This window comes from Podarcis muralis, chromosome 14 (genome assembly GCF_964188315.1).
Source record: "Podarcis muralis chromosome 14, rPodMur119.hap1.1, whole genome shotgun sequence".
In the NCBI taxonomy this organism is placed as follows: Eukaryota; Metazoa; Chordata; class Lepidosauria; order Squamata; family Lacertidae; genus Podarcis; species Podarcis muralis.
The window spans coordinates 36,802,606-36,942,151 of record NC_135668.1 but is presented as its reverse complement, the minus strand read 5'-3'; the positions used below and the strand labels follow the sequence as shown (position 1 = coordinate 36,942,151).

The 139,546-nt window shown below is 48.0% G+C and overlaps 6 protein-coding genes across 19 annotated transcripts in view; 3 read left to right on the top strand and 3 right to left on the bottom strand.

Moving 5' to 3' along the window:
- The window catches only part of KLHL10 (kelch like family member 10), an 11,813-nt gene extending 313 nt beyond the window's left edge, over window positions 1–11,500 (top strand). Inside the window, exons 1-5 of one of the 3 annotated variants that reach the window (XM_028705436.2) lie at window positions 1–1,038; window positions 2,754–3,243; window positions 4,643–5,260; window positions 8,190–8,339; window positions 10,608–11,500. The exon at window positions 1–1,038 is cut by the window's left edge and continues 313 nt beyond it. In XM_028705436.2, coding sequence (XP_028561269.1) covers window positions 851–1,038; window positions 2,754–3,243; window positions 4,643–5,260; window positions 8,190–8,339; window positions 10,608–10,982 — 1,821 coding nt within the window. In that variant the 5' untranslated portion in view covers window positions 1–850 and the 3' untranslated portion in view covers window positions 10,983–11,500. The remainder of the gene's footprint in view (window positions 1,039–2,753; window positions 3,244–4,642; window positions 5,261–8,189; window positions 8,340–10,607) is intronic. The other 2 variants (XM_028705438.2, XM_028705437.2) reach the window with 2 other exon arrangements.
- Window positions 11,501–14,771: 3,271 nt separating this feature from the next.
- Window positions 14,772–27,352, top strand: JMJD8 (jumonji domain containing 8). 2 transcript variants are annotated; one of them, XM_028706618.2, is made up of 10 exons: window positions 14,772–15,051; window positions 15,888–16,109; window positions 17,299–17,391; window positions 19,409–19,457; window positions 19,864–19,960; window positions 20,256–20,324; window positions 21,317–21,436; window positions 23,754–23,821; window positions 24,037–24,171; window positions 24,996–27,352. In XM_028706618.2, the coding sequence occupies exons 2-10, from the start codon at window positions 15,994–15,996 to the stop codon at window positions 25,074–25,076; spliced, it is 828 nt and encodes a 275-aa protein (XP_028562451.1). In that variant the 5' UTR covers window positions 14,772–15,051; window positions 15,888–15,993; the 3' UTR covers window positions 25,077–27,352. The 2 variants fall into 2 exon arrangements, with proteins under 2 accessions (XP_028562451.1, XP_028562452.1); XM_028706619.2 differs by having other exon boundaries at window positions 14,772–15,077.
- Window positions 27,353–28,445: 1,093 nt separating this feature from the next.
- STUB1 (STIP1 homology and U-box containing protein 1) lies at window positions 28,446–41,908 on the bottom strand. Its single transcript, XM_028706617.2, has 7 exons — window positions 41,681–41,908; window positions 37,543–37,741; window positions 36,268–36,433; window positions 34,433–34,523; window positions 32,966–33,022; window positions 30,925–31,041; window positions 28,446–29,493 (listed from the first exon to the last, which is right to left on the bottom strand). The coding sequence occupies exons 1-7, from the start codon at window positions 41,906–41,908 to the stop codon at window positions 29,368–29,370; spliced, it is 984 nt and encodes a 327-aa protein (XP_028562450.2). The 3' UTR covers window positions 28,446–29,367.
- Window positions 41,909–42,189: 281 nt separating this feature from the next.
- On the top strand, window positions 42,190–61,213 carry LOC114584619 (uncharacterized). Of its 7 annotated transcripts, XR_013390565.1 has the most exons (8): window positions 42,190–42,319; window positions 43,917–44,057; window positions 45,035–45,128; window positions 46,080–46,239; window positions 48,752–48,904; window positions 50,014–50,530; window positions 57,238–57,367; window positions 60,242–61,213. XR_013390565.1 is itself a non-coding variant. In XM_028706627.2 (6 exons), the coding sequence occupies exons 2-6, from the start codon at window positions 43,927–43,929 to the stop codon at window positions 60,295–60,297; spliced, it is 594 nt and encodes a 197-aa protein (XP_028562460.2). In that variant the 5' UTR covers window positions 42,190–42,319; window positions 43,917–43,926; the 3' UTR covers window positions 60,298–61,213. The 7 variants fall into 7 exon arrangements, 5 of the variants coding, with proteins under 5 accessions (XP_028562460.2, XP_028562459.2, XP_028562453.2 ...); XR_013390566.1 differs by lacking the exon at window positions 57,238–57,367; XM_028706627.2 differs by lacking the exons at window positions 50,014–50,530; window positions 57,238–57,367.
- A 3,448-nt stretch (window positions 61,214–64,661) lies between these two features.
- Window positions 64,662–89,697, bottom strand: RHBDL1 (rhomboid like 1). 4 transcript variants are annotated; one of them, XM_028706613.2, is made up of 9 exons: window positions 89,604–89,697; window positions 86,926–86,979; window positions 74,530–74,688; window positions 72,779–73,003; window positions 71,475–71,623; window positions 70,474–70,586; window positions 67,845–67,945; window positions 66,390–66,450; window positions 64,662–66,046 (listed from the first exon to the last, which is right to left on the bottom strand). In XM_028706613.2, the coding sequence occupies exons 1-9, from the start codon at window positions 89,673–89,675 to the stop codon at window positions 65,775–65,777; spliced, it is 1,206 nt and encodes a 401-aa protein (XP_028562446.2). In that variant the 5' UTR covers window positions 89,676–89,697; the 3' UTR covers window positions 64,662–65,774. The 4 variants fall into 4 exon arrangements, with proteins under 4 accessions (XP_028562446.2, XP_028562445.1, XP_028562448.2 ...); XM_028706612.2 differs by lacking the exon at window positions 89,604–89,697 and adding an exon at window positions 88,705–88,963; XM_028706615.2 differs by lacking the exons at window positions 86,926–86,979; window positions 89,604–89,697 and adding an exon at window positions 84,289–84,930.
- Window positions 89,698–100,778: 11,081 nt separating this feature from the next.
- Window positions 100,779–139,224, bottom strand: RHOT2 (ras homolog family member T2). 2 transcript variants are annotated; one of them, XM_028705894.2, is made up of 19 exons: window positions 139,083–139,224; window positions 132,705–132,763; window positions 129,545–129,626; window positions 126,145–126,188; window positions 125,379–125,432; window positions 124,706–124,758; window positions 123,913–124,021; window positions 122,751–122,852; window positions 122,183–122,281; window positions 118,334–118,442; window positions 117,195–117,315; window positions 110,265–110,349; window positions 109,219–109,364; window positions 109,002–109,102; window positions 107,799–107,929; window positions 107,606–107,686; window positions 106,215–106,337; window positions 105,256–105,458; window positions 100,779–103,055 (listed from the first exon to the last, which is right to left on the bottom strand). In XM_028705894.2, the coding sequence occupies exons 1-19, from the start codon at window positions 139,117–139,119 to the stop codon at window positions 102,938–102,940; spliced, it is 1,857 nt and encodes a 618-aa protein (XP_028561727.2). In that variant the 5' UTR covers window positions 139,120–139,224; the 3' UTR covers window positions 100,779–102,937. The 2 variants fall into 2 exon arrangements, with proteins under 2 accessions (XP_028561727.2, XP_077774527.1); XM_077918401.1 differs by lacking the exon at window positions 105,256–105,458.
- Window positions 139,225–139,546: the final 322 nt, after the last annotated feature.

The window sequence follows — 139,546 nt, the reverse complement described above, 5'->3', positions numbered from 1 at the left end:
GTGCCTAGTGTCATGAGGAGATAGGCGATCCAACAGGATCTTGGTCCTAAACTGTGAAGGGCTTTAAAGGTCAATACCAACTTATTAATTAACATAAGGCAAATTGGAACTACTTCACATAATATCTAACAAGTGCCAAGTCAAACAATATTGTTGTTTTCCCCCTGGTCTTTGGTACTGCTATTCTTTCCATTTAATCTGAAACATCAGCCTTCCATGCTACAGGATAGCATAGTTGGTCAAGTTCAGTATATTGATCCAAATGATCCCTAAATCTTGGTGCTGCTTGCCTGGCCAGTTATTCCTACCCTATGCCCATGCTGCTGCTCTAAGCTTTATATCTCATCCCATGCCCTTAGGAGATGTAAAAATAATCATCTGTTGGCGAGTTGAAAAATTAAATATGGATTAGATCAGAAGCAGCCAGCATTCATATCGTAGGCAAAAGAACTGTTTCAATGTTCAATATAATGTGCTGCCGTTTTATTTAAATGGTTTTTAATATCTCAGGATATAAATTAGGACAATCATGAACAGATTACATTCTGGTTCACCCTCAGTTTGAGATGTTTAAATTGTGGCCCACTGTGAGTCAAAAGCTGTCTACGCATCAATTAAATTTATTTTAAATTGTGTGGGGAAGGGTATCCAAACCTCAGGTGCTGCTGCCGACTGTGAGCAGGACCACGTTGCTTCAGAGGACAGCCAAGATTCTAGAACCTGGTCATGTCAAGGGTCTCATTATGGGAGGGATTCTGGAACCTCTGAACCAATCACACCCTTTTTCCAAGAGGAGGGTTAAGTGGAAGGCCTGGCAGCTCTTTGTGCTGCCTCCCCCCACCTTGAAAAAATGGATGATGCCTCTGCTTCGGCGGGGTACTCCCACCGCCACATGGAGAGGAAGATGAGTGCGATGGCTTGTACAGTCTTCAACGAACTTCGACTGGAAGGGAAGCTCTGTGACGTGATCATCAAGGTCAATGGGTGCGAGTTCAATGCCCACAAGAACATCCTCTGTAGCTGCAGCTCCTATTTTAGGTCAGTGCTTCGAACAGGCAAGAGTTGGTTTCTCTGGCAAAATTCCCAGGAATATGTCTTGATTTAAGGGCTCGTTTTATTCAGTAATAGATGCTTGAGTTCCTGCTGTCTTCAAAGATGTGGTTGGCTGCTGGTTCACCCTCTCTGTTCCAGATTGCAGTTGTGTGGAAGTCATAACCACTAATTAGTAGGTTGACAGGCAGTTGAAATTTATTAGTTGTTCATCTGCCTTTTAACTGATCAATTAAACTCAAATAAGTGATCATATTGCCAAAACCACCGAATAGGTTCCCATTTAAATGATAAATTTAGTAAAACAAAAACTACCAGAATAGTTGAGAACCATATTATAATGTAACGTTCATTCTCTGTTACAGCAACATTTAATCAAATTGTCTTAAAAGGTAAATGAGTGTGTTCTTAACTCATGTCCACCAATTAATAGTTTCAGGTTGTGTCTTCAAGTCAAGGGGATGCCAAATGGCATCCAAAAGCATAATTCAGAAGCAGAGTCTTTTATCAAAGCCAAATAAGTCAAGAAGAAGGTTAATGAAATCCCACAGGATAGGAATAAAGTAGAAAAGACAGGAGGGGGTAAGATTGTCTAGGTTTCTAATTTGTTTGAACAGTGGATTCCATAGCAAGGATTTGCTTGGATAATGAGACCCTACCATCCTTGGCTTTTCATGCCCATCTAGGATAAAATACAGAGCCCACACTACTTCTGAGTCATTACTGACTTGTAGTATTGGGAGACTCACAGTGCTATTTGAGCAAACAGGGTTTTTGTTTAATATCTGGTTGGCTCTGTTGAGTAACGGTTTCTGAGATTTTGCTGATACAGTCAAGTGACTGTACTTCTTGCCTTAGGAGCAAAATCTTGTCGCATTATCAGCCCAGTAGCTACTGAGGACCCAACTCTTCTAGCCCAAGGAAGTTATCAAATGTGAGCTGGAATATGTTTCAGTTGAGGTATGTAGAGTACTAAAATAATAAGCTGCCAATGCACCAACATGACAAGAGCTGTCATTGTCAACAATAGTTTACACTGGCAACCAAGTCCACAGGTTGAAGCCATGATGTGCCTCTTGATGTGCATTCCATCTGTTGCAACTTTTATTGCACCCCAGACCTGATGTTAGACAATCTGGTCTGAATATTTATTTTTTGTTTAGTTTTTATTTATTTTTTGGCAGTCTGGCCTAAAGATGGGTGTGGTTACAGTGTCAGCATTGTAGACAGGTGCTGCCTGTTCATAGGAACTAGTGCAAGGTTGCTCAATCTTGCATTGAATTCCTAGTCAGGCAGGTGTGCCCTAAACACTAAAACAGATCACCTCAACTTTCTAAGCATCTGGGTAGGCATGTCTAAACAAGAATGTTTTTAGCAGGTGCCAAAACAAGTACCATGAAGGCGTCTGCTTGATCTCAATAGCCAGGGAGTTCCAAAGTGCAGGCGCTGCCACACTAAACAATTGAGTTCTTACAAATGCCAAATGGGTATTACGTGGCACCTGTAGTAGTGCCAATTCCTGTTCAACTTTTAGAAGCAGTATGAGGCTTGCAGCTGTCATGAGCACCAAAAAGTTGTGGGGATTGCTATAGAGGTTCAGCGGGTTAGCTGGAGGATCCCGGTGGACCCAACACCATCCCCTTGAGGAACAGGACCCCAAGACGCAACAAAGACCAATGAGAAATAGTTGTGTTCTTTTTCAGAGCTCTGTTTACCAGTAGCTGGAACAACTCAGAGAAGAGAGTATATAATATTCCTGGCATAACCCCAGATATGATGAAACTCATTATCGAATACGCCTACACAAGGACAGTGCCCATCACCGTGGACAATGTGGAGAGGCTTCTTGTGGCTGCTGACCAATTTAATGTGATGGGCATCGTCAGGGCTTGTTCTGACTTCATGAAATGCCAGCTGTGCCTGGAGAACTGTATTGGTATCTGCAAATTCACAGAGTACTACTTCTGTCCGGAGCTGCGGCAGGCGGCCTATATGTTCATCTTGCACAACTTTGAGGAGATGGTAAAAGCGTCTACTGAATTCCTGGAGCTCTCGGTCAATGAGTTTAAAGACATCATTGAAAAGGACGAACTCAATGTGAAACAGGAAGACGCCGTCTTTGAGGCCATCCTCAAGTGGATTGCCCACGATCCCACAAACCGAAAGCAGCACATGGCAGTCCTGCTCCCTAAGGTTAGCCCTTTTAAATATCTTGGGGGTCCATCAGGTATCTAGGACCAGATTTAACTAAATACTTGTGCTAGAAGGAGCCAGTGCAAGGACTCCCATTAGCGCTGCAGGGCTCCCCCCCTTCTCCCCACTGTGCCTCCCTCCATAAGCTCTGGGGGTGGTTTGGGAGAACCCCCAGAATGGCACACAGGGAGGAGGGGGGGAATCGTTCCATCTGGCAAGCAGAACTGTGTGAGCTGACGGAACGGTTGTAATAGTGTGGTGTTGAATCCCACCCCTTATGTCTCCAGATCTACAGTGCTGGCTAACTTCCCAACCAGCTTCATATAATGGCTGTGTGCTACCTTTGGTGCAAGAGGCAGTATGCCAATTGCTGCTGAATGCCAATTGCTGGGAATCCTAAGTGGGGAGAGCTGTTGTACTCGGGCTCTGCTTGCAAGGTTCCCATAGTCATCTGGTAGGCCACTCTTAAGAGCAGGATGCTGATTAGATGGGCCATAGGCCTGTTCTAGGAGGCTCTTAGGCTGTTATGTATGTCGCCCTGAGTTTCATTCATGTATTTATTCTTGAAAAACTGCTGTTGCTACAAGTCACTGGGAATCACAAGTGGGGAGAGTGCTGTTGCACTCAGGTCCTGCTTGTGGGCTTCCCGTTGGGGCAGCTGGCTAACCACAAGGATACAAGCGTCATAATTTGGGGGAGAGCTGTAGCTCAGTGGGAGGGCACCTGCATCACATGCACAACACCCCACTTCTCAAAACAGTTCATGCAAAAATCAAAATCTAAATACAGTAGTACAGTAACAATATCCAATAAGCCATGTAGTATCACTGAAACATAACATCGCAAAACTAATAATCGGCAATTAATGCAGCTGGTGGAATCTTCTGTTGGTGATCCAGTGAATTCTTGGCAGCCAGGGTTTCAACCGTCCTGGATGCTGCTGAGTCCCAAAACATCAGTTGGACAAATACCAAACAGTTGCTGTCCTAATGCCTGTACTGCAATAAAATAAAATTATTACGTTGGTAGAAGGAGGATTGCTGCTCTCTGGATCCTCCAGTAAAAAGAAAGTGTTCATAACTGGTCTCCTAATTGATTAGGATGTTATAAATCATAGCATCAGCTCTGCATAACATAGTTTTTCTTCATGTCATGGAGACCTTCACTGTGATCTCACTGCTAGACAGTTCAATGCAGCTTTAGTTATACTCCTCCACCTTCCTGAGAGGATACCACTTCATAATAAGACTCCTGTAACACAGTGGCCAAGGTTTACAGGCTGAGTGATGGTGGCGAAACAGACCTGTCTCATGAACTTGAGAATAATAAGGCAGGAATGTGCCTCGTTCCTATTACGCTTCTTGTTTAGCACCAGTCCTTTTCACTCCCCTCTCTGTAGGTACGCCTGGCCTTGATGCATGCTGAATATTTTATGAACAATGTCAAAATGCATGACTATGTGAAGGATAGCGAGGAGTGCAAGCCCATTGTTATCGACGCCCTGAAAGCCATGTACGATCTCAACATGAACGGACCATCTAGCTCCGACTTCACCAACCCTCTGACGAGACCCCGTCTGCCGTACGCCATTTTGTTTGCCATTGGCGGCTGGAGCGGTGGGAGCCCAACCAATGCCATCGAAACGTATGACGCCCGTGCAGACCGCTGGGTGAACGTCACATGCCAGCAGGAGAGCCCCCGGGCGTACCATGGTGCCGCCTACTTAAAGGGCTATGTCTACATCATTGGGGGTTTTGACAGTGTGGACTACTTCAACAGCGTCAAGCGATTTGAGCCTGTCAAGAAGACGTGGCACCAGGTTGCACCCATGCACTCACGACGCTGTTACGTTAGTGTCACCGTCCTTGATAACTTCATCTATGCCATGGGTGGCTTTGACGGCTATGTGCGTCTCAACACAGCTGAGAGGTATGAGCCCGAGACCAACCAGTGGACCTTGATAGCCCCCATGCATGAGCAGAGGAGTGATGCAAGTGCTACAACCCTGTATGGAAAGGTAATGAGAATGAAAGTAAAAGGTAAAGGGACCCCTGACCATTAGGTCCAGTCGTGACCGACTCTGGGGTTGCGGCGCTCATCTCGCTCTATGGGCCGAGGGAGCCGGCGTTTGTCCGCAGACTGCTTCCGGGTCATGTGGCCAGCATGACTAAGCCGCTTCTGGCAAACCAGAGCAGCGCACGGAAACGCCGTTTACCATCCCGCCAGAGCGGTTCCTATTTATCTACTTGCACTTTTGACATGCTTTCGAACTGCTAGGTTGGCAGGAGCAGGGACCAAGCAACGGGAGCTCATCCCGTCACAGGGATTCGAACCGCCGACCTTCTGATCGGCAAGTCCTAGGCTCTGTGGTTTAACCCACAGCGCCACCTGTGTCCCTATAAAGTAGGCCAGTGTTTATAAAAGGTAACCAGCTGCTAAGGCAAACAGGTCACAGGGATGGATGTGAAACTTTAGGGGGGTTGCCTCCAAGAGAAGAAATTAAATATTAAGGGAAGATTAGGAAATGAGGTTAGACTGATGTCCACAAGGCCCCTCACCATCCTGAGCTGCTTTCTAAACTACCCCCCTTTTCCAGCCTTTGTTCCTTTCTGTAAAGATGACAACAATACAGGTATCGTAAACCTGGTTTTAGGACAGAGGAAAAATAGCAAAACTTAATGACACCAAGCTCTGTTTTCTTTTTAATCAAACCCACATGGAAATACTGTGGAAATGCAAAACAGTTGCTTTTGATTGATAATGAACCAGAGGGGGGGAGGGATGAGGGATCCATAAACTGAACCTCAGTTCAGATAAGATGACGGTGTTGTGAGTTGGTGGCTCATGTGGTCTGAGAGGTGGTGATCACTGCAGTGTGAGGAGTGTTGCTGTATTTGGCCTTATCTAGAGAGACCCAAGTGGCCTCTACATCTTGAAATTCCTTTTACCAGCTGAGGCTGGTGCACCAGCTGTGACCCCTCCTGGATGACAATAGCTTGGCCACAGTTATCCACACACTGGCAACATCTTGTTTAGAACACTGCAATGTCATGTACATGAAATTGCCTTTGAAGATGCTTTGAAACCTCATTTAGTGCAAAATATAGCAGTATGTTCATTAACTGGGACCACTCATGTAGAACATATTATGTCAATCTTAAATCAGCTACATTAACTGTTTCTGTTCAGAATGGAAAGTTCTGATTTTAACCTAGACATCCTTAAATAGCTTAGAGCCCCAGTGCAAAAACCTGTCCAGCCTTTGAGAATATCCCTGCTCTGCCATCAACTGAAGTAATAAACATCTTTATTTTATTTTCGGTACCAGATGAAAATCTTTCTAGGCCTTTTAATGCTCCGTGTAGATTTTAAAAACCTTCAGTATCTCTTTGCAATGCTTATTATTGTGATAGTTTGCTTGGCAGTATTGTTTTATTGATGGATATACTTTTTTATTGCTTATATTGGTCGCCGCTCTGGGAACACTGTCAGATGAAGAGCAAAGCAAGATAAATGGTGGCAACTTGTGGCATCTTAAACCTTAACAAACGTATTATGGCATGAGTGGTTAGGAATTAGAGCCCTACTTCATCAGACACTATAAGACTTTCATTGTTTTTGTGCAGCAGCTATCTCTCTGGAAATGAAATGAAATAAATCAGCACTTGAGATCTCTTTTGAAAAAACAAAAAAAGATAACAATAAGCACTGCCAGCCACACATGTTTTGTCTAGTGAATCTCACGGTCAGGCGTCCTGGGAACCCCATCAGTTTCGGTGCTGTATCCATACTTGAGCAGTTCCTCTGATATAGGGCCATAAACTGAGCACAAATATTTAAGAATCTTAAATAATTTTAAGGAACAGGGCTGTAACTCAGGGGGTAAAGCATCCATTCAATCTCAGGCATCTGCAAGTAGGACTGGGAAAGACCTCTGAAACCCTGGAGAGCCACAGCTAGTCAGTGTAAACAATACTAAACTGGATGGACAAATAGTCTGATGCAGTGTAAGGCAGTTTCCAACGTCCTTTTCAATTTGGCTTCTTGTAATCCCTGCATGATTTCTGCCACATCTGGCTAGAAACAGCCCACCGGCCACATAAATTGACCTACCAGGTGCCGGATAAACCCAGCTGGCTTTGCAGTGTCAGGCAGGCTGTTACACAGAACATCTATTAAGCTGCTGGTGGACCGTCATATCAGGCATAAATGGCAAGTTGTGCAGGCCTGCTCTAACATCTTAAGCAATGAGAGGTTATCCATCCAGCTATTTCAACAGGAAAATCAACCTTGGTTTCTTTTAATATAAACCAGAGATGAAAAATCTGTGGTCCTCCAGCTGTTGTTGGACTCCATCTGCCATCATCCTTGGCCATTGGACATACCAACTGGGGCTGATGGAGTCCAGCAGCATCTGGAGGGCCACAGGTTCCCAAACCCTGATACAAACTTTTCAAGAGTATCCAGGGTAGGAGCTGGTGTGGGTTCCGTGGTCATAGTGGAACTATGGAGAATAAGCTTCAAATCCCTACATAGCCACAAAGCTCACTGAATGTCCTTGTCCCGTTCCCTCTCAGCCTAACATAGCCTCACAGTGTTGTTGTAAGAATTACATGGGAGGTACGACATACATTGCCTTGAGGTGCTTGGAGGAAGGCCAGGATTTAAAAATTGATAATCCACACTTAACAACAGTCATTTCTTCTCCCAAGGAATCACGGGAGCTGTAGTTTTACCCGGGGGCCTAGGAAGCCTGTGAGAGTTCTCAGTGCTTTCACCAAACTACAATCCCCAGGGTTTTTTGGAGGATACCATAACAACTAAAAAGCCATCAAACCAATACGCGTGTAAAGTGGACAGGGCCAACAATTCTCTCTACAATGGCACCAAATTTATTTCAACAATATTTTCACAAACCTATTTTTTGCTTTCCTTTTTTAAAAAAGGTCTATATATGTGGTGGGTTCAACGGAAATGAGTGCCTGTTCACAGCAGAAGTGTATGACGCCAAGATTGATCAGTGGAGCTTGATCGCACCCATGAGAAGCAGGCGAAGCGGCATTGGCGTGATAGCGTACGGAGAACACGTCTACGCAGTAAGGCCAGGGTCCTTTTGTGCCCGTAATGGCAGGCAAGCCTGCAGACCCTTTGGCAGTAAAGTTGTTGGAACAGTGCTGCCTCCCTTTGGTTTGGTGTAGACCAAGTGCTTGCCAAGCTGTTGCTCATGAACTGTATATATTTAAGGAAGTGGATAGGCACAAAATGGCAAGAATGCTGTAGCTTAGTGGTCTTCTGGGGGGCGTGGCGATCTTCTCAGCCTGGTATCAACACCTGGCGTCTTCAGGCAGCTACTGGGGTCTCAATGCCTGGCACTAAGACCTCCAAGCTGCAGCCTGTGCATCACCTGTGGTGATGGCAGCAGGGCCAGCCTTACTGCTTAAGATACATAGTATTTGGTAATCACTAAGTACATGCAGTTACACTCAATGTTGGGCCATTCTTTCAGGTGGTTCTGCTGAATCCTCATCCCACTTCTCACACCAAAGTTCTGTTCTGTTGTGGGAGGTTGCCAATGTAGGAAGTTGCCGACACACATTCTGAGATTACTGAATAGCAAAGAACACGTTACTTGGTTTGGTGCATATTATATAGCTCAGGTATCACTAATGCTAACTAGCGACATTACCTGTACCCGCACATCCTTTACAATTACCAAATACCATATATTACACCTATTGTTAGGCAAGATGTGGCAGCTTATAACCTGTGTTTCTGCATGGCCTCTGTGTGTAGTAGTGCATGTTTTCTTTGGGAAACATGCTTTGGGATCAGGGGCTACACTGAGAGCAAGGGAAACCTGAAAGCAGGGCCTCCAGTGGCTTGTCCATAGTTCACAGTGTTCCACTCTCTCCCATACATCAGTTTGATGCTGCGGGTTGCAACTATTGCTTCCACAGTCTCTCACTGAAGTTGGGGTCAAGCTCCTAAATCACATACTCCCAACACTACCATGCACTGCCATGTTTTTTTTGTGGGAGGCTTTTGCTGTTTCAACCTGCAGGTTGTATGGAAGGAAGAGAACTTCTGAGCATGTTCAGAGTGACTGTCCTTCCTTATCAAGGCAAAGCCATTTCATATGCTCCTGTATTAGGGGCACATGACTGGTCAGTTTAAGTCCTCATATACCACTTTTCGTTTTTAAAAAATTAAATGCCACCTGTGACCTCTGCCTAAATAATTTCAGCCTCTCCATGTCAAATTGCTTTTATGTATTGGGTTTTTTTTAAAAAAAAATCCATTAAAGTTTCTTATAATTCCAAAACACATACAAAACAATTTAAACCACAGAAATCCAAGCCACAGTGAAAAAGTCCTCAGCCTGACAGGGCTTTGATTCATATTGCTTGGGCTGCACCAGGAAGGAAATGGGGAAGTCAAAACAAACAGCTGAGTGCAGATATAATGGATTACATAGGAACACAGGAAGCCAGTGGCGTAGCGTGGGTTGTCAGCACCCGGGGCAAGGCAAGTAATTTGCGCCCCCTAACCCGGTAGGGGCAGAGAGCTGTGAGTGCGAGCGTGCCCCCCCATGTTGCGCCCGGTGCGGCCGGCCCCCCCTACACCCCCCATTGCTATGGCACTGCAGGAAGCTGCCTTATTCTGAATGAGACCATTGCTCTGTCCAGCTCACTACTGTCTACATTGACTGACTTTGCAGGGTTTCAGGCAGAGTTCCTTCTCAGTCCTACCTGAAGTTACCTGGGGTCTGATGCATGAAAAGCAGATGCTCTAGAATCCTTCTCCTGATTGCGTGTAGCCTATGGAATAACCATAGTTGCAAGCAGTTGTACACCAATTTAAGCATTTAAAGTGCTGTATTGGTGACCCGTACAGCAACCCTCTATAGCAGGTCTTTGCTTTTATCCCACCGTAAAGTTAAGGCTACAGTTGTAGTTTGCATATAGGGCATGTAGTGAGTCCATGCCGAGGTGTAATTTAAAGTAGGGAGTCAAATGCCTCAGTGAAGTCTTCTACTGAAACAATTTGTGTTGATTTAAACTAGTGCTATGCAAGCTTTCAGTGTGCACAGAAGACTTGATCAGATGACAACAACTCTCTTTTCTGGTCATTGGCCCCTATGGCAGCTTCCCTCTTGTGCCATCTTGTCCTTCATCTTGGGCAATAAAATGTCCTTCTGCACCAGCCCTGACTACTGCTATTGCATGGAACTGAAGGGAGTTTGGGCCCAGCATCTGCACAGTGCCTCCTTGATCTACCTGGATCAGTGGTCTGACTTGGTGTGAAGCAGCCGCCGCCACCACCTCCTCCTCTAAATGACTCCCTGTCTTTTTGCTGCCTCACAGGTGGGCGGATTTGACGGAGCCAACCGCCTTCGGAGTGCAGAAGCTTACAACCCCATCGCCAACACCTGGAGGACCATCCCAACCATGTTCAACCCTCGCAGCAACTTTGGCATCGAAGTGGTGGACGACCTGCTCTTTGTGGTGGGCGGCTTCAACGGCTTCACAACAACGTTCAACGTTGAGTGCTATGATGAGAAGACGGACGAGTGGTACGACGCCCACGACATGAGTATCTACCGCAGTGCCCTGAGCTGCTGCGTGGTGCCAGGGCTGCCCAACGTTGGGGAGTACGCTGCCAGGCGGGACAACTACGTGGGGTCAGCTCAGAGAGATGAGGTCAAGTACTCCTCATCCACAAGTACACTACCTGTGTGAAAAGCTCTCCTTGACTAATAAAGCCCTCTAGCAAGAACTATATGCACAGGTGGATTCACCTTTTTTCTCCCCCTCCACCTTAAGCTGTGAGACTGGTCCTTGTGGGTGAGCTGGTGGCATATGTCCCTCCCCTGCCCAGGACCTTAACCAATCCCATTCTTTTATCCTTTAGGAAGTCATAGAGCTGACCTATAGGATATGAACAAAGCTGTTGAGAACAGTGATGGGATTCAGAGAAGAGCCACGAAGGGGATAGAGGGATTTGCCATTTGTGCTGCTATTGCTCTGACACACAAAAAAGAGTAGTAGGGGAGGACTCTCAAGGCAATCGGAAATGTTAAAAAGCATGCAAAGGCTACTACTAGGAAAATGTTGATTGTGGGTTAGTCTTGCTTTATATGTATCCAGTGATATAGCTCCTACCCTCCATTCTGCCAGATGAAGAGCCATTTGTAAGTAGAAAGCTTGCATATTCCTGCCGCAGTAGAAGCTGATCCAATAAAACCCATTCAGCCAGACTACCCATTTTCCATTTCTTATTGAGAAGCAGTAACAGACCTTGCCAAGCAAAACAGGCATTCCACAAGATGTCCCTGTTACAATCTGTAGTTTTCTTTAGACACTTGGCTTACCTAGTTGCACTTAACAGATTTTATTTTTTAAATTTCAAAATATAGTAATTTTGGCACGATGTGTAATTTCTTAGGAGAATCTTAATAAACAGAAAAAGTATGGAGCACTGAATGTTTCTAATAGTTATGCCAAAACATTCCTAGGAATGTGCATCTGCCGCTGAAAGAGCAACCCTGCGCTCTGTCTCCTCTTCCCTAGCAATATGCATTGCTGCAGCTTGTGTGACCTCCCCATCATGAGTAGGTGGTGGAGTTGGGCTATATGTGCTGGCCCTACCTACTGTATCTTCATCCTCTGTCCTTCCACTCTTCCCTCCAGACCTCCACGCCTTAGACAGGAAGTCTGATTAAGTGGGGAGCTTGCAAGTGCATATACCATTCCCCCCTTCAGACCTTCTGCCCAGTGCATAGAGGTGGGCTTTCATTGGGTCTACTCTAAGTAGGACTAACATTGACTACCACCCAGAGAATCTAATAACAGATCAGCAAACACAAGTATGGCATTGTCTACCCTGCATGGCTGTGGTTCTCTAATTTCATGCATAGGTTTTTCGCATCACCTGTCAGCTGATCCTTTTAGCACAGCAGGAGAAGGGTTTTTTGTGACAGGTGTGGGGGGGTCCTATTTCCTTCCCTTCAGGGCCTGGAAAGGACTACAGAGCTTGTGTTTCAGTTGGTTGGGCCCCTGAACAACAGCTCTACACTTAGATCAAGGATAGGGAATAGGTGGTCTTGCAAGTGCTGATCAAGCCAACATGGTCCATGGTCAGCAATGAAGGGAGTTGAAGTCCATCAACATCTGAAGAGGCTACAGTTTCCCCATCCTTGACTTAAGACTGTGGGAATGCCCTGCAACATTTTGTTGCAGGCCCTGCTTGTAATACCTAGTTCTCTAAAGAGACCTTCTGCAAGTTCAGCTTTAGTTCATCCTGCCTCTTTTCTTCAAATAGCACTAATGCAAGCACAGAGTGGTCTTCTAACTGCAGGTGTTAATGTTCTGGGTGACATGGCACACACTCATTATTTGACTCATGCTGTTGGGAATTGTAGTTTAAAATATCTGGAGTGCTCCACCTTGGAAAGCTGTTACAGATTGTAGCCTTGGCCTTTTCCATCATGCCCAGGAACATCTTTTTTCTCTCCTGCCCACACTTCTGGCTTTGTGTAATATATCTTAACTGAGGACGACTTTTGTGAAACTTGAAAGCTTGCTCTCTTCTGTGTTGTGACTTTTTGTTTGGCCCTACTAAAGCCAATGGGGGAACATTTTAGTTTCCTAGGACAGTCTGCAGCTGATCTGAAGGTAACCATTACTGGGAAAAGGAACTTCAAAGGCAGACTGTGAAGCCTTTTAATTGCAGTATTTCAAGAGGTTCAGTGCTCTCACTTGTGGGCTGAAGGACTACAGCTACCTGCCCACTATCCCTTTAAAGCACATTCAAGGCACATTCTTTCCTCAAATAATTCAGGGCTCTAGTTTATATCTCACAGAGCTACAATTCCCAAGAACCCCTTAACCAACTACAGGGTCCATAATTTTTTGAGGGGGGGAAATGTGCTTTAAAGATAAAGGCTGTGTACACACTATATCATGCTACATGTCTTAAATGAGTTACTGATGAAGGATTGTGCTATCAAATATTTTGGGTGAGAATGGTTTGCTTAGGTTTATTGCATTTTTTAATTGCTTGGCACAGTGAAAAGCCTCCAAGTGATCTACAAAAAGAATAAAATACATAATACAAATGTGTTAGCATCCAGTCACTGGTACCCAAATGTCCACTGCAGGGGGGGGATGTCTTTGCTACCAAAATGACAAAGTTGGTTCCAGGAAAGCTTTCGTGGAGAGAGCACTTCCTAGGGGTGGGGATCTACTACAGAAAAGGTTTGTTCTATCATTGCTACCCTCTAGACCTCTCTTGGAGGAAGCATGCAAAAAATGGCATATAACAATTTCAGGGTCCATATGGATTCATAAAGGGAAAGGCAGCTCTTTGGTTATAGGTGTTCTGAACCATATACGGCTCTAAAAGTCAATACCAGCACTTTTAACTGAGACCATAAATAAATTGGTGGAGTGTGCAGTCAAGACCAGAACCAGAGTTAAGCATTCATGTTTTGTCCCTGTTAACAGCCTAGCAGCTGCTTCCTGCACCAGCTGTTGTTTCCAAGCCGCCCTCAAAGGCAGCCCCATGTACAATGTGTTGCAGTAGTCTAACCTGTTAATCAGGCAGTTGTCACCACCTGTACTTTTCTGTTCTTCCTTTCCTTCTGACCTCACTTTGCAATCCTCACAAACATGTATATTTGTACCTTCATTCATCAGGCTATACCATAAATGTGTTAATCTTAAGGGATCCCAAAACTATTTGATTATACTTCTTCAATGTTTGGATTTCTCGCCCTAATGGGCCAACACTTGGCGTTTAGTCATTTAGTCGTGTCCAACTCTTCATGACCCCATGGACCAGAGCACGCCAGACACTCCTGTCTTCCACTGCCTCCCGCAGTTTGGTCAAACTCATGTTCGTAGCCTCAAGAACACTGTCCAACCATCTCATCCTCTGTCGTCCCCTTCTCCTGGTGCCCTCAGTCTTTCCCATCATCAGGGTCTTTTCCAGGGAGTCTTCTGTTTTCATGAGGTGGCCAAAGTATTGGAGCCTCAGCTTCAGGATCTGTCCTTCCAGTGAGCACTCAGGGCTGATTTCCTTCAGAATGGATAAGTTTGATCTTCTTGCACTCCATGGGACTCTCAAGAGTCTCCTCCAGCACCATAATTCAAAAGCATCAGTGCAATTTTTATTTGAATCACGAATTATCAGGAGGTGTGCATTAGGAAAGACAAGCCCACACTGAGGTAACGTGACTTTGGGCTTTCCAGTCGTGGCACATTCTAACACGACGAGCTCTGCAGCAGGGCAAAGAATATATCTGGTTTTGGGATGCTACTTCCATACAACGCCACCCTCTCTGGTAAGAGTACAGAGGAGAAACTCATGTGCGTCGAGAGAAGAAAGGGTGCGCGTTTCAGCTGCAATGCTTTATGGGTGATGTAGTCTTAGCCCTTGTATCCAATACCAAAACAGCCGGCTTTCGACATTCTTTTGCGGGGGGGGGGGCTCCCTTTGGCTTAATCCTGTGCCCTCTGTGCCTGCTGGGTAATGTAGTCCTTCCGTCTTTCCTGCGCTGCTACAGCTGGGATTAATTTTTGCACATTTCCAACTTGGAAAGCGGCCAGCGTCGCGAGAAATAATGTTGGGTGTTGCCTGGCTGGAAAGTTGAGAGGTTCTCACGGTGATTACTCCGTTTCCCGGAGTGGCTGCAACGTACGGACTACAATTCCCAGATCCAAAGGGGCGAGGAAGGGTTGCCCGTTCCAGGGGGCTTGCCGAGATCTCCCAAGGCACGAGCGCCCGGCGCGGTAAAAGGAAGGCGAGGTAAAGCGGGAGGGATGGAGACGCAGGTGGGCTGAGCAGGTGGAGGGATGCAGGTAGGAGAGAGGCGGGAGGAGCGTCTAGAGACCGTCTGCTCGCCGTCAGTCCGATGAAGCCGCTTACGTGTCTCTAAGAAAGAGGAAATGCAGCGCCGGGAGTTGCGCGGGGGCAAACGAGGATACAGATTTGCCTACAATTTGCAAGTGGCTATTTATCCCTATAGATGCAAATTTAGAAATAATTGCTGTAATTTAAACCAGGAATAAAACGCATCTCTCCATAGTGGGGGGAGACTGGCCAGGTCAGCTGCCTGCCTGCTGTCTGGGGATGGGCAAATTCAAGCCCTCTCGACTCTGCTCTTGCTTCTGATAGGGTTTGGTGATTTTTTTTTTAACCTTTCAGCTACAATGGGACCAGGCAGCCCTTCAGCAGAGGGCTGTCCTTTGTAAAGTAGGGGAGACACACACACACACAATCAATCAATCAATCAATCAATCACATCACTATCTGAACGCTCTGGCATGGCCATGAAGATGTAATGCACTTACATGCACTTTATAATTTTACATCTTTTTTAATCCCCCTCGTTATGGGGAAAGGAAAGGCGTTAAGCAGTGTACTGAAGCAGCCAGGGTTGCTGGATGAGTATTTTGGAATGATCCTCTGAGGTGGCCAATTCTCATGCAACAGTGAACCCGTGTCCAATCTTATCAACCACCCCTTGTGGTACAGTATCAGCCTTCCTTATGGCCATTTAGCAAGTTTCGCAGCTGAGTGTAGATTTGAACCTGGATTTTTTACTGTGTAAAAACTGCTCCCTGCACTCTACCATCTTCCAGATGCAGCTGAGCACCTGGCCTTAAAGCATTTTTCCTGAAGGAGGTTGCTCTCAAGGTTCTCCCACTGCAGCCTCAGCCTGCAAAGGATCACTGCTTGGAATGACAGATGTGTAGGATTTTGGAGCAGATGGGACCCAGGGGCCAGCGCTTTTTGCTCTTCCCCTTCTTGATGCTCATCCTTCTGCCTGGATATTTAGCATTGCTGGACACTGATGGAGGCTGGTGAGTAGGTACACAGTCAAAAAATGGATCAGTGAGATCCATATATAATCCCTTCATGCATGAACTCACATTTTGAAAGGTTCCCTTCCTCCTGTATCACATTTTTGCCTCAATATCAACCAATGCCCTGTTTGTTTGTTTGTTTGTTTGTTTAATTCGTTCATTGTTGCACAGTCTCCTTTCCCCGCTTTAGGGCCGTGTCTTTATTTGTTGCACTTTAATTGTGATCACTTTAGCATGACCTTGTTGTTACTGTGTTAATAGCCTTGAGAACTCTGAAAGCAGGACCTGTAGAATGTGGAAACAAACGAATGAGCTGGAGCTGGTTTTCAAGTGCTCAAGTCTGATTCATTCAGGGGGAGTCAGAGAGAGGGGAAGTGAGAATAGGGGTGTCAGAGAATAGGGGGTGTCAGAGGGGTATGGGGAGTGTCAGGAAGAGAGAGAGAGAATGCTGTCTCCACCCTTTGTTGGTTTGGCCTTGCCCCCACCCCAGCATAAAGAGACCAGGACCCTGCATTCATCATCTGAGACCCTTCTTCATGTGCCTCCTCCACAAGAGGTCTGGCAACACGAGAACTGGCCTTTTCTGCAGTGGCTCCCCGTTTGTGGAATGCTTTCCCCAGGAAGGCTCGCCTGACGCCTTCATTATACATCTTTAGACGGCAGGTGAAAATGTTCCTCTTCAACCAGGCCTTTGGCTGTTTAACACTCTGTGTCCTTTTAAATATGTTTGTGGGAGGGAAGGTTTTTGTTTCATTTTGTTTCTGTTCTTAGTTTTTATTATGTACTCTGGGGGGGGGGGTTCTGTATTTTTATGCTGTGAACCATCCTGAGATCTTTGGATGAAGGGTGGCATACACAATTTTTTAAATTAAAAAACCCTAATAATAATATGCTGCCCCCAGAAAGATTACCCTTGAGAGAATGAGGCCTGCAAGCCTGCAAGTATAGCTCAGCTGGTTAGAGCATGGTGCTGATAATGCCAAGGTTGCAGGTTCAATCCCCATAAGGGACAGCTGCATAGTCTTGCATTGCAGGGGGTTGGACTAGATGATCCTCAGGGTCCCTTCCAGCTCCAGGATTCAATGAGGCCCTCAGCTGTAAAAAAGCTCCTCACCCCTGCTATAAATGGATATGAAAAATATCCTGTATTTTAAGGACTGCCTTTCTCCACCCCTTCTCCCCTCAGGTTGACAAGCAGCCACTCTGCGTTAATGGAAGAAGACAGCTGTACCATTGAGAGGAGGGATGCCACACTAACCTACTCCCAGTTCATTGAACAGTAAGTGGCAGGGGCGTTTTTTCTGCTTACCTGTTTTGGTCATCATCAGGGGGCTGGGGGGGTCCACAGTCTTGGGAAGGGAGGGAGGGAGAGGTCTGTGAGATCATCATCTTCATTATACCTGCACCTTCCTTCAAAAGAGCCTGGGCAGCAAACATATTGATAGTAAAGGTAAAGGTACCCCTGCCCGTACGGGCCAGTCGTGACCGACTCCGGGGTTGTGTGCTCATCTCGCTCTAGAGGCCGGGAGCCAGCGCCGTCCGAAGACACTTCCGGGTCACGTGGCCAGCGTGACGAAACTGCACTGGTGAGCCAGCACCAGCGCAGCACACAGAAACACAGTTTACCTTCCCGCTATAAAGCGGTCCCTATTTATCTACTTGCACTTAAGAGTGCTTTCAAACTGCTAGGTGGGCAGGAGCTGGGACCGAACGCCGGGAGCTCACCCCGCCGCGGGGATTCGAACCGCCGACCATACGATCGGCAAGTCCTAGGCACTGAGGTTTTACCCACAGTGCCACCCACGTCCCCTTATCGATAGTAATACAGATAATTAAGAAAAGAAAAGAAACAGTACAAAACAACCTTCTAAAAGAAGTTTATAACTCCTAAAACCAATCACCTATTCTTAGACTAATAATTTCAAGGTTGCCAGGGCAAAAACCTTTAAATGCCTGGCTATTGCCAGGCTTGGAGGGTTTCCATCCTTTTCCACATATACACAAGGTTATCACGGGTGACCTTTTTGCTGTTTATGAGCAGCACAGTGCTTTGCGTGCCTACTCTGAAGTAAGACCCACTGAGTTAGCCACATGATACCCTGCTCTATTCCTTGGGCAGCATCTGAGGTGCCACAGATTCCCTGTTCCTATTATAAATTTAGTGTTGAATCTTAGGGAACTTCCAGAATGATGTGTTGGCTGAGCATTCGTCCTGATTTGTTTGCCAAGAGATTAGAGGATGTTGGCTATTTAATTAGCATTCATTCTGATCTGTTTGGGGATAAGTCAGATAAGCAAGTGTTATCCCATACTTTCCAGTACATTTCCTCATCACTTTGCTTATCTCAAAAAGACTGAACTTCCTCAGGTCTGTTCCACAAGACCTCCCAATCAGCTATATCTGCTCAACATGAATTTGCATGTACTTGATTGAATTCCAGCCAGGAATAATGGCAGGCGTGTCTTTGTTGTCTTTATGGTGCCTCTTCAAAATCTTCCTTTTTCTCCTTGAAAGTGGAGGTTCTCATCCCCGTCTGCATCTGTACATAGGAAGCTACCTTATGTCTAGTCAGTTTCCTTGGTCCATCTAGCTCCATATTGCCTACACTGGCTGGCAGTGGCTCTGCTGGGTTTCAAGCAGGGGGCATTTCTAGCCCTCCCTGGAGATGCCATTGGGATTGACCCTGTGACTTCTTGCATGCAAGGCCTTCCCATTTGACATGAAAATATTTTAATACAGTGGTACCTCGGGTTACATATGCTTCAGGTTACAGACGCCACTAACCCAGAAACAGTATCTTGGGTTAAGAACTTTGCTTCAGGATAAGAACAGAAATCGTGCTCCGGCGGCGCAGCAGCAGCAGGAGGCCCCATTAGCTAAAGTGGTTCTTCAGGTTGAGAACAGTTTCAGGTTAAGTACGGACCTCCGGAACAAATTAAGTACTTAACCCAAGGTACCACTGTATATGTAATTGCTTTTTTAAATGTAAGATTGTTGGAACTGTGTTTTTATTGTTAAATCGCTTTGAGATGTTTTATAGGCAGCGATGCATAAATGAAACTAAATCAAGAGCTGCCTGTTATATACAACAGTGGCGGACATTGGTGTCTCAAATTTCACTGTGAAGTGCCAAAATCTGGCAAGCCACGCCCCCTCTTGCCTTCTGTTGGATGTCATAGTTGCGGCGCCCCCTGCAGCACCCCAGAAGCTCTGCACCCAGTGAGATCGCACTGGCCACTTTCCCCTAGATCTGGCTTTGCATACAACAACTGTACCTGTCTTATTTGCTTCTTAGGTATGCCTTCTCTCGGCCAGTTATACTCCAAGGAATAACAGACAACTCGGTGAGTGTCACCACAACTGCACATTCGGGTTAAACATTAGAAAGAAGACTTGGTGCTGGCCCAATTTCATAAGCTGGATCTCCAAGGTCTCAGGTCTGTGTCTCTCCCAGTCCTGCACCCGGAGATCCCCAGAGATCGAACCTAAGACTTTCTGCATGCAAAGCAAACCGATGCTCTGCTACTGAGCTGTGGCCCTTTCCTTTAGGAACACAGGAAGTTGCCTTATTATGCCAAAGTAGATCATCGGTCCAGCTAGCTCAGCACTGTCAATGCTGTCAGCAGCTGTCCAAGTTTTCACAGCGGAGTTTTCCCCCAGTGGTATCTGGAGATGCAGGGTTTGAATCTGGGATCTTTCGAGATTCCTTCCAACTCTGATTCTACTCTTATCTCCTTCTGTTACCTGCAGGAGTTCCAGGCCCAATGTACCAAGGACAAGCTGCTGACCAGGTTTGGGGACCGCCCTGTCCGACTTAGCACCGCCAACACCTATTCTTACCGCAAAGGTGAGGGCAGGGTGGCCAAGATGCTTTCTGGAAGGAACCAGAGTGGGCTGGGCTTGAGCCTGCAGAAGGCCAGTTGCTCCACTGTGAATGGAAAATGGTCAGTAGTTCATAGGTGGGGAACCTGTGGCTCTCTGGATGTTGTTGGACTGCCAAGTCCCATCATCCCCAGCCAGCAGGGCCAGTGTTTAGAGGTGAGAGTCTCCTCCATCTCTGGTCTCCTGCCAAGTAGGACAGCTCTTTGAGGGAGATGCATGCCCATTGGCTGCATTCAGCATCACTAACTTCCTTTTTGCAGTTGACCTGCCCTTCCAGGAGTATGTGGATCAGTTGCTGGAGCCGCAGGACCGGACCTCTTTGGGGAGTGGTGAGTAGGGCTTCCTGCAGCACTAGAACTCGGGGCTATCCGATGATGCTGAACGCTGGAAGATTCGGGACAGATGAAAAGAAGGACTTGCTCATGCAGTGCCTAGTGAAACTAGGGAACTTGTCCCCATAGGAGGCAATGAGGGCCAGCAACTTGGATGGCTTTAAAAGAGGACTGGGCAAATTCCCAATGGCTACTAGCCATGGTAGCTCAGCTCTGCCTCCACTTCTGGAGGCAGTAATGCTTCTGAATACCAGTTGCTGGAAATTTCAGGAGGGGAGAGGGCTCTGGGGCGTTCAAATAGGCAACAGGTTGGCCACTGTGAGACGCCGATGCTGAACTAGACAGGCCATTGGTCTGATCCAGCAGGCTCTTCTTATGGTCTTCGGTACTGTTTTGTTCTTGGAGGCTAAGGGGAGAATATAGGGACAGCTCAGATGTCACAGAAGAGTTGGAGCAGCCTCCTTGCTCTGCCTTAGCCTCCTTCAGCTAATACTGCCCCTCCATGAATCTTAGCTGCCCTGTCTGTCTGCTGTCTTTAGTTTTTCCTGATGCTGCACAAACCTCTTTTGCACCCAATCCAGCCACCTTGCCCATGCCCTGACTTTTCCCTTGCCAACCACAGGATTAATAGATGCAATCCTACTCTAGAATTGCTTCCCCTGCCTCAAGAGCTGAGCTTGGCCTCCATCCTGCCATGCAGTCCCTGGTGGGTCGTATTCAGGGGCCGATTCCTTGCTTCCCCCCTCTCCTCCCTGCACAACTGGCAGTGCCACATTTTTGCTGTCGAGACAGCAAGGCTCCACTTGCTGCTGGCGCAACAGGAAGGCTAAGGTTCTCTTCTCAGCCCAGCTCTTTGTTCAAGTGACTGAACATGTCCCCCCGTCATGAAAATCCAACAGTCTGCTTTTGGAACGGGACACTAAATTGATTACAGGATGCTTTTTCTGTTATGCAAAGGTCTACGGTTGTGCTTTCTGTCCTCCTTGCAGAAACACTCTACTTCTTTGGGGACAACAACTTCACGGAGTGGGGCCCTCTCTTCCAGAAGTACACCCCGCCACCCTTCCGGATCCCAGGCACCACTGGAGCCTACAGTTTTGGGATTGCAGGTCAGTCACTGGGGCATCAAAGGGATGGAAAGGCAACCGGCACTTGGGAATTGTTATCCAATGTGTGTTTTGAAGGGGTCTGATCCTCCCCCCGAGCCTACTCATGTAGATATTTTGCCCCAATTGCTCTGTTTATTTTTATTTGATTTATACGCCACTTTTCTTCCAAGGAGGTCAAGGTGGCATACATCTTTCTCCTCCCTCTCCATTTTATCCTCACAACAACCCTGTGAGGTAGGCTAGGCCGAGAGGCAGTGCCTGGCCCAAGCTCACCGGGTTTCATGGCTGAGTGGGGATTTGAACCCTGGCCTCCCGGCTCCTAGTCCAACACTCTAACCACTACACCACACTGCCTCTCAGGCTCTATTGGGGTTTTCATTTCTGTGAATTTCAGCTGGTTTCAAGGCAGACCCCAGGCCTTGACCCTCAATTTATTTCTTTAGTGGTCTTCCATAGGGATATGGAAACTCAGGCCTCGGGGCCAAATGTGGCCCTCCAACACTCTCTGTCTGGCCCTTGGGACTCTTTCCAGGTCATTCCCCCTCCCTCCAGGCCTTTCCTCCCACCGACGCTACTTTGCACTCTCCCTGAATTTTTTTGCCTGGCTGTGGAATGTGTCCTTGAAGGCTTCTTGCTTTTCTTTTAATGGTCATGGGATTCTGGGCATAGCCTTTCTGAGGGAAAAGTGCCAGTGAATCGGTTATCTTGCCACCTGGGCAGAGAGACGGCTGCAGGATTGCTCAAGGCCATAGTGGTGGAGCAAAACTCAGCAGCTGCAGCTGTGTAGCCCTAACAGTGGGTACACTCTCCAGTGCTGGAAAGTGCTTGGCTAAAGGAGAAATCTACCCTCCTATCTCGAAACCGCATGGTGTGAAGAAGAAAACAAGAACAAAACATCCAGGTCTGGTAATGGGAGCAGAGAGAACCTAAAGCAGCAGCAAGATTATTCCCGTGGCATTTGCTGCCATCAGCCTTCCTCTGAGACAAGGGAATGGTCTGAACACCTGGATCCTACTCAGCCCAGGTTGGAGGCAAGTCCTTGAGTTTCGTAGCGGAAGAAAAGCAAGATAGGTAGTTCCTTCATTTACAGTGTACAGTGTTCTCCACGCCCACTCCCATTTTGTCGTCACAACTCCAGGAGGCAGATCTTTTAATGTTGTGTTTTAATTGCTGTAAGCCGACCTGGGACTGTAGGGAGATGGGCAAGTAATGAATTAACTAATAATAACAGTAAATGGACTGAAAGCCAGTGACTGGCCCAAGGTCAGTCGGCAAGCTTCATGGTGGAGCATGGATTTGAACCCATGTCTCCAGGGCCCTAATGCAACACTCCAATCGCTGCACCACACTGTCAATCAGAAATATAGTCTATAAGCAGCCCAGCCATTTGGTACTGTGAGTCAGCCTGGATAACTCAGTTGGTTAGAGCATGGTGCTGATAATGCCAAGGTTGCAAGTTTGATCCCTGTAAGGGACAGGTGCATATTCCTGCATTACGGGGAGTTGGACTAGATCAGAGCTTTCCAAACTGTGTGTCATGACATGTTAGCGCAGGCGTAGGCAAACTGGCGGCCATCCACATGTTTGGGACTACAGTCCCCATCATCCCTGACTACTGGTCCTGTTAGCTAGGGATGATGGGAATTGTAGTCCCAAACATCTGGAGGGCTGGTGTTTGCCCATGCCTGTGTTAAGTGTGTCAGCTGCAGTGTGTAGCACGAGCACTCCCTGCGCTCCTTCCAGGACTGGGAAGGGGTTAGCTTAACCTCTGGTTTGCTAGTACAAGTGTCTAAAAAGTGTGTCGCCAACATGAAAAGTTTGGAAAGCTCTGGACTAGATGATCCACAGGGTCCCTTCCAAGTCTACAATTCTATGATCTATGTCTTGATGGTAAAAGCTAAAGGGACCCCTGACCATTAGGTCCAGTCGTGGCAGACTCTGGGGTTGTGGCGCTCATCTCGCTTTATTGGCCGAGGGAGCCGGCGTACAGCTTCCGGGTCATGTGGCCAGCATGACTAAGCCGCTTCTTGCAAGCCAGAGCAGCGCATGGAAACGTCGTTTACCTTCCCGCCGGAGCGGTACACATTTATCTACTTGCACTTTGACGTGCTTTCGAACTGCTAGGTTGGCAGGAGCAGGGACCGAACAACGGGAGTTCACCCCGTCACAGGGGATTCGAACTGCTGACCTTCTGATTGGCAAGTCCTAGGCTCTGTGGTTTAACCCACAGCGCCACCGCGTTCCTGTCTTGATGGTAATGCTCCTTGAAAAGAAAGGCTAATTTCCCCCCTTTTCTTTCTTCTCTGGTCGTTTGCAGGCCCCGGCTCGGGAGTCCCGTTCCATTGGCACGGCCCAGGTTACTCAGAGGTGATCTTCGGCAGGAAAGTAAGTGCTTCGGCTGGAGCAATGAGAGGAGCTGTGATCGCCCACCTTTGCATGCAGGTGGTCAGCCTGCACCTGCTAGGTGGTCTTGTTTGAGACATCAGCCATGGGTGGGGTGGGGGGCTCAACTGGACTGGATGCTCAGCATCTGGGGGGCCACAGGTTCCCCATCCCTTTTACTGTTCCTGCCAGCTAAGCCCTTCTCTCTGTCTCCGTAGCGCTGGTTTCTGTATCCTCCAGAGAAAATGCCAGAGTTCCATCCCAACAGAACAACACTGTCTTGGTTGTTGGATACATATCCCTTTCTGCCATCGTGGGAGAAGCCTCTCGAGTGCACCATCCACCCCGGAGAGGTGAGTCACAGCTGTGGCCCCATTTCCAAAGTTCTGGCACTTGCCTACATTACTGTAGGGCCAAGTCAAACTGTTGGTCCATCTTGCTCAGTGTTGCCTGCATTGACTCGCCATGTTTCTCCAGAATTTCAGGCAGAAATCCTGGCTGGTGCATATCTACACAAATTGCTGCACTCTAGGGTGGCGCTGTGGGTTAAACCACAGGGCCTAGGACTTGCCGATCAGAAGGTTGGCGGTTCGAATCCCCACGAGGGGGTGAGCTCCCATTGCTTGGTCCCTGCTCCTGCCAACCTAGCAGTTCAAAGGCACCCCAAAAAGTGCAAGTAGATCAATAGGTACTGCTCCGGCGGGAAGGTAAACGGCGTTTCCGTGCGCTGCTCTGGTTCACCAGAAGCTGTACCCCGGCTCCCTTGGCCAATAAAGCGAGATGAGCACCGCAACCCCAGAGTCTGTCACGACTGGACCTAATGGTCAGGGGTCCCTTTACCTTTACCTAGCCTGCCACAAGCTTGTATGGCATCTTTGGTCAGGTGTCTTGGGCCCACTGCTGTCACCTGCTCTGAAATTGGCTCTGCAGCCTCAGAAGGTGGACCTGGATTGTTCTTTAGATCTGCTTCCTGTCAGACTGCTTGCTTAGCTTCCACTTTTGCTTCCTTTAAGTCTCCAGTGTTCTTTCATTGCAAGGAAGCTAAACGTGATAGCACAACCCCCTGAAACCTCTCACAGCAGGGGTGTGTAACAATAGGGACTTTAGCAAGGCACGGTGTTGCCAGACCCCTTTAGTCCTCGCTTTGTTCTCTCCCTCTCCTCTACCTTCCCTACAGGTCCTGTACTTCCCAGACCGATGGTGGCATGCTACCTTGAATCTGGACACCAGCGTTTTCATCTCCACGTTCCTGGGTTAGCAGATCTGCATGGTGGCTCCTCCTTGGCCTTCTTGCCACCACTCCTGTGATGGTGTACGAAGAAGCAGGATTTGTCGACAACATTTGGGGAATCCAGGGCTAGGGATGGTGGGGCCACCCCAGTCTCTCATTGGATCATAGCACAGAATTAAGGAGAAGGCAGGTGGTGGTCTGCTAGTGGACTTCCCAATGTTTTGGACTACAACTCCCATGATCCCTGCCCACTGACAATGCTGGCTAGGGCTGATGGGAGTCGTGATCACCTCCAGATGTTTGGACAATGTCACCTACCCCTCCTCTGAAAGATGACTTGCTGTAGCCTTTTCTAATCTGGAACCTACTAGACCACAACTTCCATTAGCCTTGACCACTGGTTCTGTAGGCTGGGTCTGATGTGGGAGGTTGTAGTCCAACATAATCTGGGTAGCCATGGGTTTCCCCATTCCTGGGTAAAAAATGGACAAGATGATGATGAATCAGAAATTTCCAGTGACCACCCTTTGTAATAGGCAGGTCCTCTAATTATAGCCTTACATTCCAGGAAGGAAGTGTGACTTCCGAATGACTTAAGAGCTGAAAATTTGAGAGCTCTTGGATGAAGTTAAATAGGCTGTTTGCATGTAGTCACCTGTGATAAACAACAGTAGGGTGCTCTTTACAGCTGGATGCCCATTTATTTTTTAAATAAGCCCTATTCCTATCCGGTTTAGCTGGTGCAAAAAATTAAGCTGATGTTGGTTCTCTTTCTTTCCCACCAGCTGGGTCTCTGCTAAGAAAAGCTTCACTGGTGAATCAGCATATCATGCTGATGTTAGATAGGGGAGTAGGGCTCACCCACAAATGCAAGGTTTGGGGAAACTCGAGTTTTTACAAATCTTCTTTGTACCACAAAAATATGACCTATTCCAAGCTTTCCCCATTGATTCCTCTCATCTTCGCTTCCTGCCATGAAGCCCCAGTTCCATTTTTTGTTTGTCATTCATCGTCTCTGGCAGGGAACCTCTGGCCCTCCAGTTGTCCATGGGCCTCCCATCTGCATGGCTGATGGTCTGGGATGATGAGAGAGCTCCAACTCAGCAATACCCAGAGGGCCACAGGTTTCACACCTCTGTCCAAGGCAATCAGGGATCACATCAAATGCACTTGCAGAGGTGTAACTCAGGGATGAGGGTCCCGTGCCCTCCAGCTGCTATTGAAACTCCCCCAGCTCCATCAGTTCCAGCCAACATGGTAAGTGGTCAAAGATGATGAAAGTTCTAGCCAAATGACAGCTGGAGGGCCATGCATTCCCCAAGCTGCAATTTAGTGCTTTGTGGACAGATGCTACCTAAATGGTTTCTCCAGCCACATGAGACTTTCCAGAAACACGTTTGCCTCTAAAGTTCACTAGTTTGTGATAAAGGCAGACTCAGCCCTGCTTCCGATGCCAAATTGGATTTGCAGGTTTAGGTCACTCACATGCCTTCATAGGAACATGGGAAGCTGCTGTCAGGCTGTGTGCCCAGCCAGCCCAGGATTGTTGAGTGATTGGCAGCAACTCTCCATCAGTCAGATAAGAGCCTTTCCCATCAGCCCTTTTAACTGAAGGTGGCTGCAATGGAGTTCCTACACGGCTTCTCAGCTTGAGCATGGTGCTCATCAAGTGACAAACTGCAGGACCAAAAGGGCCTCCGCCGTTCCAGCAGGGCAGTTTACACCAGGGGTTGTGAACCTGTGGCTAGCCAGCTGCCGTTGGGAGTCCAACTCCTAGCAGGCCCAGCCAACATAGCCGATGGTGAGGGATGATGGGAGATGGAGCCCAACAAAATCTAGAGGGCCACAAGTTCCTCAGATGTGGTTTACCCCTCTTCAAATTAAATTAGATCTAATAACACCATTTTGCTTCTCAATGTTTTTTCTAAAAAAGAAAAAGGGTTTTGTTTTGCAAAGTTCTTGGAACAAAGGCAGCAAGTGGAACAAGTGCCCCCATTTTACAGAGAACAGCTGGGCTACATGTGTGCGCTTGTATGGGGAAAATCTCAGCAATAGAGTTTGAGAGCCTTCACTGCCGGCATTTGCTGGATGATCCTTGTTGTTCACGTTGACCTCCTAGGAATAACTGTGGAGGGATGGGCAGGGAGTGGATGGGACCAATTTCCAAAGAAGTGCTTTTGAAAGTTGAGTCTGGGGTCACGCTGAACTGTTTTTTCCTTGCAAGCCATGCTAAACAAATGCATTTGTTTCTTGAAAGCAGTCAACTTCGCTTTTGGATTTAAAATATGTTTCAAAAACCTGAACTGTTTGTAAAGTGGTCTTCATGTAGTTTTATTTTGGGGGGTGGGGTGGGGTGAGGATATAAATGGGAAAATACATTAAAAACAAGGGCAGTGCTCAGTTTTTAAAGAGAGGCTGCACTGCTAAGGTTTGTGTGGGCGTTTTAAAGGAATGCTTTCTTCTTAATTCTGATCTCCAAGTATATAGTAAACAGGTTGTGATTGTTGGGAGGTAAGGCTTTCTAGACAGGGAGTTCTTTTAATAATGCAGAATTGCATGCTTTTCTTTTGCTGCTTTTTTTACAGCAGGGATGGGGAACCTGTGACCCCTTTGGATGTTGCTAGACTTCAGCAGCTCCAGCCTGCACACCCAATGGTCAGAGATAATGGGAGCGCTTGCCCAACAAAACCAGGAGCGCTTTACAGAAGGGGTGAAAAAGATAGAGAGATAGGGAGGGCTAGTAGATGATGCTCAAGCAAGGCCTACAAGAAATTCCACCCCACCCTCCATTTCCATTTGCTTCCTAGAGTGTAAGAGCAAACTCATTTCCCCCCACTGAAGCACAGTCAAAACAGCAGCACCCAGACCAGAGGTAGCAGCAGGTTTGGGGGAGCCCCGTGGATTGCAGAAGTACAATTGTATCCCCCTCAAAAAAGCAAAATGGCATTGGGCACAGGATGCAGACTGCTGAAGAGGAAAATGGGAAATGTAATGGAGGCCCTGAAAGGCAGTGTGACCGACTGGCACCCGTAACAAGAGCCTGTCACGCACTGCAGCAGTTTGTCTCAAGTCCCATTCATAATGTTAGTGGGGAAATGTGGGGTGTACATTAAAAGCTGGGAGATACCTACCACACTAACAGCTAGCCAGGAGATCCACCTCTAACTCTTGCCTCTGTACCACCTTAAACGGAAACTGCCCTCGCCCACAAAACAACCACCCTCCTCAAAATTTCATGCTCAGATATTTATTTACCAGTGTAACCAAAATTGGAGAGATTGCATGTTAATCCCTGCCCCCTTTTAAAGGACCAAAACTCCCCACAATAATATTAATTATGCTTCAAAATATCACTTTGTTATTAGGGAGGAGTTTAAAATAAAAAACAAGAAGGAGGAACTTTCAGTGGTTTAATGGGAAAACAACTACCTGGAACAGAACCGGGGGGCTCAGCTTCCCACACAAGCAGGTGCTTCCCCCAACCAAACCCAAATTCCAGTCGTCTGTATAATAATTATTAGATCTCTGTGCCCACCTCCACCACCCAGCCCAAAATATGTGGCTATTTATTTACAGAGTAAAGAGGCCAAACAATAAAAATAAACCCAACTATCCTGGGCAGGCAGGAAAATGGAATGAGGTGGGAAGGGGGGGAACCTAAAACTTTGTACATGGAGAGAAAGGAGTGGGAAGAAAGCTCAAAGCCAAGCTGGGGGGGGGGTTGGGGGGAACCGGGAGGGGGGTAGTCCAGCCCCTTCAGCTTGTGGCTTGCCGCAAAGGCCGAGCCCAACAACTGCAGCATAGTCACAGTGGGAAGGGGTGTGTGTCTGTGTGTGGAGGGAAATGTGTCCATCTGCCTGGAGGGCTGTGGGGTGCAGTTTGCGGGGCCGACGTGGTATCCTTCATATGCCACTGTGGGGTGTCTGCCCCTCACACAACGCATTTCGTGGCCCTCAGGGAAAGTGCTGCTGCGGGCCTCCCTCCTCGCCTCTCTTCTTGAAACAGGGCTGGCCTTCCCCGCCACCTCAGAGCCAGGCCTGAGGCTCCCGGCTTTGCCCGTGTTGGAAAGCGGCCTGGGAGCAAGCCGACGCCAAGGCCCACCCCAGGGAGGTGACGGACGGGCCCCGAGCTGGCACAGGATGAGGCGGCCCGGCCAGCCGGAGCAGGAAGAGGAGGGAAAGCGAGACAGACAGTGAGTAAGGCATGGCGCTGGCCCAGCGAGCTCAGAGAGCCAGTCTCTAGCAGTCCGGTGGCCTTGGCTGCCGCAGCTGGGGGACGCCACAAGAAGGCTGCAAGCACAGCCTCTCCCCTGCGGTGGTCAGTAATCTTCTACCCAGCCGTTTTCCGATATGAACGCGTCTATCACCTCTTTCATGGCAAGGTTGGGGATCAGCTGGTCCTGGGTCAGGGGGCTGCGGGTCACGGGGTCAAAGTGGCCGACGCGCTGGAAAGAACCCAGAAGAGAGTCAGGTGGCTGGCCAGGAAGCCTCTCACGTCTCCCACAACAAAAATGCTCCCCCCAGCCCCAAAATGGTCAGATTCAGGGCACCCTCTGCCCCCAAAATCTGTTGCATAAGGCAGCGTTCCCATCCTACCTGGATTGAAATCAAAGACATTTTTTTAAATCCCTAAAATGGTTTAAGGGGGTAAACTAATGTTTCATCAGGGTAAGCCTGCTGAAATGAGTAAACCTAAGTTCTGTTTGTTTATTTCAACATGTTGACCCTGAGCACTGGACACCAACCCTATTTTTTTAGGCCTTTGATGACCTTTCAAAAACTATGTCCTCTCTTTCATCTTTGAAAGGACTGGAGGTGCAATTCTCAGAGGGAGGTGAGAACTATCTGAGGGCAGAGACCCCTGCTGCATCTGGATCCCTGCGCTGTGGATAACAGAACGATCCCATCAAACCTGGTGCAAAGTTGTGGCAGAAGTGCCTGTGTTCTTTAGAGGCCTCCTGGAAGGGTTCCTGGACAGAGCTGTAACTCATCCAGAGATACTGCAGGCATTCTCTAGGGACAGGCACTTGGGGCTCCTGCCTTTGCTTACCCAAGTGAAATATTTCTCATACCGCCTTATTATCCAACACCCATGTATGTGGAGCTCCTTGACACAAGGAGTGGGGGTGAAGAGACACACCCTGGTCCAATCAGGATCCCCTCATGTGGGGGAACTTGACACATGTACATCTACATGCATGTACACCCCTTTGCAGCCAGCTGAATGCAGAGATAGAGTGGCCCCTCCCCTCTTGCACATCCTTTCAAAATATGTGTGTGTGATATCCGAGCCCCTTCTACCAATTTGTGGTATAGCTGGGGTCTTCTGTTGATTGAATGCAAGGTTAACAGCTAATATAAAAACCATGCAGCTGTCCCCCGTTTCTCTCTTCTGCAGAAATTATTCTGGTGGCCTTTTCGTTTTGTCTTACATTAGAACTCTCTTGTATTTGCTCTGCTCTTGCCAGTGGGGTTGGTGGGGCACTGAGGCTCACCCTACCAAACCAGTCCCCTTGTCCAGCTCCCCTCCTGGCTTCTGAAATTCTCACAGGCCCCACCTTCTCAGCTCTAAGGTAGGCATGGCGGAAACCTTTGTCCCTCCGGATGTTGCTGAGCTACAACTCCCATCAGCACCTAGCAAGCATGGCCAATGCCCAATGATATGGGAGTTGTAGTTCTGCAACAGCTGGAGGGCCAAAAGTTTCCCTTTTGTGTTCTTTGGGCAAGAAACTCAACTTTTCCTTCCAAATTCAAGCTGTGGGGCTTAGGAAGCTGTTGTTGCATTTGTTCTATATTAGGAAGTCAATGCACCTCCCCTTCTGAACCCTGTCACTACCATCACCTGCGCAACCATCGTGCCAAAAAGCCTGAATTACCTGGAGGTGCTCTTCAATGTCTTTCCTGTCATACGTGATCCCGCTGGGCGTGATACAGGGTTCTCGCATCAGTTCAAAGCTGATCTTCCCACACAGGTAATCCGGGATGTCACGCTTCTGGCTCAAACGAGAAAACCAGAGTTAAACCTAGACAGATTTCAAGTAGGGAGGGGAAACCTCTGGCCCTCCAGCTGTTGGGATGCCCAACTTCCATTAGCTCCAGTCAGCATGATCAATAGTCAAGGCTGATGCGAGCTGTAGTTCAGCAACATCTGGAGGGGCCACAGGTTCCCCATCTCCTCTTATAGGGTATGTGATGGGTATTGGATGGAACAGCGAGATGGGGAGTGGAGAAGCCTGGCTTCCAATTCCTGTTCAGCTACAGATGACTTTGGGCCAGTCATTCTCTCAAACCTTTTGACTGTTTAAAAAGGGACCTCCAATAACATAGCAGCTTTAAAAATTATTTTAGCATAAGAATTTCATATAATAGTGTGGTTAGCAGGCACACACTCTTATTTCTCTCATACGAGGGAATGCCTCTTGAAAGAGAATGGTCCCTGCGACATGCGGGCACATCATCTAAAGTCAAGCACGCTCTTTTCCAACAGTCAAATTAAATCAACTATCTGTTGTTTGGTTCAGACAAGTGTGCAATGTTTAATATGACTGAATTCGCAGTGAAGGCAGCTCACCTTAGGCAAGGTCATGGGGCCGCTCTCGAGAGTTAAGATCCTGTTTTCTATGAACGTTCTATTTATTGTATAGGTCCAGTTTTTTAGGTATAATTCTTATTTATTTTATGTATGTATATTTTATGTTTGTGTTTGGCTATATCCTGTATTTGGCTGCCTTAACAATAAATTTGATCTTAACAGCCTGAAATAAGTATGTTGATGATAATATTCTGTCCTTCTACCAAGAAGGCACCCAGGGTGACAAACTCATCCTATATATATGCATTCTAAAAACAAATTCTAAAATCAGTTAAAAACATTTTCTCATGGGTCAGTGCATCTGGATGTTAACCAGAAGGCTGGTGATTTGAGCCCACCCAGGGAGAGCTGTGGGCAGGATTCCTGCATTGCAGGGGGTTGGACTAGATGACCCTCAGGGTCCCAACTCTATTATTCTATGATCTAAAGGTTGGCAGAAACAGTGTCCTTCAACCATCAAATCCCTGGGCAAACCAAAATGTTTTCAAATTTCTCCTGGAAGTTAATAATGATGGAGACAGAGGGCATTCCACAACCGGGGGAGTCAGCACTGAAAAGGCCCTGTCACAAGTCAGAGCCACACCAACAAAGCTTCACTTGCTGATCTGAGAGGGCTGATGTGCCGATTTACCCAGGTTGGGCCAACCAAAACTCACACTACTAATCAACTTCAATTAGGTAAAGGTAAAGGTACCCCTGCCCATACGGGCCAGTCTTGACAGACTCTAGGGTTGTGCGCCCATCTCACTCAAGAGGCCGGGGGCCAGCGCTGTCCGGAGACACTTCCGGGTCACGTGGCCAGCGTGACAAGCTGCATCTGGCAAGCCAGCACAGCACACGGAATGCCGTTTACCTTCCCGCTAGTAAGCGGTCCCTATTTATCTACTTGCACCCGGGGGTGCTTTCGAACTGCTAGGTTGGCAGGCGCTGGGACCGAACGACGGGAGCGCACCCCACCGCGGGGATTCGAACCGCCGACCTTTTGATCGGCAAGTCCTAGGCGCTGAGGCTTTAACCCACAGCGCCACCCGCGTCCCTAATCAACTTCAATTAGGGGGCTCCAATGAACTTGGATGGATTTGAACTTTGAATGAAACATGAACCAAATTAGTTCATTTTGTAAAGGGACAAAAGTTAACTGGAATTTGTTCCTTTTTTTGGACATGTCGAACTTGTCCCTTTTAAAAATGAACTTCCCAAGCTGCCTTGGAACCCCCATGGACACTGCCTTGGGTTCCATAATAGAAGAATGGTGGAATATAAAAGCTGAGAAAATATGTAAATGGAGCCAGGGAGCATGGCCCTCTGCTTGAGCTTGCCCTCACCTTCCGCTTCTCATCCACCTGGGAGAACAGCTCATCCATGTCTGCTAGGTACTTTTCCTAAAAGAGAAACAGATCCCTTAGCAGGAAGGAGCAGAGGCTCAACGCAGAAAGCAGGTGAGGGAATTAAGCCAGCCTTGCAGTTAGCTATAGATGGGGCAAACGGTCATATCTGGATGATGAACGCAGACCAACAAGAGGGACAATTGCACCTCTTTATAAAACAGCAGTTCAGGTCAAGTTTATGAATGGTCCATAGATCTCCAAATTTACACACAAACGGAAAAAGAAACTAAACAACACATTTTTCCATTGTTAAAAATTTGAACAAGATTAGTACAGAAACTGAAACCTCTTAGCACTTCTGTAAAAACAGGGGTGGGAGAAACCTGCAGCCTTCCGGATGTCAGATTCCAACTCCCATCAGCCCCAACCAGCAAGGCCAGCACTCAGAGATGACGGAGTCTGACAACATCAGGAGGCCCACAGGTTCTTCCACTCCTGCTGCAAAAGTTGCTTACAAAGCGTTTTAATTTGGGATGCAAACACTGCAGCCAGCTCAGTTATGCCAGCCTGTGTATACATCCCTGAACAGAACAGGAAGTCCATGTGCCGCTCTAGACACCTTCCTTGGGAGCAAACAAGAGACAGGTATGTCCGGTTCTTCCGTATCAGTGCAAATTGCGCAACAGTAACCTGTTCCGTACAGTTCCGAACTCGTGTTCCTAAATTGCGCGTAGAATGCTGTCATACCTTTCTCCTGAGCATATCCTGGGCTTTTCAACAGCTCCCCATACAATCCTCCTAAGTTCCCTCTGACCTTTCGGCTGTGGGGGACATCTCGGGGCCAGGGGGCTGGACAGCAACCCAGTCCTAGGACAGGGATTTACCTGGATCTGTTGGGTTGCATCCAAGATTAGGCTTACTCAGAGCAAACCCACTGAAATTGAGGTTTTTAAACAGCAGTGGGGTGGCCATCTGTCAGGGATGTGGCTCCTGCATTGTAGGGGGTTGGATAGCTCAGTTGGTAGAGAATGAGACTCCCGAGTGGTGGGTTCAAGCCCTGCATTGGGCAAAGGATTCCTGCATTGCAGGGGGTTGGACTAGATGACCCTCGTGGTCCCTTCCAGCACTACAGTTCTAGGATTCTATCATGAACATTGAATAGCCACTTCAATAGGTCTACTTGGAGCAAACGTTTAGCAAGAGACACTCCACTGGCATTTCTGGGACACTGGCAGTGTAGAAAACTGCCAAAGGGTCCCACTTCCCTTGCTCCTCCCTCTGAGGTTGAGGTGAGAGCAGGGCTGAACCCTGGCAGATCCCACCCAGTTAATGGGGGCGAGGGACAGATGTCTCACCCCCTCACATCTGCTGACACCAAGCAGTGACAACCCAAACAAAAACGTCAACCGAGGGCCCTTAAAATAGATACGCTGAGCCCGGGCAAAGACTGACAAGGGTCCTCACGTGTTTGGCTTCGATGTTGGCCAGCTGCACACGGCTACGACTTTCCTCCACGTTCTCCTCTTCCTGCGCCCGTCGACATTCATCCAACTCCCTAAAAGAGAAGTGGGGATTGGGCAACTTCACGGAGCTTGCAAGGCTATCTTTTTTTTTTTTAAAAAAAAAATTATTTCAAAGCCAAAAAAAGTTACAAACATCAAATTCAAAATCCATATTCATTTTCTAACAGCCTATTACATAGATTACCTAAATTAAAATATATCTAATTGCTCTAGGCTTCCCTTTGCTATATGTAAATACAACGCAATTAGCAAATTATATTATAAATGATATTATAGGTTCCCATATACCCCCACTCCCCGTCACCCATGTGTGATCTCAATATTTTACTTCTTCCATCTTGTTGTGTTGTTATAATTTAATAATTATTCAATTGATTCTATTATTATTTTTTTGCTTAGCCCTGCACGTTTTAGACATTCTCTATTAATATTTCAATTCCGGAACCATATTTTTTCATGTATTCCTTCACTCCATCCCACTCTCTAATTATTCTTTGATTTGTGTGGCCTCTAATAATTGCCATCAATTTTGCTATTTCTACAAACTCACAGAGATTGCTTTGCCATTCTAATAGTGATGGGATTTTCTCCACCTTGAGCTTGGCAAGGCTATCAAGGGCTACCAGCCATGATGGCTATACCCTGCCTCCACCACTGGAGGCAGTAATCCTTCTGAACAGGAGGGGGCAGGTCTCTTGTGCTTGGGTCCGGCTTGCCAGTTCCCACAGGAATCTGGTTGGCCACTGTGAGAACAGGATGTCAGACCACTGGCCTGATCTAGAGTACCCGTCTTATGTCACTTATCAAGAAACATGGCGATCGGGAGAGGGAGGTCAGAAGCCACCGCAAGTTGTAGAAAGGCACCGTCGCTTGGGGTCACAGCACACACAAAGGTTTCAGCTCCAGTCCATGACACTCAGTGGCTGATGGGAAAGAACCTCGTCTCCCTGAGAAGCCAGATAGCTGCTTTCAGTGGGAGGAGACAACTCCTACGACTTCCGAGGCAGCTTTTAAAATTCCAAGTCCTTTTCATGTTGTTGTGAAAGACCTGCTTTACTTTGGTTTCACTCTGTGCCATGTTAGTCTGTTCTAGATTTCCAGTTTTTACTTCTACTTGTAAACCACCATCAGAGGACTCTAGTGACGGGCACAGAAATGCAGTTAGTAAGCTGCGTGGGGAAGAGGCACTCAGGCCCACGGATGAATATGGCCCCTCAGACCTCTCAGTCAGGCCCTCCCTCAGGACTCTCTTCAGGTCACAGGTGGGGAACCTCTGGCCCACCAGATGCTTCTGGACTACAGCTTCCACCAGTCTTGGTTACTGGCCATGCTGGCGGGGGCTGATGGGAGTTGTAGCCCCACAACATCTGGAGGGCTGAGGATCCCCACCCCGCCCTTGCTCATTCCATCTCCCCAGGCCACTCCTTCACTGATGTGCTCTGCAAGGTCCTCAAGTGCCTGGAATGGGGCTTTGGATTGTGACGGTGCATCTTGCTTCCCTGGATGGAGAGCTGGGTGTCCTGGTGGATGTGTAAAAACCTCTGGCTTCTGGGTGGTTGTAGCGCAACCTGCTGTACAAAGGCTATGCACTGCATCCATTGCTCTGCCCACCTCTGGCATTGGGCCTCTGAATGCTGCCCAACAAAGGAGTGTGGCTGAAAAAGCTTCTCTGCCACTGTAGTATATAAACCAAGCTATGCACCCAACACACACCAAGTCCCCTTTGTTCTTCAAGAGTTCCTCCACCCATATCTGCCATCACTCCCTCTCTTTTACCTCTCTTTCTCTGCCATGATGAGCTTGGTGAGATAGGAGTGCAACTCGTTTTCCTGGTTGATCCGCTTCTCCTCAATGTTGTTCCAGCGCTTCTTCTTCGCAATCCGCAAAGCGCTTGGGATGTCGTCCCCAAAGTTCAGTCGTTGCTCTTTGGCCAAGTTGTAGGCTGGAGTAGAGGGGAATATATATCAAGGAGGAAATAAAGATCTTGCAATGCAGTGTGTTCTCTATGAGCCTGTACCAAAGGCTCCAGCTGGGGCAAAACTAGGCTGTGTTGATGGGGACAGACCATTGCTGGCATGGCACTCTAGTGCACTAAAGTCTGCACTGACTGCCCATACACATGAACAAACCTGAATGACTTTCAAGTTGATACCTCGCTCTTTTTTTTTTTCCTCAGCCCTGTGGATAGCTCAGTAGGTACAAGAGGAGACTCTTAATCCCGGGGTTGTGGGTTTGAGCCTCGCATTGGGCAAAAGATTCCTGCATTGCAGGGGGTGGACTAGATGACTCTCATGGTCCCTCCCAACTCTACAATTCTAAGGAGAAAAGAAACCTCCACTTCTACTTTTAGTCAAACCAACCAAGGCTTTGGTTGATTGACGTCCTATGCCCTTTTGAAATGTGATGGGGGGGTTGTTACAGGGTTGTTTTTGTTTTGATTATGTATTTCGTGGTTTTATATTCTGATTTTATCCTGTGAACCACTCTGAGACTTGCGGGTATAGGGCGGTATATAAATTTAATTGATGGTGGTGGTGGTGGTGGTGCCTGAACTGAAGCTTGTTTAAGCTGTGGTTTCGGAACAAGCCAGACTGGAAGCATGGCTTGGTCCTGGCTCATTCTACGAAAACAATATGAACAAACCACAGTTTCTGACTGTGTACAAGTTAGTTGCCTAAAGGCTAGACCCCACAATTGCTCTCAAGTCAAAGACATGTGGCTGTTCTAGACTCCCTGGCTAAAACTGCTATCCAAAGACAAAGCTGTCCTTGCCGGATTGTTAAGCGATACAGAATTCATGTCGACTTGGGCAGATGCCTGGTTCAAACCCTGGCAAAGGCTGGGAGAAATCCCTGCCTAAAATCCTGGAAACTGGCTGCCAGTCAGTGTAGAAAGTAGTGAGCTAGATTGACCAATGGTCTGGCTCAGTGCAAGGCAGCTATGGTTGATTCTGTTTCACTGATTGGTCAACTTGTGACCACCTTGCGCTGAAAGGCGGTACCTAGAAAGACACACCCGTACCGACTCGCCTGGAAACGAGAGCCAGCTTACCTCTCTGAAGGTTAGCAATGGCCTCATCGTAGTTCTCCATCTCCATCTGGCACTGCCCCAGGAAGAAGTGCGCCTTCACGGACTGGCTGTCCAACTCCAGGGCATGCTTACAGTCAGCCAGGGCCTTGTCGTGCTGCTGCATCTTAAGGAAGCATAAGGCGCGGTTGGTGTAATAGACTGCCACTAAGGGATTCCGGTTCTAAAAGGAAAGAAAGAGAATATAAGCATGAGGGGCCAGATGGGAGACTAAAACAGCCCTCAAGGGATCTATGAGAGAAGGTGAGGCCCCAGATTCAATCCCTCCAATCGCCAGGTAGGACTGGGAGAGACCCTCATATAAAATCACAGGAGAGCCATTGCCAGTCAGGGTGGCTTAGATGGGCCATTGCTCGAACTTGGTATAAGGCAGATTCCTGGGTTTCGGGTTAATACAGCCTTTTCTTCATGAGGACTAGAAACTTACTTTATTTGTTAGTAGACATGTCATAGCCCAGAAGCAGAGCACATGCTATACATGCAGAAAGTTCTGGGTTCAAATCCCAGCATCTTCAGGCAGGGGGGGAAATCTCCAGGGAAATCCTAAAGGAGCTACTGCCAGTCAGTGTGGACACTACCAGGCTAAATGGACAAACAGGGCAGCTTCATATCCTTGGAAGAAATCATTTTCAAGCGGGTCTCTACTTCTTAAATTATTATTATTATTATTATTATTGTTGTTGTTGTTGTTGTTTATTACCCACTCTTCACCCTAAGGTCCCAGGGCAGGTTACAGCATTAAAACACAACATTAAAAACAATTGAAAACACCTTACAATTTCAAAAATAAGGAAAGTCCTAAAAATAAACACCTCAAGTGTCAAAAGCCAGTGCTAAGAGGTGTGTCTTCACAGCATTCACTGGGAGCTGTATATTGAAGGTGCCACACGCACCTCTAGGGGAGTAGTGCAACCCCTTCCAGGGCAGCCCACCTCTCAGAAGTGAGAACGCAGGGCACATGACACCTCTGTCTTTTCAGGATCCAGCTTCAGTTTATGGGCCCACATCCAGCCCATCACTGCCTCCAAGCACTGGCCTAGCACCTCAACTCCCTCTGCTGATTCAGATGGAACTGAGAGATAGCGTTGGGTGACATCTGCATATCGGTGGCACTCCCCTCCAAATCCCTGGATGACAGTCCGCAGAGGCTTCACATAGATGTTAAATAGCATGGGGGACAAGACGGAAGCCTGCAGGACACCACAGGACAACTCCAATGGCGCTGAACAGCAGCTTCCCATGACCACCTCTTGGAAACAGCCCTAGATGAGTGGAACCACTGAAGTATGCGGCAAGGCTACAACCGCTACAGAATGAGAGGCAAGTTCCATCTTACTGATCTCTCAACTTGGACCAGGGAGTGGTTGAAGTACAGTGGTACCTCGGGTTAAGTACTTAATTCGTTCTGGAGGTACGTACTTAACCTGAAACTGTTTTTAACCTGAAGCACCACTTTAGCTAATGGGGCCTCCCACTGCTGCTGTGCGATTTCTGTTCTCATCCTGAAGCAAAGTTCTTAACCCCAGGTACTATTTCTGGGTTAGCGGAGTCTGTAACCTGAAGTGTATGTAACCTGAGGTACCACTGTACAGTCAGATTTTGCGTTTGCCCCACCCTGCAAATAGTAGCGTTTTATTTTTTTGTTTTGTTTCGTTTTGCATGGGCAGAGTGCATTTCCTACAATCCATTTAGAATCAGAGAAAGGGCTGCCAAGTCTAAGCCATGGCTTTCAAAAAGGCTTAAACCCCAGTATATCTTCAAAGAATCACAGAACTGTAGAGGTGGAAGGGATCACAAGCGTCATCTAATCCAACCCCCTGCAATCTTTTGCCCTACATGGGGCTGGAACCCATGACCTTGAGATTAAAAACCTCATGCTCTACTGACTGAGCTACCCATCTTGTCTGTGAGGTTATATCATTTGAGCAGCTGATTATCATTATTTCTCCAGGCAGGCGACTACCATTAGGGGGGGGGGGGGAGTAGCGTGCAGCAGCTTAATCTGAAAGGTGTTTCACAGGACTCAAAACAGTGAAGAGAACTGGTGCAGATCTCAGGGCAACCCCTGGAGACAGAGTGATTGCAACCAGAGAATCATGTATTCTGAGTCCCAATAGAAATAATGTGCAGCCACAGAAGTGCCACTAAGTGCTAATTGTTAAATGTGCACCTGTGGTGTTATCAGCCTTGCTGCATGGATAGCGGCACATGTAGTGAAATCTGGCTGAAGACAACCTAAGAACTCATTTTCAATTCCTCAAACAAGGAAGGTGGGACCTTTATTCAGAACTGTCCAAAGTAGGAAGGGTTTGAGGCTTACAGAGAAGGGTGGCTGGCAAAAGGTCACCAAGTGAGTTTGCAGTGGGTTGGCAGGGGGTTGGACTCAATGGCCCTTGTGGTCTATTCCAACTCTTCTATGATTCTAAGTCTGGAGGTTCAAACAGGATGCTGCTTTATACTGAGTCAGACCATTGGTCCATCTAGCTCAGTACTGTCTCCACTGACTGGCAGCAGCTCTCCAGGATTTCAGGCAGGGTTCTCTGCAAACCCAACCTGAGGATTGAAACTGGGGCCTTCTGCATGCAAGCAAATGCTGAGCCCTTTCTTACTTTGCTTGCTTCATCCCTGTCGCCTCCCAAATCAATGCCAAAGGCAGCATGCTCTCTGTCCATGCTCAGAAATGCTGCCTTTCCTCACTGCATTACTGGAGATAAAAGTAAAGGTAAAGGTACCCCTGCCCATACGGGCCAGTCTTGACAGACTCTAGGGTTGTGCGCCCATCTCACTCTATAGGCCGGGGGCCAGCGCTGTCCGCAGACACTTCCGGGTCACGTGGCCAGCGTGACAAGCTGCATCTGGCGAGCCAGAGCCGCACACGGAAACACCGTTTACCTTCCCGCTAGTAAGCGGTCCCTATTTATCTACTTGCACCCGGGGGTGCTTTCAAACTGCTAGGTTGGCAGGCGCTGGGACCGAACAACGGGAGCGCACCCCGCCACGGGGATTCGAACCGCTGACCTTTCGATCAGCAAGCCCTAGGCGCTGAGGCTTTTACCCACAGAGCCACCCGCGTCCACTGGAGATAAAACTGAGCATTAAAACAAGGTTTTTTGGCAGGGGGAAGAGAAGGGTGAGCTTTGGCACAAACAGAGCCCTGGTCACACACCCAGGTTTGCTTCTTAATGTCCGCTGTTCTCCCTACCTTGCCCCTGTCAAATCAAGGGCCAGAATCATAATCTGCCCATGCTCAGAGAAAAGTGCCCTTGCCACTTCCCCCCGCGTTGCCCCTTCAAATTATTTTTAGAGTAAGCCTATCCAGGCTCCGACTGGATTGGCACCTCCCAGTTTATCCAGGCTCTGACTGAACTCTGGCATTGGCACCTCCCAGTCTATCTCCTCTCCTCACCCCCATCTGTCTCAAGAGGGCAAGCACTCTGCTGGTGCTCAGAGGGCCATTTTGTTTGGTCACACCTCCCTTCATATCTCAGAGGAAAAGGCTCAGCGATCCAAAGGACACTTACCTCCTACACCACGATTGAATCATCTGAGTGCCCTCCTACCCTGCAGTCTGACGCCAGGCTCTACATAGCATGCACTTTGCCCATGTTCAGAGGGCTCTTTTCTTACTCCCCTTCAGCTATTCTTGGGGTAAACCCAAAACACTGGGGAGCAGCTGGGAGACTCACACTGAGTCTTGGTCACCCTGCAGCTTGCTTCCTATGCCACCATAACTGAGAGCAGGCCCTCTGCACATGCCCAGAGAGGCATTCTCCCCACTTCTCATATATTCTCCCAGGATAAGGCTCACGGGCCTGAGCCGCCTCCTCCTACTCCCGCTCCGCCCCTCCGCCCAGCCTCTAAACAACAACACTCAGCACTCGGTCCATGCTCAGAGGTACACACTCCCTTTCTCCACGACCCGCCCCCCTCCGACTCAGAATAATGTCCGGGGCCTGAGCTCAAACGAAGCCCCCTCTCGCCCCCTCGAAAGCGAGACCAAGCCTCTCAAGTGAGCGCACTCTGCCCATGCTCAGAGGCCACCCGGGCCTTCTCGCCGTCTTCCTCCGCCCGCCCTCCCCCCCAAAACAGAGGCCCGACTCACGATGGCCCGCCCGTAGCAAGCGGCGGCCTCCGGGTACTTTCGGCTGACGAAGAGCCGGTTGCCCTGCTCTTTGTACTCCTGGGCGCTGCGGCTCTTCTCCGGGCTGCCGCCCCCGAGGCCGCCGCCGACCAGCCCCACACCGGGCCCGCCGCCCGTCAGCCCCGCGCCGCCGCCTCCGCCGCCGCCCTCCTTCTCCTTCTCCTTTTCCTTCTCCTCCTTCCCCTTCATGCCGCCCAGGCAGAAGCAGCCGCAGCAGCCGCCGCCGCTGCCGGCCCGCCCGGAGGAGCCCGGCGGGCACCGATCGCCCCGGCCTCGCCGCACCGCCACAGCCCGGCCCGGGCCCCGATCGCCCGCAGCAGCAGCAGCAGCAGCAACACCGCCCGCAGCACAGGCAACGCAGCCGGGGAAGGAGGGCGGGCCGAGCAGGAGGAGGGGCCCGCGCGAACGGAAAGGGCCGGGCCCAGGCGCCGGAGGAAGCGCGGCCCGCGGAGCGAGAGCGCCGCCTGGACCCCGGCCGGACGCACGGCGGCGCCTTCCCGAGGGCGCTGGAGGGGCGGGAGACGGCAAACGGCCACGATCCTGTGAGGGGGGGGCTACTCGCGAGCAAGGCCCGTTGGCTAACCGAGGGCTCCCGCTTAGGTAAGGCTAGGCTAACGCTCTGCTGCCGCTTCTTCCTCCCAAGTTAGATTTACGGAGCGGAAATGAAAGCCCCGTGGATTCCAGCAAGGGCTCTTTACTCCATGAGTAAACCCCTCAGGTCGGATCCTGGCTCAGTCATATAGTTAAATAGGAAGACCCAGAAGTCCCGTGATGCCAGTGAGTCTGCTCGTAAGTATGGCTTAAGGCTGGATCCCTCCCATTCCAGAAGTTGTGGGGTTTTAATGGGGGTAAGTAAACTTAACACAGTACAAGTAAGGGGGGAATGAAAGCCCCTTGGATTTCACTGGGGTTGTTTACTCGGGGAGTAAACACCCACATCACCCCGTTTGGATCCGACCTGTTGGAAGATCTCATGAGTTCTGGTATTTTAAGGAGGTTGAATCCCAAGACCCAGCCATCCCCTCAGGGTGAGTCCCAGTTTCCTCATGATTAAGACTGGAAGACCCAAAATTCCCACGATGCTGTAAGTTTGACTTACCCATTGGAAAAGACCCATATATCCTCTGGTTTCCGTGGGACTGATATCCAGGTAGGTAAACTTAACAAACTGCTGCTATCCTCCTCCTCCTAAGTAGGTTTACGGAGGGAAATGACAGCCCTGTGGATTTCAGCAGGGCTGTTTACTCTGGGAGTTAAGCCCTCAGGTTGGATCCCGTCTTAGTCATAATTAGAGAGAAGTCCCATGATTACCATGAGGCTTATTAGAATGGCTTACGATTGGATCCATCCCACTGGAGAAAACCTCACACAAGTCCTATGATTTTAATGAGGATGCTAGTGAGCCTACTGAATGGCTTAAGTTTGGTTCTGTCCTGTTGAAGACCTGTGATTTCAGTGGGGTAGGTCACTTTAAAACAGTACTGCTATTCTGTGTAGGATTTCAGCAAGGCGGTTTACTCTGGGAGTAAACCCCTCTGGTTGGATCCGGTCTCAGTCATAATTAGAGGGGGAATGACCCATAATATGCACCGTGATTTATATGGGTGTTTGTATGTATGACTAAAGGTTATATTAGCTAAGTACTACTACTGAGAGTAGATATATAAATTAATGGGCCTAAGTCATGTCTAGTAGTTGCAATGGGTCTACTCTGGGTATGACTACCATTGGATACTACCTGAAGTTGGATCTCCGCTAGGTTTACATCCTTGGTCGGTAAACTGCCACCTTCTTCCGAAGCAGGATCATTGAGGGGGGAACCCCATAGTTTTCAGGGTGAGGTCACTTTCAAGTATGCAACCTTGCAGTGCAATCCATTTTTTTTTATTATGTTAAGGATTTTTTAAAAGGTTAAGGCTGCCTTACAGTACAATGGCCTCTCTAATTGGCTGGTAAACAAAAAGCAAATAAAATGCCTGTTCCAATATTATAATCTCAAATAAAATACACATAATCAATAAAAGAGTAAACTGCCATTAGGCATTAAAATAGGATCTAGTTACTGAGAGGCGTAGGCCCATCTAGAGCTCGTTGGGGAAAAGGTGAGGTGTAAATGCTGCCATTGTTGTTGTTGCTGTTATTTTCTCCAAGGCCCTGCTGCTTAGTTCCCTGCTTTTGTTTTTGCCTTCTGTTTCAGGAAGCCTTAAATGATGGGGCTGGAAGGAGGACTTTATGGATGTGATGACCCTGCATACTGGAGAGCGGTTTTGAATGTTTACCAGGATGTGGTCATGGCCAAAGCGAGCAAGAAGGGGAAAACCATTGCCTTGGATAAATGGTAAACGTTTTCAGCAGGTAGCAGAGCACACCTGCTACAGCAAAGAGCTCCTGGGGGGGGGGGTTCCCTCTCTCATTGTACATTCAGTGAAGCAGGACACTGGAAGATTTGGGACGCACAAAAGGAAGGCCTTCTTAACACAGCACATAGCTAAACTATGGAAGATGTATAGTGATGGCCTCCAGACTCTTCTTATGTTCTGATGCTTCAGTTGCAGCCTTAACACTGTGATGATTTTTCATAACTGGCAGCAGAGCTGGAGAATCTTAAGACACTTGTTTCTTATTCGAGCCCTTAATATTTTTATCACTTTGTTTTATGAGTATCCTTACTTGCCTCCTCTGATTATTATGTCGAACTGAATAGACCTCCTGCTAAGATTATTTATTGAATTGTTAATTTATTGAATTGATATCCCACCCTTCCTTCCCAAGGAGCCCAGGGTGGCAAACAGAAGCACAATTAAAAACAAAGCAAAAGCATTCTGAAACAATTACAATTAATCCAATCTAAAATCAGCTTCTGTTAAAAACATTCCTGTATCCAGTGATCTCAAGGTTGCCAGGAACAGAATTCTTTAGCCACCCAGTGCTTGGGTAAACATGAATGTTTTTAAATTCCTCCTGAAAGTTGATGATAATGGAGACAGGCACACCTCACTAGGGAAGGCATTACACATTCAGGGAATCACCACTGAAAAGGCCCTTCATGGGGGCAGCAGCAAGAGGGCCACCAAGTCCTCCCCTGCCAATCATACAGTCCAATATGACTTCTGCAGCAGAGCAGTGCCAGTCCCCAGAACAATGAATTGGACAAGTCTGTGGCCTGTGCAGTTCTTCTCTTTTTGTCTTCTGTGAGCTTTGCCCGAATCAATTTAATCGAAGAAGGGGGAAATGTGTTTCCCTTCTCTGATCTTTTCAATGCTATTCAAAACCATTTTATTGTTTTTACTCCCTTCCATGTGTTACCATTTGCAGGTATCAAGAGGAGCTGCCAATTGCTGTTTCCGGGCGGAAGGACAAACACTTGACAAAAGAAGAGCTGGTGAGGCTGATGGAATGGAAGCTTTCCGTAAGTAATTCTGCCAGAGTCGGTTGCCATGTGGAGCAGAGGCAGCGTGGACCCAGGGGCATAATAGTGCGTAGTCACAGGAACTTGCAGCCCTGCAGATACAGCTGGACCACAGCTCCCACCATCCCTGCTCACTGACCACGCTGGCAGGGCCTGATGGGAGTTGGAGTCCAACAGCAGCTGGAGGGCCACGTTCCCCATCCCTGTTTTAGAAAGTCTACCCCTCACATGCCCCATCTGCTCACGGAAGTTAAAAATAAAATAAAAATATTCACTGACCGTTTAGGTAACGGGAAATGCCTGTGAAATAAAATAACAGTACAGTGGTACCTCGGGTTACATACGCTTCAGGTTACAGACTCTGCTAACCCAGAAATAGTACCTCAGGTTAAGAACTTTGCTTCAGGATGAGAACAGAAATCGTGCTCTGGCGGCGCGGCAGCAGCAGGAGGCCCCATTAGCTAAAGTGGTGCTTCAGGTTAAGAACAGCTTCAGGTTAAGAATGGACCTCCGGAACGAATTAAGTACTTAACCCGAGGTACCACTGTAATCGCATTATAATAATGGCAATATATTTTTACTTTTTGGACTTTATAATCATTTGTTTCCAAAAGGTCTCCAAGAGACTTTAAAAAAGCGTTTAAAATCATCAGCATAAATATACTATACCATTAACAGAACTCATACAGAACACCTGCAATTCCTCTTTATATTTTACACACACACAAAGTGCCCCAATAACAGCACAATAGCACTAGCTCAGTTATTCAGAAGCCTGGGGGGCAAGTCTTGGCACTCCAAAGCTGGCAGCACAATAAAGGCATCTGGCAGACCTCACTGGGGAGAGCGTTCCATAGCGTAGCTCTGTCCTGTGTGAGCATATGAGACTCAGAACTAATTTTAAGTCAGCAGTGTAGGCCCAAGTGGGAATGACTGCCTTCTCCCCTGCAGAGAGGCAAGTTTCGCCCTCGACTCCAGCAGCTGGTGGCCACTAACTCCAGCGAGATGGTGGAGAGCTGTACCAGAAAAGCCTTCCAGCTCCTCCCTGACATAGCAGCTGCCATGACTGAGCTGTGCAAACTCAAGGCTGTGGGGCCCGCCACAGCTTCAGGTAGGAAAGGCCGTGAAGCCTCCAGGTTTGTTTATTTCCTGTATTTTTTTGCCTACACATCCAGCAAGGAGTTTGAGCAATGATTGTGCTCTTTTCATTCACCCAACATTCTCTTAACATGATCACAGCAAAACATTTCTTCTTGAACGGTGGTAGCTCTGTGGAGGAACATCTGCCTTGTACACAGAAGGCCCCAGCTTCACGTTCCCACTCTGAAACCTGGAGATCTGCTGCCAATCAGTGTTGGCAATACTGATCCAGATAGACCAGTGGTCTGACTCAGTATAAGGCAATCTTCCCATGTGGAAGAGCATTTGCAGACACAGCAAGGCCCCTTCCATTAGCCTGGCCCGAGTGCTGCCTGAGTTTTCTCAAACACTTGTGCAATCATGTGATTTTTTCAAACCCATTTGCCTCCTGAAGCTCCCCCACCTCTCTGCCACCAAACTCTTGTGCAGTGCAGAGGATTCTGGGATGGAGACCTGGTCTCCTCAGCTGAAAGGGCACTATAGAACAGTCTTCTGTGGCTATACAAGGAAAGGTAGCACCTGCTCCACAACAGGGAAGCCACCCTTCAGAGAAGCTTGCCTGTCATTGACGATCTAAGGAACTCTGTGATTCTTCAGAACCTGAATTTCTCTCTCTCTTTCTCTTGAATTTTTATTTATTTAAGAAAGGGCAGATACTTCTATAACATACAAGAAGAAAGAAAGAAAGAAAGTCAGTGCAGTTGAATTAAAATTAAACATACACACATAATGCAAATTTGGATCACTTCATTCACAACCCCTGAAAAGAATTATTATTATTATTGGGAGTGGAGGTAGTAACGTTTCCCCCCGACATGTAACAATACAAATGTTAGAGAGAGACAGAAATAAACAGTGGCTTGCCTGTTTGACAGCATGTGTTCCACAACTTTAAAAAAGAAGACGAGAAAGTCCGCAGTGTGACTGCTTCTTCATAAGCAGGGATTCCATGCTACTGGAACACCTGAATGATTAGGTATCTGGATCTTGCATGTTGGGCTCTATATTTTTTTGTACACAACACATACATGCTTAGTCAAAGAACAAGAGGGGGTCCCACTCTTCCCTATGCAGAAGTAACATGAATAGGGCTCAAATTAACAACAAGAGCTTCCCTCATTCCCCACCTAACCTTGCCTAAGGCCGCATCTGCACCTTACATTTAAAGCTGTTTCATACCACTTTAAACAGTCATGGCTTCCCCCATAGCATCCTGGGCATTAGTTAAGGGTGTGGAGAGTTGCTAGGAGATCCCAATTCTGCTTGCAGAGCTGCAATTCTCAGAGTTCCATGAGGAGAGGAATTGACTGTGAAACTACTCCTACTGGGGTCTCCTAACGGCGCTCAGCATCCTTAAGAAACTACAGTTCCCAGAATTCTTTGGGGGAAAGCCGTGGCTGTTTAAAGTAGCATAATGAGGTAGATGGGACCGAAACCAAGAATGTGGCTGCCTAGTCCACCCCACTTTTCCTGAACAGAGGCCACTCCTGAACGGAGTTTCATATTCCAGATGGCATATTCCTGCCCCATGTTTATTACAGACTGCTACATATTGGTCTAAATTTTTTGCTTGTTTGTTTAAGCTTTCAGCCAGGATCCACGGGGTTTAATCTTGTCAAGCTGTATGAGCAGCAGCAGCAGCGGTTTTTTACAAATAAAAATAATTCCAGCCTTTTGAGGGCAGGGGTGGCTAATCTGTGACCCTCCAGATGTTGTTAGGCTACGAGGACCGTCATCCCTGACGGCTAGGCGTGCTGGCTGGGACTGCTGGGGGCGTAAGAGGCTGCCTTATACAAAGTCAGATTTTGAACATCCCAGCCACGCGAAAGTCAGGCAAGCAAGAGGCATTATGATTGCAGTTGAAGGAGGCACTCCAGCCAGGCAACAGCACTCGAAGGCGGGGCATGGCCTGAGGAGGGGACATTGAGACCTGAATCCTTAGGGGTCATGAAGGGAGGATTCAACCTGCTTTAGATGGAGTTGACAGGAAGGAATAAGATGGTCCTACTCTGTATAATAAGGGACACGGGTGGTGCTGTGGGTTAAACCACAGCGCCTAGGATTTGCCGATCAGAAGGTTGGCGGTTTGAATCCCCACGACGGGGTGAGCTCCCATTGCTCGGTCCCTGCTCCTGCCAACCTAGCAGTTCGAAAGCACGTCAGAGTGCAAGTAGGTAAATAGGTATTGCTCCGGCGGGAAGCTAAACGGCGTTTCCGTCCGCTGCTCTGGTTTGCCGGAAGCTGTACGCCGGCTCCCTCGGTCAATAAAGCGACATGAGTGCCACAACCCCAGAATCGGCCACGACTGGACCTCATGGTCAGGGGTCCCCTTTACCTTACTCTGAATAATGCAGATTCTTCTGCTCATATTTCCTTCTCCCTCTTTAAGAATCTTGTAGCTTCAGATGCCGAGAGCTCAAGGTGCATGTGTGATACTGCTCTCCCGCCATCCTCCCCAACATCTGCCTTTGCTCCCATTGCAGCGATTCTGACTTCCGGAGCCCCGGAAGCAGCTGCCTTTATGGCCGACGAAGCAGTAGAGTCTCTGCCAGGCCTTGTCCCTGTCCAGTATACCCTCAAGCACTACCTGCTCTACCTTGACGGAATCCAGAGCTGTGTCAAGAAGCTAAACGAAGGTAAGGTGGGAGAAGTTAGGACAGTGTGCACACTCTGAAATGGGTGGGGATGCCTGCTGGATGAGGAGGGTTCTCCTTGTCAGCTAGAATGCTGAGCGCACAGACTTCCAGCTCACAGAAACCTCCTATTTGCATTCCATTGGTTCCACCACTTCAAATCTATCCTAAGTGCATGGGTAGCATCAGGGAGGTGCCATGTGACTTCAGGCGTGGGCTAAAGGCACAACCCCACATAATAATAATAATAATAATAATAATAATAATAATAATAATAGGACAGATCCAGTGGTGATAGCCAAGGTGCTCCCATTGCAGGCAAGATGGAGCTCAGGTAGTAGTTTCAGAAAGGTTCGCTCCGTGTAGAGGAGGGGCTTTAAAGGTAGAGACAGAATCCTATTGGTGGGCAGGGAGGAAGGGAGTCTCTTCCTGGCATATATGGTAGCATGGTGGAATATGCAAACCTAAGGCAGACCAATAGCAGAGAAGCTTACAAAACATGGTGTCCATAAGAGGAATTTCAAGGCAAGATGAGGAAACGTAGTCTAGAGAGCTTAGAGGCTGGGAGCCAGGTGGTCCAAAACTGTCTGCTGCATGCAGATCTTCCATCAGCCGCTTCACTTAAAATAATAATTATTTAAAAGCTCCAAGACAAGTCAAGTTATTTGTTCCTGTGCATTTCTGGCTTTCTTGTCCAGTTCCCATAGAAAGTTGCCTTATGTTGAATCCAACCATTGGTCCATTTAGCTCAGTTGTATTTCTTGGGAAAACTTTTTTCAGTCAGAGAGCCATATTCCCTTGTAGACAACCTTCTGGGGTCTGAGCCAGAGGCAGAAGTGAGCAGGGCTCACAAAGGGTGTGTTTCCTTCTACACACACCCCTCTGTCCAGGCAAACAAGAAGCCAGATCACAACTCAAGGACAAATTCCAGTTGTGCAGCAGAACCCAAGCAGGGCTCAGGGCAGGGCAATGAGGGGCATGATTTGGGAAGGGGCGTGGCCTAGGGCCACATAAATTGGCCCCAAGGGCCACACTTGTCCCCCAGTCTCAGGGTTTCTACATCCTCAAAGCACACAGCCCAACCGATTCCTCGTTCTTGATCCATTTCCTAGCTGATGCAGAACAGGCCTGGACGCCTCACCGTGTGGAGATGTGCCTCTGGGCTTGGGCCATCGGCAGCAAGCTGCAGCTGCCTTCGTTGCGGGCTCTAGGCGGAGAGGGAGCAAAGGCAGGGGACGGGGCAGAAGCAGGCAGGCCTAAGAAGAAAAGGAAAGCAACATGAAAAATCCCAGGGTTCCAGGGCTGCGGCTTTAGAATTGACCTTTGTTCCTTCGTGCATGAATACTGAAGCTGAACTACACACACACACACACACACGCACACACATGCACACACACACACACACGAAAAAGCCATTCTGTTATCCTGGATCTCCAGGACAAATCGCCAGGAGAGCCTGCACCAGTGATCATTCAAGACCTTTGAACCTCTGGAGCAAATAGTGCAGCTGTGGAAAACTGGTCTTCCCTCTCAGGACTCTCTTTCACCGTCTGCAGTGTGGAGCAGCACATGGCAAAATGTAGATCAGCCTTCCTTCCCACCCGCCCCACTCCAAATAATTCGAGAATGGTAAGTCACTCATAAAACAGATTGGGCATCCTAATGTTAAGCTTGTGGTTTATGGCTGGAGCCTCACAGCTGCTCAGGATCTGGGATGAGCTTTATAGTAGTGGGTGGGGAGGAGTTTTGCCTCCAGTTTGACGACTATCTAGTGCTTATCTTTCCATGTAATGTAAGGTTTGACGGACTTGTGTCGTCAGGAGCAATTTGCTGCTTGGGTACCACTAGGGGGAGCACCTCCACTGGAAATGCCCTCCCTTCTAAACTCCTCCCCTCCTGTGCAAGCATTCTGTAAGATTGTGGTCTACTCTAGTCTACTTTGAACGGATTAATGGATGAAAGCTCTGCTATCCAGATCCTCTGACAAGTAGGGAAGTGGAGGTGTTTGACTGACTATCCTTTTTGCCTCCCCAGCTCTGTCACTGCTAGTGAAATAAACACAACCAAAGCACGATTTATTTTTTGGATCTGATTTTGCTTTACAAAATCAAGTTTTATATTAGCAAAATAGATATTTAAGCTATTAACAACAATAATTAAATACATTATCTCTCTCACTCTCTCACACATAGTGAATATGAGATATGTGCCCAGCTGCATTACAACAGAGGGAAGCTATATTTCTGAATATTATCCTAGCATTTCTCATTGTAGTTCTTTTGCAATAAAGTCCTTATTTTCCTACGAATTTACTTGTTGTTTCTAACAACCTAAGAAGTCCCTGGCTGGCGGATCAGGCCAGTGGCCCATGTTCTCCCAATGGTCAACTAGAAGCCTTCCGGAATTCTGCCAGCCGTTCAAAATATGATCTTCCAAAAAACATCAATTTGGATAGAATATCGACCATCTCCATTTCTGTGACCTCCCTCTGACCCATCTTGCTTTGCGACACAGGGCGGTGGTAGGTCCTTCTGTAGCATCCTCTTAATTCACTCAGGGGTAGGGTGAGGCCCAGCTGGATTGGTGCCTTGGCCAAGCTGTGTGTGAGAGCCCCTCACAATCTGCCCCAGAATCCTTTGCACTGCACAATAGTTCCTCAGCAGATGTACAAAGGATCCCTTGGCTGAAAAAAATGGGAATGGCATGTGGTGTTTTCTTTGACTGGAAACGGACCCCTCCCATGTCAGAAACGCAAACCAAAAAAAAAGGGGGGGCGAGTTGAAGACTCTAATCCTGAATGCATTTCCCTTGAGAGTTAGCCTTGTTGAATTTAATTCTGAGTCGACGGGTTTATAGGAGTTTATGTGAGGGTTCTCTAAAATAGGACAGGGGCCCTCCAGGCAGTGGTGTGCAGCCTCATTTTGCTGGAGCCCTTGGCCATGGAGTGGAACCCCTCGGATATCTCTTCTGCCATGTCGAAACGTCTGGCTCCCCCCCCCCCCCCCGTGCCAAGGGTTAGCAAAGCTTGCTGCCGCAGCCCAGGAATTTGCCTTCTGGCTGGCTTTGTGCTGGCTTGAGTTTTTCTGCTCCAGTAATTTTTTTCCTTGGATGCTTAAAAGTCCCCGTGCCTGCAATCCCCCATTTTCTGTCCTTCGCACAGCCTGGAGATTTTGCTCTTGTTTTTTGAGTGTATGCTTTTGTATTTCTTTTGCGAGTCCTGGGTGGGGAAAGCTTCCTGAGAGCAGGAATGGAAAGTGAGAGTGAAATGCTTTGCCAATCGCTGCTGGGGAATGGTCTTGAAATCACAACCTGGGGGTGCCCCCCCCCTTTCAAGTAGCCAGCCCCCATCCGATCCTCCTGCACTAGGGTTGGGTTGGCATCTGTCAGTCACGGGAGACAATGGAGGAGTGTGCCTCTGGGAGTGAAGTCAAACCATTGGAGAGTTACAATGCCTGCTATGGGGACGGATACAGGAGAGAGATGTTTTGTTGCAGGTGGGGTAGATGAAGGCGCCTGGTTGTGCTGCTGCAGATGCACCATGGGAAGCTCTGTGTCCCTGGGAACCTTCCCTTTGTTTTATTGAGTCTTGCACTGATTAGCTTCCCAATAGACTATTGGGCTGGCTATATAAGAGATAAAAGATCCTCCTAACCCAGCATTTAGTTTCCAGTTCTGCCCCCTTTAAAGAGCAACACATCGTTAAGCAACAAAGCAAATACAGTGGTACCTCAGGTTACATACGCTTCAGGTTACAGACTCTGCTAACCGAGAAATATTACCTCAGGTTAAGAACTTTGCTTCAGGGTGAGAACAGAAATCATGCTCCGGCGGTGCGGCAGCAGCAGGAGGCCCCATAGGCTAAAGTGGTGCTTCAGGTTAAGAACAGTTTCAGCTTAGGAACGGACCTCCGGAATGAATTAAATACTTAACCTGAGGTATCACTGTAGTTAAGTACCCCAAGAGCAAAAAAACAACAACCACCTCTGGTGTTGAGTGCTGACAGCATTGGCACTAAAACAAGAGGGGGATATTGACATCCACTGGGGAAACACTGAGGTTTTCCAGAAGTAACAAAACAAAAACCCAACCATCAACCCTTGAAAAAAAATCAGCAGCCCATTTTAGAAATCATTCTAAATTGAATTAAGCATCTCAAAAGCCATGGCTTGTCAATGTGGATGGGCTTCTGCATAAAACATGGACAGTGGAACTGAATATTTTAGAGGAAGGTCTTAACTGTCCGGCTGGAGTCCCAAAACAGAAGCACAAGTCTTGGGAGGCGAGTTTACACACGGCAACATTCTGTTGCAGGTCTGGCATGCCGAGTCCTGAAATAATTGCATTGAAATTGTGTGCTGATTTCAAATAAACGGGTAAGATCACTTGTGGAATTTCATAGTCTGGGGTCCTCATTGGGAAGGACCACGCGAGTAGGGGAGGCGGCTGACCCAGAAGCTCCTCTGCCGTCAGCAATCTTGGAACTTCAGTATTTGGGATGCTGCACTGCTCTCCCCTCCCAGAAACGGGGCAGGGCCTCCCCACAGAGCGGCATCTTGCCTTCAGCTCAGCTACCGTTGGAGCTGCAGTGTTAGTTCCAGCAGGAGGCTTGGCGCAGGGAAAGCCGGGGTGCTGCAAACATGTCAACACCGGGGGTTGCACTAGTTTTTAACACAGCAGAGCAACTGACCTAGTTTTGAGCTTGCAGAAGTGTGGCTCCCTCCACCTGCTCAGGTATTGCTTTGCTGACACTTCGCTCCCAACCCTCCTCCTGTCACCCTTTCCAGCAAGGAACCCCGACATCCAGCGCGGGCGTCAAGTCTATAAGCAGGTGTCCCATGACCTCTTCTGTGCTTTGTTCATCCCTTATTCCACATTCCACATGTCTGCTGTCACTGAATACACAGCAGGCTTTCCTAGAGTGACCTGCTGCTGCTGCTGCAGTCTGGGTTGCCCATTTTCTGCTTCCTCTGCCACCAAAAATTAACCCTCTTAAGAGCGTAAAAAAATCCCTCTGGATCGGGCCCAAAGCCCATCTAGTCCACCATCCTGTTCTCACAGGGGCCAACCAGGAAACGCACAAGCAGTACCTGAGTTCAACAGCGCTCTCCCCTCACTCTGTCTCAGCTCTGGAAGGCCAAATGAAGCCCTCTCTCTAAGGACCTAGGGACTACCCGCAGGCCACACTTCCTTCCTAGCCATGCCCTGGCCACATCTCTGGCTTGCCCCAATTCACAGCCTCCCAGAAGCTTGTGGCCTTGAACTCATATTGCCTCTTGCTCACCTGGATGGAGGATTGAGATGCAGGGTGAGTATAAACCGCTCAACTTGGCATAGGTACAATAATGGTGCAAACGTTGCTCCGTCCACTTTTGGCTCTGCTCCCACCTGCGACTGGCATGAGGCCCCTGGAAGGCGGTCCAAAAGGGAATGTGGCCCTTGGGATGAAAAAGCTAGCCCACCCCTGCTCCACCTGGCACACTCGTGAGCAGGGGTCAGCAAACTTTTTCAGCAGGGGGCCGGTCCACTGTCCCTCAGACCTTGTGGGGGGCCGGACTATATTTTGAAAAAATAAATTAAAATGAACGAATTCCTATGCCCCACAAATAATCCAGATGTGCTGGTCCCGGGGGGTTACTGTGCGGCGTGGTCCGGGTCTAGTCTGAGGTCAAGGGTGTGGTATGGAGGCTGTCCGTCAAGGCTGAAGCGGGGTCCAAGGCAAGGAGTCAGGTGTGGTCAGGAACTCTGGCAGAAGAGCAGGACAGGGTGCCGGCAGGAACAGGTTACCAACAATGTTGCTCCCGCAACCTGGGACTGGGCTGGCTGGCTTTTATCTGCCCCGAGGCATAGGGCGGCCCTGGTCCACAGGTGACTCGCCTCTCCTGGCCTGGAGGTGAGCACTCCTCCTGCAGGAACTTAGTTCCCTCTGCCTCTCTGCCCTGAGCCTCTGCAGCTCAGGAGAGGCTGGAGGGTTACTGGACCCAGAGGCAACCTCAGCTTCTCCTGACGGGGCTGAGAGTAGAGCACCTGCAGGCAATGGGTCCTTGATCACCTCCGGAGCCAGAGCAGACTCAGCTGGTGTCTGCTCCTGAGGACCCGGCACAGGTGAGGACCCTTCAGGTTCAAGCCCCAGCCCCGGCTCAGCTGGTTCTGGAGGCGGGGACTCCTGTGCAGGCTGGGATTCCTCAGGTTCAGCCTTTGAATCCCAGGCCATCACACCGGAGATGCATTTGAAATAAAAGGACACATTCTACTCATGTAAAAACACGCTGATTCCCAGACCGTCCGCAGGCCAGATTTAGAAGGCGATTGGGCCAGATCCGGTCCCTGGGCCTTAGTTTGCCTACCCCTGCTCTTGAGTGTGGCTGCGGAGCCCCTTCCACCAGACATGCAGAAGTCCCAACTGTAGAGCATGATGGGTAGGATGTTTTCCACTGTTAAAGGCCCCGTTTCGTTATTCATTCATCAAAAGTGCCTTGTTCTTGGCATTTGCGTGCCATTTTCTCCAGCTGTTGTTTGAGAGTGACAGCCAGCATCTTTCCCTCTGCCTATCTACCCTTGTCTCCGTCTTTAAAAAAGACCCTCTCCACACACACCCGCAATTAAAGAAAAGCTGGGGACTTTGCATGGGGGTGGAAAGAGCAGCACTGAGTAAATTATTCACAATCACATCAAGCAATTAGTTTGTCGCACTGAAATGCCGAGCCACACACAGAGTCCCAGAGGATCCTCCAATGCATTACTTTCCCTAATCCTCGCTGAGAATCGAAAGGATTATGTGATGTTGATACATTCCGTTCCCCATCCGTCCCCTCTATGGTGGCTGCGTTTTGTTGAGGGGAAATCAGAAGCAATTAACAATGTTGTTCTGTTTTGAGAAGGATGCCGCAGATTAAGGTATCACAGATCCCAAAGGCCCAAGACTGTGTCAGAAACCACAACTGCGTATGCGCACAGAGAAAGCTGGTTGATCCCACATTAGATCCCAGGTGCATCTGGACCAGCGTTGTGAATGGTCAGAATGAGAAACCTCCCGCCGGACGTTTATTTATAAAAAAATTATTGGATACCCTCAACTGCTTTAACACATTGTTGTAATATTGTGGGGTCAGTCTGAATGATACCTGTGGGTCTCTTCCCAAACCTGTGATCTGTGAGGTTATAATCTGTTAGAGACCATTTCTTTGTAAGATTGTAGCCTTTCTAGGCCTTATTAACCATGTTCCCCTTCAAGATAATGCCCTGAGCTGGCCAGCCAAGTACCTCCATTTACATATCCAAAGAGCTTGCCCTGTTGCTATAGAGACAAGTGGGTGGGCCTTTTCCCCACATCACCTGCAATTGCAGCAGAGTTCTCAGTTATTAGAAGTTCTGCAGACGGGATCTGCAACAAAATGTTGCAGTGTGGAGCGCTCCTGTTCAGGATTCTAGTGTCTCCATTCCACTACCACCCTGCTTTCATTCCCCACCTCCCTCCAGCAGTCGAGAGGCAATAATCAGTTACCATGTCCAGTCCTTAATGAGACTGGGTTTGTGGAGGGTGTGTCTTTTTCTAAAAGGTTTTTTGTTCTTGTTCTGCAATCCTCAGGGTCTCCCCACCCTGAAGTCTGCTGATAGAGAGATGCAAGACAGCTGCATCTTACCTATGCAAGGAACGTTATTCACACTCGGATGATCAAAAGTATAAATGATGATGATAAGTGGAAAGGTTTATACTAGAGGAATGACTCTTAATTATAGAATGGGCTCCAGTTTTTTAGATACAGTGGACGCTCGGGTTGCGAACATGATCCGTGCGGGAGGCGCGTTCGCAATCTGCAGTGTTCGCAACCCATAGTACCGCTTCTGCGCACATGTGGGTCGCGATTCGGTGCGTGCGCAAAGCGCCGAAACCCAAAAGTAACCCGTTCCGGTACTTCCACATTCGGCACAGTGCGCAACCCGAAAACGCGCAACCTGAAGCGTCTGTAACCCGAGGTATAACTGTACTGGAACAACACCAAACTCCAGTAAAATATTCACTGGGACATTTTGGCTATTTTCTGGGCTGTGTTAAATGTAAGCCTATGGGGTGTATTAGATATAGTTAAATTGCATCGTGAAATTAGATTTAATTTCATTCGGTTGCAATGGATGGCTTTTTTTGTTTTTGTTTCACTTTTTCTAAATAAATCTGATCTGAAAAAGAAGACATAGATCGCTTCAGTGCATGAAAGTGGTATTTAGCAAAACACAGTTAACAGCTGCTGGCAGACTTATCTGTCATCTAGACCGGTACTGACTATCGTGATTTAGGGTTGCTGCCTTTTAATGGACAGATGTTCCTGCTCCTTTTACAGCCTTGTGACGGGTAGGAAAACCAGCAAGGGCAGATTCTCTCTCCCCTCCCCACCCTCCATCACTGCCTCTCCATGTTGGGAAGTTTGAATGGCTTTAAATGAGGATCAGACAAATTAACGGAGGATACCTGTAAGTATCAGGGGCTACCAGCCATTATATTCTGCCTCCACTGTCAGACGCATTATGGCTCTGAATACCAGTTACTGGGACTCATGAATGGGGAGACTGGGGTCATGCTCAGATCCCACAAGCATCTGGTTGGCCATTGTGAGAACAGGATGTTGGACTAGACGGGCCATTGGCCTGATCCAGCAGGCTCTTAAATTCTTAAGCTTCACCTAGTGCTGTGCCAAAACTTGTCCCAGGAATCTTTGGCGAGAGCCGTGACTTTGAAGAGGTACAATACTGCTTTAAATGTATAGTGCAAATGAAGCCTATGTTATGGGTGTGTTTTGAAGCTTTTATTCTGTTCCAGTTTTTTTAAAAATTAAGTTTTAAAGTTGGACTATGGTTTTTATTATTGATGCATCTTTTTTGGGGGGGGAAACCTTCCTAAGGAAGCTTTGTGCATTTAATGAATAGAACTTATGAAATCTACATTTTAAAAAATCAAATAACAGGCAAACCTGTATGAATGTACACAGCAGTAACCCACTGTAAAGGTAAAGGCAAAGGGACCCCTGACCATTAGGTCCAGTCGCGGACGACTCTGGGGTTGTGGCGCTCATCTCGCTTTACTGGCCGAGGGAGCCAGCGTTTGTCCGCAGACAGCTTCTGGGTCATGTGGCCAGTATGACTAAGCCGCTTCTGGCGAACCAGAGCAGCGCACAGAAATGCCGTTTACCTTCCTGCCTGAGCAGTACCTATTTATCTACTTGCACTTTGACATGCTTTCGAACTGCTAGGTTGGCCGGAGCAGGGACCGAGCAACAGGAGATCACCCCGTCACGGGGATTCAAACTGTCGACCTTGTGATCGGCAAGCCCTAGGCTCTGTGGTTTAACCCACAGCGCCACCCATGTCCCACTGTAACCCACTGTACTTAATGATAAAGGTAGCTCAGTTAGCATTTTGGGGCCAGGTACTTCCACCTATGCACTATTCTTTAAGGATAAAATAAGTGTTACAAAACCTTGATTAAGCCCAGCTGCATTTCCCATCAGCCACAAAAGCTGTTGCTCACCCAGTGCATGTTAATTTATTCATTTTCCTCTCAACCATCATCAATAAAAACATAGGAACTACCAAAATAAATAAATAAAATAATAAAGTTGGACTATAAGTCGCTTTGGGTTACTTCATGTTTTTGTTTTTTGTTCTTTTTGAAACCAGCTAAGAAATAGAATACGGTACATTCAAATAAACCCGGCACTTACACCAGACCACATCCCGGTGTGTGCAGTCAGCTGAGATGCCCTGTGTTTTGTTTCCATTTCCCGTAACCTCGCTCTGACCCGATTGCCACTTTCACCATGAATAATTAGGTCTCTCCATTCTCCGGGTAGCTGTTAAAAGTCAGAGGGCTGCCAAGTGACTGCTGCGCAGGGGGGAAAACCAAAGCCTCTCTCGTCCGAGTGGCAAGGGCAAAGGGGAGCTGGCAGCCAAAGGTCATTCCAGCCTCCTCCTCCTTTTATTCGTCCACTGTCTTTCCACAAAAGAATTGTGCTCAGAGCAGCTTTCAGCAATGAAAGCAGCGACACGTCACCGAAAAATCAACAGATGCAATAACAATTTCATGATAACAGCTATAATGAAACAACAACATGCAACGAAAACAACAAATGTAATAACATTGCACCTCCTAGAAATAGAAATAGCTTCTGTGCCCACTACAAATTAGCTGAGAATGCAGTTAGTCTGATCAAATATCAAGGTCTCAGCTTCCTCTAAGGGTCACTGTCCCTTTGGCATTACCCTTTGGGCAGCATCAATGCTTCCAAAGGCCAGAGGTGTGGTAGTTGGACGCACTTCTCTTATGATGTTCCTGCTGATGCCTCTTCTACACCATGCAGCTTCTCAATAGCCTTAGGTCTGATTTGACAGTGGGTTGTATCCAGCTGCATTCTATGTTCCTCCTGTAACTTCATTTGCCTTTTCATCAGTGTCTTCTGGGCCTCTTTACATACCTTTCAAGTGGTTTTCTGCATGGGGAGGTTCCCTCCCCCCTCCCAGTGGTTTTCAGGGGTTCATCCTTTATTACATCATTTAAAAATACTTTTTATTAATTAAAAAAAAACCTATGGAATTCAGCAAATTTATTTGACCTACAAGCAAATACGGTTGATAAAGTGACTTAGGGCATTACCTGCTCTGGGATCCCATAGCTAATTCTCCCCTGTTCTCCACGCTGGCCCAAATAGGACTAATTTAGCCAGCTAACCCTGGTGATTATCTAATGTTTATTGGATGGATTTTCCCCCTAAATTGATTTTTGAATTCTGATTTCACGTTTTATACTGTATTTTATGCTGTTTTTTGTTGCATCAATTAAGTGTTTTAAATTTGTTGCTAGCCGCCCTGAGCCCGGTTTTTGAACCAGGAAGGGCGGGGTATAAATAAAAATTTATTATTATTATTCAGAGCTGACCCATTGAAATCAATAGACCTGAGGGTGGGGAACCTGTGGCCCTTCAGATGTTGGGAGTCCTGGTCCCATCAGCTGCAGCTGGCACAGTCAAAGGGCAGGGATGGGAGTTGGAGGCCAACCCCATGTGGAAAGCCAAAGGTTGCCCTATTCCAACCCTAGGAGGTGTGTTTAGATTTGCAGTCTAAGGGCCAAACTAAATCTCAGCAGACTGTTTGCATCAGAAGGGATGTTAGTGAGGGAGGCATGGTTGGTTTGAGTGCAGAAGGCTCAGACTGTGGAACTCCCTGCCACAGGAGGCTTTTGTGTCTCTTGTAGCATTATATATCTTAAAAGGTATCCCTGTTCTGTTTCTTATGTAGGGAGCTTATGTTGATTCATGTGGCCCTCTCTTCTTCCTCTTCTTCTTTTCTTCCCAGCACATATCCTAAGCTCAGCAGTGCCCGCTCAAGCCATGGACTCTGCCACAGGATGATGCTGGCAGTGTATGGCTTTGTCACATGCCCACTGGCTGGAGGAGTAAACAGAAAATCTAGCATTAGCAGGCTGAGCACTCCTGACACCAGCAAAAGAAGGAACTGAATGAGGATGACGCAGCTGGAAGAGACAGAAGCTCTTAAAGGTGTTGCCCTCCTGCGCAGCTCCCAAGCAGGTAAAGGAGGACAGCTTCAAGAGAACCTCATACATGGCAAAGGCAGTCACGTCATTTGCCCATTATGGCCTTTCCATCTTTCATACACTGAACCATCCTTAACAGCAGTGATGGCTAGTCATCATTGGGACTGGTGGGCTGGAAGGCAGGGAGCCCAACAGTAGGGGGCGCCAGAGCTAATGACAGACAGAGCCAACGAATTCTAGTTTTCTTCCTCCTTGCTAAGTTCCACAAGGGGCAACACTGAAAGTGAGGGGGAGGAGGAAGCTTACAGCCAGACAGCCTCCTCCCGCCACATGAGGACCCCAAACTGGTTGTAAGAAGTGTGCATGCACACAGAAGCTCATACCAATAACAAACTTAGTTGGTCTCTAAGGTGCTCCTGGAAGGAATTGTTTTATTTTGGTTGTAAGAAAGAAGGCAGGCTGGTGGAGACCTGCTGAGAGTAGACTGAGGTTGGCGAGTCCTTTCCCCTAGCAAACCAATCTCTGCTTCCACCTGATGCATCTTAGGTCCTTTAGAGCAGGAGATAACAAAGACAATAGTATTTTGTGTCAGTGTTATTTTTTTGGTTATTTGGTTATCTCTTTTTCCTATTCTGTAATCCGCCCGGGAGCTGGTGAAGACTGGGTGATAAATATATGTAAAATAAAACCATGTCAAAAGGTAGGAAGCCCCATTGAGCTCTTTGGCGGAAAGGTGGGATATAAAAGGAAAAATAAAATAAATGTACTGCTTACATTAAGTAGCGAACGACAAGGTAAATAAAGTACTATTTGTCAGAAACTGAACTGCAGCGGAAAAGAAACAGCACTGATCGTGACACAGAGAGGTCAGGCCTTGCCAGAAATCTGGGGCAGGTGTTTAGTGAAAGCCGGAAAGATCCAATGACGCCAAAATTCTGCTAGATTGAAATGTAACACTCTGCTCCCTAAAACCCTGCCGTTTCCCTTTCAGCACAGGTCTTCTCATGTGTTCTCTGGTCGCCAGGCTGTCTTCTGCCTCCTTCTGGAAAGGACACTTTCTGCCCTGGGTCGCAAAGCTCACCCCTTAAGAATCCCAGGGGGTGGGGAGTGTGTTTCAAAAGGGCCTCCCCTCCCACTGTGGGAGCAGGAGAGTGTTCTTATGGATTCCCAGCATCTCAGGCATCTGTCTTAGTTGGAATTATTACCTGTCAGACCGCATCTCAGAAACCCCACATCATGAACCCTGTTATCTTCCTGGGTCCACCCACGCACACAGGCAAAATAAACCACAACATTTTTTTCAAAAAAAACAAACCCATCCACATGGAGAGAGATGCACGCTGTTTGCTCACACTCCCACACATATCACGGCAACCGCAGCTGCAAAGAGCAACACACAGGCTTGGGGCTTGTTTGACTGGCATACTTGTGTGTGCGCAAAGGAAGGCCACCAAGATGCAGAGGCTGCAGCTCCAAATACCACAAGCCTGTCTTAGTGCTGTAACATTTTTGATTATTTTGTGTGTGTGTCCCAATAGATTATGGGGGCGTAACCCATTATTGGTGATTCAGGGGGCTGTTTCAGAGCAGGACTGCAGAAACTCAGACTGGTGATGGGGAGAGGAATGGATGTGACAACAGGTCACATCCATTTATCTGCACACCTCTGGCCCCAACACCACTGCCATGCGGCCCCCGCAGAGATTGCTCATGATGGAATACTGCCCTTGGCTAGAAAAGGTCTCTACTCCACTCCCCAATTGTATACAGGACTTCCCACTCTTTTAGAAATCTCCACTTCTGGTTGGTTTTTTTTAATATAAAAAAATCAAACAAGTTTCTAGACCTCATTGTTGTGGATAAAGCCTGAAAATGCACAAGCTGCACTTGCTTAAGCAGACATGGGCAGAAGGTGTCTCTGTATCTCCTAGTAGATTTCTAGGTAACATGGAAGTAGATTGGCAAGGATTTCCAACTCCCAATGATGGCCAGAACAAAAACGACCTCCCTCCCACGCTAAATTAATATTGCTGAAATTAAGAAAGCTGATGGGACCTGGACTGGCTTTTGGTGCAGAGGGACTGTGATTCAGTTCAGTTTGGATACTTTCCTGGAATCATGGCAGGCTGAAAAAAAAGGTCACTATCCAAGAATTCTCTTCTGCACAGCTTCCTAGAGAAAAAGCTCTCTAAGGGCTCTTCCGGGTCACCTGTTTATTAAGCATTCACCCATTGCTTGCACAAAGCTGACACGGAGGTCAAATTATATCCGATTTTCATTGAGCAATTGTCCCGATTTGTTTGTGGCAAGCTTGTACAACAAATGGCCATATTCACACCATATATTTAAAGGACTGCAATGCCATGTCAAACAGTCACTGCTTCCCCGAAAGCAGCCCGGGAACTGAAGTTTGTTAAGGGTGCAGAGAGGAGATGACTACTCCTCTTACAGAACTACAATTCCCAGGGCTCCCTGTGAAGAGGGCCTGACTGTTAAACCACTCTGGGAGCTGTAGTTCTGTGGAGGGAATAGGGGTATCCTAACGACTCTCAGCATCCTTAGCATACTGCAGCTCCCCAAATTACTTGGGGCAGCACAGCTGTTCAAAGCGGCATCGTAGTGCTTTAAATGTATGGTGTGGGTGTGGCCAGGGAACATTCATAGTGATTTGCTTGTGTGGGCATTTGCATACCTTCGCATTCATTCATCCCACACGTTCCAGTGCATTTCCTTGTTACGTTTCTCATCTCAAAAGGGTCATCTTCAGGCTGCTGCTATTTTGCAGGAGGTATTTATATATGTATAAAATCAATATATTGTTTTTTTAACCCCTCTCCCTTTTGATTTCCTCCTTCTGCAATCTCCTTATGGAAAGGGGGATGCCGTAAAGCACTTTAAGCCCATGAGAAAATGTGGGGGAACTCTGGAAGGAGAGACAAGAAAGACAAGCAGATGGTGTGCAAAATATTTATTCATACTTCTCTTCTCCCCCCCCCCCCTTTCAAATCAGATTTCAGATCTGGGTAGTAGTGCATTTACTTGTAGCAAGCTCTTTCTCTCCCCCCACCCCCAGAAATTCTCCCCCCTATTGCATGCTCACCCCTGCCTGTTCATCTTTAGATTTCATCTCTCCGAAGACAGGTGCATTTCCATTCGCAGCGGGACGGAACAATTTCAGCAGCCTGGTGCAGCGAGATCTGGGGTGCTGTCACAGGCCACGTGCCAGAGATCTACTGCTCCCACAGCGCAAAACGAAATAAACTCGCTTCCCAAATGGCACCCCTTGCGACAGGAAGGCACGTTTTGAAGCCAGCTAGAAAGTTTTAAAATTAAAACACCCAGGAACCCTTCCAGGCCTTAGCAGAAGGACGGTGGAGCCCATTAGCTGGCCTTGAGGTGTTGAGGGCTCCACCAAGGGTTTTCACTGAGCCCATCCCATTTGGAGATTCCTGCTGGAGCACCCTTAGCAAAAGCTGCCGATAAATGGGGAGGGGGAGGGTTCCATCTCAGCCTGGGCAGAAGAGTAAGAGCTCCACTCTCCCACCTGCTCAGGCTCCCCGCTTCAATCCCCAGTGCAGTTGAACACTGTCAAAGGTCCTCATAAAGGATGGGAAGATCAATCTAGGCCAAGGATGAGTTAACTGGCCATCTGGAGGGCGCAGCTGACCTCCTCAAGCAAATTTATCCAGGCGCCATGTGGCCTTCCCGTGTCTTAAGCCAAGACTGTTCATGCTCATTTAAGAAAACGAAAAAAATTGTTCAAAGGTATGGCACAAAACAGACCCCGCTTTCTCTCTCTTTGGGTTTTAAGTGGAGCTCTCCTCCCCCCACCCACCCACCAAGTGCATTTGCTATTTTAAGAGCCAATCCACCCATTCAGGTGATCGGACTTCATGGCAAAATATACTTCCAAGCCTTGCTTCCCAACTACTAACTACAGCACAGAACTCCGCACCTTCCCTGCGCGCACACACATACACACACTCCTGAGAATCCAGAAGTCGGCTGTCCCTGATCTAGACCAACCCCTGCTCTAGAAACCAGCTTCTGGAAACACAAAACCTGTGGGCCTGAACAGGACCGATTGCTCAGTCACTGTTCCGTCGGGACCAAATGGGCACCTTGGCAATACAAGGGGGGCAGAGGCAGGGTGATGGAAGAAAGGCAGGAGAAGGAAGCTGCCTGAACCCCATGGACTTTGTAGAGATCTTAGGGCCATCTGGGAATCTCCTTTAAGGCCAGAGATTCCTCAGCGCAGAGAAGACACATTTATAGAAACATAGGAAGCTGCTATGACCCTTGATTGTTTCCTTAAATGATCATCATAATGCACGCAGACCTGCACGCTGGTGTGCATTGGTGTGGACCTCCTGCGCACTCTCTCACACACAGGAGCATAGGAAGCTGCTCTGTATACAAAGTCAGACCATCTAGCTCAATGTTGACTATACTGATTGACAGCGCCTCTCCACAGTCCGAGACATGGCCATCCTTGGAGGCGCCAGGGATTGAACTGGGACCTTTTGCCTGCAAACCACATCATCAAACACTGAGCAACGGGAAGATGCTGTATTTCCCTTCTTCCCTACAGAAGAATCCCAAAACCAGACCTCCAACCACAGGTTAGATGGAAGGACTCCCAGGCCAAAGAAAGGCGAAACCCACCCACCCACCATCTCAGCCCCTCCCCGGTAAAAATAAACTGAAGCACAGAGGTGTTACCCAAGGAACTCGCAGAAAAACCAATTCCGAAGCAAGGGAACGAAGGAGGTTACAAAGCAAACAAGCCAACAAACCCAGCAACTCAAGAGCACGAGGAATGATCTGAAGGCATCAGATGCAGCTGCATCCATCATCACAGACACAGCTCTGCCGGAGGAACACAAAACTCTGGAATAGACACGGGTAAAGGGGTACCAACCCACCAACCCCCCCTCCCCAAAAAGAATACACAGACTCTCATGCCTATAAGGGGATCTCTGAGAACACGATTGCTAAGGGATCTCCCCCCACCCCTCTTTGGAGCTGAGCTGGGGGTGGACACAGAGGGAATTCTAGGGAAAGGGGTGGCAGTTTGTTCGTTCCTGGGTCACAGATGGCCCCATTTGCCCTCCGGCCTCTTCCCGCAGGAGCCTAGCATGGGTCCTTGCTAATCTTGTTTTTGGCATCCGGCTGACGCATCCCTTCGGAGACGCGGCGCGCGGTCGCTGGGCTCCTGCGCTCCTGTGCGCCAGGTCAGCCCCCTCCCTTTCTCTCCGGTGATGTCTGCAGTTTTTGGCACTTCCAGGGCGGGTGTTGCAGAGAGAACTGGGACCGGGAAGCGGGAGGGGATTGCTACGGGGGAGGTGGGATCTGTGCCCCTAGAAGGTCGTAGGCGAAGATGTTCCAAAAGACGGCAAAGACCAGGAAGGTGGCGTAGGAGAGGAGCACCACCCACCAGCCGCACTGGTCCTGGAGGTTCTCCTCGTAGCTGCGGAGGATGGTCAGGCCCATGCTGATGCCCACAATCGCCCCTGCCAGGTGGGCCATGAAGCTGGGCTGGGGGCCTGAGGAGGGCAAGGGGGGAGAGAAACGCAGCCAAACAGCACGGCCCACCTCAGAGCTCACTGCGAGGGGAAAGAGAGAGACGAGAGATCAAAACGGCTCGAGTCCCAAGCTTCTAGTCCCTTTGAGGAATGTCTCTCTGTCATTGCCCCTCCCCTCCTTTGGTGTGCACATAGTGCCTTATAACATTTATATTAGAGGTGTGCATGTCCCCCTCCCGAGCAGTTTCAGGGTTTAATTGGGCCCAATCCAAGTCAGGGTAATCGGGGGCTGACCCAGCCTGGATCCGGGCCCTTGCACAGTCTTTAATTAGGGTTTCACACATGGGGTCAAGGATGCAGGAGGAAAGGCCTGCCTCATCCCCACACCATGGAAGTCTCAACCAAGAGAGACCAGTATACTTACTGCACACCAGGGCTAACACCATGCGCAGCAGTTTGTAAGGGCAACGCATCCCTGCCCAGTTCTACAGAGAGAGAAACAGAATTAGATTTTTTTCCTGCCCATAGCTTCTTCTCCCAATACCTTTCTCATCACACCCTTTTCCGTAAGAAGAACCTGCAGGATCAGGCCTACAGACCTCCTGCAGTCTGTTCTTGCAGCGGCCGACCAGATCTAACGTAAAGTGAAATGGTATCACGTCCACCAATATTTACAATTCCAGGAGCTTTCAACCTGATCCCGAAATTCTTCTTCATAGATTTGCCCTGGAATGGCACTGCTCAAGGGAAGCACACTTGGGTCTCTGCCATTGTCCAAGGCAACCATGAGGCTGAATGACCCACCTCCCAGGAAGAAGGTGACAGCAAGGGGAAGGCCAGCCAGGCCCCAGCCATTGGCCAGAGAAGGAGCAGCTGCAGGGAGCTGGCTTCCTTGCTCGCTGCCAGAAACAGCACCCAGTTACACCAGCCAGCTGTCCCAGGACTGAAGGTCTGAGGAGGAGCACACTCTGTCTCCATCTGTTTACCTGGGTGGGGGAGCTAAAGAGGGCTGAGATGTTTGGGTGTGGGGGTTCTGTTGCGAGTCACTTGAAGGGTCATTTGGTTAAATGGCAGGGTGGATATCTTCCAAATGGCTAAATAAATACTCTTGCCCAGCAAGGTTTGGTTTAGTTTTTCATGACGCCGTTCCGTTCTATAAACCCCCCTGCGATCCTTGGATGAAGTGTGGGATATACTTTTAATATATTTTTTTTAAAAAAAATATTTGTCTAGCCAAGACTGGGGAACAAGAGGCAGGTATCACCACGTTTGGCAGAATACTAAGGCATGAAGAAGTACAATTCATTTCAGAAAAGAAACCATAGAGAGGGTCAGGGGAGGAACACCCACCCCCAAAACACAGCTCAATGAGGACTGAGTATGCTCAGTGACTACAGAGTGCAGAATGTCTTCTAGGGAAAATGAGAAACAAACAGAACCTCCCAGAAAACAAGGAGGAAAGTCAAGAATGAAATGGAGTACAGTGGTACCTCGGGTTACATACGCTTCAGGTTACATACACTTCAGATTACAGACTCCGCTAACCCAGAAATATTATCTCAGGTTAAGAACTTTGCTTCAGGATGAGAACAGAAATCATGGTCCGGCGGCGCAGCGGCAGCAGGAGGCCCATTAGCTACAGTGGTGCTTCAGGTTAAGAATACTTTCAGGTTAAGAACGGACCTCTGGAACGAATTAAGTACTTAACCAGAGGTACCACTGTATTCCTGAGGGGTACTGGCTGGCTGGCAGGCTGGCTAGAACCCAGGAGCCACATGGCATGGCAACATTTTGTTGAAGATCTCACCACAGAATCACCATATTGAAGCGCCCATCAAGTTCCCCTCCCCCATTCAGTTCAAAGTGGCATCCCACTCACCATGACAACGTTGGCCAGGTGAGCGGAGCAGAGGGCATAGACTCCCCCCGAACCTCCAACCAAAGGTGCTCTCATGTCTGTGATGGAGACGGTCAGGGAACCTGAAAGGGAAATAGCGGGAAGAAATAGGATGGAGTTGGGCAGGGGCACCACAAACAAAAGGATTTTCATTGCCTCAGCAACTTGACACACATTTAGTTGCCAGCAAAAATGTAGTCTGGACACCCCTCAGTAAATGATCAACACCCAGGGTCCTCTCCCTGCTACATCCTTGCCTTTCCAAACCTCAAAGCATTCTTCACTTTATTTATTATATTTTAATACCACATTTTCTTCCAAGGAACTCAAAGTAGTGTGCACAGTTCTTCTCCCCACTTCATCCTCACAACAACCCTGTGAGGTAGGTTAGGCTGAGAGATGGCGGCTGCCTCAAGGTAACACAGCTAGAGCTCCATGGCTGAGTGGGGATTCGAACCCTGGTCTCCCAGGTCATGGCCCAACCCTCTAGCCATTACACCACACTGGTTCTTCTTGAAGGACTGCCTTCTCCAGCATGAAACCCTTTCGCACCCCACACATTAAACACCTGAACAGTTGTGGCTACCCCCCAAAAATGATGGGAACTGTTCTCCTAATTGTTCGCTCGGAACTTCTTAGAAACTAGGTAAAGGTAAAGGGACCCCTGACCATGAGGTCCAGTTGTGGCTGACTCTGGGGTTGCGGCGCTCATCTCGCTTTATTGGCCGAGGGAGCTGGCGTACAGCTTCCGGGTCATGTGGCCAGCATGACTAAGCCACTTCTGGCGAACCGGAGCAGTGCATGGAAACACCGTTTACCTTCCCGCCGGAGTGGTACCTATGTATCTACTTGCACTTTGACGTGCTTTTGAACTGCTGGGTTGGCAGGAGCAGGGACCGAGCGACGGGAGCTCACCCTGTCACGGGGATTTGAACCGCCGACCTTCTGATTGGCAAGTCCTAGGCTCTGTGATTTAACCCACAGTGCCACCTCTTTAGAAACCACAGTTCCCATAATTCTTGGGGGGGGGGGTGAACCATGTCTGTTAAAATGGTATAAGGGTCTTTTCAACATATGGTGTGAATATGACCCACACAGGGTCAGCAATGTGATGCCCCCACTCTTGACTGCAACTCCCATCATCCCTTGGCAATGCTGGCTGGGGCTGATGGGAGTTGTAGTCCAAAACATCAGGGGCTTCCCTAGGTTGACAAAGACAAAGAATGGAGGAAGGGGGAACAACAAGAGTCTGACATGTTTAAACAATTTCAAATGGGTTCTCCCTGAAGATCTGAAACCCACCAAGCTTCTTGGGTTTGTGGAGGGGAGACAATACCAGCCTCTTCTGGACAGGCCTTAGCAAGCTGTGAAATGCTCTCCCCAGAGCTCACTGGCGGCAGCCTTCCCTGTGCTCCTTCCCTCCCTCCCCAGATGTACTTTGCTGAGACAGCAGCTTGGGAGAGGAGAGCCAGCGACTGATGAGGAATTGTTCACCCTCCATTTCGCACTCCCTTCCACCACCACCACCACCCCGCCTCTCCAAAAAAGACATGGATGGGTGAGTAATTCCAGCAGCTGCTCTAATTGCCCAGGGGCTCAGCAAACAAATAAATAAATAAAGCTTGCAGTGACAGCCAATAAATACTCTCCCAAAGCACCATAATTTAGAGTCTGGTGCCTCCCCCCCCCCCCAGCCGTCCTGGACAGGGTCTATGTGGGATTTGGTCAGACTGGGCTCTCCAGCAGACACAGTGTGCGATAATGCAGGGATCTCTCTCTCTCTCTCTCTCTCTCTCTCTCTCTCTCTCTCTGTGTGTGTGCGCGCGCATGAAAGAGAGAGAGAGATATCTACAGCCAGGGGAGACGGGGAATTTTTAGGGATTTAGACACCCCAGAGACAGAACCTTGGTTCACAGAGCACTGTCTATAAACTGTCTTGAAGGAAAGGATATGGAAGCAAAATGAAAGCCCAGCAATGGGTGTGTGTGTTGTGTGCTGCACCACAAATTTAAGGCCTCATCCGCTCCATACGTGTAAAGCAGTATCATCCCACTTATGGCTTGCCCCCCCCCCCCAATATCCTGGGAACTGTAGTTCGTTAAAGGTGCTGACAGTTGTTAGGAGACTCCTGTGTTCCTCTCACAGAGCTACAATACCCAGAGTTCCCTGGGAAGCAAGAATGACTGTTAAGCCACTCTGGGGATCCTCAGGCTTGAGGACTGAGTGTGGCCCTCCAGGCCTCTCAACCTGGCCCTCAGAACTCTCCCCAGGCCCCACCCCTCTCTGGCTGTGCTGAACAACTCCCAGAGGGTCCTGGCCTGGCTGGAATGTGCCCCAGCCTGGAATGTGAATTTGGATGATGGAAGATAGAGACAGGGGTGTGCAGAGACTAGCCTGCTGCGCAAGGCAAAAGGTACCCTTGTGCCCCCCCCCCACTTTTGCCTCTTGCTCCTCCTACCCCTGGTGCAAGGCCCCTGGAAGTTCTCCCAACAGGGAATGTGGCCCTCAGGCTGAAACGTCTTCCCCCACCCTGGGCCTAAGGGCTAACAGATTAATGGTGTCCAACAGCAGGACTTAGAGAAGAGTGGAGATGCGAGCCACGCTCCCTCACCTGCCAGAACTCCTGCGAGGTAGAGGAAGCTGATGCGAAGGATGCCGTGGACCATCTCTAGGGGTACCCCGATCATCAGCTGCAAGAGGGCGTTGAAGCCCAGCTGCTCCAACCTGGAAAGAGACACGGAAAGGCAGTGAGCTCAGCAGCCAAGAATCCCAGGAGGGGACAGGCAACGTTCAGCTCACCTTGCCAGAAACGATGAGAGCTAGAAACTTGCCGTGTTGCTCCCTCCCCAAACCCTGTGATGTTCTCAGGTTTCGGAAGCTCTCAGGCCCAAACGTCACCTCCTCTAGGTCTGCAGGTGCAGTTTGCCTAAACGAAGGAGCCTCTCCTGCCTCCAGAACCCAGAGGAATCTCACAGAATTGTAGGGTTGGAAGGGACCATGTGGACAATCTAGTCCAACCCCCTGCAATGCGGGAATCTTTTTGCCCGACGTGGGGCTCAAACCCACAACCCTGAGATTAACTGTCTCATGCTGTACTGGCTGAGCTAACCTGCAGTGGCAGTGGGCTGGTGCCCCCTGCTCATAGACACCTCCCCGCCCCCATCTGTACGCACATTGCAGAAATATGGAGTCAGCTTGCTCACTTGCACATCTCTCATCCAGGGAACGTTTCTCAGCTCGAGGGCCACGCTGCCAAACCAGGCAACCTTCTGGGGGCCACATGCCAAGGGTGGCCAGAGCGACAAATGCAAATTCCACCTTTTACGCAGTAGGCTAGTTCCTACACTGGCTCACTCACTCCTCTCTAGCCTCCATCCTAGCAATTGAGAGGCACGATCAGAGTTCAGGGACACATTCCAGCCAGGCAGAAACACTCAAGAAAGGGGTGGAGCAGGGCTGGTGAGGGGCGTGGCTGCAGAGGGGGCATGGCCTGCAGAGAGTTCCGAGAGACAAACAGAGAGGTTTGGAGGGCTGTATTTGGCCCCTAGGCCTGAGGTTCCCGACCCTGGCTCTGCTGGAAGCAACGAGCGGCAAGACAAGGCAGACACTTACCCCACATGCATGAACATGTAGGTGAGGAACCTCCAGGCACGAGCACGGTGTCCCGGGTGGTACACGAGGGGGCTCTTCATGTACTCAGGGTGGTATGTCTGCAGGACCCACTTGTTCAGCCGGGCCCCATAGCAGAGGAATACAATGATCTAATAGAAACAGGATGGGGGGGGGGGGAGGTTATTTAGGATGATCTACTATGGTGTCCAAATGGGTGTGAGGCTGTTCAGCACCTTGGCAACACCCAGAGATAAAGTTGATAAAGCTGCCTTCCCTTCCTATGTCTCTAGTCCTCAAGAAAATGGCTGAAAATGCATTAAACAGGTTGCCTCTAGGCTGGAAATGAACAGGAGACCAGAAAAAGCCACATAAAGCAGTACAGTGGTACCTCGGGTTACATACGCTTCAGGTTACAGACTCTGCTAACCCAGAAATAGTACCTCAGGTTAAGAACTTTGCTTCAGGATGAGAACAGAAATTGTGCTCCGGCGGCGCAGCGGCAGCGGGAGGCCCCATTAGCTAAAGTGGTGCTTCAGGTTAAGAACAGTTTCAGGTTAAGAACGGACCTCCGGAACGAATTAAGTACTTAACCCGAGGTACCACTGTACTGGTCACTAAATTCTTCTCCTTTTTAAAAAAAACAAAGCAATATGCTGGTCCTCAGGGTTGCAAATATATGACTGCAGGAAAGAAACAGGGTGGGGGCAATGCCTAGTCAAATCTCAGATTTCCAAATAGTTGGGGGCCGCAGAAATTGTTGGGGTTCAGCACCTTCTGCAGCACCTCCTCCTCCACCAATGAGTAGGCAAAGCAGAATAAGTTGTGCAAAACTGGAATACAGTGGACGCTCAGGTTGCAAAAATGATCCGTGAGGGATGCACGTTCACAACCCGCAGCGTTTGCAACCGCATCTTCGCACGTGCGGATTGCGATTCAGCGCTTCTGCTTATGCGCAACTGCCGAAACCCAGGAGTAACCCATTCCGGTACTTCCGGGTTTCAGCAGTCCACAACCCGAAAAAACACAACCTGAAGCAGCTGTAACCCAAGGTATGACTGTAAAGGAGATCCATTTGCAGCATTTTGTTTTATATCAGCAGGAATTCTTTTTATACATATGATCAAAACACAGGTGCATGCACACAAGGAGAATTCCTCCAGCTGCAGAACCTGGCGTCTCCCACAAGACGCTGTTCAAGCTTTCTTTAAAAGTTTTAAAAGTTAACCACGGGCCGCCTCTTCCCCCTAAGAGGAGGGCGCCCTCCACTGGCACTCGGGCGAACAGCAGGTCACCTCTCCGCCCACCTGGGTCAGTGTGACGACTGCCATGAAAACCGGAGGGGGGCAGGTGCGGTGCTGGTAGAAGTACCACCTCCGGTCCATCTCGCAGGGAAGGATCTCGTAGGCCACGTAGCGCACAAAGCGCTTGTAGAAGCCCAGGCCCGTCTCGTCCAGGAGTCCATCGCGGGGAAGCGCCCTCTGTCCGTTGGCGATGGCTCGCTTGAAGCTGCTTGACCGCTTGCTGCTGATCTGCAGAGAGGGTCCACGTCACGCAAAGAGGCAGGAGACCCGCTCTCCCTGGAGCTCTCAGGGTGAACCAGCCCCCCAGGCTCCAGCTCTCACCACCCCCACCCCCCAGCCAGCCAGTAAATGATGCTCTGTATTACTGCCCTTTCTCAGCACTGCTTAAAGCCTCCAGTCAGCTGCTAACCTTGCCTTGCAAATATATCCAAGATAAGTACTATGAGAAACTGGCAGCAAGCATTAAAAACAGCCTTACAGACACCCCTGTTAGGTAGGTCAGTCCTAATACCCTTTGGTGGCAGATGGGGAGCTGAGGCTAAGAGAGAAAGGCTGGCCTGGTGAGTTCGTAGTTTCAGAAGATATACGAACGAGGAGACACTGGCTCTTAAATAAAAAAAGGTGGCTGCCGAGAGTTTTACTCCTGCTTCCCAGCTAAACGCAGACTGGCTTAAGGGAGGGAGACCCCATGTTTGGCCAGCAGGGGGCACTGTGGGGCCTGACCTTCCACCTGCTTCCCTGGTGCTTAAGGGCAAGCTCACTCAGTCCTTTGGGGCTGGATGATGAGCACCAAAAGACCTTGCTCAGGGAGATGTGCTGCATTCGGGAATTGAATTGCAGGTCACACGGTGTGCAGACGGAGCCTGCCTACTAATGCCTTCCTCCTTGCCTTACCATCTTGGCACTCAGCTGAGCCAATTAAGGGGAAATTATTGACTATTAAGTATTCAGAACTGGATAGCTGGTGCAGCCTAAATGCTTTTTAACAAAGAACTTAGGAAGAAAAGAAGAGAATTGGATATTATCCCTTTAATTGGACTCTCCCTCCCACTTTGCTATCCAAGATTATAGGAGGGGGAGATCCTATATATACTGAGTCTTTCTCCAGTGAAACCTTCCCCTATAGGAACCCACAGGGTGACCTTGGGACAGTCTCTGTCTCTCAGCCTAACCGACCTCACAAGGTTGTTGTGATGGAGAGGGAGATCAGTGCATATCAGTGGAAAACCTTACTGGCTTCAAAATTTGGCAAAACATTTTGCACTCCTGCTCAAGTCAGGCAGGCAGGGAAAGCACATTCGAGTGGAAAAGAGAGGCATGAAGTTTTATATTTATATTTACTTATTGCATTTATATTGCACCTTTCCTCCAAGGAGCTCCTGGTGGCTGACATTGGTTCTCTTCTTCCTTATTTTGCCCTTACAACACCCCTGTGAGTCGAGTTAGGCTGAGAGACTGTGACTGTCCCAAGGTCCACCAAGTGGGCTTCAATTTGCAAACCAACATTTGCAGGGAGCGTTTGTCATGTCCAGTGCTTGTGATGTTAGACAGGCACTTTCATCCTACAGCTTTCCTTGCTCAAACAAGCTTACCTACAAAAAGTCTGCTTTTATTGCTCTTTCTAATTAATGCTTTGTGTGAACTTGTTTACTGATTCTTATTTTATCTTAAGAGGTATAGGTCGGAAATCCTGCAGAATCACAAGTGCTGATGCAGCCACAACTACGGTGGCTGCCAGGACTCATGCCACTGACCAGATCTACCAGCTCCTGATAGCAGATCTGTCCCTCGTCGTTGCTCTGTGCCAATGCCACCAGCATCTCCAGTTTTGCGGGGTCCAGAGGCAGTTCATGGCTGTGTACCAGGCTGGCAAAGGTCTCCACGCCAATGAAACCGGTGTTTTCAGGATCAAGCTGTTGAAGAATCAGCACTGGGCATTAGCGACAATGAATAAGCTGGAAATCAAGAGTGGTGATCCATCTCAGAAGGGCTGCTTATTCTGTGCAAGGACAGAATTTGATACTGGGTGAAGAATTCCATATCCCTAAATTATTGCTGGTTGGTTAGCTCCCACCCCCTGACAACCTCAAGTTCCCAGCCATTTTTTTATTATTGCATTTATATCCCACCTTCCCTTCCAAGGAGCTCATTGTTTCCCACCTTCTGCACAACAATCCTGCAAGGTAAGTTATAGGCTGAGACTGTGGCTGTATTCGCAAGGCAGTTTAGCTTGTTTTCCTGACATTCCCCTGTTCTGCATTACATTTGAACTATCACACCACGTAGAAGTCACTTTGACTTCTACATGAGCCAGTGTGGTGTAGTGGTTAAGAGCGGCAGACTCGTAATCTGGTGAACCAGGTTCGAGTCTCCGCTCCTCCACATGCAGCTGCTGGGTGACCTTGGGCCAGTCACACTTCTCTGAAGTCTCTCAGCCCCACTCACCTCACAGAGTGTTTGTTGTGGGGGAAGAAGGGAAAGGAGAATGTTAGCTGCTTTGAGACTCCTTCGGGTAGTGATAAAGCGGGATATCAAATCCAAACCAAACCAAACTTTGGGAAAACTAACGGACTACAGTGCATGTTTAGAGCTTATTTCTGTGTTATTTTTGATTCCAGAAAAATTCTGTTTGCAGCTCCCTTGACCCAGAAAATTTTGGGAGTAAAGTGACATAATTTTGGGGTGCTATTCCAGCATAGAGTTCTTCCCTGCCATTTTCATGGGGCAATTGTGGGGGAACAGAAGTAGACACATGCAGAAAGGGTGGAGGTGTTAACGGAGAAAGAGGTTAGCTGCAGTGTTCACTGATGTTCGTTTTTCTATGTCACAACGTGCTTACTTGGCGTGAATGAAATTTAGAGTGACAGGCTAGTGTATCGGTCAAAAAGCCACAGTTCCATGCAGTGGCATAGCGTGGGTTGTCAGCACCCGGGGCAAGGCAAGTAATTTGCGCCCCCTAACCCGTGGATTTGCGCCCCCTAACCTGTGGATTTGCCCTAACCCCAGATGTTGTGCCCGGTGCGGCCGGCCCCCCCTGCACCCCCCACGCTACGCCACTGGTTCCATGATGCAGCAGGTACTGCAACATGAAAGGCACATTAGAAAATGGGAAAGAAGCTGCAGCATTATAATCAAGAAAACTAAGACAATATACCCCACACTTGAACGTACCCTTTGACTGGCTTCATGACTGAGTGGGGGTTTGAACCCTGGTCTCCCAGTTCCTAGTCCAACACACTAACCACTACACCACGCTGGCCATGGGGCTTGGTTGACACTTTCAAGCCTGTGACCGGAGCAATTTTGCAATCCAGAACTTTGAAGGTAAGTAGGGGATACATTGAACCAGGTGTAAATCTGGCTTCAACATCCTGCATAGCCCCTTGCCTGATTCAGTAAGTAGCAGTGATCCACAGGTAAAAGGCAGGCAGGCAGGCATTGAACCAATAAGCAGCGCAGTCTGAGTGTTCATAGACTCATAGAATTGTAGAGTTGGAAGGGACCCCAAGGGAGGTGGAGGTGGCAAAAGTGCAAGGAGATGAAATCTTAAGGATGAGCAAAAATAAATTTGATTGCCCTAACACACTTCGAAATGCATTCCTCCTTCATGTGCCCTTAAAAAACAGACCACTGTGTCCTCAACCGTACTCTGTAGCCAAATGAATCTATTATTCAACATAAATATAATCAACTTGGCTCATCTGCATAATTTGGAGGGAGGGAGGAAAGAATTTGAGACAATGCAGAACTTGGATTTTTACGCACACACACACACACACACACACACACACACACACCAATCAATCTTCCATCCAAGACATTAACGCAACAGCTGAAAGTGCCTGTTGCAACAATAAGCCAAAGAATTATTTTAACAAGCAGCTCAATAAACAGCTTTTTGTTGAGTAACGCTGTGCCAAAAATCTCTCCTGACCATCTTCCATTTGCATTTGAAAATTACCAAACAGGAGATTACATTCTGGGGGACATAGGAAGCTGCCTCATGCCAAATCAGACCACTGGTCCATCTAGCACAGAGCTGTCCACACTGACTGGCAGAGGCTCTCCAGGATTCCAGGCAGGGAACATTCCCAGCACTACACTGGGAACCAGGGCCAGCACTGCTAACTGAGGTGATGACTTCATGAGTTGGCTTCAGTAGATCTAAACATGTATGGGTAGTTGGTTTCCGAAAGGTTTCTGGGCACTGGTCAACTCACTTCTCAAAATCAAGCAACCTGCCTCATATGCAGTGTTGAAACCCAAATTGATTTCCCCCTTAAGCATTTCATGAGAATCTCAGCTTCATTTATTTGTTGTTTTTAATGGTATCTATCTGCTTAGGCACCTCCCCTAAAAAGATAAAATGCATATCCATAAAAGAAAAAAGGCTGTATAATTTTTTCTTGCACTAATCGGAGCAATCGGTCTGCTATCCACGTGCTCAAACCATCGATGGGCAACTTTGCAGCCCCTCCTGCTCTCCTTTCTTAAGGTTCTTTAAACTAAACTTAGACTGGGCGGCCCTTCCGATAAGAGGACTGTCTCCTGCAAAGTAGGACACTGTGGAGACATGACTGAAAGTGTCTCTGGGGGCCATTATAGTCTCCCCAAGGCATTTCTGCTAATCAACATGACTAACCCACCCTGAGATGTGTGGCTATTTTTGTATCTGGAAAGAACTATTTTCCACTTGTAAGGCCGTCTTCAGGAATGTCAAGAACGGCTCAACGAGAGAGAGAGTTTAGGGAAACAGCCTGTCATGCACACCCCAATCTCCGAGTAGTAAGAGACTCCGGATAATTCCCACACTTACCCAGGGCTTGGATCCCTTGGAGTGAAGGTCAGAGGAGTCTGTGTTGTCTTTGGGGCATATCATTTACTTACATATACTGTATCTGTAACATGAGCATAGGACAAAGGGGCTCACAGCATGAGCACTCCAACAGATCTTACCTCCCCATTGTTCCCAGGGAGATCCCCAAGCCATAGCGTTGGGTTCAGCACAGTGCAAGACAAGCCTCTGCGTCTACAGCTTCTAGCATCAGCCAAGAATGCACGAGAGCGCGCGCACACACACATAGCTCTCTTGGCATATTTTTATCCCTCCTATGGCATCCAGCCAGATGAGGTGGGAAAAGGCCCAGCCACTTGTCTCTATGGCAACAGGGTAACCTCCTTGGACATGTAAATGGCAGCACTTAGCTCGCCAGTTCGCACCATTATCTTACAAAGAGTCTGGTCTGACTGGTTTAGCATAGTTTCCCTTATAGATTCCAACCTCACGGATACAGGACCATAGGTTTAGAAGTGACCCATGGTCACCCCCAGACTGACACCCCCCTCCCCAACCTATAGCACTATATAATTTGTGGGCACATCTGATGGAGTAGACTTGAATCCACAGAAGCTTATACCATAAAAAAAAGTATATACAGTGGTACCTCAGATTACATACGCTTCAGGTTACAGACTCCGCTTACTCAGAAACAGTGCTTCAGGTTAAGAACTTTGCTTCAGGATGAGAACAGAAATCGTGCTCCGGCGGCGCGGCGGCAGCAGGAGGCCCCATCAGCTAAAGTGGTGCTTCAGGTTAAGAACAGTTTCAGGTTAAGTACGGACCTGCGGAACGAATTAAGTACTTAACCCGAGGTACCACTGTATAATAAAATGGGTTAGTCTATATTGCTATTTTGTTCTGTTGTTGGGAGCGGGGGAATACACACACAAAATAATCTAAGGTGGAAGGTTTAGCCAGAAAGAAAAGCACCCCTCCAAAACCCTGCCCAGGGCATCCAAAGTGCCCACAGTTCCAAGCATGTGGCAGAGCTAGTAAAACAAAACTATTCTACACATTATATTGCCTTTGCCATTTTATCCCCCCAGGGAAGAGAAGGCACAGAAAAGAGAACAAGCTGGCAATGTCATTGAGGAATGGGCAGGACAGGGAATGCGTGGGGCGGGAGGGAAGGAGGAACACACAGAGAGAAATGTCATCAGGTTTGAGCAGCAGGAAAGCACTCTGTCCTCGCCTGCCCATCTCCCAGCACAAGGAAGTCCTGGCTGGTGAAAGGCAGCTACCTAGTAGTTTTCAGGGTCCAGCAGCATGCAAGGGCGTCTGAACTATAGCCGTGCCAAACATGTGGCTGTCAATACCTGGAAATATGTTGCCAGGGACAAAAACATGCTCTGGGGGCGGAGGTTGCCCCAAGCTAAGAACAGCCCTTCATTTTGCTACATGCATTGCAAGCCGTGCCTTCCCCACACCGCAAACAAGAATCGGTCCCTCTTGTGACTTGGTGGGTTGCGCTGTCTAGTGGTGGAGCATTTAGCAAGGGGGTGGGGGAGAATCCATTGCATCTTAGGAGGCCTCCAGACTGTTTTGCTAGAGGGATTCCAAAAATGTAGGTTGGCACAATTAAAGTGGGTTAAAAGCGCTCCATCATATCAAATCCACTTTGAAAAGTGATGGGCCAAATGCCAAAAGTCTGAGTAGGTCATACAACTCCATGCACTTTCTCTCTTGGAGGGAGCCTAACCTGAGCAAGCCTTGGGCTCACTTCCCATACCTAGGATCCACAGCGCCTCCACCTTGTCAGGTTTCAGCTGTGGCTTCTTGGGCCCCATCCAGTCCATTATTGTGTCCCCACTGGTTCAGCACTTGGACAGCATCCCCTGACTCTTCTTTGCCCAAGCAACTGAGCATTATTGTTTCTACTGAACCCAACAGAACTTTTTTAAAAAAACCAAAAACACACACCTTCAGGGATTGTAAGCTGCTGCTCTATTCAGTGCCTGCTGTTTCATTAATTCTGCATTTATGCCTTTAGGGTTTGTTTGCTTTTAAGTCGCCTGCAACTGCTGCCATTACAGTCTTGCTGCTCTGTTTCCTTGCCATGTTGTTGAAGGCTGTTTGTTTTTAAGGTTATAATGTTAGCCACTTTGGAATATTTTCACCCAGTGGCTGAAGTGGGAAGAAAATACCTTATAGTATGGTTGGGGGGCCTCAAAGGGCCAAATTCAGACTGCCAGGCCCCACTCTCTCTCCAGGCCAAACCTGAGTTCCCCACAACCATCTGTTGTGAGAGAGCCAGTGTGGTGTAGTGGTTAAGAGCGGTAGTCTCCTAATCTGGGGAACCGGGTTCGCTTCCCCGCTCCTCCACGTGCAGCTGCTGGGTGACCTTGGGCCAGTCACACTTCTCTGAAGTCTCTCAGCCCCACTCACCTCACAGAGTGGTTGTTGTGGGGGAGGAAGGGAAAGGAGAATGTTAGCCGCTTTGAGACTCCTTAAAGGGAGTGAAAGGCGGGATATCAAATCCAAACTCTTCTTCTTCTTCTGTGAGCCTCATCTTTTCCCCCCAAGCCACACCCCTCTCCAGGCAGACACCCTTTCCCCAGGCCACACCCACTCATCAGACACACACCTTTTGGAGGCCCCACCCACTCATCAGACACACCCTCTTTCCTCAAGCCACACCCCTCACTGCCCCTGATTCGCACCCTGCTTGAGTGTTTTTGCCGGGCTGGAAAGTGTCCTTGAATTCTGACAATGCCTCTTGCTTTGGAGGATAGAGAGGGCGTGTGTCTGTAGAAACCAGCCTCCTTTACACATTCCTTTAAAATTTGCATTTGTGGCTCCGCCCAGATTTGCCCAGCCCCCACCCACCACCGGCATGTCCCCTCCCACCAAGGTTGCCCAGTAGGGAATGCAGCCCCAAGGCTAAAAAAAGGCTTCCGTGTCCCTGCATTAAAGCATGGAATGAAACATGAGAAGGACAAGCCTCATGTCAGCACTCCTGAATCTCCTGCTTAGGAGCTGACCCTGCTGCAGGGTCTTCTCTTGATCCTGGAGGGGCTACCCTAACCCAGGGTAAATTCCGGGATGCTGACAATTAAAGTCCCACTGCTCCTAGCAGCTGCTTTTCCTCCCTCCCTTGGGAGGTCACTGGGGGATAGTGGAAGCCGTTCATGTGGATTATTTAGGTCAGCATATTATAAAGCTAGTCAGCTGCCCCTGTTGTAGCCAGCTGCTCTTTCCTCTCTGCCTTGCCCCGTCACAGCATCACCCAGCGCATGCTAACCACAAAGTACTGTAACTTACACGAAACTTGCAAGTACAGCCACGCACGTTCCTGCATCGCAGTTCACAGGCATGTTGTTCAGACTCCTGCTGGAGAGGCACTGCCGGTCAGTGTGGGCAATAGTAAGCTGCATGGACCAGTGATCTGACTCACTATAAGGTAGCTTCCAGTGCTCCTACAAGAAGTTCACCCGCTCCCTTTCACCACACATAACTTCTTGTGTGAGTCAGGCACATCAGTGGCAGCTAATCTTTGTGTCCCTCCAGACATTGTTAGAGATCAGCACCCAGCACTCCTGATATTTCGCCGTGCTGGCTGGGGCTGATGGGACTTGGAGTCTGACAACATCTGCATTGCCAGAAGTTAACTGCTCCCCGCTTAGATTAAATACCCAGCTTCATGGAGTTCTGTGCTAACACAAAACTCCCCCCCCCAAAAAAAAAAGTGTGCTTTGAGAGGACTGAGCCCAGGTCATGCAGTAAGTTATCTTCATAGGAAGGAGAATACGGCAAGCTCATTCCTCCCCTTGCATCAGCCCCTGTGACTGAATAAACCAGGGAACAAAGCTGTATTAGATCAGCTGAGTCAGTTGCATTTCTAATTTTGTTGTGTTTGTTCACATAACAGTGATGTGGTGTGTGTGTGTACACAAGCTTTACTGTTCCCATTTCACAGTTGGGAATACTGAGCAAGAGCTGTTATAAACTTGTCCAAGTTATAATTTTAAACCTACAAGGGAAATAAGCCCCATTCAACATGGTGGGAGTAAACAGTGCTTAGGACTGCTATTTTCATTGTGCAATCCTACAGATGCTTCCACAGAAGTCTCAGTGAATTCTGCACTTCTTACACCCAAGCAAGTGTGCATAGGATCTGCAGTCCCAACTATCCTATAGCAAAGATTTTAATATATCTTCCAGAATTCTATGTGACTCTCACTTTAATGATGGCGTGAAGCCCTAGCTGTGCTGCTCTCCAGTTAATGGATAAAGACTGTAGCTGAATGGTAGAGCATCTGCCTTGCCCCCAGAAGGCCTCTGGTTCGATTTCTGGGTAGGGCTTGGAGAACTGCTGCTAGTCAGTGTATACAATACTAAGCCAGATGGGCTGAGGGTCTGGCTAAGGTGGCTCATGTGTGTTTGTGGGTCATAGTATGCTGCCCAACTAATATAAAATCTGGGGCTCATCTACTGGTCCAGAAGCAGTAACGACATACTCCAGTTTTCACCACCAGGTCAAGGCCACTTGTTCACACTGAGATTGAATGCAGTCCCATAATAATATTACAAAGAGCTTTCAATAAGATCATAAGAGGATCCTGATGGATCAGACCAATGTTCCATTCAGCCCAGCATCCTGTTCTCACAGTGGCCAACCAGATTCCTACGGAAAGCTCATAAGAAGGATCAGAGCACAACAGTTCTCCGCTCCACAACAGCACTCAAGCATTTCACATCCGTTATCTCGGCAACACTTACAACAACAGCCCTGTGAAACAGGCTGGTGGCCCCCATGTCCCCCTGCTGCTGATGGACGGTGCCAAGACAGACAGCATGGCGACTCCTCAGCCCACCAACTGAACTCTTAGCCAAGGAGCCATTTGAAGCTGGGGCTGTTCTGGGCTTTGCAGTCGCTGCTTTGAGCCAGACCGTTATGCCAGCGCTCAGCTCAGGAACAACAGCAGATCCCGGCAGTTCTTACGAAGGGATCCTTCACAGACAGCCAAACAAACGTTCACTTTGACAAAACGAAATATGCCATGGAGGTTCATGGGGGGTTTTGCCTGAGAGGCCGCTGACTGAACTGGACACAGGGGTGACGGAAGTGACAGAAGCACAATTGGCTCAGCCTCCAGCAAGAGAATTTCAGCTGTTCTGCAGACAAGGTTTTGAGCTCCTTGCAAAGTCACCAAAAGATAAGACTCGGGGTAGCTCAGTCAGTAGAGCATGAGACTCTTACTCTCAGGCTTGTGGGTTCCAATTCTATGATGGGGAAGAGATTCCTGCGTTGCAGGGGGTTGGACTAGATGACCCTCATGGTCCCTTCCAACTCTGCAATTTTATGGTACCCAAGAAGGTAGTGGTCCCACTAAGACTCAGAGCCCTGATTCCATCAGTGGGGAATCCACAGATCCTGTCATGATGCAAACACATTTTTGTCCCCCTGCCAGGCATACTGCCCTGGGCTTCAGCCATGTCAGTGGCTGTGTTGTGTAGTGGTTACAGCACCAGAGCAGGACCTGAGGGACCAGGGCTCAAATCCGCACTCATCCTGAGTAATCTTGGGCTAGGCAATGTCTCCTGGCCTAAACTACCTAGCAGAGTTATTGTGAGGATAAAATGGGAAGAGGGAAGAACCTTGAGCTCCTTTAAGAAAAGGTGGAATAGAAATGCAATTATGAATAAATAAATGAGCACCCCATCTATTTTTCAGTACAAACTCGTGCCAGTTCTTCCTTGGTCTCAGAACCTTTAGGCTGGATAGGCATGGGACAAGGGCCAAAGGCAACAGCAAAGATGGGTTGCCCACCAGCGGCAGTGATTCAGGCCGTGAAGGCTGGCTCTATGCTCTCTGGATCAGCGGCGGACACACTCTCAGACCACTTTAAACAGTTATGTCTCACCACCACCACCAAAATATCCTAGGAACAGTAGTTCATTAAGAGTGCTGAGGGTTGTTAGGAGACCACATGCAGAACTACGGTTCCCAGCGCCCAAACTACAGCTCCCAAGATTCTTTAGGGGAAGCCATGACTGCTAAAGTGGCAAGAGAGTGGTTTGAATGCATGGTGCAGGTTTTCACGTTAGGTGACCTCTGGGTCATGGAGCAACACAATAAATGCCAATAGGAAGACCACAGATCTGAAAGCTGGGGGTGGGGCAACACCTGTCTAAATCTCCCACCCCACCAAATAAATGAATGAAAATTCCAGACTAAATCCCTTATGGCTAAATCGTGAAATAACCCACCACCATCTAAATGGGCCCCTGCCACCCTCCAATCGGAAGGTGCTCCTGGACGGCTCTACCTAGTCCTCACCCCGCCCATGCCTGCCCATTTCCTTCCCTCCCTCCAGCACCCTGAAGCTGGAGTATCTCCTGGTTGGCACAGCCACACGTGGCCCGGCCAAAGCGATGCCAAGGCAAGCAGCGGGAGGGCTGGCACCGTGCCCGCCCGACCCCACACCAGCAGCCGGAGGACTCGCTTTTCCGGGGCACTGCAACCTGTTTGCCCAGCTGCGACCCCCTCCCCTCCACGAGATGCCACTGCCCCTGCCCGCACCCCATCCCCGCCGCCCCCTTCCCTCCCCACCCCCACCCCCCATGCCAAGGGGAGCCTGCCGGCAGCGACGCTGCCGTGGGAACGGCGCCTCATCCCGCCTGGCTCACCTGCTCCTGGATGAGCTGCAGCAACGAGCTTCTATCCATATACCTGCTGGGCTGGACGGCGGAGGGAGAGGAGGACAGCGGAGGAGCGCGCACGGGCGGCGGCGGCGGCGGCACTGGCACCACCGGCGGCTGCCTTGCCTTCTTTCCCCCGCCGGGAAGGCGACCGAGCAGCAGCAGCGGGACCAGCAGCAGCCCGGGTTCCCGAGGCGAGTGGCAGGCAGCGAGCCGGGTAGGCGGAGCCTAGGGCAGCCCGGCGGGGCGGGGAGAGGCGAGGCGAGGGAGGCGCCCGCTGCGCCTCGGGCGGCGCGAGGGAGGGCGTTGCGCAGGAGCGGCGGCCGGGCAGGCAGGCAGGCAGGCAGGCAAGCGCCGCTTCTCCTCGCTGCTGATGCTGCTGCGAACAGGGACGGGTGGACGGGCGCCCGGCGCACGCAGCAGCAGCAGCAGCGCTGCAGCCCCCTCTGGCGCCCTCGCGAAGCGGCGCAGGGAGAAGAGGAGCGCGCGGCGGGCCACCCGGAGCCGCAGCGGCCGGCGGCGCCCGCGAAGCGAGGGAGGGAGGGAGGCTCGCTCGGACCCGCCTCTTTCTCCCACCCGATTGGCGGGGAAGGGATCCCAAAGGACGGGGGCGGGGTGGAAAGCCCTTTCCCCCCTCCTTCCAGCCCGAGGGCCGCATTCCCTCATGGGTAACCTGCCGCGGGCCACATGCCGGCAGAGGGCAGGGCCAGAGGCGAAAGTGGGCGGAGCAACAGGTGCAGTCTGTGCACGGTAAGGGGCGTGGTCCAGCCAGGCAAAAATCAGAAGAGGAGGGGGGCATTTCTCTCCAGCAAGGGGAAGGACCACACTTGAGGGTGCGATCCAGCCAGGCAAAAGCAGGTGAGGAGGATGGAGAGCGTTTCTGGAGGCTTAGGGAAGTTGCATGCAGCCTGGGAAGAGTCCCAAGGGCCAGATACAGAGGCCTGGAGGGCCACTGGTCCTGCCTCAGTGTTATAGAACATATTGAACTAAGAAGTGTGCATGCACACGAAAGCTCATACCAAGAACAAACTTAGTTGGTATCTAAAGTGCTACTGGACAGTTTTTATTTTTTGTATATATAATAGTCATACCTCGGGTTGAATGCGCTTCGGGTTGAGCACGTTCGTGTTGCGCTCCGTGGCAACCCGGAAGTAACGGAGCTCAAAATGACGTCACGTGCATGCGTAAAAGCGGCAAAAAGCGACACGCATGTGCGCAGACGTGCCGTCGCTAGTTACGTTTGCTTCAAGATACGAACGGGGCTCCGGAACAGATCCCGTTTGTATCCAGAGGTACCACTGTACCCTGTTTATCATCCACAGGGATAGAAAGCGGTCCTTTACTCATGCCTAAGGGCTTGTTGCTTGAGCCCAGTGGGGATCCGGGCTTCTGTTTCAAAAGTGGTTTGCTATGTGGCCCAGGGATGGGGGTGGAGAAGGCTTGAGTGCCCGACGTGTATAGGGACCAAGTTGGTCTGGGACTAAGTTTAGATCCTAGCCACAATATTGTATTAATATTATTTGAGCACACTTAAAAGGTTTGCATACATTATCTTCCCAGCAATGCACTACACAGTGCAGAGGCAGAATTAGGGCTGTGGGACCTGTTCCTCTACACTGGGTGCTGAGCCTTGGGGGTGCTGCAGGGCATAGCAACTATGCCGTAGTGAATTGAGCAGAATGGAAGACAGTAGGTAAGAGGGCATTGAATTTTCACCTTGCACAGGGCACCGCTGAAATTTGAAAGATCGTAGTCCGCCCCTGCACAGTGGGCCAAAATGGTAGGTGGATCCTGCAACAAAATGTTGTAGCACGTCTTCACCTCCTAGCAGAAGTGCTCCTGTTCAAGACGCCTGCCACCGAGATGCTGCTCTTATCCTCTTCCCACCCCTCCAACTGGCACTCAATATTTCATGGCCACCGACAAGTAGGAGAACAGTCCTGGCTCCCCACTGCCACGATGGGGAGCTCAGCTTCCTGGAGGGAGTTAGGGAAATTGTGGGGAAATTCACTGAAAAGTGTGGGATGAGCAAATGATCAACAGGAAGTGGTTTGCTACGTGAACACCCTGCAAGAAAACCAGGATGAATGCTCAATAAAGACTGGACACAAGTCTAACCGCCAGGAAAGCAAATCAGGAAGAATGCTGAATAAACAGGCCATCTGAGAAGTGCGTTTTCCAGCAACCATCCTAGGACCACCCCTGTTCCCCACCCCTGTTCAAACCATATTCACAATATGTAGAATGCAAGACACCAGTTTTACGAAATGCCTTTGCATGGAGGGAGTGTTGCTCTTTCAGGGAACACGTTGCATGTTCTGAATATCCCCATTTGCACTGAAAAAGAACCTCACCAAAGTTTCTTACTTCCCTCTGTAGATGTTCGCAACAGGCACTGAGTTTGGATTTGATATCCCGCTTTATCACTACCCGTAGGAGTCTCAAAGCGGCTAACATTCTCCTTTCCCTTCCTCCCCCACAGCAAACACTCTGTGAGGTGAGTGGGGCTGAGAGACTTCAGAGAAGTGTGACTAGCCCAAGGTCACCCAGCAGCTGCATGTGGAGGAGCGGAGACACGAACCCGGTTCACCAGATTACGAGTCTACCACTCTTAACCACTACACCACACTGGCTCTCAACAGGACTTAGGCAAGGGTTGCCAAATTACCTGGGTTGGCGTGGAATGTCCTGACCTTGTCTTGTACCGTTTCCAGCAGCTAAACTGTGGAGAAATCAGGAGAGGAAGGTTTTAATGCCACTACGAAGATATTCCTATATATACACCTGCATTATAACCTGCTTATGTCTGAACGTCAGCTGTGTGCTTTAAAGGCATCGCTGCAAGAGCTGGCTGAAAAGTTGGCAAGCCTCATCTTAGGTGGCGAACTGGAAAAGGTCCTACTGTGAGGCAGGGAAGATGTGTGGGTGGATGGCTCAATAATCATTCCATTGGGCTAATGCTCATCTGTCTGGTGGAGATAGGAGAGGCTGGCAGCAGCTGGTTAGCAGGTCGTGAAAGCCATGGAACCAAGGAGCCTGAATATTCATCTCTGCCCCATACATATTCACATCCTCTGGGAAATGAGGAATTGTGGGCAGGAAGGAGAGTGACTCCATTGCCTCTCTGCCTGAAAAAGTGTGGTGAAGACCCAAGGGTGGGCAAAACCTCAGGGGGAGAGCATGCATACATCATGCATAAGGTCCTTCCCAACAGATTTCCAATTAAAGAATCTCGGGTAGCAGCAGAGCAGGAAAAAGAGATGAGATCTGGGAGGTACGATTGCCTGTTCCTGTTGCCTTTGACAAACAGGGCAATCTATAATTTGATATTTTGACAGGAACTAGAACTTCCAGATACTTTTTAAATATTATTTGACATTCATTTATTATATGTATGTAATACAACAAATACATTTCATTGTGTTTTTAATATTTTGTTGGGAGCTGCCCAGAGTGGCTGGGGCAACACAGTCAGGTGGGCGGCATATAAATAATAAAATTGTTGTTGTTATATATACAGCAGAAGTATCATTTCCCAGACAACCATCGTCACAAGGCAAACAAGTCTGGAACTACACCTGACAATCAAATAACACCAATATTCTACCTATGTATATGAAGATGACTTTTATTTTTTATTTTTTTTATTTTCTTCCGCTGGACTTTGTGACTTAACTCGTATGTAACTTTGGTTATTCTACGTACCTATTTTATGGTTTTGCGCTTTTTTTTTTTGTAAATAAATGTTCATTACTTTCCCCCCAAAATAATAATCAATAAAATAAGGATACAAAAATCAAACCACCACCTAACATTATACTTCTAATAAAAAATCCTACTATTTTACAAACCGTCTTTTGAGGTTCTTTACACCTCAAGACTTCCTTCCACCCCCTTCTACTGGAAACTGAACCCTGAGACTCCTGGAGTCCCTTGCCGCTCAGAGATTGGGGTGTGCATCGCAGTATACACAGTGCAAATAAAACCGGCCAGTTGCGGCCTGCTCTCGCTGTAGCCCCTTGGCGCCAGTATTATCTGTGCAAATATTCCCTTTTCTCCTCGCAGCAGGCTTTCTCTGTGTGTGCATGGGTAAGGGCTGTCCCTGCCCCCTCTCTCCCCTCCGGTCACCACCTTCCGACATGGGATTTGAGACTTATTAATACACGGCTTCCCGGCTGCTTCTGCATGTTGCTGCCTCAGGCGGAGAAGCCCTGTTTAGATCTTCATTAAAGCAGCAGCAGAGACAGGCCTCACGGGAGGAGCACGGCCCACTTCTGATCTCCCCCTCCCCGTCTTGTCTTCCCAACCCCTGCGAATACCAGCTTAAAAAAAATAAAATGAAAATCTTATTATTAGCCACAGCAGTGTTTGGGTATTTAACCACCATCCCTGAGGAAGCAGTCCTTTAAAAATACACCAGGCTTGGGTGATTAAAACAAAAACCAACCATCAAACTAAGCTGGCCAGGTAGTAGACAGGTGAGGGACCAGCTGAGGTAATTCCACCTGACAGGCTGTGGCTCAGTGGTAGACCATCTTCTTTGCATGGGAAAAGTCTCAGGATCAATCTCTGGCATCTCCATGTAGGGCTGGGAGAGACCGTTGTCTGAATTCCTAGAGAGCCGGTGCCAGTCAGTGTGTACAATACTGAGCTACATGGGCCAATTGTCTTGACTCAGTAGAAGGCAGCTTCCTATGTTCCCGGCATGGCCTTCATATTATTGATATTGTCAGCTGAGCCCTACACAACTAGTACAGTGGTACCTCGGGTTACATACGCTTCAGGTTACAGACGCTTCAGGTTACAGACTCAACTAACCCAGAAATAGTACCTCAGGTTAAGAACTTTGCTTCAGGATGAGAACAGAAATCGTGCTCCGGCGGCACAGTGGCAGCTGGAGGCCCCATTACTTAAAGTGGTGCTTCAGGTTAAGAACAGTTTCCGCTTAAGAACGGACCTCCGGAATGAATTAAGTACTTAACCCGAGGTACCACTGTACTAGAATTGTGGGAAGAAAGGTGGGCAATTCTACAACCCCAGGCTGCTGACTTCCCTCCATTTTAGCCAAATCTATGCCCCTGTAGATTTGGTTTTTTAAAAAAGACAGATAAGGGGTCACTCCTTTGGGTGATTCAAATCCTTGTAAGAAATCCAAACAGCTGTTCAGTTAAGACCAAGAGTAACTGAACTTGTGCTTGAGTTTTGTGCAAGCAAATCAGAATGAATGCTCAATAAACAGGTTACCAGGAGGAGCCTTGCACTCCTCAATATTGTGTTGCTCTCTGTCAGTTCAACTAGCAACCTAGTTTAGCCAGAAGCCAAATAATCAACAGGTTCAAAACTCACTTTGCTTCGGAACTCGGCTTCTTGCTCCGTTTGGTACTGGATGAGGCAGCTGTGTTCTTTCTGCTTCACCATACTGCCTGGTGCCAGAGAGTGAGCTCAGTTGTGTGGGTCTGAGATTGTGCAAGGACAAAGCACCAGACCTGCCCACAACTGGGGAGGGCAAAACCAGGGGAAGGAGTGTAGAGAGTTAGTTTCTCCAGTGAAGTCAGAATTCAGTTTTCTCCATGTTTCGCTGGCTTTTCCATTGGTGATGCTAGTGTTATGAAATCCTGAGAGTGGATTCAAACACTAGTGAAATTATTTTTTCCCCCAGCAAAGGCCGACGGGCTAAAAATATTTGCACAGGATATAAATTAGATGCATGATCTCATGTTTATGTTAATAATAAATATGATAATATTTGTACCTGGTTGAGACTATTAAGATCCTAATGACTAATGAAAAAAATGTAAGCACCCACACCATCGTTCCGGAACCATACACTTTAAATGTCAAACTTTTGTGCATTACACAACACAATGTGTTACCAACCTATGACTTTGTTGTATTTGCTCGGCGTTCACTTCCAAAAACATAGAAATGTTACTTCGCATGATAAGATGAGACTGCATACTGCCATACTGTCAAAGTGCAGAAGTGAATTTTGGTAGAAATCTCCTGTTTTCATTGTTTCATTGCATATTTTTAATTACTGATGCTTTGAATTTTAACTTGTAGCTGTGCAATGAAGCTGAAGGTTAGAAACTTCAGAACAGACAAAAGAAAGCACTTCTTCTAAACACAGTGCAGAGTTAAACTATGGAACTCACTCCCACAAGAAGTAGAGATGGCCACAAATTTGGATTACCCCCAGCAGAGAGATCTCAGTGATCGGGAAGAGATTGAGAGGCTCAACCAGCCATTAAGCTATCCTGGACTCAGGTTGTCAAGGGCACTTTGCAAATTAGTACAGGATCCATGAACCTGGTCCATAATGGTAGCTGTGTGGACTGCCGGGTAGAGGGCGGTATATAAATTCAATAAATAAATAAATAGTGCCAGCTCTGAAGCACCAGACTTGCTAGAACGAGATGCAGTAAAAAAAACAAAACCCTTCACATTAATACTGTGAGATCCCCTGTGTACAGCCGAGCTATTCCTTGTCATTGTCCATAAATCCAGGCTTTTGATGGCTGCATGATATGCCTGGGGAGCCGGTGGGGAGGAGGAATCAAATCAGGTTCCTAACAGCAGCCTGGGCCTGCTATTTGCCTTGACAGCAGAGCCAGATCCGTTTCCGACTTTGCAAAACCTTCTCCCTTAAGCACTGGGCTTCGGAAGCCTTCCGAGGAGGAAGTGTTCCAGCGCCAAGCAACTCTTGTTCCCTTCGGCGAGGCTGCTGCGAGCTGTGCTACTGCTGACCCCTTTGGAGACAGAAATAGCCACACAGTGAGCAAGTAAGAGAGAGAGAGAGAGATCTGCATTGCAAGGGATGGCGAAGAGAATAGATCAAACGAAAGATGGCTAAGCAAGCAAGGAAGCACTGCGGGGTGTGGGGAAAATGGCAGAAGAAATCAGGGAGAGGAAAGGAATAGGGTGGTCACTTGCTCATTCTCAAGAAGAAGAAAAAGAAGAAGAAGAAGAAGAAGAAGAAGAAGAGGGGATAGAGTCACACAAAATTGTATATCCTGATTTGTATGTAAAGATGCAAATCTAGAAAGCATGACTATAATTTCGGTAGAGATACATTTTGCAACTTGTGTGTGCCCGCTCATTAAGTGGTCCAGGTATTCACACTGGACCACTGGATCACAACTTCTGGCTCTCCCTCCTGGTAGCTCTTTATCTTTATTTTATTATTCTTTATATAGGGTGGTTCACAAGATAAAAACACAAGTTAAAAACACAAATAAATAGTTAAAAGCAACAAAACAATAACCGCCATTCCACAAACACATTTAAAAGGCTGTAGAATATTAATAAGCCAAAGACCTGGTTGAATAGGAATATTTTCACCTGGCGCCTAAAGATATATACAGTTCACTGCCCAGAGGAGTGTGTGAAATAATGAGACATGAGGCTTCTTCTCAGCGCTATTTTTTCTTCAGTTTGGGCAAAACTAAAAAAAAGCTCCACAACTGTTGTGCCCAGATTTTCACTTTTTGAAATATGGCTCTGCTTCTTCTCTGCGTTAAGAAGTTGTCACCCAGTTTTTGATTCTGGCAGCCATCTTGGAATCCTAAGGCTCTCTAGTTTCATAGAGTTAAAAAAAGGAAAAGGAGGGTGTTCCTGGAGAGGGGGCCAGAATTGCCATTAGGCAGGAGAGCCTTGAAAAGTTCTCCAAGCCTGCTGGAAGGCTGGGTCTGGCCACCAATTTAATTTCCCAAAATGCCCCAGAGGCATTATGGGAAATTTGACGACCTGCATAATTTTGATGCAGCTGTTAACAGACCCTCCAAGTGTCCCTATTTTCTAGGGACAGTCCCAGATTTACAGAAGCCACCCCAGTTTCTGATTTGATCTCAGAATGTCCCACTTTTCCTTAGGACTCCCCTATTTTCATCGGAGGAATGTTGGGGGGTATTGTTATAGGAATTCTAAGGTCTTAAATATAGAATGAATGTTGATAATTGCACAAGGTAAACACACATACATAAGTACAGTGGTACCTTGGTTTAAGAACAGCCCTGTTTACGAACGATTTGGTTTATGAACTTCACAAAACCGGAAGTAGTGTCCCGGTTTGCGAACTTTACCTCGGTCTAAGAACAGAATCCGAACAGTGGAAGGGCACCGGTGGCGGGAGGCTTCATTAGGGAAAGTGCACCTCGGTTTAAGAATGGTTTTGGTTTAAGAACGGACTTCGGGAATGGATTAAGTTCGTAAACCGAGGTACGGTACCTCAGTTTACGAACTTAGGTTCAAGTACCACTGTATATAAACTATCTCTAAAATAGTACAGGAGAGCAATCCAAAAGCCATCTTGGCTCCTTTAAAGACTCTCAATATTTCCTCTGCCTCCTTAATCCCCCTTGACTGAGAACAAGTAGGCAGATTGCAATCAGGGGAAGTTCCTGAAGGGATTCCTCTCCTATATCTATGAACCTCCTTGATATTAATTGTCATTGTTTGCCCAGATGCTCTGCATTGAGGGATGTCTGACGGGCATCCTGATTGCCTTATCAAATGCTAACATTTTGTGTAAACTATGTCTGGAACTATGTAAAACTTGCTAAATCCTCAGGAATATCACATCTTGGCCTGCCTGAGCCACAGTAACCCCACCTTACATGTGACGTAATTTCTGGCTGTTTGTAGAGGGAACTGTCCTTCTCCACACAAAAATGCAAACCCTGAAAAAGAGATGTTTCTTCTTGGTTGGGGTCTCTCTTGCCTCCTTGCTAGGAAGAGAGGAAACTCTTGCAGCAGAAAAATAAAGATCTGCCTTGCTTTCACTGCATCCTGCCTCCATCCATTCATCCCTGACCAATCATGGACTTAGGGGACTCAGTCTCTTGGGGAGTTGGGCAGCAAAAGCCAACCACCCCTATTTTTTTCTATATCAGTTTGGAGTTATGTGACCCCCCCGAGCCAAGGAGATAAGTAACTATACAACCTTTAGAAAACATCTGAAGGCAGCCCTGTACAATGGTACCTCAGGTTACAGACGCTTCAGGTTACAGACTCTGCTAACCCAGCAATAGTACCTCAGGTTAAGAACTTTGCTTCAAGACGAGAACAGAAATCACGTGGCAGCAGCAGGAGGCCCCATTAGCTAAAGTGGTACCTCAGGTTAAGAACAGTTTCAGGAGAAGAGCGGACCTCCAGAACGAATTAAGTTCTTAACCCGAGGTACCACTGTATAGGGAAGTTTTTTTTTAATGTTTAATGTTTTATGTGCTTTTATATATGTTGGATGGGGGGGGGGTATAAATAATAAAATTATTGTTATTATTATGGATTAGGACATCCCATTTTCATTGGAGGGTATGTGTTAAGTGGATGGATGTTGCCAGGGGAGTGAAACACCCGCTGCTCCTGCCCTCAGCCACAGCCTCAGGAACAACAAGAAGGGATAGAGAGAAGTCGCCATCCCTGAGTTATTGCTACATTTCTTCACTTTATTTTTACCCAGCTTCCTACAAATGTTAATTGTTTGTGCCAGCAGCACCCACGGACTTGGGGAATGAGCTCTCTGAATATCTGAAGCTCGTCAACCTTCTTGGCTTTGTGGAGGGGAGGCAATGCCTATTTAGGGGAATGAACTTCCAGATCCTGAGGTCTGCTGCACGTCTGACTGTAAGCAGAGAGGCTGGTGCTCATAGGGCCTGGTGGGGCGGAAGGCAGGGAGCCCAACAGTAGGTGGCGCCAGTGCCAATGAGAGGCAGATGCAACAAGGTCTAGTTTTGTCCCCATCCTCCTTCCTCCCTGCTGAATTCTACAGGGGCAACGCTGATCCTATGCAGAAGGAGGAAGCGGACAGCCAGGGCCGCCCCCTGGACTGGTTGTTGTAAGAAGGCAGACAGGTGGGGACTGGCTGAGAGCAGGATGAAGATGGTGGAACAGTGGCTCATTTGCTCTAATGGAGCAGCTTCCACCGCTAACCGCAGTAGATGGGAAGCAGAGCTCTCTCCCATTGTCTCTACTGCCAGACCCACTACTGTTTGGATGGTGTGCCCTTCTCCAACAGATCAGGACTCAGTCTAGGTCTCATTAAATCCGTGTTTTCAGCTGCAACTAAGCAGAACATACAGAATGCAGCTCTGTGTAACTCTTAAGGACTGGCGTCTTAAGTCTGCTAGTTTTCCTCTTTCTGATCTTTTGTGATTTTCAAGCCTGAGGGCAAAGACTGCCTCGTCTTAAATCTGTGTGCTTCGTAAAACAAACTGCAGATGTCTTTAAATTGCCGAGTTGCCTAGAAATCATTCGGTATTGGGCAATGAACAAATGGTAATAATTTGCAGAAGGGTAGCCACGCATCAGGTGAGCATCTTCGTCCAATGCCATCCAGTCAGTTGTCTCAGGGAAGCAGATATCAAGTCCCCCTGGCCAGGATGTTGTCAGCGGTTCTGCTCCTAGGGAAGAATAGTTCCAGGGAGGGCAAAAGAGACAGAAGTGCCACTGACATTGGCTGTAACTTTTCAGAACTTGAACTCGTGCTTGTTTTCCCCTCTTCCCTCTCATTCCCTTTTCCTCATATGTTTTGTCTCTTTTAGATGGTGAGCCTGAGGGCAGACTGTCCTTGCCCTGATTTCTGCAAGCCAGTCATCAAGTCTTTTTGGCTAGAGGATGGGTTGTAAGTGCCATAAATAAATAAACAAACAATAAATATGCTTGCCAATTCAGGAATACACCATGCATGTGATGAGAGAGACTGTGGTCCAGCAAAGCGCTTATGCCACAATACATTTTGTTAGACTTTGAGGTGCCACAAAACTCTAGGCCTGGCAGGCAGTAATAAGGCAGATGTTTTGCACCAAAAGGTCTCCTAGGTTCAGCTCCTGAAATCTTCAGTTAGGCTAGGAAAGACCCCTTGTTATTTGCTGCCAGCAAATTGTAGGCACTTTTGTAAGTGATAAATAATAATGCTAATACTGCTGCGGTTTGCTGTTTTTTAAAAACTCAGTTGCTGGTGGTTGTTTTTTTGAAAAGGTGTGGGGGAAAAACCATGCTGAGGTTTGGAAAGACATGATGGGAAACTTGGGGGGGGGGGGGAGATGCACCCCCTTCCCCTTCATAAAGCTGTTTCGATAGCACAAAAATGTGGCTAAATGTACACCCTGCAAAACAGAAGCCAGACACAAGGAGTTTTCTTTTTCTTTTTTTCTTTTCTCTTGCAACCAGCAGGTGCATAAAAATTTATTCTGGTCAACAGTACTCAATTGATAAAAGTTGCACGTCTGCAAGAGATTCAGGCTAGGTTAAGAGGGATACAGTGTAGAAAGCTGGCGGTGGTTTGGCGAGTTCCTTTGGTGAGGGTGGGTTTCTCCTGCAGAAAACTTTGCTGTTGGGTCTCAACTGCACACTAGTGATGGCTGGTGCCCATTGGGACTGGTAGGGTGGAAGGCAGGGAGACCAACAGCAGGTGAAGCCAGAGCCAATGAAAGGTGGAGCTGCCTCTGATTGGTTGATAAGTAAGGAAGCAGGTAGGTAGGAGGCGCCTATGATTAGCCGGGCATAGCCCCATTTAATAAACCAGCCTCACAGAGCACACACACCAGACACTCAGTGAGGAAAGGAAGAGTAAGAAATGCAAAATTTGCGTATGTAGCTCATGTCTCACATTTCGCTGCATAGTGAAGAGGGACTCCTGGAGCAGCAATAGGTAAAGGGACCCCAGACCATAATAATAATAATAATAATAATAATAAATAATAATAATAATAATAATAATAATAATAATAATAATAATAATAATAATAATATATTTATACCCCACCCATCTGGCTGGGTTTCCCCAGCCACTCAGGGCAGCTTCCAACAAAACACTAAGATACAATAACCTATTAAACATTAAAAGCTTCCCTAAACAGGTCTGCCTTTAGATGTCTTCTAAAAGTTTGGTAGTTATTTTTCTCTTAGACATGTGGTGGGAGGGCGCTCCACAGGACGGGCGCCACTACCGAGAAGGCCCTCTGCCTGGTTCCCTGTAACTTGGCTTCTCGCAGCGAGAGAACCACCAGAAGGCCCTCGGCGCTGGACCTCAGTGTCCGGGCAGAACGATGGAGGTGGAGACACTCCTTCAGGTGGGTCCAGTCATGGCCGACTCGGGCTGCGGTGCTCATCTCGCTATATTGGCCGAGGGAGCTTCTGGGTCATGTGGCCAGCATGACTAAGCCGCTTCTGGCGAAGCACAGCATTGCATGGAAACGCCGTTTACCTTCCCGTCTACCTATTTATCTACTTGCACTTTGACGTGCTTTTGAACTGCTAGGTTGGCAGGAGCAGGGTCCGAGCAATGGGAGCTCACCCCATTGAGGGGATTCGAACCGCCGACCTTCTGATCGGCAAGTCCTAGGCTCTGTGGTTTAACCTCCAGCGCCACCCACGTCCCTATCAGCAGTAATAGGTAAGGCTAATTTTCCTGATACTGTGGCCTATGCTATGATCTTGCACACAAAAAAACCAAGACACTGAGGTGGCAAAAGTGTTATTGGGCGGCAATGCTTCCAACTGCATATGGGGGGTTTACATGATTGTTCCTCGTGTGTGTGTGTGTGTGTGTGTGTGTGTGTGTGTGTGTTTGAGAGAGAGATGGATAGGTGAGTGGGTGGGTGTGTGGGTGGTTGGCTCAGTGAATATTTCCCATGTGGAAAGATATAGCCACAAGAACCACCCACTTACTTGCTGAAACGATGCTGCCCATGAACTGTTTTTCAACCCCTCATCTACTGTTTGTGTGAACGAAGTCTAAGGATCAAGCGACACATGCTTTTCAAAATAAATAAATAAATAACTTCCTCTCTCTTTTAAGAAACGGCAGCTGTGGAGACCTCATATAAGCACTGGGATCACAACATGCAGCAAGAGTGTCCCCCCCCCTTCCTATTCCACCTGCTGCTTTTTGCCCCCCAGGGGTGCTATATGCATCACCTTCAGGGGAATTAGCAAGGAGGGATATTTGAAGCAGGGAAACGGAGTGGAAAGGGTTAACCCTGCAACTCCAATCAGCCCCCCTGAGCCAACATAGCCAAAGTTCAGAGGAGATGGGAGTTGGGGTGTTTGTGTGCAGAGGTTTCCCCCACTTCCCCATGGGTTCCTCCCCTTGTTCCTTGATCCTGATGAGGGCCCCACTTAGACAGGTGTTTTTCCTAATGCAGAAGGACTGGTGCACATTAAACACTAAGCCTTTTTAAAAAGCAAACTTAACATAAAACTGCAGTTGGTCCTGATGAATTGCACTGATGTGTGAAGAAGGAAAACAGCAGGTGCATATAAAATAACATGAAAATTGCCACTCATACTTCAGTTCCAAAACAGGCATTAGAGAGGCAGGCAGACACTCGTATTGGGGCTGAGGCAGAGAACCACACACCCATTTTCACTTTGCCAGCGACTGCATTTTTGGCAGGGAAAAGTACTAAATACTAAGAGCTGGCCCTCCTTTTACAAGTGGGAAGCAATGGATAGTATTGCCACCTGCAACTGGACGCTGACTGTTTTCAGGCTACCCATGCTTAGGCCACAGACAGCACTGATATACGGTACCTTGAAGGGATAAACCCAGGAAGCTACAAGGAACTAGGGTGAGAACCTGCCACAAACACTAGCTTGCGACCTGGAATGATGCTCAGAAGAGATGCTGGGTGGAAAGCCACCTGCTATTTACCCCTTTGGGGTGAAACCTTAACAGATGTGTGCCTGGTAGAATAAATAAAAATGCAATGCATTGGAGCCTAGTCTCTCGAACACCCAATGTTCTTGAATACATTTGGGGTGTTTTTTAAACAAACATATCTTGGAGGGTTGCTTTTCTTTCTTTCTTAGATATCAAAATCTACTGGGCATCAAATATCTATCCAGTGTGGTGGCAGAGATGACAGAATATGAGTATTTTGGGGGTTTGGAGAACAATGAAGCTCCAAGGGTGAAAAAGCACTGTGCTTATTGCTGGCACATCAAAAGCAGCCGCAGTTCAGCGAGGGGCTTCTGGAATCTAAAGGAGGGATGTTTGCAGTACTTTGCAAGATGCAATCTGGGAGTTAAACGCTTGTTTTTGCAGATCCATAAAAAGACCACTGGTAAATAACATGCTGGTTCCTCTATCAGCCAATGAGCAATGCTCGGTGCCATTAGGTAATCAGCAACCTATGGACCAAACCCTGGCCTACAAAATCGCCACTTTGCCCACAGTCCAGCCATGACCTCTTTAACCATCACTCTTAAGCCAGGCCTTTCCCCCACACTTAGGCATTTCTTCAAGTTCTAAAGCACCCTCTGGATGTTGTTGGATTTTAGCAACAGCCCAGCACATAAATTTACTAAGCGAAGCTTTTCTTTTGGCTATTTCCATACCTCAAAAAGCCCATCACCTGCATGGAAGCCTAGCATTAAATGGCCCAGGAGCAAGGCTGGCAGAGAGGGAGTGGCAATTTGAGGCTTAGCACATCATAGTTCCAGAATACAGTGGTGCCTCGCAAGACGAAAATAATCCGTTCCGCGAGTCTCTTCGTCTAGCGGTTTTTTCGTCTTGCGAAGCAACCCTATTAGCGGCTTAGCGCTATTAGCGGTTTAGCGGCATAGCGGCTATTAAAGGCTTAGCGGCTTAGTGGCTAAAAGGCTATTAGCGGCTTAGAAAAAGGGGGGGAAAGCGGAAAAAAATCGCAAGACGTTTTCGTCTTGCGAATCAAGCCCATAGGGGAATTCGTCTTGCGAAGCAACTCAAAAACGGAAAACCCTTTCGTCTAGCGGGTTTTTCGTCTTGCGAGGCATTCGTCTTGCGGGGCACCACTGTATCTGCAGACGATAGGCAAAATGGCAGCACAATATGAGTCACCTAGTGATTGTTTAGGAGAGTCCAAAATGCCATCATCTGCTCTAACCACCGCAGACATCTTTCCCAGAGGAAGCAGATCCATGGGATCTCTGTGGATCTCCTGCTTAGTTGAAAAGCATTCCCAGTATGCCTGCAGACAGTCTGTTTGTGTGCGTGCGGTGCTATAGGAAAACCCAAAGAGGACCCTGAATGTCATTCACACATTCTGAAACAGCGCAAGGGGGCACGTTTTGCACCAAAGAGGGAGGGGCTCTAGAATTTTGTTTCAAAACCAGCTGTAAAAGTACAGGCTCGGTCCTGTCCTTCAGCATGTTGTAAAACCGCATCTGAAAAGCATGGGCACTGAAGACTTAAGATGTAACCATCAAATTATTTGATTTGGCTCCCTGCTTAAGGTTTTCCCAGCAGAAAGAGGAGCCTCAGGGCAGGCAGAAACAAAAGGCCTGTGGAGCAGAGAGGTTTCTCTTTGGGGCAAGCCAGAGATTTATATCGAGAGCAAAAATAAAGAGATTACCGAGAGGAAAACTCCAGTGAAATGAGGGTTTCCCCACTCGTTTGACCAAGGGGACTGAGGGGGGCCCTACACGCTACAAGGAATTGTCAGCCCCACAGCAAAGGCCCCCACCCCTCCCACTGTCATGATGCCATTGTGGTGTGCAATTCTGCTACTCAATGCTGTGGGGCAGGAATTGGGGGTGGGGTGGGAGACAACACAAACAGCAGCGGTGTCAGGTGTGGTTGTGACCAGGGAACACTTGGCATCTCCTTGGTGAGAGCTGTAGTCCAAAACATCTGGAGGGCACCAGCTTGGTGAAGGCCGTGCTAAGTAAACATTTCCTGGATTGATCAGCTGCCTGGTAGATACAGGTGAGCCAGGCTCAGTCGACAGCTGTGTCCGACGCCAAGCACCAGCAGCCGGCTGTAGAGACACTGGGTTGCTTAAGGGAACCATAATAGAGTGCAGTCTTCCCACGGCTATACAATCCAACTGTCAGTGATTTTCTAATACTGGGAAGGGCCTTAAAAGCATAGGCTTGTGTCACCCACTGAGGGATCCAGCAGCAACATTCTAGGCTGACAATAAAAACTGTGCTGATAGCTGCACATCTCAATATATCCTAGTGAAAGATGGCTGGGGGCCATCTTGAAGGAGCTCTTCCAGACCCAAGGCTCTCTGTCCCCCTTTCCACCCCCCCCATTGCCCTGTGCCACTGCCCCACACTCTCCTTGTTACTCCCAGGGTCCAACGTACTGGCTGTCAAGGCTTCTGGATGAGAGTGCATTACGTCCTGGATGAGACTGCAATACGTAATGCAGCACCGGGAGGAAACTACTGGGAGAGGGAAGGGCTGGGACTGGGGTGCTGGCAGTCACTGGGAAATAAATTGATGTACGTGTCAGATGAGGAAGTTGGCTAGCCTGCCTGGCGCTCCCATTAACACCACTTTAGGCTCTTCTGCGGCTGGCAGTTGGCAAGGGAGGCAATGACAAAGGGGAATGCTTTAAAAGGAGACTGAGGTTTTGTTTTAAACTGTTTTAAACTGTCCGGAGCGAAAGGGGCTAATGCTGTCCAGTCCTCTGAAGCTCGCTCCCTTCTACAGCAGGTGGGAGATGGGCAATGGACACTGTGGTATATTGGACTTATTGCTGCTCCCCTACCCCAAGCTCTTAAAAAAAAAAAGTCAGGCAAAAAAGGGATCTACCTGGAAATCCCCAATACTGGTAAGTTTTATTTCCTTGGCGTTGATAGAACGGCGGTTCACAAAGCTCACCTGATATACGAGTGCCTATTTGCAAGCAATCCTATTGGGGTGGGGAGAGAGGAAACAGCAGAATTAGCCCAGCTGCAGGTGGGAAGAGCTGGGACGGTTTTTGCAAGCACTGTAGCTGTGGACAGGGAATGAACGCCATCACTGTGGAAATAGTTGCTTCTCATCTCTACCTGTATCTTGGTACACATGAACCAGGTGTTGTTGTGTTTTTTTGGGGGGGGGACCTTTTTGGCAACCCAGCTGTTGTTGTACAACATCTCCCATCAGCCTTGCCTCTTGGGCGTGCCAAATGAGACCAAATGGGCAAAGCTGTTCACCAATAGCTGGAGGGCAAAAGGTTTCCCGCTCCTGACATTTAATGGTTCCCCTTGTGTGGAGCTGGTCCTGACTGCACAGCTCAGCCCAAAGAGAGACATCTTTATTCTATGAGCAGTTTGCATCCCAAAATCACGCAGGGAGAAGGGTTGAGATGGAAACTTCCCCATGTGGAGATAGCACAGGGGAGGAACCCAACAACCAACACCCCTTGCCTATCATGTTAAGTGTGCAGGAACAGTTGATTACTATATCTGCTGTTAAAAGATTCTTTTTCTAAAAAAAAATTATCCGAGCTGTTTACTAGGGATGCAGAAATATGCTCCGTTTACCATGTACATATTTACACAACTATTTTAAAACAAAGGGTAAGTTTTAAAAAGTAGGGCTTGAGAGAGGGAGCCCTGCCACTGCAAGAGCAAACCCTACTGGAAAGAGAGACCTCTTTATCTGTCCTGGCACCTTCAAAACAAGGGAGTGTGACACACAAAAACTGCCCTGGTGACACTCTTCCTGATGGGGTGAGGAATGGTGGGCTTGTTGAATGATGTGTGCCCTATTATTGACCCAAACACACTCTGGGTCGTACCGCCATTTCCCCATCCTCCGACACCACCACCACAGGTACCTCTTCCTTCCTAATCTGTTGGGGTCTCAAACAGAAACTGGGACTGCTGAGGAGGACAGCCAACCAGACACACTGAGGCAGAGAGTCAGGGGGCTTCCTAAACCACCTTTGGGCCCTCAGTAGGCTTTTTGGGGGGAGTATCTTCCTCACAGTGTGGCCCAGAGGAGTTACCTTGGCCTACCCTGGACAACCGGGGCCCTGGGGAGAGGGGGACTTCCTGGTTGCCCATAGCAAGAGACCCAGTATAACCACTCAAAATGCAGGACACGGCGCAAAGATGAGAGAGTACCGGGAGGCTCATTGTGCCTGAGGGCAGCATGTCAGAGATCAGACTTAAGACTCCATCTTTTAAGCTACCACCTGCAGCCTTGGTGGCCTTCTTTTGCTGCCTCTTTCTTGTCAGTTACGTCCCAATAGAGGCCTGTGTGCGAAGCTCCCTGATGCAAATGGTGCTCCAAGAAGAATTGAATGTCCCAGAAGCCCTTGAGCTCTCCCGGGATGGAAATAGTGTACTGAAAACCCATTGCTGCAGAAACAAGATGCTGGAGAAGAGGTTGGCCGGACAGTCCTCCTGCTGCTGGAGAGGAACCAGGGATGCAACGGCGCAGACAGCTTTCCTGAGGTGCCGCCTTGAGCTTCCCCCCACCAAAAGAAACGTTTTTGTTTTTTTTAAAAGCCATTTAGCTGCAAGACAATCAGATGCGGTAAAAAGTTAAGGGGAGCCTTGAGATATGTCAAGCAGCAGAGTGGATTTCCTAAAGCTATAGCTGGAAGGAAAGCGGGGAGCGGGGGACAGTGTCAGCACTCCCTGAGTGTGGGAAATGTACTTTTTGGGGATGGGAGGAAATGGGTGGAATGAGAAGGTGAGTCCTGCCCATGCCAGCTGGATGACTCTAGGACTATTTCTGCTTTTGCTGGTGCAATGGTCGTCTTCCTCCGACACCACCTTGCCCCGCAGGGAGAGTCAGGGAGGAGGAGGGGGAATCCAGTCTTCGGCGGGGTGTGTGGGTGTGTGTGCTGTCTTCTTCCCCTGGCCTCCATTTCTTCCTGGGTGTGCAAATGAAGCTGGTGTTCTACCTTCGGGTGGAGAAATGGCAGAGGAGGAGGAGGAGCAGAAGGAGAAGGCCCTGCTTCTCCTCTCGTTTCACTTATTCTTCGCCATCACCTTGTAGAGTGTGACTCCCACAACGGCGGCGACCGTAGCTCCTAAAGCTACCCGGATCCAGAAAGAGGCAGCGCCCAGGTTGATGTCGTTCAAGTGCCTGCGAGGCAAAAAAGAGAAGCAGCGTTTCAGCCCAAATGATAAACACAAACTGGGATGGAGAGAAGGAGGTGTACGGTCGTGACTTCCCCCCAAGAATGCTGGGAAGTGTAGTTTGTTAAGTGGGCTGGGCGTTGTTAGGAGACCCCTGGTCCCCAAAGTGAGCTACAACAATTCCCAGGGTTCCCTGGGAAGAGGCACTATTAAACCACTCTCAGGACCCATAACAAACTACACTTCCCAGCATTCTTTGGGGTAAGCCATGACTGTTTATTGGCCACCTCATGAGAAGAGAAGACTCCCTGGAAAAGACCCTGATGTTGGGAAACATTGAGGGCACAAGGAGAAGGGGACGACAGAGGACGAGAAGGTTGGATAGTGTTTTCGAAGCTACCAGCATGAGTTTGACCAAACTGCGGGAGGCAGTGGAAGACAGGAGTGCCTGGCATGCTCTGGTCCATGGGGTCACGAAGAGTCGGACACGACTAAACGACTAAACAACAACAACAACACGACTGTTTAAAGTGGCATCATAATGCTTTAAAGGCACAGTGTGGCCTGAACCATTTCTCTTTATGAAGGCAGAATGTTAGGTTGTTGGGGTTGTTTTTTTAAAAAAAGCATGGAGTCTCGCAAACAAAATACTAATGGGTCCTTTCCCCCAGTCACTCGTTATTTACACACCAGGTAGGCTGGGCCAGAGGCATTACGCTAACACTTTGACCTAGCAGGGGTATAAATAGCGTGGCAAGTTCTAAATAATTTGTAGCAGAAAAGAGCTATAGTTGTGCCTTTCTAGGTCATGCTGCTGTGGCACCTGTTCCCATTAATGGAGACCCACATGAAAGGGGGAGGGAATCCAACTTGAAAAAGCAGTGATCTATCTCTGCCTCTGGCATGAATCTTATGCATTTTCCTAGGGAGGGGAAGGGGGTTAGGCAGGAAGGGTTGTTTACTACACTGCTAGTCCTACGGAATACTGTCTGAAAGCCTGAAAGCAGCAGACCATTTAGCAAGCCTAATTTGCCGCTGAGGAGAAAGCACCCCCTTCCATGTAGGAACGGTGTAGGGAAGCACCACTTAGCAAAGGCAAGCGGCGCTATGCTGTGACACGCAGCCTTGCCTTACCAATCCCGACCCTCACCTCAGACCTGTCTGCAAGCGCAGCAAACCAACACACCTCAAACCTAATGGCTGTCACGTTTCAGCATAAAGTGTCGGGAATGAATACAGGCATTCAGACTTTGTCTGGAGGCGCAAAATTGGTGCTGGACCCGGGAAAGCCGTGAGATATCCGCCCAAAGTTTGGGGAAAGGTAAAATGCTCAGAAGGATACACAAAGCAGCCCGAAAGGAAGCTGAAGCAAAGGGGTAAATGAGGCAGGGTTGTTAATAATATTGGGAGAGGAGAAGCAAGGGCTTAAGGGGAAAATGGGAGGGGGGAGACACTCAGCTACAGCTCCCATCCTGACAGCTACATTTCCAGCATCCAAATGTGATCTATACTGAACAAGACACACTGGTTGGTAAAAGGAAAGAAGTTTTTTTTTTTTTTTTAAAAAAAGGTCCTTGTAAACAAAAGGATATCATCAGTCACCCAGAGCATTTCGTTCCTAACTTCCCTTCAACATAACATTAATTTTATTGCACTGCCTCCCTTTTCTTCTTCACAGGCATATTAGGAAGATTTAAGAATTGTGGCATAAATAAATAAAGCTCTTAATGCAGAGCCCGAGACTGGCTCTATCTCCCCTGCCCTTTTTGGTTTAACTGGCTATAAATAATGGATTTATCATACTCCTTGGGGAGAAGCTTACATCTAATACCAGCGGGCAAAAAGCAGCGCGTTCCCTCGCAAGCTCCTGGCTTGTTAAAATAACTGACTAGGCCCAAAGCCGCCATCGCAGCGTTGCTCCCAGAAGATGCCGGCTGCAGGGTAAGAACAACATTGCTGTTCGCCAGGGCCAAATAACGTTCACGATGTTGGGACGGCAAGCTTTTGAGTCACACAGAAATCCTCTTCAGGGTGTGCATTGAAAAACAGGGTTAGGGAAACTCTTTCAGCCCGAGGGCCACATTGTATTCTGGGTAGTCCTGAGGGTTGCACGCAGGTGATGGCTGAGGCCAGAGGCAAAAATTCACCCAACCAAGGCCCAGCTGCCCACTGAGGAGGACTATAACTAGAAGGAGAACATTACTAACGGGAAGGTGGCAGCCGTGGCCAGTTTGGCGAAGGCGGCGAGGCTGGGTGGGCCCTGCCCACTGCAGGTGAAGTAAAATGGGGGCGGCAGGCGGTGCTTGTAGCAGAACTCGGCCGGCGAGAGGCCATGTTGTGGCGACGTCTCTGGCAGGTCTGCCTTGCAGGCCACGAAGAGGCAAGGGATCTGCCCGTCCATGTAGTGCTGCTGCAGAGGAGACAGTTAACAAACGAATATCAAGAGAGGCTTTTCTGCTGGATCAGGCCACTGGATCTGGCCCTGCGCTCTGATCTCACCAGATGCCTCAATGGCAAGCCTGCAAGCAGGTCTCAAGCGACACCACACAACAACTCGATTATAAGGGGAATAAAGTTGCTTTGCTGCTGCCAAGTAACCCTTGCTGATCAACTGCAATTATCCAGAGATCTACAGTGGTGCCTCGCAAGGCGAAATTAATCCGTTCCGCGAGTCTCTTCGTCTTGCGGTTTTTTCGTCTTGCGAAGCACGGCTATTAGCGGCTTAGTGGCTATTAACGGCTTAGCGGCTTTAAGAAAAAGGAAACAAACTCGCAAGAACTCGCAAGACGTTTCGTCTTGCGAAGCAAGCCCATAGGGAAATTTGTCTTGCGGAACGACTCAAAAAACGGAAAACTCTTTCGTCTAGCAAGTTTTTCGTCTTGCGAGGCATTCGTCTTGCGGGGCACCACTGTACCAGCAGATCCCAATCTACTTCTTGTTCACCCCTGCTTGTAGACTTGTCTCCCACCTGTAAACCTACTTGGATGTTCTTGAAAGCACTGGCCAAGCAAAGTGTGCTCCTAACCCCACTTCCCTGGGAGTAAGCGCCACTGAATTCAATAGGACTTACTTTCTGAGGAGACACAGTTAGGATTTGCACTGCTAGCCGTCAGTCTGAACAGCTGCTCCTCATCCAAGGGGGGAGCAGGGACAAGGGAAGGAGTACCTTATAAATGCTGGCACAATAGTTGAAAGACTTGTGGTCTGTCACATCGTACAATAAGCAGGCAACGTCGCAAGCTGCATCAGACGCCTTCGCAAACTCTGTCTCCACATTAATCTCGTGCAGCTGGCAAGAAATACAGGGAGGAAAGTATATCTGAAGCATTTCAGGACAGTCTTTCTTTTAACTTAAAAAATATCTCTCATGTCGCTTCTTCTGAACAAGGAATGGCATTGTTCATTCTTCTTACCAAAAGAAACACACAGACTTCAGGTAACAGATGCACAGGCAACTTGTACACTTAATGATGAATAGGCAATGTTCTTCCAGCTTCTGCTGCCCCTATCATTTCCCCCCTACTTCTCTCTCTCCCCCACACTAGAATGTAGACTGGAAGCTCCTTGGGGCAGGGACCTGTTTTCTATGTCACTTGTTAAAATGCCATATACATTAATGACAATAAATAATTATAATAGCTATGAATATGGTAAAGTATATATATTTTAAAAATAGTTAGCAGGAGCCAAGGGCAAAGTATTTTATTTACTGCACTCACAACCTGCTTCTGCATGGATGAGAGTCTACCAGAAGTCCCTGGTTCCTGGTCAGATCTGTGCCTGCCACATTAGCTGCTCCCAGACGACTCACTGTGCTCTCTGAAGAGCTACTCTGGGTATCAAAATTGACATGCCCCCCCCCCGCCCACATTTAAGAGAAAACATTGGAAGTAATACCATCAACCTGTTCTGGGACCCCCCCCCCCCTTTCTTTCAAAAGTGGTGTACTATATATAGACCTCCTTAGAAACAGTAATTCAAGAAACGGCTATCAACAGCCCTCTCTGGTCCAGATGGGCAAACCCACTTTGTATCACAGAGCTAGGGGTAGGCAACCTTTTTGGCGCCACAGGCCAGATCCTTATCAGCATAAGGCCCTACGGGCCAAATATGAGAGGTAAGTGGAACATACTGGCTTAAGCAGCCACACCACGCAGGATTTAACACCCCACTCTCCCCTTAGTTGATGGGCAGGAGATTAAATGTTGCTGCACTGGCTGCAGGGAACTGGTGTGAACAGCCACTGCAGTTGAACCTCACACCCACCCCACCCACCAGCTGATGTCGCTGACCCAGGTGGGCATGGTTTTGAGAAAATGGGCCAAATTGGAACATCTAGCTGGCCAAGACCGGCCCATGGATCAGACGTTCCCCAAGTGTCACAGAGAGAGAATCGCCACAGAAGTGATGTTTGTGTGTATGGATATGTGAATGATGATGTACCTAAGTCTCTTAGGTTAAAGGCGGGGAAAAGAAGCGTTGACATTTTTATGTCAATTGACTAAAAATTTACTTCCGTATTTAGGACTTAAGATCACTGTAACTGAGCAAACTTACTATCAGATGCTTTTCCTGCCCATTGACTTGCACTGTGTTAATGGAATAGAAGGACTCCTTCCCCTCGGATTCCCTTTGGGCCTGGAAAAGGAAGGAGGAGCAGGGGTTATTTGTATTTTATTTATTACCCACAGGTTCATCACTCAGGAAAGAACAGGCAGCAGAGGACAAGAAGAGAGACTTCTAGACTCACAGCCAAGTTCTTCCCAAGGAAGGCTTGCAGGAATGCAGATTTGCCAGCACCTCGGGATCCAATCACTTTGCACAGGAAAACATTCCGATGTGTCTGGCCCTTCTCCAAGTCAATCCTTTTCTCCCGTGTAACTGGAGCAGAAGAAAAGAGGGGCTGGGTGAAAGGATGAAGCCTTCCCTTCTTTCCTGCTGCTGGGGACACAGCCTCCAAGCAAGTGTTGTCTTTGCTGGACAGGAGGCAGCTATGATTTTATGGGTGCAATGCTACTGCAAGGCGCTCTACGTGGGGCTACCTTTGAAGGTGACCTGGAAAATACAACTAATCCAGAATGCGGCAGCTAGAATGGTGACTGGGGGCGGCCGCCGAGACCACATAACACCGGTCTTGAAAGACCTACATTGGCTCCCAGTATGTTTCCGAGCACAATTCAAAGTGTTGGTGTTGACCTTTAAAGCCCTAAATGGCCTCGGCCCAGTATACCTGAAGGAGCATCTCCACCCCCATCGTTCAGCCTGGACACTGAGGTCCAGTGCCGAGGGCCTTCTGGCGGTTCCCTCACTGCGAAAAGCCAAGTTACAGGCAACCAGGCAGAGAGCCTTCTCGGTAGTGGCGCCCGCCTTGTGGAACGCCCTCCCATCAGATGTCAAAGAGATAAACAACTACCGGTCATTCAGAAGACATCTGAAGGCAGCCCTGTTCAGGGAAGTTTTTAATGTGTGACATTTTAGTGTATTTTTGGTCTTTGTTGGAAGCCGCCCAGAGTGGCTGGGGAGACCCAGCCAGATGGGCGGGGTACAAATAATAAATTATTATTATTATTATCCATTGATCACTGGGAGCTGATGCCCATTGGGACTGGTGGGGTGGAAGGCGGGGGGGGGGGGGGGCGGGCGCGCAACGGTAGGCAGATCCAGAGCCAATCGCAGGCGGAGCCAACTAATTCTGGTTTCGTTCCCACCTCCTCCCTGCCGAGTTCTACAAAGGCAACACTGAAATGCAGCCGCTTCCACCGCCCTTCATAACCATTGGAGGGGACAGAAAACCCACAATGCTCAGGCTCATTCTCCATTCAACATGGAAGCAGGTGCTCGATAGCTCTCGACAGAGGAGGGCAGCAAGCAGAAAGGGCAATAGCTGTGCCAGGACAGAGGAGTCCCCTCTCCTCCCGATTCCAAGGGGCACTGAAGCAGGAGTGGGGCCCACCTGTGATGGCGTGGATCTGAGAGTCCTGCTCAGAGAAGATGGGGTAGCCAAGGTAAGCCAGGTGCTCCAGGCAGCGATGGACATCCAGGTAGGCAACCAGCCTAGGGGAAATCCAAAGAGAGAGGAGGTTGCCCATTACTGGGATGGCTGGGAGGGCCCGCTGCGTGTGAAGCGGACAGGGTGATTGAGGGAGGAGGCAGAGAAGGGCTGCGCTTACGTCCACTGGCAGAGGAATCCATGCAGGGAAAGCAGGCCTTTATCAGTGGTGCATACCGTGTGGTAGAGCTCAGGCCCCCAGGGCATGTAGGGGAATACACTAAAGAAGCTGTGCAGCTCGGCGGGAGAGAGGGCTCCATCACCATCCTAGAGACACGGAAGGGAAGAAAGAAATGGGCACCTGAGTAGCAGCTCTCCATCAAATGGAAGTCTACCCATTGTCACACAGGGTGGGACCATGCGTGGTTAGCAAGATTCAAACAGGCGGTCTCTGAAATGTCCGTGTTAAATATTCACATTGATTTTAAATTGCAGGTTTTTTTAATTACTCCTTCAATTTCTAATATTGCATTGCGATCTGAATTCTACAGAATGCAAATTGTGATACAATGAAGTACAATATGTAAGAGATAAGAGAGTTGTAACAGCTGTAAGCAGTAAGAGCTGTTCAGCAGTGAAATGGACTACAGGCGGCAACCATTTTAGACACGTCAGATTGGTCACTGCCTGTACTTCAGAAGGGGATGGACTCTCCTTCACTGGAGGTTTTTAAACAGAGGTTGGATGGCCATTTGTCAGGGATTCTTTAGCTGTGATTCCTGCATTGCAGGGGGTTGGACTAGATGACCCTTGGGGTCCCTTCCAACTCTACAGTTCTACGATTTTACGAAAATAAGCAATATAGAAACACAATCAATACAGCATCTAGCATAGCACAATATGATCGCTACAGAAGCCAGGGAAAAATCATTTAATGGCCCGCCACGACCACTGGTCAAGACCACCAGCTATGTCCAAGTGGTCTGCAGGGTGGGTGGGAATGTTTGGGCACTGCTGTTGTTCAAGTGACATCCCTTTGCTCAACTCTGGAATGGCCTACAAGCCTATTTAGGGGAAAGCAGGGCACAATACAGCCAGACGCGACTCGAGTGCCAATGGCAATCATGCAGCGGAGATCAAAGAACTGCAACCCCTGGGGGGGGGGTGTGGCACTGGCAGCAGCACTGTTCTGCACAACCAAGGCGTGTGTGCTTCTGTGCAGCTCACCTTGTCATGCTTCTCAAACATCTTCTGCAGGAACTGGTAACCAAAGTGATTCAGCTCCGTGGAGCTGTCATGAGGCACCCGGATCCTGAAAGAAAGGAGGGCAGCACTGGTCAAGGCAGGTCCTCAAGAAGCCTGGGACTTTTAAAAACCAAGTACAGTGGTACCTCGGGTTACAGACGCTTCAGGTTACAGACTCCACTAACCCAGAAATAGTACCTCAGGTTAAGAACTTTGCTTCAGGATGAGAACAGAAATCATGCGGTGGTGGCGTGGCAGCAGCAGAAGGCCCTATTAGCTAAAGTGGTACTTCAGGTTAAGAACAGTTTCAGGTTAAGAACAGACCTCCAGAAATAATAATTATTATTTTTTTTATATATTTTTATTGCTTTGTTTTCCAGGGTCAAAGTACAACGTCAATGCATCGTCGATAACACAACAAAAGCTTTTTTTTTTTTTTACAAAATGAAAAAAAAACAAAAAAAAATACACTTTTCCAAATCTTTTTTTTCCATCATCAACTGGACTTCCCCACATCTTCCATCCCTGCATTCTTTACAATAAAAATCAACAGCAAATTAATACCTTGTTTCATGTGTTTTTGTATTTTCATCTAAATATTTACTCTGAAAGTTAAGCTTTTCTCAGTCATAACTTAGTTTCATTCATTTCCGAATCTCAATACTGAAGCATGTTTTTCTCAAAATTTAGCAAATTCTCAACATTCATATAACTTAAAATGTTTTTGTAAATAGTCCTTAAATTTTTTCCAGTCCTCTTCCACTGCCTCTTCTCCCAGGTCTCGGATTCTGCCAGTCATTTCAGCCAATTCCATGTAGTCCATCAGTTGCGTGTGCCACTCTTCCAGTGTGGGTAACTCCTGTGCCTTCCAGTATTTGGCTATAAGGATTCTTGCTGCTGTAGTTGCATATAAAAAGAAAGTTCTATCTTTCTTTAGCACTCTCTGGCCCACAATGCCCAGGAGGAAGGCTTCTGGTTTCTTATGAAAGGTATACTTAAATACCTTTTTCAACTCATTATAAATCATTTCCCAAAAAGCCTTCACCCTCGGGCATGTCCACCAAAGGTGAAAGAATGTTCCTTCAGCTTCCTTACATTTCCAACATTTATTGTCAGACAAATGATATATCTTTGCAAGTTTGACTGGGGTCATGTACCACCTGTACATCATTTTCATAATGTTTTCTTTTAAGGCACTACATGCCGTGAATTTCATACCGGTGGTCCATAACCTTTCCCAGTCTTCAAACATAATGTTGTACCCAATATCTTGTGCCCATTTTATCATGGCTGATTTAACTGTCTCGTCTTGAGTATTCCATTTAAGCAACAAGTTATACATTCTTGAAAGCACTTTCGTCTTAGGTTCAAGTAGTTCTGACTCTAATTTTGATTTTTCCACCTGGAAACCAATTTTTTTGTCCTTTTTAAAGATCTCTAAAATTTGGGCGTAATGAAACCAGTCTCGCACCTTTCCTTTCAATTTTTCAAAACTCTGCAACCTCCAAGTGTCACCCACTTTTTCTATTATTTCACAGTATTTTGCCCAGCCACCCCCCATATTAAGTATTTTTGTGGCCTTAGCCTCCATCGGTGACAGCCACCTCGGAGTCTTGTTTTCGAGTAAGTCCTTGTATTTAATCTAGACATTAAACAAAGATTTCCTGACAATATGGTTTTTAAATAACTTATGAGACTTTACCTTGTCGTACCACAAATATGCATGCCACCCAAAAGCATTGTTAAATCCTTCCAGATCTAGGACATCAGTGTTTTCTAGCAAGAACCAATCTTTCATCCAGCAGAAGGATGCAGCTTCATAATACAGCCTTAAGTCCGGCAGGGCAAATCCCCCTCTTTCCTTCGCATCTGTTAGTATTTTAAATTTTATTCGGGGCTTTTTGCCCTGCCAGACAAACTTCATAATGTCCCTCTGCCACTTTCCAAAACACTCCACCCTGTCCACGATCTGCAGGGCCTGAAACAGAAACAACATTCTTGGCAATACATTCATCTTAACTGCTGCGATTCTTCCCAACAAGGAAAGTTTCAGTCTTGACCAGATTTCTAGGTCCTTTTTAATTTCAGACCAACATTTTTCATAATTATCTTTAAACAAATTCAAATTTTTCCCAGTCAAATTAACCCCCAGGTATTTCACTTTTTTAACCACATTTAGTTCCGTTTCCTTCTGGAACCCCTCTATTTCTAAAGGTGTCAAGTTTTTCGCCAGGACCTTAGTTTTTTGTTTATTTAACTTGAATCCCGCTCTTTTTGTACTGGGTTCTGGCTCCTGTAGTGTCAAAACCAAATCATCTGCAAAGGCCTTCAGTTTATATTGTTTTCCTCCGACCTGTATTCCTTCCACCCGCTGGTCCTTCCTAATCAAGTTCAGCAAAACCTCCAGAACAGAAATAAATAACAAGGGTGATAGGGGGCACCCCTGTCGTGTTCCTTTTTCAATTTTAAACTCCTCTGTCACCACATTGTTTACTATCAATTTAGCTTTTTGTTCTGAATAGATTGCTTCAATACCGTTTTGGAACGCCCTTCCCACTCCCATCCCTTCCAAATTTTTCTTCATAAATTTCCAAGATATGTTGTCAAAGGCCTTCTCCGCATCTATAAATATCAAAACTGCTTTCGTATTCAAGTTTGTCTGTAGTAGTTCCAGGACATCCACAATGTTCCTAGTGTTGTCAGACAAATGCCTGCCAGGGAGGAAGCCTGCTTGGTCTTTATGAATTACTTCGTTTAAAACTTTTTTCAATCTGTTTGCCAAAATATCAGCAAAAATCTTGTAATCCACGTTTAGGAGTGAGATAGGACGATAGTTCTTAAGTTGAGTCTTTTCAGATTCCAATTTTGGTATCAAAGTAATGAATGCCTCTTTCCACGATTCTGGTGCCCCCTTCCCCTCCATAATTTGGTTGCATACCTCCATCAATGGTTGAGTCAAATATTCCTTCAATGTCTTATAATACTTGGAGGTAAGTCCATCTGGGCCCGGGGATTTGCCTAATTGCATGTTCTGAATGGAACTTTCAATTTCCTGTTGTGTTATTTTATAATTCAGGGCTGTTTGTTTATCTTGTGTTAGTTTTTCCAGGCCGTAGCTTTTTAAAAATTTATTTATCTCAGTCTCCACTTGGGGTCCTTGAGTGAATAATTTTTTGAAATATCTCTGGAAACACTTTCTAATTTCTTCTGGTTTCTGAATACATTCTCCTTCAACCTCTAGATTGGTAACAAAGTTCAATTTTTGTCTCCTTTTCAGCTGCCATGAAAGCAGCTTCCCACATTTATTTGCTGATTCAAATGATCTTTGTCTCATCTGTTTAATTTTCCATTCAACTTCTTGATTTATCAGTTTCGCATATTGTGCTTGGTGGAATTTTATTTCTCTTAAAACTTCTTTTGATTTTGGATTAAGTCTCAACCTTCTCTCTCCGTCCTTTATCTTTTCCAAAATCTTGTCCTTTTTACCATTCCAGAGTTTTTTCCTAATAGTATTCTGTTGTATCAGGAACCCTCTCATAACAGCTTTACTTGCGTCCCAGATTGTTTTCTTTTCCACCGAAGTGTTCAAATTTATTTCAAAATAGTCTTTCATCATTTTTTGGGCCTTCTTTACAATCTCCTGATCTCTGAACAAAGAGTCATTCATTCTCCATCTGAAGGATCCAGCTGGTGTAAGTCTCAAGTCTATTTTCAAGGCGTTATGGTCGGAGCAAGTTTTGGGGCAGATCTCTATTTTTTTAGTCTTAGGTGCCAGTCCTCTAGATATCCAGATTTGGTCGATTCGTGTCCAAGATAGGTGGGCCTCAGAAAAGAATGTTCCCTCTTTACCTAGAGGGTTCTTTATCCTCCAAATGTCAATCAAGTCCATATTGTCTGTAAGTTCAAAAAAAGTCTTTGGTAGTCTGCCATCTTTAGTCAAGTTTTGGTTTTGTGACTTATCCATGTGTGTGGAGACAACCCCATTCATATCTCCCATCAGGATGATGTTATTATAGTCAACATGGTCCAGCATTATCTCATGCAGCTTCTTGTAAAATTCCGATTTCCCCTCGTTCGGTGCATAAATTCCTACTATCAGAAATTTTTCTCCTTGTGATTGTATTTCAATCGCCAGAATTCTTCCTTGTTCATCTTTGAACACAAATTTTGGTGCTAGGCTCTCCTTTGCATATATCACTACTCCTCTTTTCTTTACTTTGTCTGATGAAATAAATTCTTGGCCTAGTCTCTTGTTAATTAATACTCTTCTGTGGAGCCTGGTCACGTGAGTTTCTTGAAGACAAATGACGTCTAGTTGTTCTTTCCTCAATATATGAAAAATCCTTTTCCTTTTTTCGGGGGAATTTGCACCATGAATGTTCCAACTGAAGAGCTGCAGAGACATCCTGGATCAGTTTGTCAGCCAATAGGGTTGTCTCCCTTGTCGTCTATTCCTGGAGGTGGGTCTTTTTCACCAGGCGGGGGGGGGGGGGTGGCCAAGTACCTGCTGTTCCTTTCCGAAGGTCCTCCCCGTGGTCGTTCAGGAACTTTTCTTGCTCCTCTGCTGTTCTAATTCTTACCTTCTTCTCTTTCCAGGTAAAAGATAGTCCTTGGGGGAATTCCCACCTGTAAGGAATTGTGTTGTTTCTCAGTAATCTTGCCAGATCTTTATATGTAATTCTTAAGTCCAACAACTGTTTTGGTATATCTCTGAAGATTTCTGCTGTCTTTCCCTGTATCACCAATGAATTTTTGAAGTGTAGGCCGAGTATATTATCTTTTTCTTGCTTAGATCTCAATATGATCAAGCAGTCTCTTGGTTTATCCTTCTTAGCCACTCTTCCCAGTCTAAAGGCGGTGACAATTTTGAAGTCCTTCTCTTCTGCCAAGCCCCAGAACTTGGATATTTCTGCTGTCAAAAAGCCGGTCAGATCTTCCTTTTCTAATTCTGGGATATTTCTAAGCCTAAGATTGCTTTCTCTGTTTTTCAGCTCCGCCATAGACAGGTAGGCCTGCTGTTCAGTAACCTGTCTGCTCAGTGGTCTTACTTCTCCTCTTAGTTCCTCTATCCTTTTTTTATTTTGGTCTGCTTTTGCACTTGCTTCCTCGGCTAATTTTCGACTCTCTGTTGTAGTCTTTTCAATATTTCCTATCGCCTGTGTATTTTGAGCAACTTGGTCTGTCAATTTATTAATTGTAGCTGTCACCTGGTCAAATTTAGCCGCTTGTTCATCAGCTTTCTTATTTAAAGCTGCCAGTTGGTCCAATATTTCTTTAGAGATAGGGTCTAGCCCTCCTGCAGCCATATCCTCCAAAACTGGCTGTTTAAGTTGTCCTTCTTGCAAACCTGTCACAATTGGAACAGATGACCTGCGTTGCTGCACAGGCAAAGTTAATTGCACTAGTTCGGCTTGTTTTGCTTTCTTGCCAGCCCTTGTTTTTCCTGCACCACTCATTCCACAGCTGTCTATGTTTCAAGGTCAAATTGTAAATCCCATGGGAAAAGCAATCCAAAAAGTAAACATCCAGACATAAAAAATTCCAAAACAACCAGCAGTTCTCAGAGACTGATAATTCCACAATCCAGCAGGGGGAGCACCCCAGAGGTTAGAGAGAAAGATGAAAATTTTCCATTAAGTTCCCAAGTAAAGTAAAATCCAAAACAGAGGGGGGAACCCTCTAAATTCCCTTTAAACTGCAGAGAGTAAAAGTTCCTTGCAAAGGTGCTTGCAACAGTTCCTTTCTTGTAACTTGCAAAATAGCCCAATGAAACTTTGTATCCCTATACACAGTCACCACAGTCTGATGTTACTTTGTATCCAGACAGCCCGAGAGCTGGGTCTCATAACTTTGTAATCCACAAAAGATAAAGAGGAATAACACAGTCTCTGTCCACTTATAATACAGTTTTAATTTTTCCTTAACTTTTTAGCAATCAAGTCCGAATTTGCAGGGTAAATTCCAAGTTCTTTTGAACTCCTTTCAACGCTTCCGTTTTAGAAAGACTTTGCTCAGCACTTTAAACAGAGACGGAAGACTGACTTCCTTTTTAGCGTCTCCCGCTTTCAGCCGAAATTCACGAATTACTGTTCAAATAGAGTCTCAAATTTCTTACTCACGAGTATGTTGTTTCGAATCAAATGTTCAAAGAAGAAAGGTCAGCGCTCATCAGCAGCAGCCGCACGGCTTCACTTCCGCGGAAAGAGCGATGGATTCACAGCACCGCTACCCCCTCCACGTTCCGGAGCCCCTTACGGGGTCCCTTCTGCGTTTCCGAGGTCGCTCCTGGTGCCCGCCGAATCCCACGGCCACGGGCTCACTCTACCCGTGGATTTTCTGAATGGGTCGTCGCTGTGCCGCAGCGCACGACCCTTTTCCGCGGAGCCCCTCTTCAACAGCTGAAGAGGACCGCCATTGCCGTTTCGCGCCGCCTCCGGAAGTCCCAGAAATAATTAAGTTCTTAACCCGAAGTACCACTGTAATACCTCCCCAACAGGTGAATAATGGCCACTCTCTGAAACCCATGGCTGGAACTGACCCCAAAAGGAGGGGAAACCAAGACTTAGGAATGGAAACCAGTAAAGGACTTTCCAGATGGCAACTAAACTTGCAAATGCTAAGGAACAAGCATGGTGGGTGAACACAGAATGAGCACCTGCTCAACATGCAGAAGGTCTCAGGTTCAATCCCCAGCACTTCCAGGTAGGGCTGGGAATGTATCCTGTCCCAAATCCTGGAGAGTTGCTGCCAGCCAGTGTGGACAATACTGAGCCAGATGGACCAATAGTCTGACTCAGTATAAGGCAGCTTCCTGTGTGCGAGTTCAGAATCATGTCTTCCCATTGTCCCATATGTCAGTGGTCCCCTCTTTCTCCTTCCCCTTAACATTCAAGAGGGCAACAATTTACGCACGGCGGGCAGAGATAGTCGTCTGTCAGCTCCAGGGCATCATCATAGCCAAAGCGACGCAGAATGGTCCACGTAGTCTCATGACGCCCCCTTTGGATGAAGAGCGTATTGAGGAAAAGGAAGCCTGGAAGAGAGGAAAGGATTTTGGGTCCCAAGTGCATAGCATGATCAGCAGGCAATGGCAACAGAGATGCCAGAAAAGCTGATCTGTAGTGATCTTGCACCACACAGGCAGCAGCTCTGAATCTTCGCGAGATTCAGCTGCTGGGTGCCTCTTCCTGGTGCACACTGAAAGTCACATGACACAGGTGAGACCGTGTGCCTCTGACTGGTTTGCCCTGACCTCGTCTAGGACACTGTATCTGACTTTTCCAACTGCTTCCATCATAGGCACCACATATCCTTTGTTTCTATTGACAGACCCACACTCTGTAACAGGGTCGCAACTAGGCCATGAGTGAGATTTCTGCAGCTGGAGTTGCCAGCTAGAAGATCTTGGCACAGGAGATTCTGGACAAGTTAAATCCCAAACTCTCCTATACAATATTTAATTAATGGATGGAAATCTCAGTGTGACAAAACGTGACATTCAGACTTATTGCTCTGCCCACTTTTACCTCTGGCTCCGCCCACTATTGGCAGGTGGCTTCCAGACGGCTGTCCAGAAGGGAAAGGCTGCCCAGGCTGAAAAAGGTTCCTCACCCCCTGAGTTAACCCAATGAGTCTTCCCTGCCTTCTCAGTCGTTCAATTTATTCCCATGTGTAGCAGTAAAAGCACTCCCCATGTTCTCTTGTCTGATACTTTTCCTCTCCTGGCGCAACTGCTAAATCGTTCCCCAGCTTGTTCAATCAGAATCAAACGAACGCAGAGAGTTGCAGCAGTGAACAAGGAAGCTCTGTTAAAATGAAAGCTCATTCAAGCAGGAAAACACGCAAAGCAACTGCCTGCAGCCTGTTTCAAGCCAACATCAATTTTGCCCTTGGGATATGTGCTCTAAACTGGCTGAGCAGCCCTGGCTTCAAAGGATGCCCCTGGGCTATCTGTGCAACTCTGCAGTGCTGCTGTCCCTCTTTCTGATCCGCAGAGATGGGCTCTAAGATGATCCCCAGAGCCAGGCATGCAAGTTTTCTGCTGGAGTTACCATTGAGGGTCAGTCCGTTGTCCTGGACTCCGTCTGTTGTGTTTTTCCAGACGACCATTTTCACATCTTCCAGAGCCTGGGGTGCCAAAGGATTTCCGAAGCAGGACTTCTACCTCCCAAGAGAAGAAAGAGGGGGCCAAATCAGGAAAATAGGCAGTTCCAGTTTATTTATTTTTAAACCTATTCCACTGGAGCCAAAAGGAAGAACCATACCACTTTAGTAGCTACTGTAAGGTTATTACATCCTATATTCAACAATATCCCAAGTTAGGTAAAGTCAGTTCATGGGATCTGACATTCAACGATTTTAGAATCACAGCATTTGGGGTGGGGAAGCCAGCACTTCTAGCCTTTGGGAAGACAATTGCATTTATTTATTTCACTTCTAAAGAAACATCCTATTTCACTTCTAAAGAAACATCCTAATAGGATTTAACAGTAAAAACACCACCACAATGGGTTGCCGCCAACTGCCTTTTACTCAAGAGTAGACCCACTGAAATTGATGGACCCAAGTGACTTCATGCCCATTAATTTCAATGGGTCTGCTCTGAGTAGATCTAGCACCGGCTACAACCCAATAAAAACAATTGCAGATTCAATACAGGTCCCAGTAAAATCTCAGAAACTGAGAAAAAAGAGACTTGCTAACCCTCTGCTGTTGCAGCTTGCCTCCCCACCCAAAATTAAATTATCCAGTATGCACAAATTTGCATATAAGCTTTAGAATCTGGGTCTTTCAGGAAAGCTGGAGCTAAGAAACCAAATTTGACAGCCTTGTGCAAATAGCTGCTGACTCAAGCTTTCACCTTGCGAGAAGAATGGAGCTGCTAACTCAGGTAAACACTACAGTTCCTTTTCCATTGACTGGAAAATGTGATTTTCCTCCTCTCACCTCCTTCATGGAAGAGGAACCAGGGGAATTCACGTCTGCAACGTTATACAGTTGGGGAAAGCAGGTTGTTGGCAATACTAGCCAATCCTACTCCTGCTCAAAGCAGACCCACTGAAAACAATGGACATGATTCAATGGCCATGAATTTCAGTGGGTCTACTCTGTGTATAACTTAGTTGTATGCAACCAAGACTGTTGATTGCCAGCGGCTGATTGTCAGAATAAATTCCTAAGAAGTCAGGACTTAACCTGATGGCAAATTAACTGGATCAGCAACATTTGTCCTCCCCATATGTCTGGGGGCGCAGAACAAATTCTGTTGCCTCTTGAACGGGAAACATTGAGGCTGATGCCCAAGAGGATAAATCTGCAGCAAAGCCAGGACAAAGTAGGATGGGGATCAAATGCTGGAGTAGGTCACAAAGTCAGGAAGACCTGGATGGCTGGCCACAGACCCTTGACAAAATATCCAGTATTGGAGCTATCTTGAATCGAATTAAGAAAAAAATAGAGTCCTTCACCAATCAAAAGTCTAGCCCGGAAGCCATTTTTATTTATCAAAATTTATATTCTGCTTGTTCATAAAAACTAAGTGGTTTACAAAAATATAAAACAAAACATTAAAATTATTGATTAAAAACAGGTATTTTAAAATATACAAAAGCTGATTAAAACCATCAGTAGCTAATAAGAAACCAAACACATGTAACTTCAGCAAGTCTGGATAGTTTTGCCAAAATAAAAATGTTTTAAGCAGGCACCGAAAAGGGTACAGTGAAGGCACCTGATATCAATCGGCAGGGAGTTCCAAAGTGTAGGAGCTGCCTATACTTGAGGGCTTTCAAGGTCCACTAACAGCAGAGAATGATGTAAAATTTGGGCCATAGGGCTGTATCCAACTAAGTTAGAATACACCCACTGAAATTAGCGAACCTAAGTTAGTTGTGTGCATTAATTTCAATAGGTCTACTCTGAGTAGGACAAGTACTAGTTATGCTCCATAGCCTCCACATCAAAGTGATTAAACACCTTTCAATAACCTTCTGCCAAATTTGGGGGTTCTTTTTAAAAATCTGCCTCAAGAATCAAGGAGGCAGATTATGTGAACTGAAATCATTGTCAAATAAAACCCTGCCCAGAGAAACAATCTGGAAGCAGTAGAAGGCTTGCTTTAAGATCTTAGACCATGCTAAAATTTCAAATTTCGGTGGCAGGAAATGATGAGAATGCAAAACTTAATTTTCACCAAGGAAAAGAAACAGTGTGACAGTTAACGTGACTTTAAAAAATATATTTTGTGGGTGTTTTAATCCATAGAATAGCAGGAAAAATGAACATAGATGTGGAGAAAATGAAGGGAACTGGAAAAGTGCTGGATTGGTTAAACTTCAAGCAGAGCAATAAGAGGCTTATGATCAAAAGACTTCAAAAACTTAAAGGTCTAAATTTTAAAGGATGGGCATCAGCTGCTGTCTGCAAACAGGACTCTGCATACCTGGCACTAAAACACATCCAGCAACTCAATCATGTGATTTATGTGAATTGTCATGCTTCCTGTCCATAAAATTTATTCTAATTTCTCTTGTCATAAGGAGGTGCAATCAGGAACGCGTAGCATTGCTCACCGTCTGCGCTTTTTGATTTCTTTGCTTTAACTTGGTGTCGGGCCTCAGCCTGATGATTAACTGCTCTAATTTGTTTCCTATTTTTTATCTTGTTCGTGTTCTGATGTACTTATTACAGCCTGCCTTTAACCCATTTTATTGCCGCGGGATTGCAATGTAATGAAGGACAGTTTGTAAGTGAGGCAGACAAAATACATTCTTATTCAGCTATCCCACCTGGCTGCTGAGGCTTTGGCAACTGCAGCCCCCAAATAGGAAGGTATATTAATTGTGCCTGTATGGGTGAGAAACTTGTTTAGGTTAAAAAAAAAGGGGGGGGGGTGATAAGAAGAGATTGCTGGATTAGGCCAATGGTCTACATAAACCAATCAGATTGGGAAAGATTATAGAGGGAGGATTTGAAATTCACAGCATGCTGTACATTGAAATAAAATTATATGAAAATGATGTACAGATGGTATTTGACTTCCACACTACCAACGTATGTTGGAAGTGTAAAGAGAATGAACGCTCATTCTACCACATATGGTGGATGTGCAAGAAGGCTAGAGCATTCTGGGAAATGATATATAATGAACTGAAAAAAATGTTTAAGAAAACTTTTGTAAAAAAAATGGAAGCTTTTTTAATAGTCACCACAGGAGAAGAAATACCAAAGGACTTAAAAAGACTGTTTACATGTATGCAACGACAGCTGCAAGAATGCTTTTTGCCCAGAGATGGAAGGAAGAGGAAACACCAACCAAGTGGATAGTGAAAATGATGGACTATGCTGAAATGGTGAAAATAACTGGGAAGCTCAGACACCAAGATGACAGTAAATTTTAAAAAGAATGGTATAAATTTATAGAGCACATTAAGGAACAATGTAAAGATTTAAAGATGTTAGTAAGATTGATATAGGGTTGACTGTAATTTTTAACAGGTAAAGGATTAAATAAGGATTTAATTGAAGTTGGATATATGTAATTAGATGCGGTTAAAATTTAAAAATGTATCTGTGGAAAACTGAGGAGGAGGGAAGTCCAGGGGTTCAAGGAATCCCACAATTGTATAAATATTGCTGAATTTAAGTTTGAATGATGTTAATGATGAAAAACTGTATACACACACACACAAAAACTATATTAAATGGTCTACATAAACCAGTATCCTGTTCTCACAGTGGCCATTCAGATGCAAGCAGGACTTGAGCACAAGAAAACTCTGCTCTCCTGTGGTTTCCAGCAACTGGTAGCAAAAGCAAAAGAGGAAAGCTGATATTTACCAGAAGCTGCATGGAGTTACCCAAAAGTATGTTCTGCATTGTTTTGTTACATGGGAACATACCTGGAAATAGTTCAGCTCGTCATCGCTTAGGATCTGGTTGTTATCCTGGTCAGACATATTGAAGATCCGAGTGAGGGCCCGTGCGCATGCTGGCCTCAGCTGGTGGTAGAAAAAGAACACGATTTATAAAAGCAGGCCATAGGAAGCACTGGTTCTCCACTCCTCTTCATTGCACAGAATGCCCTGATTACAGGCAGAAAGGACGACAAAATCAAAGCCATTGTCCAGGCAATCTAGGAACAACAGAGAGGGCTGGTGTTCAATGTAGTATTACATCGGGAATGGAGAACCCACATCTGTCCAGATGTCATTGGACTACAGCTCCCATAAGCCCCAGCCAGCAAGGCCAGTGGTGAGGGATGATGGGAGTTGTAGTCCAGCAACATCTGGAGGGCCACAGGTTCCTGAGCCAAAGTGGTTCAAAGGTGCAGCTGCAAGGCAGCTTGAGCTGGCATTGTAGGATTTGCCTGGAAGTGATGGAACTCTCCAATCTAAAGAACTTTAGAAGACAGCTGGGGTCCTCTCTGGGTACAAAACCTATTTGCGGCTCTGAGACGATGTATCCTACCTGCTTCTCCTCTGGGTCGTAGAGAGGGGCTGTTGGGTGCAGAACAGCCTTCTGGGCGTAATAGAACAGCTCAGAGATGTTCTTCAGGTTCTTTGCAGAACACTTGGAGCACAAAGAGGGGAGGGGAGGGAGAGAGAGGCAATTTGAGAGAGGTAGAAAGGAATGCTGAACCAACACAAACAGCACAGGCTGGAAAGAAATGCTTCAAGATCTCTTTTTCAGGCAGGCCACGGAGGAAGAAGCCCAGGACTAGATGATGTTATAAACAGGGAAGCTTCCTGTTTAATTTCCACTCTGGAGGGTAACTCAGCAGAGGAAAGACCACCTGTCTGTGCATTCCCTTTCAATTATGGTCACATATATCAGAGTACTACAATTCCCATAATGCATTGGGGTGGCAGTGGGGGAGCGAGAGACCATTAGTCCTTCAAGTAGTTTAGATGACCTCCATGGGCAATATAAATAAATGCATACATGACATTTAAAACAAAGATCTTGACAGATCTGCAATGTCTTGTATAGCTTTAAAAGACTAGACAAATTCATACAGGTAAGGCTTTCAGGCTTCCCACAAACATCTGCTTGGCCATTGGGAGAACAGGAAGCTGGTCTAGATGAGCCATTGGCCTAACCCAGTAAGTTCTTCTTAAATTTGTACAGGATTTTTAAAAAAATCTGTCCTGAGTCCACTGAACTCAGTCTGTGTCTACCGGGCTTTAAGTGGAAGTGGGGCATGCAAATTCAATGAATAAATAAAATAATAACAATTCTGCCAATCAGTTCTGTTGATGACCATGGCAAGGGTGAGGAAGTCCTTTCTATCCACTGGCTGCGTTTGGCCTTCCTTCTACTATCAGATCAGTCATAAGGGCTGGTTTGACTGGTGTCGTAAGTTTCCCAGCCATGTGAAAGACCCCAGTCATTTCCCAAGGTATGCACATGAACAGACAAAGTTAACATGTGAACTAGACAGTTCACTTTGGCTGCAGCAGTTTTGCCATGGTTCTGGCCATAGCTGTGAGCCTTATATACACAACTGCCCAGGGTGGCATGGGGGAAGAGGTTGCTGGGAAAGAAAAACCATGATGTGAGACAACCACGGAGGCTGCCAATCAGAGAATTCTCCCCCTGCTCCACCTCATATGCCCAAGCAGATCCCCACCTCCACGCAGGTCTCAATTTCCGAGAACTGGTTCATGATGGGCAAGATGGTTTCCATGGAGCTCCCAGTCTGCAAGTCGGACTTGTTTCCTACAAGGATGATGGGGATCCTAGAAAAGAGGGAGAAAGGGGGTGGGGTGAGGAGAGAGAAAAGGTGTCGGAAACAAGAATGGGCACACAAGCACTGGCTGAAGAGTTTGGAGCAGTCTGCGTGTCAAGGCAAATGCAACAACTGGAGGGGAGGGGAGAAGTAAATGGAGATCTGCATTTCTTAATTTGCTTTGTCCAATTTAGGCAGGGGCTTCCACCGACAACAGATGAAGGGGACAACTGTTCCTGGCAGAAGAGTTATTAAGGGGCCCCAAACCTCAGGGAAGACGCAAAGAGGCTAGGTCTACTCAGTTAGCAGGACCTAAAACTTGGGTCTTTCACACCTGGTCCAGGATCTGCTTCTTCTTCATTTCTCTCTGAATTCCTCACTGAAATGTATAATCTAGGAACAGTTTGCCCACCACATCTTCTGCTTTCAGGAATCAGACCTTAGCCTGCTTCCAGCATTGAATAACTGAAGCCTTTAAAACAGGTGTGGGGAACCTCTGGCCCTCCATATGTTGCTAGTCTGCAACTCCCATCATCTAGAGCCATTGGCTATGTTGGCTGAGGCTGATAGGAATTGTAGTTCAGCAACATCTGGCGGGCCGAGGTCCCCCAGCCCTGCTTTAAAAACAGGGGCAGCAACTGAGACCCAGACATGGGCAAAATGTAGCATCCCATCTTGTTGGGTGATACACTACCTGGAACATTTTTCAGCTCCACCATTCACCATTGGGATCCATTTTGTCCGAATCTAGGTGGGGGGAAACAGAAGGAAAAAGCAAGTAAGTGAAGTGGGAAACTAACAGCAATGCAGCCACAGAAAGAGAATCTTGGGCATGGCAGGGTCCCATGGGATTAACAGGTTGGCAGGCACCTAAATGCTACGCAGTTCGGCCCTGTAAAAAAATGCCAGACCTGCCCCTGTCAATCAACCCATGCGATCCAGGCCACTGTGAGCATGATAAGAGAATAGGTGCACCTCAAGAAGATGCCCAACAGAGTCAATGCCAGTCAAGAATGTAAGAATAGTCCTGTTGGAGCAGAGCAAAGGCCTTCCTGGCCCAGTATCCCATTTCCTGCCCCTGGGAAGCTCACAGGCACAATGAAGGCCACAGCTGTCTCCCAACTGCAATACCCAGTAGCTGGTATTGAGAGGCATACGGCCTCCTATTCTGTAAGCAGCATATAGAGCCCTTATGACTAGGAGCCAGTGATAACCCCATAATCTGTGAATGGATCGAAGTTCATTATGTCTTGCCACCCCTCAGACTGCTGTGTGCAATGGTGATAATCAGCAGAGCGTCAGGCAGAAGCACAGCTGCACTTTTGCCAGGCCCTTGTGAAAGAGGGGCAGGAAATCCCAGCCCTTACCTTGTCAATGGTGGATTCCTCCGTGACATCGTACACCATGCAGACCACATTTGCCTGCAAAGGAGCAAAAAGGTAAAACAAGGTAGCTCATGTCCAGGAATTTTTTTTTACTGCTTGATTCTGCCCATTGCATGAACCAATATGCCAGGCTGCCAACTGAGAGGTGGCATCTCAAAACCACCAAGAGGGTTAGAAAAGCCCTCACTTTTCAGTAACAAAAGTCCCAACATCTGAGCCTCCCTGCTCAAGGAGGACATCTGCCTGCTGGGCTCCCCATGCTCTGCTCAAATCCGACCACCAGCTCAGCTCAGACAGTGCCAACGCAAATGGCTTTTAGGAAAAAGCAGATGGCAGGATCACTTGCCCTTTGGGGAAGTGAGCTTATCACTTAATCCCCCAATTTAGGGGGATTCGGATGGGATTCAGCATGGCAGCTCTAAGCCCCCAGTATGTACATATGTATGTATGTACCTACACACACACACACACACACACACACACACACACACACCATTGTGGGGGGTCAGGAGAGGAAGGAGATGGCATATAGCAGTTTACAAGCAACCAAAGGGTTAGGCAAACGGTTAACAAAACTGATGACGCTAATCTCCAAATTCGACTATTTGGGATTCTTGCAGAGTTAACAGGGAAAGTGGTGGGCTCAAGATGAGCCTGAAGAGCAAAATTCAGAGCACAGGCTGTAGGGAAGAGGCTGGTGGAGCTGCTACAACAAGCCTCCCCTGCATCCAAAGTTTTCCTTGCTCACCTTGGCAATCTCCTCTTGGAGCTCCTCGTCCGTCTGCTCCGATTCTGAAAGGCAAAGGAAAGGCTGTACATTGCTGTCGGGGATCTTTACTGTGCCCTAAAAAGACACTCAGGGATGTGGCCGGAATGTGAAGAACGAAAGAAAAGCCTTGTTATTTCAGGCCAGTGGCCCATCCAGACACCAGCATCCTGTGGACAACCAGATGCTCAAGTATGACTTGAGCACAGCAGCAAGAACTCTCTCCACTTGTGATTCCCAACAACTGGTGTCCAGAGACTTACTGCCTCCAACAGCAGAGGGAGAACCTAGCCATTCTGGCTAGTAGCAACTCATAGCCTTGTCCTCTATGAATCTGTCTAATCCCCTTACAAAGTCATCCAAACTGGTGGCCATCACTAGCTTGCTTGCTTGTTTGCTTGCTAATTTATTTATTTTTAAATTTTATTTATGCTTTTCAGGTTTATACATTTCACCAATTTTACAATCATTTTAACGTTTCAAAACTTGACTTCCTTCCCCCTCTTTCTGTGGTTCCTTATATCTTCTGCATATCCAAATTAACGTAATTTGCTCATTTATCCGTCTACTTTAAATATATACTCTTATAAAACTGCAGGTTATTACAATAATCTCACCAATGCTCTTATCTGTTTACAATTTATCTGTAAATATTCAATAAACCATTTCCATTCTTTTATACAAAGTTTGTTATCTTGAATTCTTATTCTTCCGGTAAGTTTCACCATTTCTGCATATTCCGTAAGTTTTTGTATCCATTCTTCCTTTGCTGGGACTTCTGCTTCTTTGGCTTATTTATTTATTTATTTAGCCATTCGAATATTTATGATCTGCACTTTCATAACATATATCAAGGCAGCTTACAACATACAGTGGTACCCCGCAAGACGAACGCCTCGCGAGACGAAAAACTCGCAAAACGAAAGGTTTTTTCGTTTTCGAGTTGCCTCGCAAGACGAATTTCCCTATGGGCTTGCTTCGCAAAACGAAGCTTGCCCCGGGGACAGCGGGTCTTCTCTTTTGAAGCAAGGGGCGGCGGGGAGATCGCTTCTCCCCACCGCCCCTTGCTTCAAAAGAGGTCTGCCCCCGGACCTCTTTTGAAGCAAGGGGCTGCGGGGAGATCGCTTCTCCCGGTGCTCCGAAGCGGGGTGGGGGGGCGGGAACACCTGCCCCAGCCGCTGGGCTTCGTAGCGCTGCTGCGAAGCCGGGCGGGGGGCGGGAACACCTGCCCCAGCCACCCCGCTTCGGAACGCTGCTCCGAAGCGGGGTGGGGGGGGGGCGGGAACACCTGCCCCAGCCGCCGGGCTTCGTAGCGCTGCTGCGAAGCCGGGCGGGGGGCGGGAACACCTGCCCCAGCCACCCCGCTTCGGAACGCTGCTCCGAAGCGGGGTGGGGGGGCGGGAACACCTGCCCCAGCCGCCGGGCTTCGTAGCGCTGCTGCGAAGCCGGGCGGGGGGCGGGAATACCTGCCCCAGCCGCCGGGCTTCGTAGCGCTGCTGCGAAGCCGGGCGGGGGGCGGGAACACCTGCCCCAGCCACCCCGCTTCGGAACGCTGCTCCGAAGCGGGGTGGGGGGGCGGGAACACTTGCCCCAGCCGCCGGGCTTCGTAGCGCTGCTGCGAAGCCGGGCGGGGGGCGGGAACACCTGCCCCAGCCACCCCGCTTCGGAACGCTGCTCCGAAGCGGGGGGGGGGGGAGCGGAAACACCTGCCCCAGCCGCCGGGCTTCGTAGCGCTGCTGCGAAGCCGGGCGGGGGGCGGGAACACCTGCCCCAGCCACCCCGCTTCGGAACGCTGCTCCGAAGCGGGGTGGGGGGGCGGGAACACCTGCCCCAGCCGCCGGGCTTCGTAGCGCTGCTGCGAAGCCGGGTGGGGGACGGGAACACCTGCCCCAGCCGCCGGGCTTCATAGCGCTGCTGCGAAGCCGGGCCGGGGGGGGGGACGGGAACACCTTCTGAAGGCGGGCGGGGGGCGAAAGTCTTTGTCCCCCCTGCCTGTCTTCCCAGGGGCTTTTAAATCGCCCCGGACAGCGGAGAAGTCCTCCGCTGTCCCGGGGCGATTTTAAAATGCCGCCCGCTGCGAAGCCGGGCGGGGGGCGGGAACACCTGCCCCAGCCACCCCACTTCGGAACGCTGCTCCGAAGCGGGGGAGGGGGCGGGAACACTTGCCCCAGCCGCCGGGCTTCGTAGCGCTGCTGCGAAGCCGGGCGGGGGGCGGGAACACCTGCCCCAGCCACCCCGCTTCGGAACGCTGCTCTGAAGCGGGGGAGGGGGCGGGAACACCTGCCCCAGCCGCCGGGCTTCGTAGCGCTGCTGCGAAGCCGGGCCGGGGGGGGGGCGGGAACACCTTCTGAAGGCGGGCGGGGGGCGAAAGTCTTTGTCCCCCCTGCCTGCCTTCCCAGGGGCTTTTAAATCGCCCCGGACAGCGGAGAAGTCCTCCGCTGTCCCGGGGCGATTTTAAAATGCCGCCCGCCAGCATTTTAAGATCGCCCGGACAGCGGAGAAGTCCTCCGCTGTCCCAGGGTTTTTTAAAATGCTGGGGGTGGGAAGAAAAGCCCTTGTCCCCCCCCCCCCAGCCTTCAGAAGAGGTCCGGGGACCTCTTCTGAAGGCTGGGGGGGGGGACAAGGGCTTTTCTTCCCACCCCCAGCATTCCTATGGGAAACACCTGCCCCAGCCGCCGGGCTTCGTAGCGCTGCTGCGAAGCCGGGCGGGGGCGGGAACACCTGCCCCAGCCACCCCGCTTCGGAACGCTTCAATGCATTCCTATGGGAAACCGTGCATCGCAAGACGAAAAAACCGCAAGACGAAGAGACTTGCGGAACGAATTAATTTCGTCTTGCAAGGCACCACTGTATATACAATAAATCAATAGATATCTGCAAAACATAATTAAAGACATAGAACATAGCAATAGAGGCTAGTTGGTTAAAGAGGGAAAAAGTAATAAAGGCCTGGGAGTTCCATGGGGCAGGACCTGCCAAACTAGAGACTCAATCCCTGGTGAAGACCAACCGAACTTCCAGAGCGTAGGGAACCAGCAGAAGTGCCCCATCAGGGGTCTCAAAGTTCAACTATATGCTGGGTGTGAAAGTACTTTATTTTGCCTGTTCTGAATCTTCCCACATTCAATTTCACTGATGCCCCCCAACTCCTAGTGTTATCAGAAAGGGAGAAAAACACCACTCTAACACCGCCCTATCTGCTTTCTCTGTGCCAGGCAGAGTTTTATAAACAGAATTTGCTACCACAAGACATGGTGACAGCCGCTATCTTGGACTGCCTTATGTGACTTTTATCTATTGTTTTATTATTACTTATTCAGTTCATATTGTGCCATTCCTCCCGGATGAGCCCTTTTAAATCCATTGGGGGGTGGGTGCCTACCTGAGTAGTCCACAATGTGGGTGGGGACTTTCTCAGGTGTGACATCTGCCGGAATTGTGATCTCTTCTGCACGAGACGGCACCTGGGAGGGGGGAAAGGGAGATGATCATTTCCACATTGTGCCCAAGACAGCCTTATCCTTCGTGGATTTGGCCACACACAACTTCTAATGTCGGATACAGTATGTCTCTGAATACCAGTTGCTGAGGCTCTCAAGAGGGGAGAGTACAGCTGCTCTCAGTCTTGCCTGCAGGTTTCCCATTGGGGCATCTGACTGGCCACTGTGAGAACAGGTTGCTGGAGGACTAGAGGGGCCTTTGGCCTGATCCAGCAGCCAAGCTCTTCCAATGCTACACTGTTAATATAAGCGGGTCTATCTTGCAGTTGTAAGCAGGGCACATTCTCAGTGTGCTGAGAACTGATGAAGAACAGATATTTCCATTGCCAATGGGGGGGGGGGAGGATGGCAGTGCCCCAGATGCCCAGAGTTTAGAGAGAGAAGCTCCCTTGTGTAGGTGGATTAGATGAAAACAGAATTTTAGAACGAACTACACATTTCAGGCCTGCACAGTGTGAAAGCAGAAGCATGGAATAGGCACAGCCCACTCACCCCTCCTGAGAAATGGCACTGAACTGCTTCCCTGCAAATCCCCTTTCAAGCACTCCTGCAGCCCCTTAAGTCTCGGCAAGCAGTGACCTGATCCACTGACCTGACAGCGTCCTGGGGATTGGGGCTGGGGTAGCATTAAGCCACTTGCCTGGGGCTGGAGCAGAAATGTGGGAATGGTATTTAGAATGATCCCAGCACCTGATTAGGAGACTTACTGCACCAGTGGCGCAAGGGTCAGAGGGGTCAACAGGGGGGCAGGCACCAATGCCATCTGCCTGCTGCCGATCAGAGGCTGGGAAGCAGAGGGGAAGTGCGGCCACCAGAGTTAATCAAGACAGCCCTTCCCAGAACATGAGGCAAATGGCAGGGAGGGTGGCTGTTCTTGAGAGCTTTCGAACAGATGGGCAATGCTGGGGGCGTTGCATAGACGTCCGCAGCAGTAACCGCTCTAGAGGAACCGTCCTGGCCAGATGCTGGAAAGGAGAGAAGGAACCAGCAGCTGAAGCAGTGTTTTTTTCCATATTGAATTTTCACATTCTCATAACCTGCCCTGAGACTTTATGAGGAAGGGCAGATATCAAATCAAATCAATGGAGAAATGATAATAATAAAAACACAGCATAAGAACAGCCTCATTGGATCAGACCAGAAGTCCATCCAGCAGGGAGCAGGGTCCATTAGGTGGGCGCTGTCCCACCAGCCTCAGTCTGCTCTCAGCAAGCCCCCATGGGACCTGCCTTTATCCTTACAACCAATCCAGGGAGAGGCATTGCCTGCCAGCTTCCTCCTCCTTAGCAGGCTAATTTACAAGCCTGTGTTAGTGATGTAGGAAACTGCTGTAGACCATTGACCCATCTCATTCAGTACTGTTTACACTGACTGGCAGTGGCTCTCCAGGATTTGAGATGCAGGACATTCCCAGCCCTATCTGGAGCTGCTGGGGATTGAACCTGGGACCTTCTACAAGCAAAGCGGAGGTTCCACCATGGAGTTATGGCCCTTCCCCCCAGATTCTGCGCTTAGTAACTTAAGAAGCTGCCTTATACAGAGTCAGGCCATTGGTCCATCAAGTTCAGTACTGTCCCCACAAGTTTGCGGTGGATCTCCAGGATCAGGGATGTGGGGCATTCCCAGTGCTGCTTGGAGATTCCAGGGATTGAACCTGGAACCTCCTGCATGCAAACCAGGTGCTCTGTCACTAGGCTACCGAAGATGGCTCTGGCTTGAAGTGGAGTACGGGAAAAGAATGATTCCTTCCAACTCTCATGTACACACCAGAGCACTGCTTGCCATTTCTTGCAAGCTGCTCATAGCCACTGACTGAGCTGCTCCAGTGCCATGAAAGATGTTAACAATTAAAACTGCTCAGAGCAAAAGGTGTGAAACCATGCAGCTTTTATGGAGGAATCAAAGTGCTGTTTTGCTTTTGTTGTTTGCATGGGAGAAAAACTTCACAAGGGACCATGGCAGGATCAGTTGCATAAACGTTTGCATAAGGGATGGCGATTATGGGAAGAGGGCCTATCACAGGCCTTAGTAAGTAGCCCAAACGGGTCCTTGCCAAGTGTGTGTCTCTCTCTCATCGCTGACATCACACAGAGCTCCAGAGGGATTTGCAGCACAAGTGCAAAGAAGGAACCTCCCCAACTTCCAAGCTTGCAAGGAGGGCAAGGGCTTATTCCTTTGCATCCCACTTTGCATGTGCCTAAGCAAGAAGGAGGGAACCCCGAGGTGTCATGATGGCAAAAAAAACTGAATGGCTTTAAAGGAGAATTAGGCAAATTCATAGAGAATGAGGCTCTCGGTGGCTACTTGCCAATGGTTCTCCCTTCACTGTGGAAGGCAGTATGCTTCTAAACACCATCTGCTGGGAATCACAACTGGTGAGAGCGCTGTTGTGCTCAGGTCCTGCTTTGCATTGGGGCATTTGGTTGGACACTATGAGAACAGGAAGCTGGACCAGATAGGGCCTCAGGCCTGACACAGAAGGGTTCTTTTTATGTCCTCATAGACTTAACCAAATCTGTGGATTCCTGGCTTAGAAAGAGAAGGGAAGAAGGCAGTGCAGGTAGCGGGACTTCAAAGTGAAAACCTGTCGGACCTGGGGTGGGGAACCTGTGGCCCCTTGCAGGTTTGGGGACTTCACAGGCCCCAGGCAGCATGGCCAGCAGTCAGGGATGATGGGAGTTGCAGGTCACAGCAGCTAGAGGGCCACAGGTTCCCCATCTGCTGTAGGAGAAGGATGAGACCAGAAGGCAGGAGAAAAGTCCAAGAAAGAAAAGAGGCCGGGGGGGGGGGGGACTTCTGATATCTCAAGGGCAGAATGCCACTTGGCTGGCTAATAGGCAGGCAGGGAGTGGTCTGGCAAGGGAGTTTTGTGGACTTTGAGCAAAGGAGCAGAGAGCACCAAGGCAGCCACACAGCAGGCAGGCGATGGTGTAAATTCACATGCTGAGTTGATATTATCAGCCAAATCTCTTGGCTGCAGGTCTATGATGAGTCTATGATTTTTTTACACACCAACATGAAAGAAAACCATCTTCCACTCACCTCTTCAGGGAACTCCTCGCCTACCAGGGCCATGATCAAGGAGGTCTTCCCCACCTGGGCTATGAGAGGGAAGGAAGGAAGGAGGGAGGGAGAGAGGTGGGGTGGAGAGAAGAAGAAACAAGAAGATCATTACAGGAACTCTTACCAAGTTAAGGAATGTAGTAGTGAGCAACATGGTGGTTATTCCATTTTATCTTCTCAACAGCTGTGCATGTTAATTTTGAGAGAGGGAGGGAGAGAGAGAGTGCACAAACCCTTGCAGAAGGCCATCCAGTGATCTCTGGCCCAAATCCAACCATCTATCCACTATAGCACACTGGATCTCTGAAATGCGGATGATTATGTTGGGGACAGATGTGCATCACTTCAAAAAAGCTTACAGCTTTGCAGGTCACCTGAGAGACAGGTATCCAACAGACAGAATGCACCGTCCCCAGTTTTGGTTCTGTCAATGACTAGAGGAACTGGGTGGGTGATGGCATCCCCATTCATATCAAAAGACAAATCTGACAATTTCACTGGGGTTGGGCGCATATTTGCAGCTAGGGGATACTGCTTCTGCACAAACATTTCCTGAGCTGAATCAAGGAAACCAACTTCTGTATGACAGAGACATGGCGGGTCCATGGTTAGATACAGCAGAGCTGAGATGACAGAGTGACATCTAGGCCAGAGATGGAGAACCTGTGGCCCTCCAGATATTGTTCAACACTATCACAGGGATTTTGAGAGGATAAACATGGAGCAGCCCCTTTCATATGTCACACTTGGGCTCTCTGGAGAAAAGGCAGACATGCAAATGACACAAGTAAAGATTTGTTTATTTTAATGGTGCAAACTTGGAGAGCTTGTTCTCTCTTTCACAGAGAAGTGGATTTGTGATTTCTCTGGTGTCATAGTGACACCAGGTGACAATCCCTTCCACCCACTTTGCACAGACTTGACAGCTGATTGTTGGATCTCAAGAAGCTCCATGCACATGCTTTGCAAGACCTGACAACCAGCTCATGGTTGGTGCCTCTGCAAATATGATTTCAGATGAGTCAGCTCCTTACCTGTCGTGCACCTGACTCATATAAGGTGTAAAATAGAGGGGCATGGCTTGGCCAAAATGGCCTCAGAGCCTGTCCCGTCCCATCTGCCCACTCCCCCACCCAATAACAGGACAGCCATGTGCCATCAGTTCATCAACATTGCTTGTTATTTATCACATTTATCTCCCACCTTTCCTCCAAGAAGCTCAAGGTGATATACATTTCCTTATCCCCCTGTATCTCCACAACAACCCTGTGAGGTAAATTGGGCTGAGGGACTGTGCCTGGCCCAAAGTCACCCAGTAAGCTTCACAGTTGAGCAGAGATTTGAACCCCGGTCTCCCAGTTCCTAGTCTAACATCTAATCACAACACCACACTGGCTCAAATAAGAGGATCAGCAGAAATTGCCAGGCAGTGATTGGTCCGTTTAGTTCAGTACTTTCTAAATTGACTGGCAGCATCTCTTTGGGGTTCCAGGCAGGAGACATTCCCAGCCCTACCTGTGGATTGAACGTGGGACCTCCTCCATGCAAAGCAGATTCTTGGCCCTGAGCTACAACCCTTCCCCAAAGACACTCAATTGCAGAAGACGCTGAGCAGAAATAGAAAAAACGCTAGTTCCTGCTTACAGGCTCACCCTTAAAAAGAAAAGGCATGCAACAGAAGGGAAAGGGAGACAGAGGGAAAGGAGAAAGCCTTGTGCCAGCTGGTGAGAGGGTAAAAGCCAGTAAAGAATACAACTGTCACCTAGGAATAGGAAATTGTCATTTTTAAAAAAATTACTAACATAGATGCAAGGCCTGGCTAAGGTATCTGGCTAGTAACTTTTGTGGACTCGGTTACAAGCCAGGAGTATGCATAAGCCAGTAGTTGAAGATTAAAGCAGACAAGAAACTGCAAGAGTCCGGTTAAGAGTCAAGGGATAGCACCAACAGGACATAAGAAAAGACACTGGGGTGCAGGGGGTTAGGGTTACCTCCCAATCCTTCATCCCCAAAGCATAGACAGTTATCTGTTAGTGAATCTGCTATTTCAGGTTTAAATCCACAAAGCCCCCAATAAATTGCCTCCTATACACACATATATATTTCAGAAAAAACTCAGATAATTAATTATACACAGTGCCCCGAGCCAAGATTTAGAATAGTAACTACTCTCAGCAAAGAGGAAGCTTTTTAAAGTTATTAATATTTGAAAATGTTGTTTGCAGCCCACACAAATAGGAAAAATTCAGTTTGTTTTAGCTGTATGCTCCCAGAGAGACCATGGCAGCTCCTAATGCTGTTTTCCAAGACACAGTTAACTTGAGAAGGGAGACCCTGACTAGAGTTCCTCCTTCTCATTTGCACCTTACAACATTGGGTGACCAACCTACAAATAATAATAATAATTTTATTATATATACCCCACCTGTCTGGATAGGTTTCCCCAGCCACTCTGGGCTGCTCACAGCATATATCAGAACATATTAAAACATCAAACATTAAAAACTTCCTTAAACAGGGCTGCCTTCAGATGTCTTCTAAAAGTCAGATAGTTGTTTATTTCCTTGACAACTGAAAGGAGGGAGAAGGCCCTCTGTCTGGTTCCCTGTAACCTCACTTCTTGCAGTGAGGGAACCGCCAGAAGGCCCTCGGAGCTGGACCTCAGTGTAAGGGCTGAGCAGTGGGGGTGAAGACGCTCCTTCAGGTATATTGGGCCAAGGCCATTTAGGGCTTTAAAGGTCAGCACCAACACTTTGAATTGTGCTCAAAAATGTAATGGGAGCTAGTGAAGAACCTTTAGGACTGGTGTCATATGGTCTCGGCGGCCACTCCATGTCACCAATCTCGCTGCCACATTCTGGATTAGTTGTAGTTTCTGGGTCATCCGCATACTGGTGAATGCCCAGCCCAACCCCCCGATGATTTCTCCCAGCAGCTTTATATTGATATTAAAAAGCATGGGGGAGAGGACGGAGCCCTGAGGCACCCCACAAGTGAGAGCCCAGGGGTCGGAACACTTATCCCCCAACACCACTTTCTGGACATGACCCAGGAGGAAGGAGCGGAACCACTGTATAACAGTGCTCCCAACTCCTATAGACGGTCCAGAAGGATGTCATGATCAATGGTGTCAAAGGCCACTGAGAGATCCAGCAGGACCAGGAAACAGCTTTCACCTCAGTCCCTGTCCCACCGGACATCATCGACAAGCACAACCAAAGCAGTTTCAGTCCCATGATGAGGCCTGAATCCCGACTGGAAGGGATCCAAGTGGACCGCATCCTCCAGGCATGGGGTTGTTCAGCGACCACCCGCTCAATCACCTTGCCTGTTTGTTTTATATCCCATTATTGTCATCCCTCTGTAAAACTTGCAAGTCTGTGTGGCATAGTGGTTAGAGTGTCCAACTATGACTTGGCAGACCAGGGTTCAAATCCCCACCGAGCCCTGAATCCCATCTTGAGCCAGTCACTACCTTTCAACCAAACCTACCTCACAGGGTTGTTGTGAGGATAAAATGCAGAGGTGGAGAAGCGTGTACCCCACCTTGAGCTCCTTGGAGAAAAGGTGGGATAAATGTAATAATAAATAAAAGTGGGGGGGGGGATTGGGACAAGATAGTGAGGCAAAATTGAAAAGAAGGCCTTCATCCTTCCCTTGCAACTTCAATGTTTAAACTAGAGATGGGCAAGCTGTGGCTTTTGGCCTAATTTCATGGGGGTGGCAAAAGGGGGGGAAATGGAAAGGGGGCACCAGAAAGAGACAGAAACAAACAAGGAGGGTGTTTTAAAGGGCAATCTCTTAAAAATGGCTGAGAGAATAAACATGTCTTAAACCGACTGAGAAAGGATAATAAAGCGGGCAACCATCAGTACCATCATGCCCTCTTCCTGTGAGCTTCTGTAGGCTGCTAGATGGCATCCTGAAACAAAATGCTGGACTTGGTGGAATTTGATCTGATCCGTAAAGACTCTTCTAATACTTTAATTTGTGGGCTGCAGGAAAACCAATACCACCAGAATACACCAAATAGTTTCTGTGTAAGAATGCTTGGACTCTAGCAAATTCAACCCAAATTCTGAGCTCTACATTATCCAGGCTAAAACATCTTAATGCATACAAAAATTGAGAGTGGGAAAATTCTCCCATTAAATTTAGGAAAAAATGAATCTAACCCTTTGCTTCCCCCACCCCCTTTTTCTGATTACATAAATACTTTGGGTAAGGGACTTCCTTAAGGCAATAACAAAGCCCACAATGACTCTCTGGGGTGAAAAAAAACATTCGGGGATGGCTGGATGCAAGGAAGACACTGAGGCCCAGCGGCAGAGTGACTCTGTTCCAATGCCTGAGGGCTATTCTCTCCAAAAAAATAAAATCTACTGCCAAAAAATCCCAAAGGGAAGAATAGCAAAGAAGGATAGAGCAAAACGAGGACACTGACATGCAGTGGACAGTCACACACACTTTTGGAACTGCAAAGAGCTTTCTTTACATTTAGGCCAGAGATGGAGAACATGTTGCCTTTCATGTGCTCTGTGGAGTTAACAGAGTTTATACTGCTAATATAACACACTCACATCTGCTCTGGCCAATAGTTAAAGACGACGGACGTTGTGGCCCAATAACAGCTGGAGGGCCACACATTCCCCAGTTGTGATTTGTGGAAAGGTGCTGCCTATATGGTCTACAGCCACATGAGACTCTCCAGAGACAAGGTTGCCCCTCATGTGGACTTCACCAGCTTGCAACAAAGGCAAGCTCAGTTCTACTTCTGAGACCAAGTTATATTCCACCTCAACAGTTGGGCATACATACTTAGGTCACTCACACATGTTATAGGAACTTAGGAAGTTGCCATATTTCGGGTCAGACTGTGTGGCCATCTAGCCCACGATTATGAACTCTGACCACCATCAGCTGGCAGACAGAGAGCAGCCTTTCTCTCTCATCAGCAACCACCTCCTCTTTTTAACTAGGGGTGGATGCAAAATCCGCCCTCTGTCACTGAGTTGGTAACAGTGCCTCTCAACTTGAACATGATGCTCATCAAACGATGGACTGCAGTATTAAAGGGGCCACCATCATTCAAACATAGTAGGTTAGACCAAGGGTGGAGAACCTGTGGCTTTCCAGACATCACTGGACTCCAGCCCCCAGCAAGCATGGCCAATAGCCAGGGAAGATGGAGAACCAACAATCATGGTTAAGCTCTCTCCTCATTAACCTGAGCTAAAGCCAACCTAGTGAGGCAAGAGATTAACCACAAGTCCTGGTTTGAACGACACAGTAAACCCAGCGTGGACCAGGAGCAAAACATGACAGGGAGCAGCAAAGCAGCTGCAAACTCCTTTCTCCAAGCCTATACTTTTTCCTGAAACAATGCTGGTGACTGAGACTTTAGATGAAGTCACAGGCTGCTTCCTTCTGATCCTTTCATACTCCTCCCAGCTATGATCCACCCCACAAGATTTGCCCTTTTAATTTTCATTCAGAATTTCCATAAACAGCAATTGCTGTTAAATCTTTACCAATATCCCACTGGTTCCCCCCCCCCCCCAGTCATTGGGAAAGGACTGCAGCTGAGCTTGTTAATTTCTGCACTTTGCGGTCTCTTAAAACATTCTATTTAAAATATTTGCATTCTGTGTATGTATCCAAAAATACAATATAGTGCTGTTGACTTTATTTTAAGCTGCTTTCCACGTATTTCCCAATCTGCCTACAGTTTCGATTGCCAACGGATTTCGGCAAAAGATTAAATATTACCCAAGAGCCCGAAAGCATCTTAACAACAAACCCACCAGGGCTTGAGTTCTCAAAAGCCAGAGACCAATATGTCAGATGTATATAGATGCACGCAACAGTATGGTATTGATAACCCTTAGTTATTATTTTGTAATCTGAATAACCTATTTATGATGATGATGGTGATGATGATAATTCTCCTTTTCTCCAAGCTGAACCCTTAGGGTTGTTCCAAAATGTCAGACTGTTTCAGCGAAAGCAAAGGGCGCCTGGGGGGCACTTGGGATTGTGTTCCCCCCATGTTTCGTCTACCAGCTTTCATTCCCTCCGCTTCTGTCAAAACTGCCTCTAAAAGGCTCGCCCCCCCCCCCCCATTCTGAAAACCTGCCTTCCAGCATTATAAATCCATCTCAGGCATCCATATCCCCCAGTTGCAACCCTCAGAGACTACCCCATGACCTCTGACCCCCTCCCCAACTCCACCCTCCCCGACCTCTGACCCCCCCTCACCTGCAACCTCCATGACCTTTGACCCCCTCCCCTAAATCCACCCCTCATTTCACTGCACCTCCTCCAGCCATGGGGAGGGGGGGCTTCCCCATTGCTTACCCTCCCCCAGCAGGAGGATGCGCACATCCCGCCTCATCGCCGTCGCTTCAGGAGCCACCACGACGCTCCCCGCCTCCTGACAGCGCCCCACCCACAGGACAGCAGCGGCTTCCCAGCCCGCCGCCTCCTCTCCCACTTCCGGTTCCGGCTTCCTTCCGTTTGCGACCATAGAGCCGCCAGGACAGAAGGGCGTCAGTGACAGCAGCGGCACCTCTCGGCCGGCGGGCAAAGTGCAGCGCCTCTTGCTCTTGACGAGCGAACTGGACTAGTGTGAAGGCTGCAGGTGGGCGGGAGCGTAGCGCCACCTAGAGGCCACGGAGCCTGCTGGGATTCAGCCCCGAATCCCAGTGGTAATACCGCCTGCGCAGGTAATCGGCGTTTGGAGAGCGGCAGCTGTAGTAATATTGTGTGTTTAATGTGCTAGGATTATTGAATAACGTGATATATTCTGCCAATCAACTAAG

Coding starts and splice junctions, on each gene's coding strand:
- LOC114584619 (XM_028706620.2), top strand. CDS start 43,927: ATGATGGGGCTGGAAGGAGGACTTTATGGATGTGATGACCCTGCATAC. Junction 44,058..45,034: donor ACCATTGCCTTGGATAAATG/GTAAACGTTTTC, acceptor TACCATTTGCAG/GTATCAAGAGGAGCTGCCAA. Junction 45,129..46,079: donor TGATGGAATGGAAGCTTTCC/GTAAGTAATTCT, acceptor TCTCCCCTGCAG/AGAGGCAAGTTTCGCCCTCG.
- RHOT2 (XM_028705894.2), bottom strand. CDS start 139,119: ATGAGGCGGGATGTGCGCATCCTCCTGCTGGGGGAGG. Junction 118,443..122,182: donor ACGAGCTGAACTATTTCCAG/GTATGTTCCCAT, acceptor CTTGGGAGGTAG/AAGTCCTGCTTCGGAAATCC. Junction 106,338..107,605: donor GGCAGGAAAAGCATCTGATA/GTAAGTTTGCTC, acceptor ATTTCTTGCCAG/CTGCACGAGATTAATGTGGA.
- JMJD8 (XM_028706618.2), top strand. CDS start 15,994: ATGTGTAGGATTTTGGAGCAGATGGGACCCAGGGGCCAGCGCTTTTTG. Junction 16,110..17,298: donor CTGGACACTGATGGAGGCTG/GTGAGTAGGTAC, acceptor TTCTCCCCTCAG/GTTGACAAGCAGCCACTCTG. Junction 19,458..19,863: donor AAGGAATAACAGACAACTCG/GTGAGTGTCACC, acceptor TGTTACCTGCAG/GAGTTCCAGGCCCAATGTAC.
- RHBDL1 (XM_028706615.2), bottom strand. CDS start 84,915: ATGCGGCCCTCGGGCTGGAAGGAGGGGGGAAAGGGCTTTCCACCCCGC. Junction 74,689..84,288: donor TCCGCCGTCCAGCCCAGCAG/GTATATGGATAG, acceptor ATTCTTCAACAG/CTTGATCCTGAAAACACCGG. Junction 73,004..74,529: donor ATCAGGAGCTGGTAGATCTG/GTCAGTGGCATG, acceptor CCCTCTCTGCAG/ATCAGCAGCAAGCGGTCAAG.
- STUB1 (XM_028706617.2), bottom strand. CDS start 41,908: ATGAAGGGGAAGGAGGAGAAGGAAAAGGAGAAGGAGAAGGAGGGCGGC. Junction 33,023..34,432: donor CCAACATCGAAGCCAAACAC/GTGAGGACCCTT, acceptor TTTCTCTTTTAG/GAAAAGTACCTAGCAGACAT. Junction 29,494..30,924: donor ACATTGAAGAGCACCTCCAG/GTAATTCAGGCT, acceptor GGTTCTTTCCAG/CGCGTCGGCCACTTTGACCC.